The sequence below is a fragment of the Oncorhynchus nerka genome, linkage group LG4, assembly GCF_034236695.1.
Source record: "Oncorhynchus nerka isolate Pitt River linkage group LG4, Oner_Uvic_2.0, whole genome shotgun sequence".
Taxonomy (NCBI): Eukaryota; Metazoa; Chordata; class Actinopteri; order Salmoniformes; family Salmonidae; genus Oncorhynchus; species Oncorhynchus nerka.
Genome location: NC_088399.1, coordinates 16785709 through 16893833, shown reverse-complemented (window position 1 = coordinate 16893833; position 108125 = coordinate 16785709). Strand labels below are relative to the sequence as shown.

General features: G+C 44.6%; 5 protein-coding genes, 1 long non-coding RNA gene and 1 other non-coding gene across 17 annotated transcripts; 3 read left to right on the top strand and 4 right to left on the bottom strand.

The window, feature by feature from the left end:
* Positions 1 to 10426: 10426 nt before the first annotated feature.
* On the bottom strand, positions 10427 to 19785 carry uap1l1 (UDP-N-acetylglucosamine pyrophosphorylase 1, like 1). Its single transcript, XM_029648074.2, has 9 exons — positions 19112 to 19785; positions 16441 to 16645; positions 14661 to 14836; positions 13673 to 13845; positions 13304 to 13497; positions 12846 to 12986; positions 12397 to 12582; positions 12130 to 12196; positions 10427 to 11671 (listed from the first exon to the last, which is right to left on the bottom strand). The coding sequence occupies exons 1-9, from the start codon at positions 19395 to 19397 to the stop codon at positions 11585 to 11587; spliced, it is 1515 nt and encodes a 504-aa protein (XP_029503934.2). The 5' UTR covers positions 19398 to 19785; the 3' UTR covers positions 10427 to 11584.
* A 128-nt stretch (positions 19786 to 19913) lies between these two features.
* On the top strand, positions 19914 to 23594 carry LOC115119306 (protein SET-like). The gene is made up of 8 exons (XM_029648084.2): positions 19914 to 20117; positions 21036 to 21093; positions 21190 to 21332; positions 21505 to 21608; positions 21687 to 21800; positions 21950 to 22120; positions 22437 to 22562; positions 22699 to 23594. The coding sequence occupies exons 1-8, from the start codon at positions 20048 to 20050 to the stop codon at positions 22717 to 22719; spliced, it is 807 nt and encodes a 268-aa protein (XP_029503944.1). The 5' UTR covers positions 19914 to 20047; the 3' UTR covers positions 22720 to 23594.
* Positions 23595 to 23999: 405 nt separating this feature from the next.
* Positions 24000 to 28380, top strand: dync2i2 (dynein 2 intermediate chain 2). 2 transcript variants are annotated; one of them, XM_029648057.2, is made up of 9 exons: positions 24000 to 24393; positions 24894 to 25176; positions 25462 to 25571; positions 25667 to 25824; positions 25944 to 26053; positions 26425 to 26592; positions 26786 to 27018; positions 27485 to 27642; positions 27907 to 28380. In XM_029648057.2, the coding sequence occupies exons 1-9, from the start codon at positions 24326 to 24328 to the stop codon at positions 28143 to 28145; spliced, it is 1527 nt and encodes a 508-aa protein (XP_029503917.1). In that variant the 5' UTR covers positions 24000 to 24325; the 3' UTR covers positions 28146 to 28380. The 2 variants fall into 2 exon arrangements, with proteins under 2 accessions (XP_029503917.1, XP_029503925.1); XM_029648065.2 differs by having other exon boundaries at positions 24004 to 24393; positions 24916 to 25176.
* On the bottom strand, positions 28381 to 84180 carry LOC115119221 (spectrin alpha chain, non-erythrocytic 1). Of its 10 annotated transcripts, none has more exons than XM_029648017.2 (51): positions 84071 to 84180; positions 68785 to 69024; positions 68233 to 68358; positions 67398 to 67538; positions 66878 to 67158; positions 66448 to 66747; positions 66015 to 66150; positions 65773 to 65874; positions 65533 to 65670; positions 65323 to 65433; positions 65169 to 65246; positions 64750 to 64905; positions 64265 to 64469; positions 63782 to 63963; positions 62700 to 63066; positions 58722 to 58939; positions 58475 to 58567; positions 58073 to 58207; positions 57700 to 57848; positions 57189 to 57245; positions 56182 to 56380; positions 55856 to 55960; positions 51071 to 51103; positions 50923 to 50958; positions 49751 to 49798; positions 48731 to 48822; positions 48470 to 48614; positions 48080 to 48361; positions 47752 to 47949; positions 47173 to 47423; positions 46899 to 47061; positions 46322 to 46336; positions 43265 to 43396; positions 39745 to 39882; positions 39260 to 39364; positions 38777 to 38985; positions 38418 to 38660; positions 36660 to 36891; positions 36285 to 36444; positions 36085 to 36161; positions 35764 to 35973; positions 35272 to 35568; positions 34870 to 34982; positions 34024 to 34041; positions 33318 to 33380; positions 32367 to 32421; positions 30118 to 30314; positions 29984 to 30037; positions 29300 to 29446; positions 28969 to 29116; positions 28381 to 28777 (listed from the first exon to the last, which is right to left on the bottom strand). In XM_029648017.2, the coding sequence occupies exons 2-51, from the start codon at positions 69019 to 69021 to the stop codon at positions 28652 to 28654; spliced, it is 7503 nt and encodes a 2500-aa protein (XP_029503877.1). In that variant the 5' UTR covers positions 69022 to 69024; positions 84071 to 84180; the 3' UTR covers positions 28381 to 28651. The 10 variants fall into 10 exon arrangements, with proteins under 10 accessions (XP_029503877.1, XP_029503847.1, XP_064873343.1 ...); XM_029647987.1 differs by lacking the exon at positions 84071 to 84180 and adding an exon at positions 77414 to 77488; XM_065017271.1 differs by lacking the exons at positions 33318 to 33380; positions 84071 to 84180 and adding an exon at positions 77414 to 77488.
* On the bottom strand, positions 63188 to 63324 carry LOC115129111 (small nucleolar RNA SNORA84). The gene has a single exon (XR_003863632.1). It is a non-coding gene; the product is annotated as a small nucleolar RNA SNORA84 (small nucleolar RNA).
* A 3839-nt stretch (positions 84181 to 88019) lies between the features above and the next one.
* LOC115128850 (uncharacterized) lies at positions 88020 to 90311 on the top strand. The gene is made up of 4 exons (XR_010463601.1): positions 88020 to 88135; positions 88273 to 88348; positions 89097 to 89456; positions 89637 to 90311. It is a non-coding gene; the product is annotated as an uncharacterized LOC115128850 (long non-coding RNA).
* Positions 90312 to 91745: 1434 nt separating this feature from the next.
* LOC115119200 (outer dense fiber protein 2-like) lies at positions 91746 to 107346 on the bottom strand. The gene is given in 19 exon segments (XM_065017267.1): positions 91746 to 93210; positions 93381 to 93506; positions 93705 to 93867; positions 96003 to 96103; positions 96322 to 96585; positions 98620 to 98730; positions 99213 to 99348; positions 100923 to 101032; positions 101257 to 101442; positions 101659 to 101775; positions 101884 to 101955; positions 102158 to 102232; positions 102573 to 102698; positions 102943 to 103087; positions 105585 to 105775; positions 105903 to 106055; positions 106266 to 106379; positions 106628 to 106747; positions 106749 to 107346. Coding segments are annotated over 19 exon segments (2637 nt in total). The 5' UTR covers positions 106905 to 107346; the 3' UTR covers positions 91746 to 93039.
* Between the last annotated feature and the right edge of the window lie 779 nt (positions 107347 to 108125).

The following is a 108125-nucleotide window of genomic DNA, read 5'->3' as shown; positions in this document are numbered from 1 at the left end:
CACCTGCGCCTCTACCCACTGTAGCACTGGCTGTAGGTCTGTGTCCCGTCCCTGCTGCTGCCGCCATTCAGCCACGTCGACAGTCTGCAGCTCACAGCAGACAGGCCCGCTCGCCCGACACACTGTGGCACAGACACCCTCCTCTGCCCGCAGCTCTCGCTCCCGTCCCTCTCTCCGTTCACAGTGGCGGCAGCCGTCTGCAGTACAGGGCCGACGGGACATGGCGTCGGCGTTGGAGTGGCGTGCCCCTGCCCTGTGCACCACCGTGAAGTCATACGGCTGAAGCTCCTCCAACCAGCGTGCCACCTGCCCCTCTGGCTCTCTGAAAGACATGAGCCACTGGAGAGCAGAGTGGTCAGTCCTTACAGTAAAGGGCAGACCACCCAGGTAGTACTTGAAGTGTTTGACGGAAGCCACAACAGCCAAGAGCTCCCGAACCGGGTGACACATAGCGGCGCTCATGTTTGTCAAATGTTTTGCTGAAGTACGCCACCACTCTCTCCCCCTCTGGCCCCACCTGGGCCAGCACCCCACCCATGCCCACATTGCTCGCGTCTGTGTCCAGGATAAAGGGCAAGGTGAGGTCAGGGGGGGCGAGCACGGGGCCTCGATCAGTGCACGTTTGAGGGTGTTGAACGCCTCCTCACACTCCACTGTCCAAGTGAAAGCCTTGTCCTTCGGCAGCAGGCGGTTCAGTGGAGCAGCAACGCTTGAAGCCCCGTACAAACCTCCTGTAGTACATGAGGCCAGGCCCAGGAAGCTCTTCAGCTGACGCTGGTCGGTGGGGGTGGGCCAGTCTCTGACAGCCCCTACCTTGTCCTCCATGGTGCTGATCCCCTCCTTCCCCACTCGGTGGCCCAAGAAGGACACCTCTCTCCTCATGAAGTGGCACTTCTCGGGGTGGAGCTTCAGACCTGCGGCAGCCACCCTCTCCAGCACACGCCGTAGCGCCCCCAGGGCTGACTGGAAGGAGCTGCCATGGGCCAGGATGTCATCGAGGTATACCAGACACTGCTGTCGGGGGATGCCATCCAGCACCCTGTCCATCAAACGCTCAAAAGTAGCTGGGGCGTTGCACAGGCCAAAGCACAGGACCTTGAACTGCCAGTGTCCTCTGTTAGTGGAGAACGCAGTTTTGGCTCTGGCCTCTGGGGAGAGGGGCACCTGCCAGTAGCCACTGCGGAGGTCTAGTGAGGAGAACCAGGAGGACCCCTAACCAGGTCCAGCGACTCATCAATACGTGGTATGGGGTATGAGTCCTTCCTGGTTACCTCATTCAGCCGCCTGTAGTCCGCACAGAACCTCAGCTTGCCCCCCTTCTTCGGAACCATGACGACTGGCGCCGCCCAGGGGCTGTCTGAGGGCTCAATGAAGTCTGCCCGCTGCATCTCCAACACAGCCTTGTCTGCCGCCTCCTGGCGTGCCAGCGGGCAGGCGGGGACGCATCTTGATGGGTCGAGCATCACCTGTGTCGATCTCATGCTGCACCAGAAGAGTCTGACCCACCTCTTCCTCACTCAACGCAAAGCTGTCTCTGAATTCAAACAGCAACTGCCACAACCGTTCCTGCTGCTCAGGGTCAAGACCAACACAGTTCCTCCCCATATCTCCCTCACTGCAGACAGTGTCCTCTCCTCTCCCATCTGGGGTAGCTGGGCTGGGGGTGCGGCCCGGGCTCACAGAGGGCTGTGTCATGGAGGTAGCTGGGGGAATGTAAACACCGCCGTAGGTGACAGGGGGGACTGGGGAAAAGTCACACACAGCTGTGTGGGGGAGGGGGCGCAGCCATGAGTCTCTGCTGCTTTAACTGTTGGAGTAAAGGGTTTGTTGGGTTGAGTGAATGTGACATTAGGGGGGCCATGGTGACTTCCGTCCCTCCCTGGAAGCTCAGTGTGCCCCTATTTAGGTCTAACTGGCAGCCTGTGCTCCTAAGAAAGTCCAACCCCAGGATACAAGGGTCCTGCACAGCCGCCACCCACACAGGATGACGCACAGTCCTGCCCCTACTGTCAGAGTCATTATTCCCTTCCCTTTCATGGGTGCCAGCTCACCTGTGACTGTGCGGAGCTGCACAGTTGTAGGCTCACACTGAGTCCAACCTGGCACAATATCTGGCCTCACCAGGGTTACTGTGGACCCAGTGTCCACCAGGGCGGAGCAGGGCACCCCCTCCACAGTGACAGGGACATGACAAAGTCCCCAACACAGGTCCGGCCCACCACAACAACAGGCTCCCTCCGCTTGCCCTCGTCTGCTTCTGGGGAAGTGGAGCCTTGCTTCCCGTCTGTGCGGTGGGCTCCTCCTGAAGATGATGGTGGTTGGGATAGAAAGCCAGGGGGTCCGCACTACCCGGTCTATGCGGACCCCGAGCCGTTTCCCTGAGCTCTGGGGGACATGGGGCAATCTCGGCGCAGATGGCCTGGCTGGCCACAACCCCAGCAGACCCTGGGACCAGGGCTTGTGTTTCGTGCCGCCTGTAGCGACACAGCCCGAATGAGTTCTGTCATTTCGGCCACCCAAGCAGGCTTTTCCGGCTCGGGCTGCTCTGCCCCCAGCTCGCACAGAGGGTGTGTCTCCCTGCACCCCCACCAAAGCCCCAGCCCACACCAGCTCCCTCTCCAAAGCCATCTCAAGGCTGTCTGCAATGACTCAGGATGAGCCAGCTGGGTCTGTATGCGCAGCTCCGTAGGGAGAGCGCCTGTATGAACTGGTCCCGTGCTAGCTCGCTCTGCACGGAGGGGGCATGTGAGCATATGCCCGCCGAGAGAGGCTCTCAATGTCATTAGCTAGTACCCGTAGAGGCTCTCCAGGCTGCCTGCGTCTATTCCTCAGTTCGGAGCGCAGTAGCCCGGGCTGTACACACTGTCCATAGCGCCTCCTCAGTGCTCCCACTAGAGCACCATAATCATACCTGTCCTCGGGGCTAATCAATATCAAACAGGACAGAGCTTCATCCGTGAGGCATAAAGCCAACTGCAGTGCCCTTTCTTCATCCGACCACCCCTAAAATGAGCTAACAGTTCAAACTGAGCATGAAAAGCTTCCCAATCCGCCTTACCGGAATACTTCGGGGTCTTAACAGATACGGACGCAGCCGGGAACTGGGCGCCGCCATGTTTGTTTACATCCTGAGCCCCAGATTCCTCGTCACGCCGCGTCGACGTCGCCACTTCGGTCCGCCCACCAGAATCCGCGCGAAATACACTCGACGAAGCACTCATGCCCGCTTCAGCCACCATCACTCTAACGTCCTCCCTCAAGCGGCCTCTGCGCTCCGACGCCCTGGCGATCTCCTCAGACAGAACCCCGACGTCCATTCACGCACCTCCTTGGCCATAATCGTCCCCTACCTCCACCTTCACTTTCGGATTCCCTCGAAGCATTTTCAATCCCGTTCTCACCTACGGTAGCTAGCCACATAAGTCAGCTAGCTAGCTGGCTAACTTGTATCAACGTTTTTACTTCTGACACCAATGTAATGACCTGACTAGATCATAAATGAACAATTGTCCAGACAGAGGCCTGAGCTTGCGAATGGACGGTTTATTGAACCAACTTTACACAGGCTACTGTTTGGGCCGTAGCACACGCCAAATAGATAACCCACAATCCAACCGTGACCTTCTCTTGTGAAGCCCAGATGTAAGAGAGAGAGAACAAAGGCTGAACCTGGTCTTAACTTCCAATGCCCAACCCCCTCCACGCCACTCCGCCAACCACCAGGATGCCCGGCATCAGAACATTCCAGGCATTCCCGTGATTGGCAGATAGCAGGTTGATTGACATGTCGGACCCCGCGAACACCGGGTACTGGTCAGTACAACACAACCACCTCCTAGCCTAGCACATAACACACAGCTGTCTGTGCGGGTCGCTACAATATTTTTGTTCTATGGAGGGGTGATGCAAAACAGCTCCAGGCGTTCCATGCTTTTCTTAACTCCTGTTCTGATCATTTGATATTTACTATGCAATCTGATACACCTCAAATCAGTTTCCTTGATCTTCTGATCTTGTGTGAAGATAATGTTTTATACACTGATCTTTACAGGAAGCCTACTGATCGTAACAGTTTGTTGAGGGCTGATTAGTTGTCACCCACTTCCCTTGAAAAACAGTTTGCCCTACAGCCAATTCTGTCGAATCAAAAGAAGTTGCAAAAAACAATCCGATTTCGACAGAAATATGGCTGAGACGCAAAGAAAGTTCAAGGAGAGGGGCTACAAGAATGATCAGATTAATATTGCCATTGAGAAAATTCAATTCAAAACAAAACGAGACATTACCTTTTTCAAGGCCAGTCTCGCAAAAAGACGCATTCTTGCGTTCTAACTACCCGCTATTCAAAGTGCTCTGAACAAATTAAGGGAATTGTTCACAAACATTGGCACATCCTAAAATCCGATGATAGTCTCGGTAATTGTGTTTTCGGACCTTCCCTTGGTCCTATTCTCGCGGGGCAGAAATCTCAGAGACCAATTGGTAAACTCTGATTTACCACCCCAAGATATTCCTGAACAACGTCTTTGCGCCCCTACTGGATGGAAATTACAAATGTAATGGCTGTGCTCAATGCAATGGCACTTATAAATGTAGATCCTTCAAACACCCACAAACAGGTAAATCGACCCCAATAAAAGGTGTTATTACGTGCTCCACTAAGGCAGTTATTTATCTTATAACTTGTCCTTGTGGCAAAAATTATGTAGGTAAAACAAAGCGCGAATTAAAAGTACGTATCTCAGAGCATCGTAGCACCATTAGGTGTAAAAACTTTACTTATCCAGTTGCGGCCCACTTCTTGGAGGCAGGCCACTCGATTTCGTCTCTGCGTTATATTGGCATCGAACATGTCACCCTCCCTAGGAGAGGGGTGACCTTGATAATGTATCGTTAAAACGAGAGGCTGCCTGGATCTTTAATTTAAAGACCCTTCGGTCTCCACGTAAACTTTGATCTGAAGCCATTCTTGTGATTATTGTGACTTTGCCATTGTAATTGTTTGTAAACTTGTGTAGTCAAATTAATCTATGACCGTATGCTATCCATTTGTTGTCTGTATGCTGTTCTTTGTATGACATTTTAATATTTGATTATTAACCAATGATATTAGGCCACTCTTGGCCATGATTACAGACACCTGTGTCTTTTGACACTATATAAACGAGTCATCCCGCAGTGTTTGTGATTATACCCTGATGAAGACAGCTTGGCTGTCGAAACGTTGGTAATTACATGTTTTGCATCTGAGCTCCTAGAGTGTGCAGCTCTCTTTTATTTTCAAGTGAGACTTCTGAACACCTGCAACACACAACAGTTCTACAGACCAAAAGTCTATGCACACTAGTTCAAGAGGCTCAGTTGTTATTATGCTTTCCAGAACCTGTGTCTTGTCAGGTAGACTGTTCTATGTTGGCCCTGCTTAATCATCAATAGGTTGTGTGGTAGAACATCGACATCGGTCTGCTCTGATAGCATAACAGCCTGCGGAAGCTGTGGCAACAGCAGTGCATGTGAGCCCACATCACCCACACAGCACCTGTGTTAATGAAGAACAGCTGCAACTTCATGTCTTGATAAAGCACCAGATGGAAGGTCAACAGTAGCCTGGCAGCTAATGACCACCTTGTTGGAGTCAGAGGCTTTGTCAAAAGGGTGGTTGGACCAGAAAAACACGTCTTGCACTCTGTCTGTGCGCACAGCATTAGCCTCAGCTAGTAAGGTCAAGGTCTCGTACGGGACCCTTGTCAGGCGATGGAGTGCACTGGGTTGTATGAACCTCTGCAAAAAAAAAAATTGGCCCAGGGATGTACTTGATGTCAAACTCGTATGGTGCCAGCTTGGCGACACATCTCTGTTCACAAGCATCGAGCTTTGCTTTTGTCAGGATGTATGTCAAGGGATTATTATTCGTCCATACTGTGAACTGCTGCCCCCTTAACCAGTGGTGGAACTTGTCACAGATAGCCCATTTCATGGCAAAGAACTTGAACCTGTGCGCAGGATACCTTGAGTGTGCAAAACTGAGGAACTTGCTCGTAAAGGCTATAGGTCTGGCAGTAGCTCCCCGTTCCTGTACTTGGGACAGCATAGCACCTAAGCTGTTGCTGGACGCGTTCACCAAGAGTAGAAAGTACGATCCATCCATCTGTGAACTTAACCTGAAGCGCAGGTGGGTCATGAAGCAAGGCAATGATCCAAAACACACAATCAAGTCTACATGAAAATGTCTAAAAAGCAACAAATTGAAAGTTTTGGAATGGTCTAGTCAAAGTCCAGACCTAATCCCAATTGAGATGTTGTGGCAGGACTTGAAACGAGCAGTTCATGCTTGAAAACCTACAAATGTCGCTGAGATAAAGTAGTTCTGCATGGAAGAGTGGGCCAAAATTCCTCCACAGTGACGTGAGAGACTGATCAACAACTACAGGAAGAGTTTGGTTGAAGTCATTGCTGCTGAAGGTGGCACAACCAGTTATTGAGTGTAATGGGACAATTACTTTTTCACACAGGGGCATTGGGTGTTGCATAACTTTCTCTATTTAGATACGTTGCTTTGAAGTAGCCTACCTTATCCATTTGTTCCATTTGATCCCTGTTCCTAGGCCGTCATTGAAAATAAGAATTTGTTCTTAACTGACTTGCCTAGTTAAATAAAGGTAACTAAATAAACATTCATTGAATGAGGGAATCATTTTATAAAGAAAAGTATTTGGTTGTAATCTTGAAATATTTTATATCAAGGGCAGCAACCATCCTCCAGGATAGCTACTGGGTGTGCAGGGTTTTGTTCAAGCCCTGGTCTAACCAAATTGTAGCCTAAACATCAGCTGCTCAACAGGACCTTGATAGGCAGACTTGGGTGTTTCAGGGCAGGATCAAAAGCCATGCCTGCAGACTCAGGTGCTTTCTAGATGGAGGGTTGACAACATGTTGACATGTAACTAACAGTGCAGTTTTACTTTGTGGAGGGTTAAGTGCATTGATCAAGGGCACAATGGCAGGAGATGGTAGGCCTACATGGGATCAGACACAGCAGCCTTCCAGGTACAATAATGCTTACTTTTTCATGTGGACTATAATAATAGTAATGAACATTTGGTTAAAAGTAATGGAAAAGGGGGTATGAACCCTTAACAGCTCCCGAATGGTGCAGTGGTCTAAGGCACAGCATCTCAGTGCTAGAGGGTTCACTACAGGCCCTGGTTCGATTCCAGGCGGTTTCACAACCGGCCGTGATTGTGAGTACCATAGGGCACCGCACAATTTGCCCAGCGTTGTCCGGGTTTAGCCGGGGTAGGTTGTCATTGCGGGGCGGCAGCGTAACCTAATGGTTAGAGCGTTGGACTAGTAATCAAAAGGTTACAAGATCAAATCCCGAGCTGACAAGGCACAAATCTGTCGTTCTGCCCCTGAACAGGCAGTTAACCCACTGTTCCTAGGTCGTCATTGTAAATAAGATTTTGTTCTTAACCGACTTGCCTAGTTTAAATAAAAACAGTGAATAATCACAGGTCTCTATAGCATAATGTAATTTCTGAATTGTGGTGAACATAATCTACCATTTTGAAAAATTACATTTTTGAAAATCTTGAGAAATTTTTCAACATGTCGTTCTGTGTCTATTTGTCAATAACAGCTGGTGCGCAAAATCAAATATTAAGGAAGTTTCAATGTTTTGCTTACCTGAAGTAGAGTATCTCATGATAAGATGTAGACCACACTATTTACCGGGGCGGCAGGGTAGCCTAGTGGTTAGAGCGTTGGACTAGTAACTGAAAGGTTGCAAGTTCAAATCCCCGAGCTGACAAGGTACAAATCTGTCGTTCTACCCCGAACAGGCAGTTAACCCACTGTTCCTAGGCCGTCATTGAAAATAAGAATTTGTTCTTAACTGACCTGCCTAGTAAAATTTAAAAAGAGAGTTTATCTCTATTTACCACCACAAACCGATGCTGGCACTGAGACCGCACTCAACGAGCAATATAAAGCCATAAGCAAACAAGCGGCGCGCCTAGTGGCCGAGGACTTCAATGCAGGGAAACTTAAATCCGTTTTACCTCATTTCTAGCAGCATGTTATATGTGCAACAAGAGGGGAAAAAACTCTAGACCACCTTTACTCCACACACAGAGATGAGAGCTCTTCCTCTCCCTCCATTTGGCAAATCTGACCATAATTCTATCCTCCTGATTCCTGCTTACAAGTGAAAACTAAAGCAAGAAGTACCAGTGACTCGCTCAATACGGAAGTGGTCAGGTGATGCAGATGCTAAGCTACAGGACTGGTTTGCTAGCACAGACTGGAGTATGTTCCGGGACTCATCCGATGGCATTGAGGAATATACCACATCAGTCACCAGCTTCATCAATAAGTGCATCGGTGACGATGTCCCCACAGTGACCGTACGTATATACCCCAACCAGAAGTCAGGGATTACAGGCAACATCCGCACTGAGCTAAAGGGTAGAGCTTCCACTTTCAAGGAGCTGGATGCTTATAAAATATCCTGCTATGCCCTCAGACAAACCATCAAACAGGCAAAGGGTAAATACAGGACTAAGACTGAATCCTACTACACCGGCTCTGACGCTCGTCGGATAAGCCAGGGCTTGCAAACTATTACGGACTACAAAGGGAGGCCCAGCCACAAGATGCCCAGTGACACAAGCTTACCAAACTAGGTAAATGACTTATATGCAGGCTTCAAGGCAAGCAACACTGACGCATGCATGAGCACATGCGCTGAAAAACTGACATTTTCAACCTGTTTCTGGCCGAGTCTGTAATACCTATATGTTTCAAGCAGACCACCATAGTCCCTGTGCCCAATAACACCAAGGTAACCTTCCTAAATGACAACCAACCCGTAGCACTCACGTCTGTAGCCATGAAGTGCTTTGAAAGGCTGGTCACAGCTCACATCAACACCATCATCCCAGAAACCCTAGACCCACTCCGATTTGCATACCACCCCAACAGATCCACAGATGACGCAATCTCTATTGCACTCAAGACTGCCCTTTCCCACCTGGACAAAGGGAACACCTACGTGAGAATGCGGTTCATTGACTACAGCTCAGCATTCAACACCATAGTGCCTTCAAGTCTCATCACTAAACTAAGGACCCTGGGACTAAATACTTCCCTCTGCAACTGGACTTCCTGACGGGCCACCCCCAGGTGATAAAGGTAGGCAACAACACATCTGCCATGCTGATCCTCAAACACAGGGGCCCCTCAGGGGTACATGCTTAGTCCCCTCCTGTACTCCCTGTTCACCCATGACTTTGTGGCCAAGCACGACTCCAACACCATCATTAAGTTTGGTGATGACAACGGTGGAAGGCCTGATCATTGACAATGACAGACAGCCTATAGGAAAGAGTTCAGAGACCTGGAAGTGTGGTGCAAAGACAACAACCTCTCCATCAACGTGATCAAGACAAAGGAGACGATTGTGGACTACATGAAAAGGAGGGCCGAGCACGCCCCCATTCTCATCGACGGGGCTGTAGTGGAGCAGGTTGAGAGCTTCAAGTTCCTTGGCGTCCACATCACCAAACTATCATGGTCCAAATACACCAAGACTGTCGTGAAGAAGGCATGGAATGGCAACTGCTCAGCCTCTGACCACAAGGCGCTACAGAGGGTAGTGCGTACAGCCCAGTACATCACTGGGGCCAAGCTTCCTGCCATACAGGACCTTTATACCAGGTGGCGTCAGAGGAAGGCCCTAAAAGTTGCCAAAGACTCCAGCCACCCTAGTCAGACTGTTCTCTCTGCTACCGCACAGCAAGTGGTACCAGAGCACCAAGTCTAGGTCCAAGAGGCTTCTAAACAGCTTCTACCCCCAAGCCATAAGTCTCCTGAACAGCTAATCAAATGGCAACCCGGAATATCTCCATTGACCTACCCCTCTTTTTTACACTTCTGCTACTTGCTGTTTATTATCAATGCATAGTCACTTTATCCCATACCTACATGTACATATTACCTCAATTATCTCGACTAACCTGTACCCCCGCACATTGACTAGGTACCCCCTGTATATAGCCTCCTCTAACCTTAAATTAAGACAAACATTTTTTTGTTTTCATTCATTTTTACAACATAGCCAATTTGGACTTCTTGGCTGTGGTATCTACTGACAACCAAAGAGGCAAAGAAAAATGTAAAAGAAAAGATGCATTTCATACAGAAAGGCTGGGGTATAGAAAAGATGCATTTCATACAGAAAGGCTGGGGGTATAGAAAAGATGCATTTCATACAGAAAGGCTGGGGGTATAGAAAAGATGCATTTCATACAGAAAGGCTGGGGTATAGAAAAGATGCATTTCATACAGAAAGGCTGGGGGTATAGAAAAGATGCATTTCATACAGAAAGGCTGGGGTATAGAAAAGATGCATTTCATACAGAAAGGCTGGGGTATAGAAAAGCTTTATAATTTCCACAGTTGCTTTGATCATTAACATTTGACACATTATAAAAAAGGGTAATAACATTTAACATTTACATTTAAGTCATTTAGCAGACGCTCTAAAGGTCAATACATTTCCTCAAAGGGTATCATAAAGTAAAAATATAATCAGATGTTTTATATTAGTTCCTTGGTATTAAGGTATCATGATTACAGTACTTGAGTTTTGCTTTATCAATAACTTTTAGATTTCACTTTTCCAAATGCATACTGAAATGTGTATCCCGTTTAAATTATGTCCATAAAATTAACAGAAATTTGTATAATCAGAAGATAAACACAATGTGTCTTAAAGTGCTAGAATAATTTGTTTCCTTTTAAGCAATAGATCATGGAAGAGTATGGGACAACATTGTAATGAGCATGTTTGGATGAAAAAAAATTCCCTTGTAATTGCCAATGCATCTTTGTGCTCTGGTGCTGAATTCCAAACAGACCCTTAGTCCCCTTTCCTCAACACTTCATGAAAATCTGAAAGGACCAGATAGTTATGAGCATGGTTATGGAGTAACTGATTACTTCTACATGTAATCAGTTAATCCGATAACAAAAAAAAACAACTGTAATCAGTTACAAGACATTACAGTTACATCAGTTACATATTGTTATCAGATTACAGATACTTTTGAAAAACTAGAGGATTACTTCTTCGATTACTTTTAAATTCAGAAAGGATACATTGACACCTTCCGGTTTCTCAATTACATTCAATTAAGCATTGAAAAAGGCGCAAATTAAAGTTTGTTCCACCTGAGCGAGTCTGACCACTATAATGGCACACCAAATGCATTTGTTGTAGCCTTTGTGTCTTCTTTTAATGTCTCTTAAGGGGAAAGTAATCTAAAAGTAACAAAGTAATCAGATTACAGTAATGATTTTGGGTAATCCTAAAGTTGTTACTGATTACAATTTTGGACAGGTAACTAGTAACAGATTACACTTAGAAAGTAACCTACCCAACCCTGTTTATGAGAAACATGCCATTAGGGGCAACAAAAGGCTCCATTTTGAAATCAAGCCAAGGAATGAGCATCTCATATCAACAGGCCCAACTGCTCAAGAGGTAAGCCCATCTGATGGGAACAGTGTACTGTAGAGCTAGCTACTGAGCCTGGAGTTCTTTTGCCCTGTTCTCATCCAGAAGGAAGGGGGTCGTCAGCACCTTCTGTCCCAGCAGCTGCTCCAAACCCTGGGGGAGACAGACATGAAGAGAGCAGATATGGAGAGAGCAGCTTTAGTCAAATCAAATGTTATTGGTCTGGTCACATACACATGGTTAGCAGATGTTATTGTGAGTGTAGCGAAATGCTTGTGCTTCTAGTTCGACAGTGCAGCAGTATCTAACATGTTTGAAAGTGTGCATTTAGAGTAAAAAAATACACCTCCCCCCACTCTCATGGGAAAGTCCCAGTAGATATCATGTTCTTGAGGACGAGAATAAAACAGAAGACTTTCCTAATTTGCCATGAGTGCACATTAACAATATTAGAGTGGTGAAGTAACTGCTCAGTCTAGTGTAACCTTACAGAGAAACTCAACACTGGACCCTGCAGATTAAATATTAATGGTCATATTGTTAGGAGACTCCAATAGGAGGAAATAAGGGCAGGAAGTGACATCACGTAGGAACTGTTGTTGTGGCCTCACCTCTCCGAAGAAAGACACCAGCGGGGAGATCTCACAGACAGCTGGGGGGTCTTCATCCCGTGTCACCCTAACAAGAATTTGAAAAAGGAAATATATCATTATCCCAATGTTTCAGGTGCTGGACAGAACAACATATAGGAAAAAATAAAAGATGTCTGCAATTTATATAATCCCAACTGTGATTTATTGGTGAGATAAGTGCACACACACACCCTCTAATCCCCATTGAGATCCCCATATTTTATGTAGAGTAGCGCTCACTCCCACCTGGGTCTAGGAGGTAGGGATTTCCCTTGGGCATCCAGGAAGCTGGCTCCTGCAGCCATCGCCCAGCGGTAATGCTGTGCCAGTAAGGATTGTCTGGCTGTGGTAGGAGTGTCCAGAGGTGCCCCATCAGCATTTTTCAATGGCGAGAATTCTTCCTCTCTCAGAACCTCAAATGCCACAAATTTCCTGCCAATGTCAGGAGGAAAATGTCTCATATTTGGTGTGCTGGAGAATGTCATTCAGTAGCAAAATATTTTACTGTGTTCCGTTTACATTATATCTTACGTGCATTAATATAAATTATGTTTAAATAAGCAATCATTTTGGTAAAATAAGCAGGCAATTTATGGTTACTATGTAACATTAGTAAAATTGTCTAGAATATAATTGAAATATTGGAAACTAGGAAAATTGTGTCATGCAAATCAGTCACAAAATTAGAATTTCACCTTGAAAACTGAAAGACATCAAAAACAAACTTCTCCATTTTGATCCCATTGGGCTTGGTGGGTTTCACCAGGTTTCCTTCCCTGTCCACAAAAGGGACTTTCTTAAGCGCCACGTGCTGCTTCAGCTGGCCCTGAAACTTCCTGAGGAGATAGGTGGACGAATGGAAGACGTTACAAACTGTTATATCACAAGTTGGTTTTGCCCAGACAGTTGTATCAGCAATGCAATATGACAAGACAGTGACAGTGTGCAAAATTGTGCAGGAGTGGGGTCCATGTGATTTCAACTCATTCCATTCCAGAAATGAATGTTAATTTAATTTATTCAACCATTACTTTCAGTAAGAATTGTTTTCATTTTTTTTATTCTTCTTCTTACTGAAGTGTTGTGCACATGACTTGTACATAGTGGTTTTATTTTTGCCCCATTACAGTATACATCTCTTCATCTCACTCACTGTGCCACTTCGTTGAGGAAGGGCCGTGTGAAGAAGTGGTTGCAGATGTTTCCTGCGCTGTACACCAGCTCTCCTCCTGGGTCTCGCTGCTCGGCCGTCTCTGGGCGGAGCTCGCTGTACTCCACCACCTGGTACACCCCCTTCACCTTGCATACCACGCCCACCGGCTCCGCTGGGTACGCCTTCTCAACTACCTGGAAATAGTCATGTCAACTGTCATAACATTTGAAATCTTAATGTAGAACCAAATGTGCATATAAATAACATGCATGTGACCAAGTTATAACAAGTATACAACCTAATAAGTGTGGATCAGGAAAACATGCCCGCATGATTACATTGTAGGTGTGATGATTCGCTTTCGTTTACCTTGGCACCGCAGTCTGCTCCTTTACTCACGCAGAAACCAATGAAGATAGGGTCGGCCATTTTGACCAGGATGTTGTCTACACAGTAGACGTGGAGGTACTCCACACCCCTCTCCTCCATGTTCTCAAGTACCTTGTTATCCACCAGTGCTCGGTACAGGCCACCATTTCCATCTAAAAGTTTAGAGAGACGGAAAAGAGAATCATGGATTCATATGCACTGCCCCGATAAACTAAATTGCATTAAAGATGCAATACGCAGAAATCAAAATCAAACTGTATTGGTCACATACACATGGTTAGCAGATGTTATTGCGGGTGTAGCGAAATGCTTGTGCTTCTAGTTCCAACAGTGCAGTAATATCTAACAAGTAATCTAACAATTTCCCAACAACTAACTACCTAATACACACAAAGCTAAAGGGGTGAATGGGAATATGTCTTTCCTGATTGTTAAAATTCTAATAGGTAGCCTAATTTCAGTTTATTTGACAAAACAAGCAGTCATTGTGTAGGGCAGGAGTATTCTTACCCTACGAGGTCCGGAGCATGCTGGTTTTCTGCTCTACCTAATAATTAATTGCACACACCTGGTGTCCCAAGTCTAAAGCAGTCGCTGATTAAATGGGAACAATGAAAAAATGCAGTGGAACTGGCTTCGGGGTCCAGAGTTGAGTTTGAGGGGAGTAGAGACTCATTATACCATCTAAACTGCCATGAAATGTTTTCCATAACCAAAAATATTATATTTTCAGCTGTTTGAAACTGGTGTACAAAACCGAAAGTAAAAATATGAAAAACTTTTAAAAAATAAGAACGAGAAGCATAGAAATAGCCCACTGCTTCTTAGACTTGCTTTCAACGAGAATGACAGATCTGTAACTAACATTTCTATATGAATTTGGTCAGGTTGCCCTAAAAGTTACATATTCCTGCTTTAATAAAAACTTCACTTTAATCTGTCAACCAACTCCATGCCATTTTCTTACCTGGGGCCATAGCTATCTTCCCTTTGTTCTGTAGGATGACTTTTCCATCAAAGGTCACAGCAGGGATCATCCTTTGCTCAAACATGACCACGTCAGAGGGATCCAGACCAAAGTACTTATTCTCCTGGAAGAACTTCTTGGTAGGATCCAGGGTAAACTCACTGGTCATGATGTACCTGATGATGGCAGAACAGTAGCATAGAGCACACAGAGGAAAACCAATGTCAGAGAGCAGGAACGCTCAGTCAAATTGAGAACTTTTAAGTTTGCAAATATACACTGCTCAAAAAAATAAAGGGAACACTTAAACAACACAACGTAACTCCAAGTCAATCACACTTCTGTGAAATCAAACTGTCCACTTAGGAAGCAACACTGATTGACAATAAATTTCACATGCTGTTGTGCAAATGGAATAGACAACAGGTGGAAATTATAGGCAATTAGCAAGACACCCCCAATAAAGGAGTGGTTCTGCAGGTGGGGACCACAGACCACTTCTCAGTTCCTATGCTTCCTGGCTGATGTTTTGGTCACTTTTGAATGCTGGTGGTGCTTTCACTCTAGTGGTAGCGTGAGACGGAGTCTACAGCCCACACAAGTGGCTCAGGTAGTGCAGCTCATCCAGGATGGGCCATCAATGCGAGATGTGTCTGCTCAAACGGTCAGAAACAGACTCCATGAGGGTGGTATGAGGGCCCGACATCCATAGGTGGGGGTTGTGCTTACAGCCCAACACCGTGCAGGACGTTTGGCATTTGCCAGAGAACACCAAGATTGGCAAATTCGCCACTGGCGCCCTGTGCTCTTCACAGATGAAAGCAGGTTCAAACTGAGCACATGTGACAGACGTGATTAGTCTGGAGAAGCCGTGGAGAACGTTCTGCTGCCTGCAACATCCTCCAGCATGACCGGTTTGGCGGTGGGTTAGTCATGGTGTGGGGTCGCACAGCCCTCCATGTGCTCGCCAGAGGTAGCCTGACTGCCATTAGGTACCGAGATGAGATCCTCAGACGCCTTGTGAGACCATATGCTGGTGTGGTTGGCCCTGGGTTCCTCCTAATGCAAGACAATGCTAGACCTCATGTGGCTGGAGTGTGTCAGCAGTTCCTGCAACAGGAAGGCATTGATGCTATGGAGTGGCCCGCCCGTTCCCCAGACCTGAATCCAATTGAGCACATCTGGGACATCATGTCTCGCTCCATCCACCAACGCCACGTTGCACCACAGACTGTCCAGAAGTTGGCAGATGCTTTAGTCCAGGTCTGGGAGGAGATCCCTCAGGAGACCATCCGCCACCTCATCAGGAGCATGCCCAGGCGTTGTAGGGAGGTCATACAGGCACATGGAGGCCACACACACTACTGAGCCTCATTTTGACTTGTTTTAAGGACATTACATCAAAGTTGGATCAGCCTGTAGTGTGGTTTTCCACTTTAATTTTGAGTGTGACTCCAAATCCAGACCTCCATGGGTTGATAAATTTGATTTCCATTGATAATTTTTGTATGATTTTGTTGTCAGCACATTCAACTATGTAAAGAAAAAAGTATTTAATAAGAATATTTCATTCATTCAGATCTAGGATGTGTTATTTTAGTGTTCCCTTTATTTTTTTGAGCAGTGTAGTATTGTGTGATCTGCAGTTTAAGAGCACTGTTTTTTATTTTGTTTTGATCATGTGTTTGGAAATGAATCTGATTCTGCACATATTGCACTGAATTGAAATTGTGCCAGCTCATAAAATGAGAGCAGTCAATTGACCGCCATGAGATCTCACCATGGTACTGTGCACTTTGATCCATGCTTTGCATTCGCCAGCTCCTGTATTTTGCAGATGCGCTCTGCCTGGATTTGATACAGAGTTTTGCTGCTCGGGAGACCCACATTGTACATCCCTTTGGGGTATGAAACCCCAAGACGGGTCCCCTGGCCACCAGCCAACAGCAGCACAGCCACTCTGTTCTGAGAAATTTGCAAAAACCCTGTAAAAGGACAATACCAGAGGAAAGAAAACAATCATTATAGCACCATGGCAGAGCACAGACAAACCAAAGAAACAAGGTTGACACTGACATTCACCAAACAGGTGTTAGTATCAACATTTGCATTTGCTGTGGTTTTATAGAGTAAGCTACTATGTTGGTGCACTACAGTGGCCTGACAGTCCTCATTTACCATTACAACAAAAAAATACACATTTCGGGAATCCCTGACCTATGCTTGATCAAAATGTAAGTGTAATTGCCATACATTCAAATGACAGTGGGACCCAGGCACATGCACAGATAGAGGTCTAAGGGTGTCTGAGCACCTGCCCCCTTGCCCTCCTATAAGAGTGTTTTAATCATTACATTTTTTCATTGTTTTCTCTCTTGTTATTTAAATGAATTTCCCATCAAACTAGCTAATTTCTTGGAAAATTCCCCCTCCCCCACTTCACTGACCCCATGAGCGCTGGCACCTACACTTGTCCTGCAGGCAGAAGCTACTGGGCACACACTGGTTGAATACATTTTGTTTCCACGCCATTTCAATTCAACGACATTTAATCAACGTCGAATAGATGTTGAGTTGACATGTGTGCCCAGTGGGAAGGAACCAGCTCTGAACGGCAGTGTAGAAGTGGCTTCCTTTTGAGTTGCAAGGGAAGGCTTCAATTCGACTGTTTGTTAGTAAGCCTAAGAGGCAGATGTCAGCAGCAGAATGAACTCCAATCACAAGTAAAGACTAGTTGGAATTGTTTCAACAGTGTAGCTAACTAGCGATTGGATTTAGATAATCACATTCGCTATGATCAGATGATAGCCCACCCCTCTTTGTAGTCTTATAGGAACCATCATGGGATTTTGCAGAAAATAAAGGCATATTCTAAAAAATATGTTGAAATTTGGTTACAGGAGCATTAGATACTTCTCAAATTTTACACAAGTCGCGACAATTCCAAGTGCATCAAAGTTGAGTCACTCAATTATTTAATACATTTAAAAAAAAAAAAAGGGGCAATCTGCAACTGCTAAATAAATGTTGGGATTTATAATTAACATTGCCCATTGATTATTGAAGAATATAACTTAGAAATGCCTCAGGGGTGTATGCTTAGTCCCCTCCTGTAATCCCTGTTCACCCATGACTGCGTGGCCAAGCACGACTCCAACAACACCATTAAGTTTGCTGACAACACAACGATGAGACAGCCTATGGGGCTGGGGCGGCAGGGCAGCCTAGTGGTTGGAGCGTTGGACTAGTAACCGGAAGGTTGCAAGTTCAAATCCCTGAGCTGACAAGGTACAAATCTGTTGTTCTGCCCCTGAACAGGCAGTTAACCCACTGTTCCTAGGCCGTCATTGAAAATTAGAATTTGTTCTTAACTGACTTGCCTAGTTAAATAAAGCTAAAATAAAAAAATAAAAAATAGGGAGGAGGCCAGAGACCTGGCAGTGTGGTGCCAGGACAACAAACTCTCCCTCAACCTGAGCAAGACAAAGGAGCTGATCATGGACTACGGGAAAAGGAGGACCAAACACACCCCCATTCACATCAACGGGGCTTTAGTGGAGCGGGTCAAAAGTTTAAAGTTCCTTGGTGTCCACATCACCAACAAACTATCATGGTTCAAACACACCAAGACAGTTGTGAAGAGGGCACGACAACACCTTTTCCCCCTCAGGAGAGTGAAAAGATTTGGCATGGGTCCCCAAATCATTCCAAAAATTATCCAGCTGCACCATCGAGAGCATCCTGACCGGTTGTATCACTGCCTTGTATGGCAACTGCTCGGCATCAACCGTAAGGCGCTACAGAGGGTAGTGCATACGGCCCAGTACATCACTGGGGCCAAGCTTCCTGCCATCCAGGACCTATATACTAGGCGGTGTCAGAGGCAGGCCCAAAAAATTATTGTTATTTTATTGTGTTTATATTTGACTTAAGTTTATTTCGTAAATATTTTTTAAACTTGTCGTACCGCAATTGTCGTACCGCATCAGAGCCCCACAAATATACACTTGTTTCACAAATTTGACATGTTAGTCATTTAGCAGACGTTCTTATCCAGAGCAAATTACAGGAGCAATTAGGATTACGTGCCATGCTCAAGGGCACGTCAACAGATTTTGCACCTATTCCGCAGGAGGAATCGAACCGGCAACCTTTCGGTTACTGGCCCAACGCTCTTTAAACGCTTGGATGGAATAGTAATGGAGTAATGCGTCTAAACATTGTATACAAAATTTTAAAAAACACTGTATAGATTTAAAAACATGCTTTAAACTATCATTTGTATATCGTGGATGGTCAATCCTTGCATCCCATATCGCTGTCTATGAGGTTACATTTTCTCCAGCACCATCTCGAGGCGGGGATTACTTCGTTATTGGCAATTCCTGATTTCACTTCAAATTAGCTAGTTGAGTGTTTACTTTTCTCATATCGAGAATACAGTAGCCTACCTTCATTTTCCCAGCCAGTTAAGGCGGTGTGATCACTCTTCCGAATGCTCCCGATGAATTCTGAAGATACTGGCTCAATTTGCTGGTCCGCGGCTGTTGCGGAATGATCAGCTTTAGCAGACTCCGCCGCCCGTTCACAGTGCTCGCGCAATTCATTTAAATCCAACTGAGACAACTCAACCAGAAATGTGTTTTTGTCATCCCCAGAAAGTTCAGACCAAAATTGCAGAACGTGAGACTGTCCTGCATGTTCTAAAGAAGATTTTATTTCCTCAAATGAAAGCATTTTCACGACCTAATATTCAGAAGAAACACGTTCACCTATACCATGTTACACAGCCGTGGTAAAGGTTAGTTTGACTTGGTCAATCTTCGGTTTGTTACTCCCTTCGTCAGGAACTCGTGACTTGTGCAGGGCTCAGTAGGAAAGAGCAAAATACACAAAGGCTGTCTTGTGATTAAATTTGAGTTGCTGCCTGTGGCTGGGCAAAGCAAAACCACACAACTGCGCATTCATCAAAATATGAAGAAACATTTTAGTTTTAGATGCGGTTTTCTCTCAGTGGTTGGCTTGCTATATTACAAACACTGTACAATGACTACAGTATCCAACTGCAGCCCCGGAGAAATATAAACACTACTTTGAGTGGAAATCGTTGGATCGCGCCAAGGAATGAAGGAAGGATGCATTTTTAAAGTATTCGATTTCAACACGGCGAACCCGTTCTGTTGGGGGAGGAGTTGGGGGGTGTGCGCGTTCTGGCGAGCGCGAGAAGAGGAGAGTGTGTGCATGAGCAAAGCCTCTCTCGTTCACGACACGCTTTATTTGCACTCTCCGCCATTCAAGGTGGAACTTCACCTTTATCTTCCCCGAGGAGAAGTCTAAACAACAGGGAATATATATTCTGACGCAAACATCTACGGTGTTCGAAAATCATGGCAGCCTCGTCGGCGAAAGTCGTTAGAAAGGAAAACTCTAATCATGATGGAGCGGACGAGACCTCCGGTAAGAAATGGCGGCCTCCTATACAACGCAATTTATAGTTTTTATATTGCAAAACTGTTACCATGGCGTATACTTTTGGTTAAGCGAACACTCTTTAGTTAGTCCAAAATTATGTACTTATTTGATGGAGGCTTTAGCCAACGGTGAAATGTGATTGCTCTTGCAGGACTAGTAGTGAGAACAGAACTTGCTAACTGGCTAGCCAACTATGCTACAACGTCGTTGGAGGAGGCCATGTTGTGCCTTGCACAAGCTCATTGTGCCACGCAGGTTTGGGAGTAATTCGCGTGTACTTCCAAATTAAAGTAACTTCTTAAGGTTAAGTACCTTACACATGTTTTGTTAACTTCACGTTGTTTGGGAAATAGCCAGCTAGTTAGTAGACTAACAAATGCGGCAGCTGAGTTGGCTAGCAAGCTAACATTTGTTTGCGTGAGGCCCAACATTCATTGTTGCTCCGCCTTCGCGGTTTGCACCCACGCGTAGAATTACTTACTTGCCATTGTAAACTAACAAAATGCAGCACTAGGGTCGACATAGATTACTACAAAAATATTGCACTAGTAAGATCCTAATAGTCGGCTATTATGCCAACCGGCTGTCTGAGGGGTGAAACCAGTCCCCAGCGTGCGGCGGCCACTTCATTCAAACCACGCGGCCTTGAGAAACAGCAGGAAGCTGCATCAGAGTACTTTGGCTAGCTTGGCTAGAGAACTACTTACTTCATAGCTTGAGAGGTAATCGTTACTACAAAAGATGGTGGAATGCTTAGCTTGGGTACCCAATGCGCAAGTCTTCGTGTACTATACGTTGTTTACGTTGGTTGGTTCTTTATTTTTTCCATCAAGACGTTCTACATGTACATCCAATTTCATTAATTTATTTCAAGAAAATTAACACTAATTTAATATCTTTCAGAAAAAGAGCAACAAGAAGCTATTGAACACATTGACGAAGTACAAAATGAAATTGACAGGTGAGTTAATTATCCTGGAACTTTTGTGGTTTATAAGACAAACCTTTTACCATATACATCTCATCAAATTGTGTTGCACAATTCTCTTCCCTCTAGATTGAACGAACAGGCCAGTGAGGAGATTTTAAAAGTAGAGCAGAAGTACAATAAGTTACGCCAGCCATTCTTCCAGAAGCGGTCAGACCTCATAGCTAAAATCCCCAACTTCTGGGTCACTACATTTGTTAACCACCCACAAGGTAAGTTCAGATATCATGCTCTTATTTTACTAGTTTGTGTTCTTTTCTTGAGGAATTGTACATGGCGGGATTCTGCACGTGACAAATGTTTCCATCGGTCTGATTTAAGGGGTTGATATACAAACTGTTGTTCGGTGACAAACTTTCTATGTAAATGTGTTCTTGTTTTCAGTTTCAGCCCTTCTTGGTGAAGAGGATGAGGAGGCACTTCATTACCTTACCAGAGTGGAGGTGACTGAGTTTGAGGACATCAAGTCGGGTTACAGAATAGATTTTGTAAGTATTTACATCTTTTTTTGATCGTGCATTTCAAACTAAATGGCGCTTAAATTAACCAGATTGTTTTTTCCCCAGTACTTCGATGAGAACCCGTACTTTGAGAACAAAATCCTCTCCAAAGAGTTTCACTTGAATGAAAGTGGGGACCCATCTTCAAAGTCAACTGAAATCAAATGGAAGACTGGAAAGGTATGTTTACACCTACATTTTTACAGTGTGTCTTATATGTAGTCTTTTTTTATATATATATTTCTAGTCCTGTCTTGTGACATCATGCTGGATGCAAAATGCGTGGCGTTGCTGTTTTTGTGTTTTTATTCATTTGTCCCCTCTCACAGGACCTGACAAAGCGTGCCGGCCAAACGCCGAACAAGGCTGGCAAGAAGAGGCAACATGAAGAACCAGAGAGCTTCTTCACCTGGTTCACAGATCACTCTGACGCTGGGGCAGATGAACTAGGAGAGGTCGTTAAGGATGACATCTGGCCAAACCCATTGCAGTATTACCTGGTACGATTTCATGCTTTTTTCCATAGTTCTTTGTTGACTGCCCATGGTGTGCTAAACATTTTTGAATTGGTGCCAGCACCATCTTACTCTGGTAGAGTATTCTGCATGTTTCTTACAATTTTCCAAAATATCTTGGCATTACGGCCATAGGGTCAGACCAAAGTGTTGTATAACCATAGGGTTCTACGGAGCATGACAAAACCATATCCAGCCACCTAGACATCTCTTCTGGATTCCTAGATTCTGGACTGTAAATCGTCTCATGCTGGCATTATGTTTGGGAACTTTTATTCATATAACATCTCAACTCGTCAAGGTCCCTGACATGGATGATGAGGAAGGGGAAGGTGAGGAAGATGAGGAAGAGGGCTTGGAGGACATCGATGAGGAAGGGGATGAGGATGAAGGAGAGGAAGATGACGATGAGGAAGGAGAAGGAGAGGTATGGTAGAGGTCATTCACTCCGGTCTTGTTTGGACAATATTGTCAACGTTATAAAAACAATTGTTGGTTGACTGCCACTTGTCTGAAATGTTAGTCTTCAGGCATGGGGTTAAAGGTGTATCTCTTTTCTACAGGATGACGGTGAGGATGATTAAGGCAGAAAAGGACATATTCCAACCTATACCGTTGCCCATTCTTTCCTTCTAATCATCCTTCAACGCTTGGGAGCAAGAAGCTTTGTTTTCATTTTATTTTTGTATTATTTTGTGCTCTTGTCTCCTGTTCCACAAGCTTCCGCCTGTCCGTACCATGTCTGAAGACGAGTAAATTTCCAGATCAGAAAACTCTGCCGTCTCGCGTGTCATAAAACTACTACACATGTCCATGAAGACCAATAAAAGTACAGGCATTCTGCACGTCATCTTAGACTAAAATAAAGTCGAATAGCAATTTATATGTATGATAAATAAGGTTTCTGTTAACTTGTGAGTTGATTAAGATAAGCAATGGTGCAGTGATAACTTAGCATCCCTGGCCACGTTTTATTTTATACATTTTCTTTACTGCAGAGTTTGGGGGTGGGGGGGGTCTTCTGGAGTTGACACATTTTCTTCGTCATGCGTTGTACTAACGGAAAGCACCGGCTTGTTCCTGTCAGCGATTGTAAATGTTTTGGGGTTGATATCTTGGTATGACACGGTTATTATTGTAGACAGTTAAATGGGGTTTGGTGGGGTAAGTGGGCATTTGACACCTCAACATTTGGGTTTATGTTGATTGACTTTTCATTGTAATGTTTTACAGACACCCATGAGGTTTGAAAATGACATTTTTAATAAAAACAAAACCCAAAAAATGTCCTCTTGTAATTTTGAACTTGGCTAATTAACAGGTTATTTAAGAGAAAGTAGAGCTCCTATAGAATCTCATAGGGTATGCTAGTGATCTCCACCTTTTCCACTGGAAAACTGTTCACATTAACATTTTAAGTGTACCAGTTGCTTTGTTACAATAAATGTATACACAAGTGTTTGGGGTAGTTTCTGAACTGTTTTGACACAATGTGTGTTGTGGGGGTATCTAATTTAGGCTGAAACAATTGATACTGTCTGGAGAGCCTTATACTGATCATCCGATTTTCAAGGTCATCCATTGTTCTATAGTCACAACAGCTAGTCAGTTGATCATAACTTAAATCAAGTATTTTTTTTGTAAATCCCCTATGATTGAATGCTGGATGGGTCATTCATATTCAATGGGACCACTGACTTTGTCTACTCACAGAAATGCATTCTGTATATTTCAAATAAAACATGCCCTTCCCCTGCTTGGCAGGCTAGAATTCTACCACAAATGCTTGAGAAATAGTGTGCCCCTGTTGACATTCTTGCACCAGGTTAGACCTAGCCTGCGTGGCACTCTTTGTCACCCATTTGTAATACCAAACAAGTTATTGCTTTCACCAATCAGATCACCGATTACTTCAAGGCAAGGAAGAAGGGTGGGTGCATTGTAAAAGTATTCCAACGGCCAAAATGACGACCCCGGACCAATGAGAGGGGAATGCGCTTGGTGCTTAGAAAAAAACGGATTGGTGTTTCCAAGGAAGCAGCGGTAAACGGAAGTAAATCCATCTCTAAACATGTCTGTTTGTGTTGAATAGACACAATTAAGTTCACTATGTAAATCCGTATGGGGATATTATTAATGTGCTACTAGCTAGACAGGTACGTCTATGAGGCACAGTAGTCATGTTCACGGATGAAACGTTGGATGCCTTGGGCGTTGAGTCGCTGTGGAGGAAATCGCAACAGTTCGCACAGGAATCGGTATGTTCTGTTGACAACCTAGTTAGCTAGCATCAGAGGTTTGCTATGGCATGTTAGCTGATTTTTTTATTTAGCTAGCTAACGATTTCGTGTACGTTTACTTACCTGGCCATATATGACAAGGCTATAGGCCCTGAAAAGATCAGACACATGAATACTACCAGTGTCGAATATTGCTAAAGCTCCTGAATCTGCCAATCAAGCCTTCTTTTAGCTAGCCAAAATATTTAGCTAGTTAGCGATGATGGTCTGGATCAACAGTCGACACATCCTGATCAGTGTTGGTGGTGGGCTGACCACGTGCATTGTCCAACGTGTCATTTTCAGCGTTGTTGTGAAGCCCAACACATTTCTAAACATACTAGTAGCTAGTTGAATAATGACAAGGTACACAAAAGTGGGGTTCTCATCAACAGTGTGTGGAATTACTGGCACACAATCATCAAGCCAGTTATGGGCATGTTTTAACATGTTATATAGGCCTAATATAATCCAAGTAGGCTATGTCTGTTGGCTTTTCAGAGAGGTTGTCAAACCCGGCCCGTACATACAGCTGAGGCTGAAATACAGCCCCTGCTTAATGCAGATAATGGCACCCAGACGGATCCACAAGACCACCTCATATACCAACTCCCCCCTAAAAGTGAGCTCCGACCAGAGTTTCCCGGGCTGAGGGACTTCCTGCATCGAGTGGAGGACATGGTTGTCAAGGAGTTGGCCAGCAACGCCAAGAGTCATGCGTTTGATGGGTTCGATGTGAATTGGGAGGATCAGAACGAAACGGTGAGAATAGTATAAGTAACACACTAACAAAATGTGCAATATCTCAGTGTGCATTATTTCCATGTAAAAAAAAAACGATTTAAAAAAACGATTTTTATTTAATAAATATTTTCTTAACTCTTTATTAAAACTGCCATGTTGGTTAACGGCTTGTAAGTAAGCATTTTACGGTAAGGTGTTCTATTCAGCGCATATGACAAATCAAATTGTATTTGATATTGGACAATTTTTTTGTGTGCATTTCCCCCTGTTGAATTGTCAATTCTAAAATGTGTTTATGTGTAGGTTTCATGCATACATTGTCTCCAGCACCCCAGTGCCCAGGAGAAGGGTCTTCAAGTTACCAGCATATCCTGGAGTTGCACAGGTTCAGTAATCGCCTGCGCCTTCGGTCGGTATGTTCAAACTTCACATTCATTTTCCATCATGTTTGCCAACATCGTTGTTGTATAGCCAGAACTTGAGGTGAACAGTGATCTATCTGTCTCAGTGTTGATGACGGAGACTGGAGCACAGAGAAGTCCTGTGTGTGCACTTGGAACCTGGACCGCAGAGGCCTGAACCCCAAACGACCAGACATGGTCATAGATGTGGCCAGGCCAGTCATGTCTCTGTCCTTCCACCCCTCTCAACCCTCTCTCATAGCTGGTATGCACTTCCATATAGCTTCTGCCAGTGGTTTGATCACCAACTGATCTTAGTACATAAATACAACTGTCCTGTGTAGCTCAATCCTTACTTCTCTCACCATCTACCCAACGCCACAGGGGGTCTTTACAGTGGAGAGGTAGTGGTCTGGGACACAAACAGGACACAGGACCTAATTTTGGCGCAGACAGGAATGTCGACCGACACTCACCGAGAGCCAATCTACCAGGTATAGATACTTCATACTGCCTCCTATTGCACTAAAATACACCTTCATTCAGGAGGACACGTTAACTGATGGTAAATGCTTTATCTTGTATTGGTTATTCTCATGGTGTAATTTGTACACAGTCCCTATGTACTGTAGGTCCCTTGTATATTACTAATAAACCACATGAATATCACATAGTGGTGAGAATCTTTATGGGATGATGACAGTAAGATTTTTCATAGCAGGGTTGTGTTCATTAGGCACCAAACAGAAGACAGGGGATTGAAATTGAAATTGAGGGACAACCTGGACTTGTCCAATAAGAAACACACTTTTTCAGTTGCAAGTTGTAATAAACATGACAGAGGTCTGAACAAGTGTGTTTTCAGGTAGCCTGGGTCCCTGGACCAAGGCGAGGGGAGATGTTGGTGCTGAGTGCTGGTTCTGGGGGCAGGGTGCTGCTGTGGACAGTGGACTCAGACGACGGGAGGCTGGTGCTCAGTGCCGGCTTTGCCCTCATCAGACAGCAGGTGCCTCACAACAGTGCACTGAGCAAGGTGAGACTCGGGATACAGGGGCCAACGTGGTGATTTACAGACCTTGAAAATGTATTTTGATTTTACAAGAAAATATGATTGTGTTAACAAAATTGTCTGAAACAGATATTTATCTATAGAGATTTTCTTAAACCTTCAAAAAAACTCTCCTTCTGATGTTGTTCTTGTAATGGTACCTGCCTGCCTGCTACAGAACAGAGGGAGCAGCAATGTGGGGGTCACCTCCCTGGCCCTGTCCCCCTGGGACTTGGACACATTCCTGGTGGGCTCCGAAAGCGGTCTGGTCCTTAAGTGCTCTTTCTCAGCCCAGACGCTGGCGGCAGCCCCTCCTGATGGAGAGAGTGTGACTCTGCGTGCCCCAGCCCAGTTCTCCTTCAGCCCCCGAGGAGGCCCTGTCCACTCCTTGCACTGCTCCCCTTTCCACAGGTGAGAGAGACATGGGTGGGAAGATCAATTGCATACTTCTCACATCCCTTTGAATGAGAAAGCCAGAGGTCCCTCCCCTATGACCTCCAATGGGTTTTGAGAAAGAGATGACACGAGGAGTGGAAATGAAATCTTCCCCATGGTTCAGGTCAGGCCTGAAGGTGGTTTTAGTGAGAAATTAACCAGACAATGCTTGAGACTATGGTTTAAGAAAAATAAGAGAATTGAACATGTTTTATTCGGAACTGTCATTATACTGTGTTTTGATTCCAAAATGAACCAGTGATATTCATGTTTACCGATTTGTTAAACAGTTTGCCCTGTTCCTATAGTACATTTGGAAGCATGTAGCTAACTTGCATCTCGCAATAAGTTTTGAACTCTACAGCTGTAAAATGCTTTATAGTACCATATTCTGTCAATGAATCAAAGTTATGATCTAGTTGTCTCCCATTTCGTGTCTAAGGAACCTGTTTGTCAGTGTGGGGACCGACGGCCTGGCCCATCTTCACTCTCTGCTGCAGCCCGATCCGCTGCTCTCACTGCGGGTGTCCGACTCATATGTGTTTGGGGTACGCTGGTCACCAACAAGGCCCCTCCTCTTTGCTGCAGCCACAGGACAAGGTATGCTCTATTTCAGCTCATTCTCAATTGGTTCACAGAACTTCACTATAAATGGTGTGACTTGAGCCAGAGTTAATATATTGAAAATCATTAAGGCCCCCCCATTCAGACTTACGATAAGTCCATATCAAGTCTGAAACAGTCCCTAACCGCTAAAAACAATGGCACATCTTGATGTAAAGTTAACTCACCAGTTCATCAATTAACCTTTAGTTTTTCACTAAACAGCCAAGTTTAAAAGCCCATAACCTTCTCTCTTCCCAGGTCTGGTGCAGATATTTGATCTGGGCAGGAAGTCCCTGAGACCAGCAGCCACCCTAGACCAGCTGACGGGTGGCCAACCAGTCTACTGCCTGGAGTTCAACCCCAGACGGAAAGAACTCCTAGCGGTGGGCAACGCTGACGGCACCGTCAACATCTGGCACCTGAGCACGGAGCTGACGGAACAGGGGCCCCGAGAGACTGCCAAGCTGGAGCAACTAGCTAATGAGGTGGCAGAGTGAGTCGAGGCAGGAAGGAGAGGGCCAATGAAATTACAGAATAACAGGGTCGTCTCCGTGCAAGGTTGCTGGCATATCTGTGGATGTATATAGGTAGAAGAACGTGGGTTTTTGTGCCATATTATTTTAGATGGATTTGTTATCGTGAAACATCAAATATTACTCAGTAGGTACTGAACTGGTTATTAAGACTTTTTTTAGTGTGTTCTGAAAACATGTAATAAAGGCACAGAAAACATTTCCAGTTCTAACCAGTAGCGTTTATTAAAGCACACCGCAGTCCTTATTGTGATGTTACAGCATACCATATCTATAGGTTCTTAAATCCAGCGAAAGCACTAAAACAGCTAAAACATTCAAATGCAAACACTAGGCTATTGACAGTGAAGCACAAAGAGTGAGATATATATAGGTACTGATAACTATGGAGTATTCTAGTGTCAGAATCATGCAGTTTCAGCATGTGTGCGTGACAAACGCATCCCGATTGGTCACTGGCAGGCAAGGGATCAGTTGACAAAAAGTGAGCGGGTGAATTCGACAAAGTCGAAGGCCGAGGGCATTTCCCGGCCCTTGCTGTCTAGGTAGGGCTTCATGTGCGAGATGCAGTAGTCTGCCTGTTCCTTGGACAGATTCTGAATGAAGAGGAGAAGAGATGGTCAGGTATGAGGTTTTAACCTTAAGTTTTGCTAAGTTATTTAAGAGATATAAATGCGCAACTTATGGCTGAAGCTCATACTCAAATGCTGGTACTATTTAATACTCATTTCTATAAGCACTATGACAGAGCCAGAAAGTGAAGGAGGGAAGACCGAACTGTAAGTACCTGGTAGAGCTCCTCCTTGGTAACGTAGGGCTTGGCATCGACGCTGAGGGCTCGGAAGGCGCTCTCAATCTCCTCGCTGGACTTGACGTTCTCTGTCTCGCGGCTGATCATGAAGGCCATGTACTCCTGCAAGGACACGTTGCCATCCCTGGAAAACACTAAATTAAATCAGTTACCCATAATAAAGCAAAAAACTCAAGAATAGAAGAAAATTAGGCAACAAGACACACCCATTCTGAATAAAATCATATTCTTGTGAATGTTGGCTTTGCTCAAACTACTGATCGAAAACCCCAAGTAGAGATGAGTGAGAAGAGCTGGGGTTGCTGACCTGTTGGGGTCGACAGTGTCGAGGATGGACTCAAACTCTGGGTCTGGCTCTCCCTCCTCCACCATGGGCAGGTCGTAACCCAGTGAGCGCAGACACGACTTGAACTCCTGGTGGTTCAGACGGCCAGACTTCTCTTTGTCAAAGTGCCTGGGAGCAAAGAGAACATGGCTGAGATTATTGTTTCTTTACTTTAAGCAACTACTTGGCATGACTAAAAGCTATGGTGAAAATGGCCGCCACTCAGTTGAACACCATGTTAAAATGGCCGCCGCTCACTTCAACATCGTGTTAAAATGGCCGCCGCTCACTTCAACACCGTGTTAAAATGGCCGCCGCTCACTTCAACACAGTGTTAAAATGGCCGCCGCTCACTTGAACATCGTGTTAAAATGGCCGCCGCTCACTTGAACATCGTGTTAAAATGGCCACCGCTCACTTGACCATCGTGGTAAAATGGCCGCCGCTCACTTGACCATCGTGGTAAAATGGCCGCCGCTCACTTGAACAGTGTTAAAATGGCCACCGCTCACTTGAACATCGTTAAAATGGCCGCCACTCACTTGAACATCGTTAAAATGGCCGCCACTCACTTGAACGTCGTAATAAAATAGCCGCCACTCACTTGAACATCGTATTAAAATAGCCGCCACTCACTTGAACGTCGTTAAAATGGCCGCCACTCACTTGAACATCATGCTGAACTCCTTCAGGGCATCCTCTGTCACTCCAGTGGTGTTCCTATGGTGGAAGAGAGATTCGACAGGATTAGGAAATATGTTCACTGCTTGTGAGGTACTGTATGTGTGTGTCTCTCTGACCTGGCCTGGATCTGCTGCTCCAGGTTGTGCTGCATCCTCATGCCCAGTTGGTCTAGCTGGTCCCACTGCTGGGCCAGGCCCACCGTGCTGTGTTCTGTGTACTTGTTGTCCAGGATCAGAGCCTCCTCCATGGCCGCGCCCAGGTCCTCAATCTTCTTCAGCTGGCTACGCATTGCCCGGATCTCCTGGTGCTTGCGCTACAGACAGAGTGGCACACAGAAGGGTGAGGGTATGCAATTACAAAAGTAGTCAATACAGCTGAAATATAATTGGTACTTGCTGTGTATATCAAATCAAATGTTATTTGTCACATGTGCCGAATACAACAGGTGTAGACCTTAGAGTGAAATGCTTGCTTACAAGCCCTTAACCAACAATGCAGTTAAGAAAATATCTATTAAAAAAAAAGAAATAAGAAGAGTCAATGTCAATGTGCGGGGGCACCGGTGTCGATGTAATATGTACATGTAGGTAGAGTTATTAAAGTGACTATGCATAGATAAGAGTAGCAGCAGTGTTGTGGGGGGGAAATGCAAATAGTCTGTGTAGCCATTTGATTAGCTGTTCGGGAGTCTTATGGCTTGGGGGTAGGGACCTAGACTTGGCGCTCCGGTACTGCTTGCTGTGCGGTAGCAGAGAGAACAGTCTATGACTAGGGTGGCTGGAGTCTTTGACCATTTTTAGGGCCTTCCTCAGACACCGCCTGTTATTGCGGTCTTGGATGGCAGAAAGCTTGGCTCCAGTGATGTACTGGGCAATACGCACTACCCTCTGTAGTGCCTTGCGGTCGGAGGCCGAGCAGTTGCCATACCAAGCAGTGATGCAACCAGTCAGGATGCTCTCAATGGTGCAGCTGTAAAAACCTTTTGAGGATCTGAGGACTCATGCCAAATCTTTCCAGTCTCCTGAGGGGGAATAGATTTTATCGTGCCCTCTTCATGACTGTCTTGGTGTGCTTGGACCATGTTAGTTTGTTGATGTGGACGTCAAGGAACTTGAAGCTCTCAACCTGCTCCACTACAGTCCCATTGATGAGTATGGGGGCGTGCTCGGTCCTCCTTTTCCTGTAGTCCACAATCATCGGTTTTGTCTTGATCACGTTGAGGGAGGTTGTTGTCCTTGCACCACACGGTCAGGTCTCTGACCACCTCCCTATAGGCTGGCTCATCATTGTCTGTGATCAGGCCTACCACTGTTGTGTCATCAGCAAACTTAATGGTGTTGGAGTTGTGCCTGGCCGTGCAGTCAAGAGTGAACAGGGAGTACAGGAGGGGGCTGAGCACGCACCTGAGGGGCCCCTGTGTTGAGGATCAGTGTGGCAGATGTGTTGTTACCTACTCTTACCACCTGGGGGCAGCCCATCAGGAAGTCCAGGAACCAGTTGCAGAGGGAGGTATTTAGTCCCAGGGTCCTTAGCTTAATGATGAGCTTTGAAGGTACTATGGTGTTGAACGCTGAGCTGTAGTCAATGAACCGCATTCTCATGTAGGTGTTCCTTTTGTCCAGGTGTGAAAGAGCAGTGTGGAGTGCAATAGAGATTGCAACATCTGAGGATCTGTTGGTGCGGTATACAAATTGGAGTGGGTCTAGGGTTTCTGAGATAATGGTGTTGATGTGAGCCATGACCAGCCTTTCAAAGCATTTCATGGCTATAGACGTGCTACGGTTCGGTAGTCATTTAGAGAGGTTACCTTAGTGTTCTTGGGCACAGGGACTATGGTGGTCTGCTTGAAACATGCTGGTATTACAGACTTGGACAGGGAGAAGTTGAAAATGTTAGTGAAGACACTTGCCAGTTGGTCAGCGCATGCTCGTAGTACACGTCCTGGTAATCCGTCTGGCTCTGCGGCCTTGTGAATGTTGACCTGTGTATTTTATTCCTCCTGATATTATTTTAAATTAGTATAATTTTTTTAAATTCTGCATTATTTGGAAGGGCCCGTAAAGAAACCATTTCACGGTGAAGTCTACACCCGTTGTATTTGTTGCATGTGACAAATACATTTTTATTTGATTTGAAATAGCCAAGATTGTCTCCTCAGGTCCCCCTCCCCATACGTTTCAAATGTTTATTTTAACCCTAAACTGGCACACCTGATTCTATTAGTCAACTAATCACGAAGCCTTTGACTAACTCAATCAGGGGTGCTAGTTTAGGGTTAAAAAAAATGTAAAACAGCTGGTGGGGCCTGAGGAGAGGGTTGTGAAACCCTGGTCTATAGCATAAATGATGAGGGATTCTTTCTTACCTTGGTTGCCTCAAGTTGTGATTCCAAGGTTCCGGATTCTTCTACCATGCAGGACCTAGATGCATACACACAAGTGTCAGGGGAGAGGATCTTGAAAAGATGATCAAATATTGGGATAGACAACATGCCACAGTCAGTCACACCCGCACACAGTCTCAGAGTCTGCACCCACACCCATCTACTTGTAGGACCCCTTAGATCCAACCATTCCTACCGTGAAATTCATTTTCATTTTGATAAGATCCATTTCATATATTTGAATATACTAGAGGTGTGTCAAGAGATTCTAAACAAATCTTGAAATGCACGAATTGAAATCCAACCAATGATTTTTTTTGTAAAGAAGCAAAGTAAAGATTTTTCTGAAACCTCAATATTTTTGGGAATATTTCAGGGAACATTTGGTGAATAAAAAAAGGGGAAACAGAAGTACAAAACACACAAAAAGAACTTTCCATCACTCAAAATGTTCAGAGCAACACCACCCTCCCAATGCATGCCAAAGAAGTAAACGCATAGCCATGGTAACCTATACCATGCAAGGTTAGGACTACTGTGTAAAGGGCAGGAAACTGCATTTTAACCCTGAATCAGTTGTGAATTATTAACACTTTCAACAAAAAAATATAGAAATTTCTAGTAGTGTCCACCCCTAAATTTGGTGAAAGAAATATCCCCAAAAGATGAAAGTGAAGACTTTTCACTCCTTTAAAACAGTGCTCAATGTTGCCAGACTCAAAAAGAGTATCCAGACCAATCATGAGGTTGATCTTAGTTTCAGGAAGCTACATTGGGGTGATGTTAGTAGAGATGTAACTGAGCAAACCGATCTCAAATGGTGGATTTTAGAAGTGTATGAAGACACGCAACCCAGAGGGCGTGATGGAAGTAGTGAAGGAAAGGCGAGTGAGGGATATATGGAATGTAAAACCATGAGAAAAAGGAAAAGACCTTCCGGAAAGATCATCACCGACTTCATATTGAATGACACGGACAACCCGTCGATAAGCTATGCTATTTAGAAAGGGAGGGAGGGAAGGATGAAAATAAAGTAAATACCAACAGAAAGAGGGAAATTAGAGACAAACAAAAGGGAAATTATACAACAAAAACTGTCAAAAGGGGGGGAAAAAAGCTTACAGAAACACAGTAATAATACACAATACAACTTGGATTCCCTTGAACATAGTGATACCTGGTCCAGTTTTACCTTTATTTGACAGATACCTACCTACCGGGTGGTTCTATGTTATGCAACATCTTGCCATCGACCTGACAACAATGTCCCCCCCACCGACCTTGGTCCAAAACAATGTCACTCCAATCAACCCTCATTGATTTGACCCCATTCACACAGTCAGACACACAAACACAGTAGGGCAGTATCGTAACATTTCAATGACAATAAAGAAAAGACGAAGCAGACTAAACTCTTTGGTCCCATAACCTGCTGTATGTAAAATGTGTGCTATATCTTGGATAATAAATAAATGTGACTCTGAATAACAAACATAATGATGCTTGTTTCCAACATTAGGGATGTTATCCTAAAATTAAATCCGCTTTGTGTTTTCTTCCCTTGCCATGATACTAATGAGTATCGTGATACTAGTATCGTCCCAGCCCCAACTGAGACATAGTAAAATGTGATATTAACCCATCCAGAAGATATGTCCTGATTAGCAAAGTTATCCAAGCATCAGCGAGGTAGCAGCAAGAGAGACGGAGAGGAAAGGGTGGGGGGGTGGGATGAGAAAAGAGAGAGAAAGAGACAACGGTTAGAAATACTAGGCAGGGACAAAATGGTCACTCCATCATCCCCCTAAACAAACATATACAGACACAGGCACAGAAATAGTGGGAGCACAGGAGCATCTGCAGTATGATCCCATTTTCATTTCTAAATGTTCACAGACCACTTTTGCGGTTGTGTAAAAGTCATATCAGCGCTCCCCCACCCACCCCCCAAAATCTACAGAATATATGATACACTAAGAATGCGTTGCCTGGGGCCAATTCAGTGAGGAGCAACATTCAGAGCATTGCAGATATAAATGCAAGGTGTAGAATAGAGAAACTGTAAAGAATCATGTCAGTTTCATATAACAAACATTTATCTGCCCACACTTCACATTGCGCTCCGATGAATAGCAGCTTCCTGTTCTCTATGGCTGAGAACATGGTGGCAGAGAGACAGGAGGCAGATTTCTGAGCAGCAGGCACTTTTAAATTCCAGGTAGCTCCATTGATTTATCATTGTTGAAAGAGAATCTAAAGAATGATGCATGCAACATTTAAAGACATCTCAATGCTATTCATGCAGGTGACGTTATTCAATGAACTTAAACTACATTCTTTAAACAGCCACAAGGCCTTGGAAATGTCCCCATTCTATTCCTATAAATTGTATTCGATTCCTATCTATTAAATTGCCAAAAGGAATATTGATTAAGGGAGTTCTGTGAGTGCACTGTCTTCCTTGCACAACAGATCCAGGCCCTACCTGGTCTCCTGCAGCCACTGGTGGAATGCATTGGCGTGCTGCGCAAACTCCTGCCGCAGCTTGTCATTCTCCTCCTGCCTCCTCTGCTCCTTCTGCAGCTCCAGCTCTCGTTCCTATACAGACAGAGAGGGATGGAGATGTATGTATGAAGTGCTTTCCAGACATGATGCAGACCAAGACATCGGCCCCCAGAGGCCCTCATTGGTTCTGGACATAAGTAGAGCATTACAGTGGGGAATAGGACAACATTTGAGATGTGCATGTCCTCCTCACCAAGCCTGCTCCTCAGATACATTAGTGCTGTGTAGCCAATTCATATGGTCGTTGTCATGCCAATTGGTTAGTAATACAGCACAAACAAATCTGGGACCATGCTACCTCCCCCCTCTTCTCCCTTCTAACCTTGATGATCTTCTGCAGGTTCCTCCAGGTCTCTTCCAGGGCCTCCATGGTGAACCAGGTGTAGGGGTTGGACACCACCTGGTAGCTCTTGATCTGCCGGTCCAGCTCGGCCAGCTGGTTGAAGTCGGCCTGAGCCGAGCTCAGCGATGAGCGGAAGGCCTCGTGGGCGTCGCGCAGCGCCCGGATCTCCTCCAGCGAGTTGCAGCGCACCGGATCTGTCAAGTCCTCCTCAGCATTCTCAAACCAGCTGTTGAAGGCCGACGCCTTCTTGGCAAAGGTCAGGAACAGGTCTTCCACCTGGAGACAGAAGCAAGATGGAATCGATGGAGGTAAGAGGTCCACATCCACTAAGGTTTTTGACTTCGTAGGTGAAGGATAGTCTGATATTCCTGTTCAAAATATGATCAACAATGATGATATCTATGAACAGTAGTCATGATATCCTCATCGTAAGCTAAATGACAATTATCCGTCATCATAGTCTTTACATACCTTCCTGAAGTGCTCCTGGGCCTCCAGCAGTTTCTTCTTGCGGGCCTGCGAGTTGTCGAGAAGCTGGTTCCAGCGCTTCATGAGGGCAGCGTGGCGCGTCTCGATGGCCTTGGACTGGACGTGCTTGGCCGCCAGCAGCTGGTCCTTGAGGGCTGTGATGTTGGTGATACCCTCCTGCTGGAAGGCCTGCAGCCCTGCGTCAAACGTCTCCTGTGGACCCGAAGGGGGAACATGAGGCATAGGAGAACGTGTCTAGCTTTCTTGCACAAAATGGCTGCCGTAGCATCACTCATTTGGGAGCTACATATTGCTACACAGTACCTGCTTAGTGAGCAAGGTCTGCACAGAGGAGAGATCTCGTCCGTACTCATCCGTCTTCAGGCTGTTCTCCTTCTCACCTGAACAAACAACCAGACAGTATAAATTCAGTGCTACACTTAAAAATTAAACAATGCTCATCTCACCAGAGAATGTTGAAACCTCCTCCCCTAAACCTTCCATTCTCAGGTCTCAAACCGTACCGATCCAGGACTCCACCACGTCAGCCTTCCAGTTGAACTGCAAGAAGGCAGAGTTCTCATCCAGCTTGGCTTTTCTCATGGCAGCGGCCCTCTCCAGCTCAGACACCTTGCCCCGCAGGGACGCCATCTTGGCTGAGATGCTGTCCACGTGGTGGTTGTTCTAATGGAGGGATGGACAAAAGCAAAATATGCATTTAACTCTGTGGGTGAACTGACAACAGCCAAGGTAAGTGGAAAATCATTGTAAAAGTTGATTTTTTAAATTTTGTGTGTGAACTATTGCTTAAACACTATTTCAGCTGGTACCGTATGAAGAGACGGAAAGGCTATTAATTTTATAATTTTCTATACGACAACAGTATTGTCAGTGTTTACCTTCTTGATGAGCTCGTCTCCGTTGGAACACACGTCATTCACTCTGTCCCTGTGCACAGAGAAGTCAGTCTCAAACGCCTCATGCTTCTTCAACAGGCCCTGCACAGCAGCCAGGGTATCCCCGTAGTCTTCACTTCCCACCAGGTTCAGCTTCTCGTTAATCCAGGCTTCCTCCTCTTCAACATTCGCAACAAACTGCTGGTACTCCAGCGACTCCTCCAGCCTCTGTCCCCTGATCACACACACAGAGGCACACACAGATTAACTTCTTATGGCTGGGGGGCAGTATTGAGAAGCTTGGATGAATAAGGTGCCCAGAGTAAACTGCCTGCTACTCAGGCCCAGAAGCTAAGATATGCATATTATTAGTATATTTGGATAGAAAACACTCTGAAGTTTCTAAAACTGTTTGAATGATGTCTATGAGTATAACAGAACTCATATGGCAGGAAAAACCCTGAGAAAAAATCCAACCAGGAAGTGGGAAATCTGAGGTTTGTAAGTTAAAGTCGTTGCCTATCCTGTGTAAAATTTGGCTTCCACTAGATGTCAAGTCTTTAGAACCTTGTTTCAGGCTTCTACTGTGAAGGAGGAGAGAATAAGAGCTGATTGAGTAAGAGGTCTGGCAGAGTGCCATGAGCTCAGTCTCGCGTGCGCCCATGAGAGTTAGCTGCGTTCCATTACATTTCTAAAGACAAACGGAATTCTCCGGTTGGAACATTATTGAAGATTTATGTTAAAAACATCCTAAAGATTGATTCTATACATCGTTTGACATGTTTCTACGAACTGTAATGGATTTTTTAAAACTTTTAGTCTGGCCTGTGCTTCGTGAATTTGGATTTGTGAACTAAACGCGCAAACAAAAAGGAGGTATTTGGACATAAATAATGGACTTCATCGAACAAAACAAACATTTATTGTGGAACTGGGATTCCTGGGAGTGCATTCTGATGAAGATCATCAAAGGTAAGTGAATATTTCTGACTTCTGCTGACTCCACAACATGGTGGGTATCTGTATGGCTTGTTTTGGTCTCTGAGCGCTGTACTCAGATTATTGCATGGTGTGCTTTTTCGAAATCTGACACAGCGGTTGCATTAAGGAGAAGTTTATCTAATGTTCCATGCATAACACTTGTATCTTTTATCAATGTTTATTATGAGTATTTCAGTAAATTGATGTGGCTCTCTGCCAAATCACCGGATGTTTTGGAATCAAAACATTACTGAACATAAAGCGCCAAAGTAAACTGAGATTTTTGGATATAATACGAACTTTATCGAACAAAAACATACATGTATTGTGTAACATGAAGTCCTATGATGAAGATCATCAAAGGTTAGTGATTCATTTTATCTCTATTTCTGCTTTTTGTGACTCCTCTCTTTGGCTGGAAAAATGGCTGTTTTTCTGTGACTAGGTGCTGACCGAACATAATCGCATGGTATCCTTTCGTCGTAAAGCCTTTCTGAAATCGGACACTGTGGTGGGATTAACAACAGGTTTATCTTTAAAATAGTGTAAAATACTTGTGTTTGAGGCATTTTAATTATACGATTTCTGTTTGAATTTGGCGCCCTGCACTTTCACTGGCTGTTGTCATTTCAATCCCGTTAACGGCATCTCAGCCGTAAGAAGTTAACACTCAACATCAATAAATGTTTAAGATGTTAATGGCGTTTCATTGCAAAGCAGGCCTGGGAATATGTGTGTGTGTGTCAGAATGTATACGCGTGTCTGTGTTCCTAGTCTAACCTGGCTGCAGCCAGGTCCTTCAACTCCATCCAGTGCTCCTCAAACTGGGCCAGCCTCTGCTCAATCTCATCCTGGCCGATGGTGTTGTCATCGGACAGCTTCTTCCCTGTGTCCTGCACAGACTGGATGGCCGGCTCATGGGCCCCCAACTCAGCCTCCAGCCTCTTGTGTTTCTTCCTCAGATTCTGCACTCCTGTCAAATCACGTCCATAGTCCTCCGAACTCACTAGCAATTTCTTTTCTCTGGATAGAGAACAGAGAGTGAAAGAGAGTGTTAGTAATCACAATGTCTCAACATCGAAAAATCCTCAGATGTCGACTTGCATCCATTCCTCCACAACTCCAGGGGGCGCTCTTACTTGATCCAAGACTCCTCGTCGTCCAGGTCCCTGAAGAACTGGTGCAGGCGGTGCGACTCGTTGAGCTTTGCACGGCGGCCAGTGGCCATGCTCTTGATCTTGGTGAAGCGTCCATTGACGGCGTCGCGCTTGTCCTTAACCTGGGTGGGGTCGAAGGCCGTGCTGGCCGTCAGGCTGTCAGCCTGGCCGTTCAGGTCCTTCAGACGATCCTGTGGACGGACAGAAAGACGTTCAAACTAAAGCACTAGACTGAACTCAGTGGATGCCTTTGTACAAAATCATGCTTCATAGACTTGGAAGTTGTTCAACAGAGGACACTCGGTTTGGTTGCCATCGAAAGCTGAGTCCAAGGCAGCGTCACCTTTCAGCCAGTCAGCATATAAAGGTGTGTAATCTGACAGATCCTTTAGTACATCAAGGCCCCCAGCTGAGCCCAGCATCAATCCAGGTTTGACAGAGATACAGGGACGTTGAATACATTACCTCATGAGCAGAGATGTCGGCTTCCAGAAGCTGATGTTTCTTCAGCAGGTTATTGACAGAGGCCAGGTCTTTGCCATAATCCTCAGAGGCAAGAAGGGCCTCGACCTACAGAGAGAAAACAACAATTATTTTTTCCAAATCTAATCTCAGCCTCTTCTTTTGTTTTTGTTTTCCTACAGCACATGTAGGCTAATGGGTTAACAAGCCAAATCCATTTCAATAAGAAAACTAAATAGCCTGACACAATCTCAGATCCAGAGGTGATGTTGCCTTTTTGGGTGTCTGTCCAGTACTTAATATGTGCAGGTCTCAGATAAATCCTATTGAACATCAAGGTTTTCAGTACAGAATACACAATTTCTCATCACAGATCAAATATCAGCATCTTTAACTTTGAGAATTGTGTGGTGGATGGAGATTTGAATTTAGATGAAAGTAGTCATATTGACATCTAGAAAATATGTTTATTTCTTTCATTATTTTACCTCAGAGAGCCAGAAGTCAAAGTCCTTAATGCCAGTGTTGAAGTTCTGCTGCTTGTTGGCTTCTTTCAGCTTCTGGCTCTTCTCTGCCGACTTGTTCACCAGGAACTGCCACTGCTCGTCCAGAGCACCCAGACGCGACTGGTGAAACACACACCCAGGTTAGATACCCAGCTTTGGAACAATAGATGTTGAATGAGGCAAGAATCGGTTCACATAGCTTGAATGCCATAGGAACAGTTAACATTCTGTTTGCAATGTTAACACCATATTTTTCTCAAAAGCTTTCATCCTTGAAGTGGCATTGTAGAAGTACATTTAAACTCAGTTTTTCACAATTCCTGACATTTAATCCTAGTAAAAATTCCCTGTCTTAGGTCAGTTAGGATCACCACTATTTTAAGAATGTGAAATGTCAGAATAATAGTAGAGCGAATTATTTATTTCAGCTTTAATTTCTTTCATCACATTCCCAGTGGGTCAGAAGTTTACATACTCTCAATTAGTATTTGGTAGCATTGCCTTAATTGTTAACTTGGGACAAACATTTCAAGTAGCCTTCCACAAGCTTCCCACAATAAGTTGGGTGGAATTTGGTCCATTCCTCCTGACAGAGCTGGTGTAACTAAGTCAGGTTTGTAGGCTTCCTTGCTCGCACACGGTTTATCAGTTCTGCCCACAAATTTTCTATAGGATTGAGGTCATGGCTTTGCGATGGCCACTCCAATACCTTTACTTTGTTGTCCTTAAGCCATTTTGCCACAACTTTGGAAGTATGCTTGGGGTCATTGTCCATTTGGAAGACCCATTTGCGACCAAGCTTTAACTTCCTGACTGATGTCTTGATATGTTGCTTCAATACAGTGAGGGAAAAAAGTATTTGATCCCCTGCTGATTTTGTACATTTGCCCACTGACAAAGAAATGGTAGGTTCATTTGAACAATGAGAAAAATCCAGAAAAACGCATGTTATAAATTGATTTGCATTTTAATGAGGGAAATAAGTATGACCCCCTCTCAATCAGAAAGATTTCTGGCTCCCAGGTGGCTTTTATACAGGTAACGAGCTGAGATTAGGAGCACACTCTTAAAGGGAGTGCTCCTAATCTCAGTTTGTTACCTGTATAAAAGACACTTGTCCACAGAAGCAATCAATCAGATTCCAAATTCTCCACCATGGCCAAGACCAAAGAGCTCTCCAAGGATGTCAGGGACAAGATTGTAGACCTACACAAGGCTGGAATGGGCTACAAGACCATCACCAAGCAGCTTGGTCAAAAGGTGACAACAGTTGGTGCGAATATTCGCAAATGAAAGAAACACAAAAGAACTGTCAATCTCCCTCGGCCTGGGGCTCCATGCAAGATCTTACCTCGTGGAGTTGCAATGATCATGAGAACGGTGAGGAATCAGCCCAGAACTACATGGGAGGATCTTGTCAATGATCTCAAGGCAGCTGGGACCATAGTCACCAAGAAAACTATTGGTAACACACTACGCCGTGAAGGACTGAAATCCTGCAGCGCCCGCCAGGTCCCCCTGCTCAAGAAAGTACATATACATGCTCGTCTGAAGTTTACCAATGAACATCTGAATGATTCAGAGGACAACTGGGTGAAAGTGTTGTGGTCAGATGAGACAAATGGAGCTCTTTGGCATCAACTCAACACGCCGTGTTTGGAGGAGGAATGTTGCCTATGACCCCAAGAACACCATCCCCACCGTCAAACATGGAGGTGGGAAAATTATGCTTTGGGGATGTTTTTCTGCTAAGGGGACAGGACAACATCACCGCATCAAAGGGACGATGGATGGGGCCATGTACTGTCAAATCTTGGGTGAGAACCTCCTTCCCTCAGCCAGGGCATTGAAAATGGGTCGTGGATGGGTATTCCAGCATGACAATGACCCAAAACACACGACCAAGGCAACAAGGGAGTGGCTCAAGAAGAAGCACACTAAGGTCCTAGAGTGGCCTAGCCAGTCTCCAGACCTTAATCCCATAGAAAATCTGTGGAGGGAGCTGAAGGTTCGAGTTGCCAAACGTCAGCCTCGAAACCTTAATGACTTGGAGAAGATCTGCAAAGAGGACTGGGACAAAATCCCTCCTGAGATGTGTGCAAACCTGGTGGCCAACTACAAGAAACATCTGACCTCTGATTGCCAACAAGGGTTCTGCCACCAAGTACTAAGTCATGTTTTGCAGAGGGGTCAAATATTTATTTCCCTCATTAAAATGCAAATCAATTTATAACATTTTTGACATGCGTTTTTCTGGATTTTTTAAATGTTATTCTGTATCTCACTGTTCATATAAACCTACAATTAAAATGATAGACTGATCATTTCTTTGTCAGTGGGCAAACGTACAAAATCAGCAGGGGATCAAATACTTTTTCCCCCTCACTGTATATCCACAATTTCCCTTCCTCATGATGCCATCTATTTTGTGAAGCGCACCAGTCCCTCCTGCAGCAAAGCACCCCCACATGATGCTACCACCCCTGTGCTTCATGGGATGGTGTTCTTTGGCTTGCAAGCCTCACCCTTTTTCCTCCAAACATAATGATGGTCATTATGGCCAAACAGTTCTATTTTTGTTTCATCGGACCAGAGGACATTTCTCCAAAAAGTACGATCTTTTTCCCCATGTGCAGTTGCAAACCGTAGTCTGTCTTTTTTATGGCGGTTTTAGAGCAGTGGCTTCTTCCTTGCTGAGTGGCTTTTCAGGTTGTGTCGTAGTAGGACTCATTTTACTGTGGATATGGATACATTTGTATCTGTTTCCTCCAGCATCTTCACAAGATCCTTTGTTGTTGTTCTGGAATTGATTTGCACTTTTCGCACCAAAGTACGTTCATCTCTAGGAGACACAACACGTCTCCTTCCTGAGCGGTATGATGGCTGCCTGGTCCCATGCTGTTTATACTTGCGTATTATTGTTTGTACAGATGAACGTGGTACCTTCAGGCATTTGGAAATTGCTCCCAAGGATGAACCAGACTTGTGGAGGTTTACAATTTGTCTTCTGAGGTCTTGACTGATTTATTTTTTATTTTCCCATGATGTCAAGCAAAGAGGCACTGAGTTTGAAAGTAGGCCTTGAACTACATCCACAGGTACACCTCCAATTGACTCAAATGATGTCAATTAGCCTATCAGAAGCTTCTAAAGCCATGACATCATTTTCTGGAATTTTCCAAGCTGTTTAAAGGCACAGTCAACTTAGTGTATGTAAACTTCTGACCCACTGGAATTGTGATACAGTGAATTATAAGTGAAGTAATCTGTCTGTAAACAATTGTTGGAAAAAATTACTTGTTTCATGCACAAAGTAGATGTCCTAACCGACTTTCCAAAACTTGTTTGTTAACAAGAAATGGAGTGGTTGAAAAATGAATTTTCCAACCTAAGTGTATGTAAACTTCTGACTTCAACTGTATGTAAATATTTTTTGTTATATACTTACAAGTATGAAGTGTATGTATAATAACAAGTATGATTAAAGACAGAGTGTGTGTACCTGAACCGCATCCTCACTGCCGGAGCAGGCCCCTCTATGGATGAGGGCGTTGCCAGTGTCGATAACCCCACGGATGCGGTCTGCGTTGGCATGCAACTCCGCCTCGAAGGCCTGGTGCTTCTGGTGCTTACTCTGAGCTCAGGCAAGGGAAGGGGTGAGAGAGCGGGAGTGAGAACTATGGGAGGGAGTGGGTTGGTGGTGGATGGGTGACATCTCCCTTAGATTGTGTGAAAACACAATCCGGTAGGCTACTTAGAAATAATGTGTTGGTAAGGGTTGATGTACAATTTGAAAATAAGGAGGCTGAGTACATGTATATATATTAGAATGGAACTTTTATAAGTGGCAGTCATTTTTCATGCATGTTTGGAGAGTAAATGTCTCCTAACTTGGGGCTATTGTTGATGGATATATGCACACATATATACACTAAGTCTACATCCAGGAGATAACTGTTGGACAAATCCACACAAAAGGTGAGGTCATCATTTTTTTTTTTAAAGATGTGGTCACAAATGTGAAATTCAGACACCACCAAATGAGGACAGACAATGTGTCGGACTGACTTCTACAAGACAAGAAACACCAAGGTGACAAACACAAAATGGAGTTGGAACAGACCCACAACGGGGCCACGACAAATTTTACTTTTCAAGAGTACCTAGAAGAGGTCAGGGTCTTTTCAAAACTCGTTCCACAATGTTTTTACACACCGAGAGAGAGCAAACAATAAAAACCTTATGTGAGGTGTCTAAGCTAGGGCGATCACGAAATTGTCAGCCGGTGATTGTCAAGCAAATAACTGGTCGGTCTCACGGTAATTGACCGTTAATTAACAAACACATTTAGCATCTCCTGGCTTCCACACATAGCCTACAAGCCATTTTTTTTAAAGTAAAAAAAAATCCATTGTAATATAGCCTATACCTTCACAATAAATCCATTATTTATTTTAGACAGATCTAAAGAAGCATGATATGAAGAAAATGTGGTCTGTCAGAATAGAAGAATAGCATACTCTGAGTTGTCCTTATGTTAGAACCTGATGTGTCTATGCCAAATGGCTGCGGGCTATACTAGTTCATTTAGCAGACAAGACTCATAATTGCATGGCATTATTTTATATTATTTTATAGTATGAAGAATACAATTGAACAAAGCTGAATAAAATATAAATATTTTCTCCAAACGATTTGAGGGGGTGCGCATATGCGGCTATTGTGTGTTGAGGTTAACAAAGAAATAGGTATTCCTATATGCTTAATTTAGAGTTATTAATGTAACTTTAGTTGTTCTACAAACGTTGGGCTATATGTTTTGATTTTTAATACATTGTAAGGCTGCATGATGCGACTCTAATGATGATTTGAAAAAAGTTGCTTCAAAAGTCATGAGCCCTGCAATGCGCACCTCGTAGTATGAATGTTCCATTTGTGGAAAACACCATTATCAAAAGTGACCACAAATGCAATTATGCATGCAATGCTTTTATTATAATGGTGCATTTTAATGGTGAAAATGATCTTCCCCAAACTTGAAACCCCCCTGCTGCTTATGTATGCCAGTTAGGCTCTATACCGCTTGTAAAGCGGATTAATGTGCTTAATTTTAAGAAATTATTTGGCCACTTTAGTTGTGATACAAACCTTATTAAAACATATAGGCCTATGGGCTAGGCTACATGAGGTGTGCGACTATGATTAGAAAAAGTTGCAAAAAAAGGCATTGTTTCTTACGCTGGGCATCAATCACCAGTGATAATATATCATTAACAAGTGATTGTCTGATTGGTGACAATATTAGCCTTTTCTTGATTTAATCATGTCTTTTGATATGGTAAATAATATATGAGACATTGGACCATTATCAAGCACCTGTATGGGCAGTGGAAAAAAGACATGTCATCTATGTAGTTAAATAGCAAATGGAGGACACTTTTCCCTGTGGTTTATTTTCATGCCAGACAGGTAGGCTATACTCCGGTTGTAAATATAAGCATTGTGCTTAATATTAGGAAAGTTGAGAAATAAATATGGAAGCCCTAGCCTATAGAAAGCTGATGGGATCCTCCTTTTTTTAGTAGAGACCATCACCATTTTCTCATGCAATTGCATAGCCTATAGAAATGTTACACAACATGAGCTCAAAGTCTGATTATATTTTCGATAACATTTGCATTGATGTCAGAGTGATTAGAGGGACAATAGAGCGCTGAGTACCAGGCAGTTAGCAAGTTTGGTAGGCTACTAATGACCAGCAGCAGAATCAGAGCTTGGAGAAGCCTAATTACTGTGACTAAATGGTCATGTGGAATTTGACCGCCGGTGTGGCGGTAATACGGTCACCGCAACAGTCCTAGTCTGAGCTATCCTTGATGTTTGATAGATCTTTGACAATACTTATTTTACGGCTAATGTATGGTTTTTGTTCACAACCATGGCTGCTGCTAGCATACATGTCTCTACATTAGCTACAATAAGGCAAGGCACAACAATTCTAAGCTGGAGGTATCCTCTCTCTCCCTCTCAGGTCAATGTATTTGATACACTACAGATTTGTTGAATTCAATTTTACATTGCAGTTCTGATAGATGGAAGCCGTTTTTTTATTTTATACACTAAATGTTTTATAAAATTATATGTCAAGTTTCTGTTAAATTAAGATCAGAACATGTTTAGACATTTCTCAAGATTTATAGGAATATTTAAACAAAAGTAACAATATGTGGAGCGTGTTTGAAGATGACCATACCTCAAACAAGCAAAAAAAGAAAACCACAATATGGAAGCCACGACCAGCAACTACACAAAGTGACATTTGCTAAAATGATAACAGAACTACAGTCATGTACAAACATGTGCGTTGATGGCAGAAGATGGGGGGGGGATGAACACATGAATGAAACCCATACAAAAAAGAAGCAGGCACTCGAGTGCGGAGGAACACAGAAAATAGACAGACGGGATGGCGTTCTACATCAAACAAGGCAACAGACGTGGACATATAACAGGAAACCTACTTTGGATGTTAGCTTAGCTGACACACTATTCAACTTACCAGCAGCTTCGACAGCTATAAACAAGACAATAAAACAGAGGAGAGATTCAGTCCCATATAGACACAACACATGGGGTTGGTTCAGTAGTCACAGGAGTAGAAGTAGTAGTCATTGTTAACAAGGAGCGACAAGACATTAAATTGCAGCATTAAAACCACTGGCAAGTTAGATGTCATTCAACGTATATTAACAAACCCTCACAAAACTAACCATCTATTGAAACAAAAATACAATGAATTAAGTAATTATTTGATCGTGATCTATTGAACAGCTCAAAGTGTTTCATCCGACAAGAAAGTCTTGACATGCTAGGTAAAAATGAACCCTAACCACTGCCAGAGGGTCAGATATGTGTTATCCTACTAATGGGTATGGGGCAGTAGGGTAAACTGACCCTAAATATGTGGATAGGGGCAGCCCATTGAGATGGTTAGAGGGCGTACTTCCCATGGTAAAAGTCTTCCATGGAGCTGCCCATGCTTATCATTGCCTTTTGTGGCAAGTGTGCCCTCTATGGGGCAGCGTGCTCAAACCTCTAAGGGTGGAGCCCTGAGATGCTGCTAGCCAATCCTGTACCTGGATGTTGGTGGGGTCCTTATAGGACTCGTCTGTAGCTGTCTGCAGCTTCTCGCTGATCCAGGCCTCTATCTCGTCCACGTCGCGGCTGAACTGCTGCAGCGTCTGGGACTCGCCCAGCTTGGAGCGCTTCTCAATCATCTGAGCCTTCAGACGGCGCCACCTACAGGCCGGGAGGACAAACACTTAAGACTGGTGCAACAACTATCAGGCAGACTGGGCATCTTTGTGTGTAACTAAGTCATACACACGGTCATCAAAAAGAGAGACTGACCTGTCCAGGACTTCATTGCGACGGTTGAATATCTCTGGTTTGGCATAATGATCAGCGCCAACCAGCTGGTCTGCAAAGGACTGCAGAGCAGCGATTTTCTCCTCCTGCACGTTGATGGCCTTGTCAAAGTCCTCGTGTTTCTTGATGAGAGCCTCCACGCTGTCCAGGGAGTCACCCTTGTCGTCGCTGGCCAGGAAGGCCTCGCGAGCCGCCATCCAGTTCTCAGCCTGTTCACAGTCACGGTTGAACAGCTGAGGGAGGAGAGCAGAGAGAGAGGGGAAAAGAGAGAGGTTATTCACTGGCAGTGGATGTTGTATAGAGGCTAGTAATTGTCTGTGGGTTGGTAGACACACAATAGATTAGGCCTTGTTCAAAAGGTGTCAGATCTGGTGCAACGGAACATACACTTATGGGGACACAGAAACATGTCCTTGAGTCCAAATAGCCAAAAGTCACTGAGACAAGACGTTTGGTTTTGGAAGGATTCGTCTGGTACTCTTAAATGTGCCAGAAGCAAAGATCAGCAAGAGGAGGTTTCTAAGAGTGGGTTTCTAAGTGTGTGTGTGCCTGCGTTTATACCTGGAGCTCCAGGCACTGGTCGAGCATCATTCGTCTCTGCACCCAGGCCTTCTCCAGGTCTGCCCTCTCGTGGTCCAAGGCCTCCAGCTTCTGCTGGATCTCAGGACTGGCATAGTGGCCGCGTGCCAACAGCTGCTGGCCAAACTGCTCAAAGGCCTGGAAGGTGCCCGCACGGGCGTCAATCTCAGTACGGTGCTCCTAGAGAGAAGAAGGGGAGGGTAAGAAGGTGTATTTGATGGACGAGAACTTTGTGTATGTTGATATGTGTCCATAAGGAGACAGTGGATGGACGGTACCAGTGCAGTGTGTGTGTGTGTAGAGGCAGTACCTGGTGTCTCTCTAGCAGGGCCTCAGCCCCGGTCACGTCCTTGGCCAGCTCTTCTGAGGACACCAGGCCTCGGATGCCGTTGATCCAGGACATGAGGTCCCTGAAGTCGGAGAGGAAGCGCTGCAGGTCGTGGGAGTTGCCTAGCTTATCCTTTCGCTGGTCGGCGCGCCCTACCAGGCTGCTCCAGGCCGTATTGAGCTCTGTGCACTTCTCCTGGATGTCGTCCACCGCCTCCGGGTGGGACTGGATCAGACGCTCCGCTGTCTCCCCCAGGGAGTTCACCTGGAACCGGAAGGAAAAGGGTCAGTATCGTCTCTAAACAGCAGAGCAACGAAAGTGTGCGACTGTGTGTGTGTGTGTGTTTGAGAGACCGACTGTGTTCACTCTCACCTTATCTCCCAGGGCAGCGAGGTCTCTCTCAAAGCCCTCGTGTTTGCGCTGAAGGGCCTGAACGCTGGCCAGGTCGTGGCCATAGTTGTCTGTGTTCAGCGCTTGGTTCTTCTCCTCGATCCACTCCTTGGTCTCATCCGCATCCCTGAGGACAACAAAAAGCAGCCATTTCAATTTTGATTCAACACCAGCCATTTTGTTTCATGTGCGTTGTAATATTCAAATCCACCCACTGTTTCTTGCTCAACTGTGTGTGTGTACCTGTGGAACCTCTGCACTTCGTGGGCACTGCCCAGCATGTTGCTCCTCTCCTCAGCCAGCTGCTGCAGGGATCTCCAGCGGTTGTTCAGCTCCTACAAACACACCCCCAGAAATGTATCACCCAATCACAGAGCTAGATGGAACATTGCCAGGATTCAATCACTCCCTTGGGGCCTCTACCCAGGTTTCTGGAACCCAGTGCTCCAATTTAGCTGATTCAAATTGAGAGTTTTAACGTATTGATAAGTTACTTATTTTCAGGATTCTATGGTTGTATATCCTCCAGGTTAGGATAAATTCCATTTGAACTCAAATGAAAAATATATATATTTCATTTATTAATTGAATATGAACTCGTTTGCATTGACAGTTACAATGGAGCCCAATCCTGGTAATCTAGACTTAAACTGATATCAGTGGTGAATATCAATCGTGAATCACTGAAAGTGCTCAAAGATTCAGTTTGTGCTCTGTGTGTTTGACAGAGAGACTGACGTAAAAGGAGGGTGTTGAACACAGATGAGGAGTTGGTGATGAGGAAGAAGGTAAGTCAGACAGGGAGAGGGATGCATGGTGATGAGAACACACAAAATGGAGAAACAAATGACAACAAAATGCTAGGGTTACAAAGATGGTGTTGAGGCATATTTCAATGCCTTTTTGTAACAGCCATCCTTCCTTCTGAAAACAAATAACAATGGTTAAAGAAGAGGGGGGTGAGACAAATGAAAACGGTAACGAGGGACAAGGCCATTCAATGACATCGGTCACATGATTAGAACAAAAAACGATGTAAGGAGTGTGGACACGGAGACCAGACCAGGACGATGTACAAGACAATGGAACTACAGGACGACAACGAACGCACGGCAAGACCACAATGAAACTGTTGATGGAAGGGCTTAGTCTCCCGAATAATCACGATGCAGGTATGAGACGAGCCAGGAGGACATAATGCAAGGGAGGAGAAGGGGGTGCGATCAGGGGCGGGACAGATGGAGTGGTCTTTAAAAATCTTACCTTGATAGTATTAAAGTTAGCCGTCGTTTGAACAGCCAAGCGTACATTCTACAATCAAAGATGAAAAAACCAGATCAGGAGAGCGGAGAGGAAAAGGGGAGAGGAGGGAAGGAGGATTTGGAAAATAACAGAAAACACCACACCAGTCACCATGTTAGCGCAGCAGGGAGGTAAAAGCTGCCCATGTCTTTACACGGTTGCCCAAGAGACAACCAGCACCATCACCATGGCAATAGAAGACCAGCAGAACCTGAAGTGGACACTGAACCCCAACGTGGACTGCTACACATACAGTGCACTAGGTAATATGGACATTTATGTGCAGGGTGTGTCCATAGAGAGACATATAATACGGTGTTCTAATTCTATTTATATGGGTGAGTCAACATGTGTCTGCTTTGGTCTTTTCAGGCTGCTTTACATTTAAAAATGACCTGATTTTGAGGAATAATGTTTACCCTAATGAGTAAACAGCTAGTAAGTAAACAGAGTAGCTACAAAAGTGGAGTACAGCTACTCTACTGTCTTTTATAAACTGGGTGGTTCAAGCCCTGAATGCTGATTGGCTGACAGCTGTGGTATATCAAGACTGTAAACCACGTGTATGACAAAACATGTAATTAGAGCAGTAAAAATACATTGGTAACCAGTTTATAATATATGGCCAATATACAACAGCTAAGGGCTGTATCCAGGCAAGGGCCGTGTTGCGTCTTATGTAAGAACAGCCATACCTAAAAACAGCCATATACCACACCCCCTCCTCAGGCCTTATTGTTTAAGTAAACTTGTAGATAGAATGGCGAGTACCACTGCCAGGTCTTCCATTCGTTTGTCTCTTGTTTGTGTTAACAAATACATCTTACATTAACTGATGTAAGCTCCTATGAACAAGGCTGAGTTAGTGGACATGATTTAGGTTCATTCTAACTTCATTTAGGTTAGGTTCATTCTGACTCCCACTGTGTCAAAACCCACAATACAGTTCAATCATGCTCAGGTTCATATGACAAGTCCAGATTGACAGGCTGCTGCATGCTGTCCAATCTTAGCAGTTGATGTCTGTTATGGACTAAAACAACATTAAAATAAGGTCGGGACACAAAATGTTTTGTTTGGAAGCACATGAAATCATGTTGATTGGTCTTTTTGTCAGAAGACGAGCGTCTTACCTTCCATGGAGAGGCATTCTTGTTATCAGCCTCATCCTGTTGGAACAAAGAGCGGAATTTGTGTTGACGTTGATGGCACATCTATACATTTGGATTGCATTAACTTTCTTTACCAGTATAATGTATTGCAACTGTGAAATTGTCTTACCTGGCCAGGAGCAGATCCCAGCATCACTTGTTCCTAGAGAGGAGAGAAAGAGAGAGAAGATGAGAGAAATGTTGCCATAACTTCAGCTTACACATTTGAGTTTAACCTTTTTGGGATAGGAGGCAGCATTTTCACTTTTGGATGAATAGTGTGCCCAGAGTGAACTGCTCAGTCCCAGATGCTAATATATTCATATTATTATTAGTATTGGATAGAAAACACTCTGAAGTTTCTAAAACTGTTTGAATGATGTCTGTGAGTATAACATAATTCATATGGCAGGTGAAAACCTGAGAAAAATCCAACCAGGAAGTGGGACATTGAGGTTTGTAGTTTTTCAAAGCTTGGCCTACCGAATACACGTTGAGATATGGATGAGGTTGCACTTCCTAGGGCTTCCACTAGATGGAAGAACATTCGAGACGTGTAGTCCACTTGTCATTCCAATCTCCTCTGCATTAGCGTAGCCTCTTCTCTAGCCTGTCAACTATGTGTCTGTCTATCCCTGTTCTCTCCTCTCTGCACAGACCATACAAACGCTCCACACCGCATGGCCGCAGCCACCCTAATCTGGTGGTCCCAGCGCGCACGACCCACGTGGAGTTCCAGGTCTCCGGTAGCCTCTGGAACTGCCGATCTGCGGCCAACAAGGCAGAGTTCATCTCAGCCTATGTCTCCCTCCAGTCCCTCGACTTCTTGGCTCTGACGGAAACATGGATCACCACAGACAACACCGCTACTCCTACTGCTCTCTCTTCGTCCGCCCACGTGCTCTCGCACACCCCGAGAGCTTCTGGTCAGCGGGGTGGTGGCACCGGGATCCTCATCTCTCCCAAGTGGTCATTCTCTCTTTCTCCCCTTACCCATCTGTCTATCGCCTCCTTTGAATTCCATGCTGTCACAGTTACCAGCCCTTTCAAGCTTAACATCCTTATCATTTATCGCCCTCCAGGTTCCCTCGGAGAGTTCATCAATGAGCTTGATGCCTTGATAAGCTCCTTTCCTGAGGACGGCTCACCTCTCACAGTTCTGGGCGACTTTAACCTCCCCACGTCTACCTTTGACTCATTCCTCTCTGCCTCCTTCTTTCCACTCCTCTCCTCTTTTGACCTCACCCTCTCACCTTCCCCCTACTCACAAGGCAGGCAATACGCTCGACCTCATCTTTACTAGATGCTGTTCCTCCACTAACCTCATTGCAACTCCCCTCCAAGTCTCCGACCACTACCTTGTATCCTTTTCCCTCTCGCTCTCATCCAACACTGCCCACACTGCCCCTACTCGGATGGTATCGCGCCGTCCCAACCTTCGCTCTCTCTCCCCCGCTACTCTCTCCTCTTCCATCCTATCATCTCTTCCCTCTGCTCAAACCTTCTCCAACCTATCTCCTGATTCTGCCTCCTCAACCCTCCTCTCCTCCCTTTCTGCATCCTTTGACTCTCTATGTCCCCTATCCTCCAGGCCGGCTCGGTCCTCCCCTCCCGCTCCGTGGCTCGACGACTCATTGCGAGCTCACAGAACAGGGCTCCGGGCAGCCGAGCGGAAATGGAGGAAAACTCGCCTCCCTGCAGACCTGGCATCCTTTCACTCCCTCCTCTCTACATTTTCCTCCTCTGTCTCTGCTGCTAAAGCCACTTTCTACCACTCTAAATTCCAAGCATCTGCCTCTAACCCTAGGAAGCTCTTTGCCACCTTCTCCTCCCTCTTGAATCCTCCTCCCCTCCCCCCTCCTCCCTCTCTGCAGATGACTTCGTCAACCATTTTGAAAAGAAGGTCGACGACATCCGATCCTCGTTTGCTAAGTCAAACGACACCGCTGGTTCTGCTCACACTGCCCTACCCTGTGCTCTGACCTCTTTCTCCCCTCTCTCCCCAGATGACATCTCGCGTCTTGTGACGGCCGGCCGCCCAACAACCTGCCCGCTTGACCCTATCCCCTCCTCTCTTCTCCAGACCATCTCCGGTGACCTTCTCCCTTACCTCACCTCGCTCATCAACTCATCCCTGACCGCTGGCTACGTCCCTCCCGTCTTCAAGAGAGCGAGAGTTGCACCCCTTCTGAAAAAACCTACACTCGATCCCTCCGATGTCAACAACTACAGACCAGTATCCCTTCTTTCTTTTCTCTCCAAAACTCTTGAACGTGCCGTCCTTGGCCAGCTCTCCCGCTATCTCTCTCAGAATGACCTTCTTGATCCAAATCAGTCAGGTTTCAAGACTAGTCATTCAACTGAGACTGCTCTTCTCTGTATCACGGAGGCGCTCCGCACTGCTAAAGCTAACTCTCTCTCCTCTGCTCTCATCCTTCTAGACCTATCAGCTGCCTTCGATACTGTGAACCATCAGATCCTCCTCTCCACCCTCTCCGAGTTGGGCATCTCCGGCGCGGCCCACGCTTGGATTGCGTCCTACCTGACAGGTCGCTCCTACCAGGTGGCGTGGCGAGAATCCGTCTCCTCACCACGTGCTCTCACCACTGGTGTCCCCAGGGCTCTGTTCTAGGCCCTCTCCTATTCTCGCTATACACCAAGTCACTTGGCTCTGTCATAACCTCACATGGTCTCTCCTATCATTGCTATGCAGACGACACACAATTAATCTTCTCCTTTCCCCCTTCTGACGACCAGGTGGCGAATCGCATCTCTGCATGTCTGGCAGACATATCAGTGTGGATGACGGATCATCACCTCAAGCTGAACCTCGGCAAGACGGAGCTGCTCTTCCTCCCGGGGAAGGACTGCCCGTTCCATGATCTCGCCATCACGGTTGACAACTCCATTGTGTCCTCGTCCCAGAGCGCTAAGAACCTTGGCGTGATCCTGGACAACACCCTGTCGTTCTCAAATAACATCAAGGCGGTGGCCCGTTCCTGTAGGTTCATGCTCTACAACATCCGCAGAGTACGACCCTGCCTCACACAGGAAGCGGCGCAGGTCCTAATCCAGGCACTTGTCATCTCCCGTCTGGATTACTGCAACTCGCTGTTGGCTGGGCTCCCTGCCTGTGCCATTAAACCCCTACAACTCATCCAGAACGCCGCAGCCCGTCTGGTGTTCAACCTTCCCAAGTTCTCTCACGTCACCCCGCTCCTCCGCTCTCTCCACTGGCTTCCAGTTGAAGCTCGCATCCGCTACAAGACCATGGTGCTTGCCTACGGAGCTGTGAGGGGAACGGCACCTCACTACCTCCAGGCTCTGATCAGGCCCTACACCCAAACAAGGGCACTGCGTTCATCCACCTCTGGCCTGCTCGCCTCCCTACCACTGAGGAAGTACAGTTCCCGCTCAGCCCAGTCAAAACTGTTCGCTGCTCTGGCCCCCCAATGGTGGAACAAACTCCCTCACGACGCCAGGACAGCGGAGTCAATCACCACCTTCCGGAGACACCTGAAACCCCACCTCTTTAAGGAATACCTAGGATAGGATAAAGTAATCCTTCTCCCCTCCCCCCCCCCTTAAAAGACCTAGATGCACTATTGTAAAGTGGCTGTTCCACTGGATGTCATAAGGTGAAAGCACCAATTTGTAAGTCGCTCTGGATAAGAGCGTCTGCTAAATGACTTAAATGTAAATGTTAAATGTAGATGTCAACAGTCTTTAGAAACACTGGTTTGAGGATTCTACTATAAAGGAGGGGCTCATGAGACTTCAGTGGTCTGGCAGAGAGCCTCGGTCTCATGACGCGCGCTCCCGACAGAGTTACCTCTCGTTCTAGTGCTTTTCTGAAGACAAAGGAATTCTCCGGTTGGAACACTATTGATGTTTTATGTTAAAAACATCCTAGATTGATTCCATACATCGTTTGACAGGTTTCTAAAGGACTGTAATGGAACTTTTAGAGTTTTTGCCTGGATGAAGTGCCTGCGCCTCATGAAGATGGATTACTGGGCTGAACACGCTAATAACGAGTGGCTATTTGGACATAAATGACGGATTTTATGGAACAAATCAGTCATTTATTGTCAACCTGTGATTCCTGGGAGTGCCTTCTGATGAAGATCATCAAAGGTAAGTGAATATTTATGGTGTTGTTTCTAACTTTGTTGATTCCAAAATGTCGGATATTCCTCTGGTTCTTTTGGGTTCTGAGCGCTGTTCTTAGATTATGCTTTTTCCGTAAAGTTTTTTAAAAATCTGACACAGCGATTGCATTAAGGAGAAGTCTATCTTTAATTCTGTGAATAACACTTGTATCTTTTATCAATGTTTATTATGAGTATTTCTGCAAAATCACCATATGTTTTGGAATTAAAAACATTACTGCAAGTAATGCGCCAATGTAAACAGATTTTTGGATATAAATATGCACATTATCGAACAAAACATACATGTATTGTGTAACATGATGTCCTATGAGTGTCATCTGATGAAGAACATCAAAAGTTAGTGATTCATTTTATCTATATTTCTGCTTTTTGTGACTCCTGTGTTTGGCTGTGTTTTTTCGACTTGGCTATGACCGAACATAATCATATGTGGTGCTTTTTTAAATTGGACCCGATGGGTAGATTAATATGATGTTTATCTTTCATTTGCTGTATTGGACTTGTTAATGTGTGAAAGTTACATATTTCAAAAAAATTGTTTTGAATTTCGCGCGCTGCCTTGTCAGCGGAATGTTGTCGAGGGGTTCCGCGCTAGAAATGTTAATACATTTGATTTGTTTCAAATAATGTACCAAATTACTTTTTACAAATCCTCATAACATTCACTCCATATGCTTTTATCATTTACCTAATATGAAAAGTATTTAATATCTCTGCAGTGGTTGGCTACACCATCCTACCTGAGCTTGGACCATGGTTGCCTCCTCGGCCATCAGGCCCTCAGACTCCAGCTCAGACGCCACCTTGTTGATGTCCCTCAGACGAGACTCATTGGCCTTCAGGTCCTGGTAGTCAAACAGACAGAAGACAAGACAGTCAACACAAAACTCATACCAGTATTCACCAATGTACTGGGTGAGATGGGACAGCATAGATTAGAAGAACTGAGTAAGTATAATGCACACATTGCTCCTGTGCTTGAACATGATTTTTAAATACTTCTTAGTCCAGTAAGTAATCTAGTATCCTTCTCCTACTACTGGTGGCCATGTTGTGTGCGGCATACCTTCTGGAAGTCGTCAAACTTCTTCTGCAGCACCTCCACCTGCTCCAGGTCGGAGCCCACCTCCTCATTGGTGAGTGCTCCCTCCTTCTCGTTAATCCACTGCTGTAGTTCGTTGGCCTCGCGGAACAGCATGAACTTCTTACAGCTCTTCTCCAGCATGTCCTTGCGCTTCTCGCCTAGCTCCTGGAGAGTTCCGTACCTAAAAATACAGGATAAAGGCTTTCAGAATTCCCTGTGTGAAGGGGACACTGGGTAGTGGAAATAACGCTGAAGTGTCAATACATTATGATCTACAGGGAGAACTGAGCGCACTAGGGTTGTTGCCAAAATTATATTTCAATTTGGATTAATAATTTAGCAAATCTTTAAATACCGGTAGACCTCCAGGGTCAGCCCTAAAGTGCACACCTCTCCACTGTGATAGCTGATGTGTGGTGAGCTTTCTGGCGCAGCACAAAATGGCTGCCATGGCATCCCTCAGGTGGTTGCTACACATTAGTGGTGGATGAGGTGATTTCCCCCTTACTATGCTCACAATTTCATAAGATGCCATAATCTGCCAGGTTTGTAACATGGCTGTCTATGATGCGTGAAAAACACATTCTCATGGAAAAACAGAATGCAAGTGAGCTCATGACACCCACAGGCAAGCTGGGAGAAAAAAGGAGTGAGAAAGACAGATGAAGCTTCTATCCATCTGTTGAATAGAAGATGAGTGATGGATATAAGAGAGTGATGGATATAAGAGAGAGAGAGAGGGAGTGATGGATATAAGAGAGAGAGCGAGAGAGAGAGAGAGAGCGAGAGAGAGAGAGCGAGAGAGAGAGAGCGAGAGAGAGAGAGAGAGCACACTGGAATCACAGTCACAAGGACCACGACATCGACATGGGTATTGATTGACATGGGTATTGATTTAGGGAGTGGCAGGAATGGCAAATGGCTTTGCCCGTGGCGATGCGTGGTGGCTTCGCAAACACGACACCTACGGGGACACTGGTCCTACTCACAGTTCCTCCACCTGCTTCATGCGTACAGACACACTGCACGCCTCCTTGGCCAACGGCCTGCTCAGTCCAGAAATGACATGCGCAGGCAGGCAGGCGTTAGTGGTTAGAGGGAAACAGAGATAGATGGAGAAAAAGGCAAAAGGCCGTTAGTGATAGAGAGAGAGAGAAAAAAAAGCGTGACTCTGGGCTGTTTCACTAAGGAATAGAAAGGGAAACAAAAATCATTTGAAGAGAGAGCGAGACAGAAAAGGGAGAGCGAGACAGAAAAGGGAGAACAAGACTGGGGCATCAAAGAGGTAAATGTTATTGGGTTGAGCTCACATGGACATTTCTTCAAGTCAGGAAACGTTAGAACACAGAATACACAGTTAATTAACCCATTAGGGACAACACATCCTAAGTTAAAGGGGTAAATAACTATACAGAGATGCAGGAGTGTACTGAAGAGAAGTACTGGGGATAGGGTATTTTGGGACTGGCTTAGGTGGAGGGAATAGAAGTAGTCCCTTACTGGTTCTCAATCTGATCCTGGCGCAGGCCGATGCTGCCCTGCTCATCCAGCAAGTTCTCTCTGGAAGAGGACTGGGTGGGATCCAGCTTCTTGACGTAGGCTGCCGGAACAAAACCCTGGCGGTCATTCACCTCCACCTTCCACCAGTCCTACAGCAGGGGAGAGAGGGGAGGTCAGGAGAAAGGACCACAGGAGAAGACATGCTCTTTTTATCCCCCATAAAATATTAAGATATATGTCCCATACTCTCTTGCCTATATTCTTCCAATTCTTTCCGTTTCAAGTGCCTAGTCATGGGTATGACCTAGTAGTTGTTTCCGGTACAAGGCTTTTGTTCATCTCACTAAGATGCTGTGTGTGTGTGTGTGTGTACCTTGTTAGTGCTGTTGAGCAGGGTGAGGATGTCTCCCTTCTTCATGGTGACCTCGCGGGGGCTCTTCTCCTGGTAGTCATAGAGGGCCAGCACCAGCTCTTTACCCGTCTCATCATCGGTGGGAGCCACTTGTTGCTGCAGGTGAGATTAAAAATAAGGATTATAGGTGATATCTAGAAGATGTCAACATAAAAATATCAGGTTGTATATATGATAGACTGGGAGTAGAAAATAAATTATTGATTTGTTGGACCTCTGGTTCTCAGATGTTTGCATGGATGAGAAACACAGTTTTATTATCCAAATAATGTGAACTAGCTAGTTAAGGCATTCATAAGCTGACAAATGGTTCATATCCATTTTACAATAATGCTAAAGATACAATGTGGGTTCCAGACTTACCCTACAGGTTTGGGCCTGCTCCTTCAGAGCCTGGATGCTGCTTCCATAGGCACTCAGATCAGACATCAGGGCTTCATGCTTCTTCAGCAGGGCCTGGGGAAGAACAGAGAGGGGTGAGTGTCATCTCCACTTTACATCCTCCAACCTTCTACATCCAAACCTATCCTCAAACAAAGTATTCATTAATTAATTCACCTCCGTAATTTACCCACCTAGATAGTCAAATGTCCCTCTCTGCCTCTCTTACCTCAGCAGAGTCCTCGTCCTTGCCGTAGTCGGGGCTGCCCACAATGGGCTCCTTCTCCCTCATCCAGGACTCTGCCTCGTTGGCGTCAGCAAAGTACTGCTGGGCCTGCAGCGAATCCTCCAGGTCCTGCCTGCGCTGCCCGGCCTTGCCCTTCAGGGTGTCCCAGCGACCGTTCAGCTCCTCCAGCTTCACCTTCACCTCCTCTCCGGCAAAGTGACCTAGTGGGGACCACGGGGAGAGGTGGATAGTTTATTTATTAGAGGGAAAATCATTGAAAAAATATATTTTACAATAACGACCAGGAGAGCGGGGTTGGGACAATTCCATTTCAGTAGAGTAGAGGTCAACCGATTAATCGGAATGGCCAAGTAATTAGGGCCGATTTCAAGTTCAATCGGTATTTTTGGACACCGATTTGCCGATTTAAAAAAAAAAAAACTTTTTTTTACACCTTTATTTAACTAGGCAAGTCAGTTAAGAACACATTCTTATTTTCAATGACGGCCTAGGAACGATGGGTTAACTGACTTGTTCAGGGGCAGAATGACTGATTTTTACCTTGTCAGCTCGGAGATTCGTTTTTTTGCAACCTTCCGGTTACTAGTCCAACGCTCTAACCACCTGCCTTACATTGCACTCTACGAGGACCCTGCGTGGCAGGCTGACTACCTGTTACGCGAGGGCAGCAAGAAGCCATGGTAAGTTGCTAGCTAGCATTAAACTTATCTTATAAAAAACAATCAATCTTAACATAATCACTAGTTAACTACACATGGTTGATGATATTACTAGTTTATCTAGTGTGTCCTGCGTTGCATATAATCGATGCAGTGCCTGTTAATTTCTCATTGAATCACAGCCTACTTGATGATTTAACAAGCGCATTTGCAAAAAAAGCACTGTCTTTGAACCAAGGTTCCTAACCATAAACATCATTGCCTTTCTTTAAAACCAATACACAAGTATACATTTTTAAACCTGCATATTTAGTTAATATTGCCTGCTAACATGAATTTCTTATAACTAGGGAAATTGTGTAATTTCTCTTACATCCGTGCAAGCAGTCAGGGTATATGCAGCAGTCAGGGTATATGCAGCAGTCAGGGTATATGCAGCAGTTTAGGCCGCCTGGCTCATTGCGAACTGTGTGAAGTCCATTTATTCCTAACAAAGGCCTTAATTAATTAGCCAGAATTGTACATAATTATGACATAACACTGAAGGTTGTACAAAGCAACAGCAATATTTAGACTTAGAGATGCCATCCATTAGAAAAAATACGGAACGGTTCCGTATTTCACTGAAAGAATAAACGTTTTGTTTTCGAAATGATAGTTTCCGGATTCCAAAGAAATATCCACCATGTTGGGTTTGTGCCCATAGGCGACGTTGTTGCCGGTGATGTCTGGTGAGGACCTGCCTTACAACAGGCCTACAAGCCCTCAGTCCAGCCTCTCTCAGCCTATTGCTGACAGTCTGAGCACTGATGAAGGGATTGTGTGTTCCTGGTGTAACTCGGGCAGTTGTTGTTGCCATCCTGTACCTGTCCCGCAGGTGTGATGTTCGGATGTACCGATCCTGTGCAGGTGTTGTCACACGTAGTCTGCCACTGCAAGGACGATCAGCTGTCCGCCCTGTCTCCCTGTAGTGCTGTCTTAGGCGTCTCACAGTACGGACAATGCAATTTATTGCCCTGGCCACATCTGCAGTCCTCATGCCTCCTTGCAGCATGCCTAAGGCACGTTCACGCAGATGAGCAGGAACCCTGGGCAACTTTCTTTTGGTGTTTTTCAGAGTCATAAGAAAGGCCTCTTTAGTGTCCTAAGTTTTTATAATTGTGACCTTAATTGCCTACCGTCTGTAAGAATGACAGGATGCTCTCAACTGAGCATCTGTAAAGGTTTGAGGGTCTTAAGGGTCAAGCCGAATTTCCTCAGCCCCGAGGTTGAAGAGGCTCTGTTGCGCCTTCTTCACCATACTGTCTGTGTGGGTGGACCATTTCAGATTGTTATTGATGCGTATGCCGAGGAACTTGAAGCTTTCCATCTTCGCCAGTGCGGTCCCGTCAATGTGGATAGGGGCGTGCTCCCTCTGCTGTTTCCTGAAGTCCACAATCAGCTCCTTTGTTTTTTTTACATTGAGGGAGATGTTATTTTCCTGGCACCACTCTGCCAGGACACTCACCTCCTTCCTCTGGGCTGTCTTGTCATTGATGGTGTAGGAATATGTTGAAGATAAATACACAACGCAGAAGATGAGCGGATGAGAGGACTAAAAACTAGAGTATTAATGGTCATTAGGGAATTGTAAATTGGAGTTCAGTTCGACATCTGTTCAGAATCTGTGGAATGTCACTCCTGAACTCAGTGACGTGTGGTACCTGTGCCACGTTTTCATTGGTCTGTATATTGAGTCGGGGGCAGTCCTCTCTGAATAAACCTATTTTTCTCCCCATGATTTGCTTTGGAGTTTGTGTTATTGAAGAATAACATCAGTTGTTAACATTGGTAATCAGGTCTACTATTGTTGTGTTATCTGCAAACTTGATGAGGCGTGCGTGGCCACTCAGTCAAGGGTGAACAGGGAGTACAGGAGGGGGCTGATCACACACCCTTGTGAGGCCCCAGTGTTGAGGATCAACAAAGTGGAGGTATTGTTTTCTACCTTCACCACCTGGGGGGTTGCCCGTCAGGAAGTCCAGGACCCAGTTGCACCGGGCGGGGTTCAGACCCAAGGCCCCAAGCTTAATGATGAGCTTGGAGGGTACTATGGTGTTAAAGGCTGAGCTATAGTCAATGCATGGGTATTCCTCTTGTCCAGATGGGATAGGACAGTGTGCAATGCGAAGGCGATTGCATCGTCTATGTATCTATTGGGGCGGTATGCAAATTTAAGTGGGTCTAGTGTCAGGTAAGGTAGAGGTGATTTGATCCTTAACTAGCCTCTCAAAGCACTTCATGATGACAGAAGTGAGTGCTACAGGGCGATAGTCATTGAGTTCAGTTACCTTTGCTTTCTTGGGCACAGGAACAATAGTGGATTTCTTGAAGCAAGTGGGGACAGCCGACAGATAGGGAGAGATTGAATATGTCCGTAAACACTCCAGCCTGCTGGTCTGCGCATGCTGAGGACACGGCTTGGGATGCCTTGCGAGGGTTAACACGCTTAAATGTCTCACTCACGTCAGCCACGGAGAACGATAGCCCACAGTCCTTGATAGCATGCAGTGTTGGTGGCACTGTGTTATCCTCAAAGCGGGCGAAGGTGTTTAGCTTGTCTGGGAGCAAGACATCCTGCCCGGGACGTGGGCGGTTTTTCATTTGTAATCCGTGACCGTCTGTAGACCCTGCCACATACATCTGGTGTCGGAGCCGTAGAATTGCGACTCCACTTTGTCTCTGTACTGACGTTTTGCCTGTTTGATTGCCTTACGGAGGAAATAACTACACTGTTTGTATTAGACCAGATTCCCAGTGGTTCGCACTTTCAGTTTTGCGCGAATGCTGCCGTGTATTCACAGTTTCTGGTTTGAGTAGGTTTTAATAGTCACAGTCAGAACAACATCGCCTATACACTTCCTGAAGAACTCAGTCACCATGTCTGTGTATATATCAATGTTATTCTCGGAGGCTACCCGGAACATATCCCAGTACGCGTGATCAAAACAATCTTGAAGCATGGATTCCGATTGGACAGACCAGCATTGAATAGACCTTAGCACAGGTACTTCGTGTTTGAGTTTCTGCCTATAGGAAAGGAGGAGCAAAATGGAGTCGTGATCTGATTTGCTGAAGGGAGGACGGGGGAGGGCCTTGTAGACATCCTGGAAGGGCGAATAGCAGTTATCAAGTGTTTTAGCAGCTCGAGTACTAGAGTCAATGTGTTGAATTTAAATGGAATTGACCCAACCTGCTAAATAGTCAACAGGTGAACAGTTGAAAAAGGTGGCAGTATGCATGTTAGTAAGAGCAGACTTACCTTCCTCCACCATGGCCTCTCCCTTCTGGGTGACAGCCTTAATGCGGGGTTCGTGGCCGGCGATCTCCGCTTGCAGGGCCTGGTGCTTCTTCAGCAAGTTCTGAACGCCAATCAAGTCTTTGCCCCGGTTGGTGGAGGCGGCGATGGGCTCCTTCTCCCGGATCCAGGTCTCCTCGTCCTCCACATCCCTGAAGAGCTGCTGCAGCCGCAGCGAGTCCGATAGCTTCTGCTTGCGGGCAGCCATGGGGTCGCGAAGGGCGTCGTAGCGCGCCATCAGCGCCTCCTGCTTGCGCTTGATGTTGTCAGCGTCAAAGTGGCCCGCCTCCTGGAACTGACGTGCCTGGATGGTGATGCCGTCAATGCGGTCCTAGAGAGGGGAGAGAGAGTCAGTCAGTGTTGGCAGTAAGTCAGTCAGCAAGACTTACCTTGTGCACTGACAGACAGTAGTCAACACAAATATTTGAATGCCTGAATATTGTAGACCAAAATAATGTCTCTGCAACTGGGCTATGACGGCTACTTGGAGTGGCAACTCCCATGCATAAAATCACTATCACTAATATTTGCCAGTCAATCAAAAACCTATAGATCAGCACAGTCCAGCTTTTTCTAGGAACTACCAGGCATGGACAGGATTCTTATAATTAGAGTAGAAACGCACTAGCTGCTCCCAGAGGTAAATGCAACAGTGTCTGTTAGTAGTTTACTTTTTGGTTCTGAAAACATCTAGTGATGGCAGTCAGTCAGTCAGTTACCCGGTGATGGCAGTCAGTCAGTCAGTTACCTAGCGGTGATTTAAGCAATAAGGCACGAGGGTGTGTGGTATATGGCCAATATACCACAGCTAAGGGCTGTTCTTATGCAAGCCGCATTGCGGATTGCCTGGACAAAGTCCTTAGCCGTGGTATATTGGCCATATACCACAAACTCAGAGGTGCCTTATTGCTATTATAAAGTAATTACGAACGTTAAATAAAATGTTTTGTCCTACACGTGGTATACGGTCTGATATACCACGGCTGTCAGCTAATCAGCATTCAGGGCTCGAACCACCCAGTTTATAAATGACAGTAAATCATTACCTGGTGTGCGGCCACATCGGCCTCCAGCAGGGCATGTTTCTTCTGCAGGTTCTGAACGCTGGTCAGGTCCTTGCCGTAGTCGTCGGAGGCCAGGTGGCCCTCCACCTCGTAAAGCCACAGCTCAATGTCCTCCACATTCCTGTTGAACTGCTGCTGCTGGTTAGCCTCACGCAGCTTGATACCTGGGGGGAGGGGAGAGAGGAGAGGGTGGTGAGGAGAGGTTTAAGGGTGGATGAAATTAAGTTGGATGTAGGTATTGAAGGAAGGGCAGTTCTACATTTGTAGGTTTGGTTTCAGATCTTGGGGCTCTTAAATGAAACCTAGTGTAGTGACTAAAAACTAGCTTAAAACATAAATGAGCCTTTTTGCAGCGCTCCTCTACAGAGTAACTAGCATCACCGCCATTTTATATTTCCTCCACTCAAGGCAAACTCAAAATGGTGGGCGCCATAATAATAACAGCCTCACTCCCACTCATCTCACCTTTGAGCTCGGTGGCCTCCAGCAGCTTCTTCCACTGGGAGCTGACCTCGTCCATGCGGACCGACACTTCATCGGCGGCGTAGTGCTTGCCGTCCAGGAGCTCCTGTCCAGACTTCTGCAGCGCGTCGATGCGGCTCTGGTTGGCTGACAGCTCCGCCTCGAAGGCCTGGTGCTTCTGGACCTTGCCCTGCAAGTTGGACGGATCCTGGGGAGAACAGAAAGAGCAGAGATGGTGAAAGGAAGGGGTTGTTATAAGTATTAGGCCATAGTACTGGGAATAAGGAACTGTGTGGTTCACAGTGGTATTGCAGCCTAATGGGATCCCACTGCAGTCTAGGAGAAAGTCACGTTGAGTATTGAAACCCCATTATAAAGTACTAAGTAGCTTACTAGCTAAAGTATACCACTAAAGTAGATAACTAACTAGCTAAAGTACATCACTATAGAATACCTAGCTAAAGTAGCTAACTGAGAAACATTGATACCTTGTAGGCTTCGTCGGTGGCCGTCTTCATCTTCTCATTGATCCAGCTCTTGAGCTCGTCCGAGTCGCGGGAGAACTGCTGCAAGTGGAAGGAGTCCTCCAGGGCGGCGCGGCGGGACTGGGCACGCTCATGCAGGGCGTTACGGCGGCTCAGCAGCTGAAGGGTGGGTGAGATTTAATACAGAACACCCAGGATATGGTATAAGCAGATATAGGGCAGCAGGTAGCCTAGTGGTTCAGAGTGTTGAGAATCCCCAAGCCGACTAGGTGAAAAATCTGTTGATGTACACTTGAGCAAAGCACTTAACCCTAATTGCTCTGGATAAAAGAGTCTGTACTCTCTATTTTACATTTTAGTCATTTAGCAAAGTGCTACAAACATAGGACACATTCTGGTCCTGATCATCGTATTCTACTTACAGCATCTCTACGAGTGGCCACATCCTCCTTGGCGTAGTGGTTGTTCTGGATCAGTTTGGTGGCAAATTCATCCAGGGCCTGGAGAGAGGTTAGAGATTAGGCGTAACATTTGAGGAGGAAAAGCTGATCTTAGAGGTTACTGTTATGTACTCACAGTGATCTTCTCCTCCTGGGCGCTGAGGGACTTCTCAAAGTCCTCGTGTTTCTTCAGCAGGGCCTCCACGCTGTCCAGAGAGTCACCAAGATCCTCGTTCAGAAGGAACGCCTGCACGCACACAATAATTACTTCACACCCAAACATTTTTGGAGAATAATAATTTAAGTGTAATTAAGTGAGTATGTTATTGTGTGTGGATGGCGATACCTCTTGCTTGCTCATCCAGTTGTCGACCTGCTCCGTGTCCCTGTAGAAGAGCTGCAGGTCCATGCACTGCTCGTACTGCTGCCTGCGCACCTCCCACAGCTCCAACAGAGACTCCTTCTCCTCAGTCAGTACACCCAGCTACACACACACACACACACGGATGGGGTTAAATTAATCTGTGCACAGGTCCATGTAAAAGCTTGAATTCCAAACCAAGGATAAAGAGACAGATAGCCCTACCTTCTCCTTGACCTCCTCTGAGGCGTAGTGTCCAGTGTTGAGCAGAGCCTTGCCGGCCTCGTCCGTGGCTTTGAAGCTGTCCTCATGGGCGTCAATCTCACCCTAAGGACCACACACACACAGTAAACGTCAGCAACATTGCAGGAAAAACTAGCATCACTGATTTGAAGATCTGAGAAAATATATAGTACTTAACAACTGCAATTATATTTAAATTATTATTAGGATCAGTTTTCCTGTACCTTGTGTTCCTGGTGGCGGTCGAGGAGAGCCTCAGCTCCAGCCACGTCGTTGGCCAGCTCATCAGCGTTGATCAGGGCCTTCATCTCCGTCACCCAGCTGGTCAGGTCACGGAAGTCTGAAGTGTAGCGCTGCAGCCTGCAGGGGGCAAAACACATACAGACAGTCAGTCAGAAGATAGGGTTCTGCATACTTTCAACTAAACTGGGCTTAAATGGCTGATAAATGTTTTGTTTGACCATGCTATTGGGTAGTCGCTGTGTGTTGATCGCAGTGGTGTTACAGTACTAACCCAGTAAAGTTACAGTACTGACCAAGCACGGTTACAGTAGGGACACTGCAATGTTATGGTAGTGACATAGTAACAATACGGTACTGACCCAGTAAAGTTAGTGTGTTCGCTGTTAGGGCGGCCAGGGTTTTACCGGTACCCACCTGTAGGAGTCGTTGAGGCGGGCGTGGCGCTCGGCGGCCAGCGTGCGGATCTGCTCCCAGTTGGTGATGAGCTCATCCCTCTTCAGGTGGATCTGGGAGGCGTTCTGGGGGTGGGTCTGCTGCAGACGTTCAGCCTCTCCGCCCAGAGTGTTGACCTTGTCCTCGAGGGCAGCCAGGTCTCTCTCCAGGCCCTCATGCTTGCGCAGCAGAGCCTGAACGCTGGCCAGGTCCCGGCCGAAGTCATCGGATGCCATGAGCTGCTCCTTCTCCTTGATCCAGCTAATGGTCTCGTCCACATCCCTGCAGGCCACATAACACTCTCAGTCAGAACAGAAAATCCAAATGTCTTGATCCTCTCAGTTGTCTTGTGGCTTCCCCATCACACACACACTCCAAAAGAAAACACACACCCAGCCTGTCCTGGGCATACCTGTTAAATCTCTGCACCTCGGCGGCTCCGAACAGCCTGCCCTGCCTCTGCTGCGCCAGGCCCTTGAGCCTCTGCCAGGCGGCGTTCACCTCCTCCTGCTTGCGAACGATGAGCTCCGCCTCGGGGTGGGACTCCTGGCTCAACTTGCCCGCCAGCTGGTTCACCTCGTTCACACGCTCCTCGTGAGCTGCCAGGTCCGTCTGGAACTCCTCAAACTTCTTCTGTAGCACCTCTACGTGCTCCAGGTCCTGGCCCAGCTCCTCCGAGGTGGCCATGGCCTCCTGTTAAGACACAGGTTTTGGTAAGATTCAGGATCGGTTATATAGTAGGTCCCTGCAGACATGGTTTAGGGAGGCTAATGTTTGGAATTGGTTGTCAATAAGGTCCTATGGCAATGGTCTCCTGTTGGATATGATTTAGGGTAAGGTCATGTTGTCTATTAGAGTTCCGTAGACATGCTTTAGGTCATGGCCTCCAGTAGATATAGAGGATGTGTGTGACTTCAGGTTGAGACACTGACCTTGTCACTGATCCAGTCCAGGGCATCCTCACACTCGCGCAGGTACTGCACTAGCTTCTGGGCCTGCAGTAGACGGACACCCTTCTCCTTGGTCTTCAGCAGCAGCATGTCCCAAAGACGGTGAAGCTCCTCCAGACGAGTCTAAAAGCAAAAAGGGAAACAATTTACACAGGGTGATGGAAACTGATGCAAGACCAGGGCCCATATTCAGTCTCTCAGAGTTGGAGTGCTGATCTGGGATCAGGTCCCCTCTGTCCATACAACGTTATTCATTACGATCTAAAAATAGAAATTAGGGCCCATATTCACAAAGTATCTAAGAGTAGGTGTGGTGACCTAAGACCAGCTCCCCTCATCCATGTGATCTTGTCCATTAATGATCCAAAAGTTAAGACTGATCCCAAATCAGCACTCCTACTCTGAGACACAAGTTATGGTTCCAGTACTTTGAGTCCAGTACTTGCTGAAGCTGTAGTTTGAGACCAAGATAAGTGCATATCAATAGAAAATAGGCACACACACATCATGCACTTCTCATAGTCTTCATATATAGGTCATAACCACACAGCAAACAGAATGGATCTGAAAGAATTAAAAGGGAGTGGAACCTAAAAGAGAAAGAAACACAAGAGCCAGGAGGTCCACATCACCCAAGCACCTACTTTTATATAGTCAGCCATATTGAAACTTGAAACTATGGGTCTCTGGGAAGTCCGGTATGGCGTGAAGGACTGAACCAGACATGATCAGGGTTAAAAAGGGTGGATTGTGTAGATCTATCTTGGTCAGGCACATAGCTCAGCGGACTGTGTGGGTGTGTGTCTTTGTCTCTTACGCGGATGGTTTCGGAGGCAAAGTGGCCTTCGGAGATCATAAGGTTGCCAGTCTCGTCTAGCTTAATGATGGCTCCAGCGTTGGCCTGCACCTCCGCCTCAAAGGCCTGATGTTTCTGGAGCTTGCCCTGTGGGGGGAGAGGAGGCATGTTAGCATGGCAAAGATTACAATGGACAGGACAGACATACCTGGCGAAGGGTCACGGATTATGATGTACTGATCATGCTGTGTGAGTTTTATGGCCTTGCGGTTTCATTTTGAACGGCCACTAGAAAGGCTACAAGTCAGTCAATTCACAAAAAGTGGCTCGTGCATACTGTAATAAAGTAAGGTGACAAAATGGAATCAGGATGTTATCATTCATTTTGTCAAAGCCATGGTTACAGTACAACACAACCCAAATTCCAATAGACTAAAATGACAACTGGACAGGCTGATCCTAAATCTACCCGGAGCTGTTGAAATGCATCCTTGTGCACTAAAACCCATGATGTGCGATAGGTAGGTACTGTTATGCCGTATGCTGACAGACATACGGACAAGGCAGACTGACCTGGAGGTTGGTAGGGTCCTTGTAGTTCTCATCAGAGGCAATCTGCAGCTTCTCCTGGATCCACTTCTCCAGCTCGTCAGCATCGCGGCGGAAGAACTGGAAGCGGTACGAGTCCTCCAGCTTCTGCCGTCGCACGCCCGACAGCTCCTTGAAGCGCCGGTAGCGGTCCAACACCTGCTGCCGGCGCTCCTGGATGTCATCAGCAGACTCCAGCACTTTCACCCCACTGGTATCCATTCTCTGACAAGATAAATACAATGGGGGAGGTAATCATTAACACTTCTTACCACTTGCAACAAAACAATTCTGCTTTCTAGTTGTTAGCATTAATAGTTACTACAATTGAGATGAGTGGATGAGAATGCCGTCAGCCATCTTGACAAATGTATGTGTATGAACAAGATGGCTGCTACCATTTGTCCATCGCTTTGAATAGTATAGAAATAAAAGGTCCAACTGAGCCTGCTATGGCAACGCTAGCATCGCATCAAGCATTTCTACTTGGCCGTCATCCGATTTCTCTAATCTCTGCTTCTTTAGGCCTTTAAAACACAAGAGCTCTCAGAAACTGAATAGCTGTGGAGGACTTCCAGAAGGTCACGAAGTACCATTCTTTCTTTTCCACTTTCTCTTTCCCTGGGGGCATTTGAACACAGTGCAGCTCTTCATGGATCTCTACTCACCACGCAAAAAAAATGGATCTAGAGGAAAAGTCACGGAAGACACACAACTTTATAGATTACGAGACAAGGCTGACTATTGCTATGAAAGGACAAAAACTCCCCAGTGAAGTAAGTAGCCAGCTCCTCTCCAGTCCAGCTGACTCGCCGTGGGGCCAGCAGCTGAGAATGCGAGAATGAAAAAAGGGAGTGGGGGCAGAAATTCCACACAGCTCTGAACAAACAGTAACCAGACCTCACTTCACAATTGGACTGCTGCTGTCAGCCCTCCTAACACGCACTGGCCCTCAGCCCCCCTCTTCACCAAGCCTATATACCATCCCACCATACACCGGGGGAGTGGAGGCCAGTAGAAAGAGGGAAGAGTAGGGCGAGGTAACCAGACAGGATCACAGTCACCCACCCTGTATTCTAGTCCCCAGCCTGGATAGTGGGGCTGTCAGAGGACCACACCCAGTCTCTGCCAGGCAGGCATAACAAGGGTGCTTCCTTTCATATACTACTTGTCTCTCTGGACAACGAGGAATGTGAGCTGAACATTTGGTGTCATTTCTGGAGTGGCAGGGAGCCCGGGAGGGTGAGAGAATCTAGGCTCCTAGACCATAAATTGAATTACCAGCATTCAACATGGCAACTTTGAAGCTTATGTGACAGTGAACTGTAGCAGCATAAAGTGCATTTAAGATGGCAAGTTTGTATTTTTCAATCATTGATGAATACACAACAAAACGTGAGGCAGCCTCCAAATGGCTTCCGTGAGATTGTAGGATTTTAGCACATGGGTGTAATCCCAGCCTACCTGCCAACCATTGTGGGGGGATTGATAAATTTTCCGTGGTCAGTCTTTCCCAATGCTTAGGCCTACATCTGGAGTCTTTTCTCACGGTGGTGTGACCTACACTGTGGCCTATCAGGTCCCTGTGACCTCTGATACACCAGACCAGGCCCTGGTGGAGAGAGGCCAGTCCAACTGAACACCAGGGGGAGAAAACACACAGCATCCTTCATCTCAGGTCAGGACTGTTTGCGCATGGTTGTCATCCAGTTCCAATAGACCATCTCATACCCTTCATACAATCAGAACCTTCTTGACAGAAATAAACAGACTAAACCATTCTTCCAGAAAGAAAGGTACAGACAAGGTGTCTCACAATAGACATGGATAAGATCAAAATGTGATATGACGACTATGAACAGAATTCAGTGTGCTTAACTGAGTCATTTATTTCAGTAAGGAGGGACAGAACATTGATTTACCCAGCCAACCCAAGGACAGTGAACCCCATGAGCAAAGAGGACCATATAGAAAATAAAATAGCTGACAGTCCAACAGTCTGCCCCGGGGGTTGGGGGTAGTGCTAGACCTCATGAAATAGGCCCATTGTTAAAACACGGCCAGCGCAGCTCCCAATCATACAGCGAGAAAGAGGGGTGGAGAGAGATAGACGGAAGGAGAGAGACAGTGAAATGGTCCATCTCTGACAGTAGGATTAGTGGTGTCAGCAGTGTGGTGACATTCAGCAGATCCAGGAGACACTGCTTGGTCTGGTCCACAGAGGGGCCGCTGGGCTGGCTGGGTCTCCTCAACAATCAACAGACCAGTTTGTTGCCTGGTTCAATTCTTCCCCAAACATCTTCCTACACCAGTGGCTCCCAACCAGGGGGTACTTGAGAAGATGCACATGAAGGGGTAATTCGGGTGCACTCCGTTCAGAGCAAAATTCCGTTGGGAGGTACAGTAAATGAAAGAGTTTGGGAACCAATGAACTACACCATAACTCTAACCCACTGAAGAGATGGCATCAGCAAGAGAGAGAACTGAGGAGCCAGGAGTCCAGTCAAAGTGCAGATTGTTCTATATAGCTCATATACAGTGCATTCGGAAAGTATTCAGACCCCTTGACTTGTTCCATATTTTGTTATATTACAGCCTTATTATAACATGGATTAAATTGTTTTTCCACTTATCAATCTACACACAATACCCCATAATGAAAAGGCAAAAACTGCTTTTTAGACATTTTTGCAAAAACATTTTAAATTTCACATTTACATAAGTATTCAGGCCCTCTACTCAGTACTTTGTTGAAGCACCTTTGTGGCCATGTTTACAGCCTTGGGTATGACGCTACAAGCTTGGCACACCTTTATTTGAGGAGTTTCTCCCATTATTCTCTGTCCCGAAGCCACTCCTGCGTTGTCTTGGCTGTGTGCTTAGGGGCATTGTCCTGTTTGAAGTCTCCCCAGTCCACGGTCCTGAGCGCTCTAGAGCAGGTTTTCATCAAGGATCTTTCTGTACTTTGCTCCGTTCATGTTTCCTAGTCTCACAGTCCCTGCCAATGAAAAACATCCACAGAGCATGATGCCGCCACCACCATGCTTCACCGTAGGGATGGTGCCAGGTTTCCTCCAGACATGACGCTTGGCATTCAGGCCAGAGTTCAATCTTGGATTCATCAGACCAGAGAATCTTGTTTCTCAAGGCCTGAGAGTCCTTTATGTACGTGCCTTTTGGCAAAATCTAAGCAGGCTGCCATGTGCCTTTACTGAGGAGTGGCTTCCGTCTGAACACTATCATAAAGGCCTGATTGGTGGAGTGCTGCAGAGATGATTGTCCTTCTAGAAAAGGTATCCCATCTCCACAGCTCTAGGAAAAGTCTTGGTGGTTCCAAACTTCTTCCATTTAAGAATGACGGAGGTTGTTGTGTTCTTGGGGACATTCGTTGCTGCAGGTACCGGTGTGTCGACACAATCCTGTCTCGGAGCTCTACGGACAATTCCTTCGACCTCATGGCTTGGTTTTTGCTCTGACATGCACGGTCAACTGTGAGACCTTACATAGACAGGTGTGTGCCTTTCCAAATCATGTCCAATCAACTGAATTTACCACAGGTGGACTCCAATTAAGTTGTAGAAACATCTCAATGATCATTGAAAACAGGAAGCACCGGAGCTTAATTTCAATATACTATCCGAAATGTACTGTATAAGTTTATGGCCACTCTGCCATCAAACAAATCAATCTATAAAAAGAAAGAGATACGTCAGAAATAACTGACAAGATCATGAAAAAGCATTTAAACCCATTAGTAGCCTCTACACTGGCCCATTTTCTGTAAAAAGCATCATACTAGACAATTTCCCCTCCCCCGTCCCCTTACACCAGTCCTAATACACAAGGGTTTAAATCATCCCAGGATTTAGCTGACCACAACCCCGTTCTGCTCTGACATCTGCCTGTGGGGATGAAGGCACACGCTACTCTGACTAGCCTGTTTGAGGGACAGCTCTCTGGACCAATGAGTAAACAGCCTTTGGGTCATGTGTCTTCAGGACACCACCCTCTCCTGGGAGACACTGCTGCTCTGAGACACAATGTGCCAAAGTCGTTGTTAAAGGAGTGATGCAGCGAATTTTATAGCCGTGTGAGATATTGTCACTTCAGTGTGAACTTGAAGTCATCGGACCTTGTAAAGAGTTTGCCCTGTTGGAATGTGGTTTAGAGACAACTGAATGTGTGTGCAAGTCCAGGTGTCAAGCCCAATGCCTTCCCGAAAGCATGTATACCCCTTGACTTATTCCACATTTTTTGTTTAACAGCCTGAACTCAAAATGGATTAAATAGAGATCTTTCCTCACCCATCTACATATGATACTCCATAAAGATGGAGTGAAAACATGTTTTTTGAAATGTTTGCAAATGTGTTGAAAATGAAATATGAAAATATTCACACACCCGAGTCAATACATGTTAGAATCACCTTTGGCAGCGAAAATAGCTCTGAATCTTTCTGGGTAAGTCTCTAAATGCGTTACACACCTGGATTGTACAATACTTGCCCATTCTTTTTATTTTTTTATTCAAGCTCTGTCAAATTGCTAGAAAATTATTTAAGTCGTGCATCAAGCAGATTTAAGTCAAAAGTGTAACTCGGCCCATCAGGCCGGTAAGCAACTCCAGTGTAGAATTGGCATTCGGAAAGTATTCAGACCCCTTGACAGACTGGACCAGGTTTTCCTCTAGGATATGCCTGTGCATAGCTCCATTCCATTTATTTTTAATCCTGAAAAACTCCTTAACGATTACAAGCATACCCATAACATGATACAGCCACCCCTATGCTTGAAAATATGGAGTAGTAATCAGTAATGTGGTGTATTGGATTTGCCCCAAATATAACTTTGTATTCAGGACAAAAAGTGAATTACTTTGCCACATTTTTGCAGTATTACTTTAGTGCCTTGTTGCAAACAGGATACATGTTTTGGAATAGTTTTTATACTGTACAGGCTTCATTCTTTTCACTCTCATTTAGGTTAGTATTGTGGAGTAATAACTACAAAGTAATAATTCCACTTTGACATTATGGAGTATTGTGTGTAGGCCAGTGACAAAGAAAATCTCAATTTAATATTTCAAATTCAGGCTGTAACACAACAAAATGTGGAAAAAGTCAAAGGGTGGGAATACTTTCTGAAGGCACTGTAAATGGTTACATTACAGAAAAACAAATCTGTAGCATTTATCAGACCACAATACATTTGGGTAACGAAGAGGCCACGTCATAGCACGTTGTATCTTCGACCCGCGGAAGACCCTAGCACAGTGCAGCTGCAATATGAGATAGTGCTCGACTGACGCTGTGAGTGGTAGATAACACCAATTTCCTCCATCTCCTGCCCCCTCTCTCTAACACTCTTTCCCTCCCTTGTCCACTTACCCACTAACTACCTCACACACCCCCACATACTACTAGTAAACAGCAGAGCTGAATGCTTCCTCGAGGCTCACCATCTACATAACCCTTGATCTCTCGCCAACAGGCTCATTCATTTTTAGTGCTAAGAGGAGGAGACAGAAGCACCATGCACAAATTCCATCCGCATTACATAGGATAGTCAAAGTCCAACCACCTGGTTTCTCAAACGTGTAAGCAAGCAGCAATTAAATAACTCTACGGTGGTTAGGGCTGCTCAACTGTACAGAGACAAAGGTTGTGGATTGAGGTGGTGGACCCACATCCTGTTTTTGTGGCGAGACCACGTGAAGTACGGTCTTACTAACTGTTTTTTTTTCTGGTTCAAAATAGCACTTAGGTGGTGGGGGTGACGGGTGGGTGGCCATGGGTGTGGCCAATGGTACAGTCAACAACAAGAAATCTTAAAAAATAATAATTTTTACCTTTATTTAACTAGGCAAGTCAGTTAAGAACTAATTCTTATTTTCAATGACGGCCTGGGAAACAGTGGGTTAACTACCTTGTTCAGGGGCAGAACGACAGATTTTTACCTTGTCAGCTCGGAGATTCGAAGTCCAACGCTCAAACCACTTGGCTACCTGCCGCGCAAAAAATCTGAAATCTTTTAGGCTTAGCTAAAAGATTTATGATAGTTTCCTGCAAATCTACACATTTTATAATGGAGCTAAGAGAAAATCTGCCATTCTACACATTTTGCCATGGCTTGTGCCATCTGAGTGACTTAAACATAAAATCAAATGGGGGCCTTATGCAATGACAAAAATACTCCCGAATGCATCATTTGGGGAATGATTTATTCTCCCTGACTATCTAGCAGTTATTTTGGTGATTGCTAGTTCTCAAACTATTTTTTTAAAAGTGCCATTATCATTCCTACATACTTTATTTGGTTTTAGTCATTTTAGTTAAAAAGCTTTTTTTCCACCCCTAAAACTATTTTCCCAAATAGTTTTCTATGCAGAAAAAAAACACTAACTATAGGCCTAGATACCCGGAAAGTGGTTGGGTTAAATACTGATGCAGGAAACTAGGCTAAATTGCCACTTCAGTACCAACTACATAAGACATCTTTAGAGAAAGAAAGACGTTATGTCAGTACTCATGCACGAGACCGGCACACTTGAAGTGTTATGTAAATGTGGCTGTTTCAAGGTTCTCTAGAAGATTCTTCCCTCCCTCTGTTCTCCCCTTCAGTCACTCCCCTTCAGGTGCATTCAACTTGGGTGTTTACCTCAAACTGTCATGTCAAACTATTTCACATTTTCAATGCATTAACGGAATTTAGTGAATCAGCAATATTCAAAAGTAATATTAATTTGGTATTCCTGATGAGCCAACAACTTGAACGCAAATATCATCACGTCATTGTCTGCAATAGGTATTTGTCACTGAAATAACCACTTGTAATCGCCACACAGTAGTGACTGTACCTTTTCAGACGGTTAGCCATTGTCATGAAGGCATATTAACAGGGCTGTTTCAATTCCGGTCCTGGAGGGCCAAAACACTTCTGGTTTTTGTTTCTACCTGGTAGTTAATTGCACTCACCTTGTGTCCCAGTTCTGAATCAGTCCATGATTAGAAGTAAAGGATGAAAACCATAAGTGCATCTATTCCCACACTCCCCATTTTAAAAATCAGGTCATTCTCATAAAAACGTGCCACAGATTCCATTCGAGGAGGCCAGAGATATTTATAGATCCCTGTGTGGCTCCCATCACTGCACAAGTATCCAGAGATATTGCTCTGCGGAGAGAGAATGCGACACAAGGTGGGTTGGTGGAGAGGGGAGGGGTATCGATTTGCTTCATTAGAATTATTGCCTACGCATTAGGCCTAGGCTACTCTTAGTAGCTGGATATTTCATTTGAGTGCACCAAAGTCTTCGCTCGCTTCCTGGCATAAACAAATCCATTCGTTTTGACGGAGCACAAAAAATGATTATACTGAGGAGAAGGCCCATCATCACTCCCAAAGCGTGAGACAGTGGGAAACAGATAATTGGTCTTTTGACCAATTATATCAGATCTTTACACATCTGATCTTTTCAGAGCTGATCGGATTGGTCAAAAGACCAGTAGGTGAAAAAAAGATCAGAATTGGGCTGCCTGTGTAATCGCAGCCATAGTCAGCCCCCTCACGGTTCCTATGGTAACATCAGTTAGCGAGGGGTTATATGACGCCATACTGGGCGAATGCAGACCGGAGGAATTTACAGGAAACGGCAGGGTGATCCCAGAAGACTTAGTACATGCCAAATACATGTGCAAAGAGAAGAGGCGTAGCTTCAGTTCCCTTCGCTCAGAGTGAACCTTGACACCCCCCCCCCCCCCCCCTTACAGCCCACTCCACTCCTAGCTGATCGGTAGCATGCCCAGGGGAGATTTGAGTGCAGCTGAAGAAGTTAACAGCGGATGGTTGGTTTGTGAATTAAAACAATATGTACAAGAGTGTGATAAGGCTACATGACAAAAGATTGAATTCAGCTTCATTGTTAATCTTATTTTCATACATTTTCACATAAACTTTCAATCCGTCATACAAATCCCAAATCCTACTCTGAAACATCACCAAAACAATCACGTCTGGATTAAATCAAAATGGCTGCCGCCCAGTCAACAACACAGTGAAATGCCAATGTCAAGAGATTTGACATCTGGGGAGGTTTACCATGCCAAATGCAAACGTGATTCCCTCGCATGTATTTTTTTCATAAATAATGGTCAGTGACATTAATTTAATCCAGCACAATTAAAATCAACACAAACCTTCAGTTTCATGCACATGACTCCACTGACAACGCATGCAGTAGCCTACACGTAGGCCTGAATTCAGTGATTCAATTACCATGGAATTCAGTTAAAACCAATCAAATTACCACATTAACCAAGTCCTGTCAAAACAAAAAACATTTGCTTACACAAACATACAATGCATGCAGAAAACGCAGGCCTGAATTCCGTGACAAATTACCATAAAAATAAACTAAAACCAAATCAACTGACCAGAGTTAGATTAACACAGTTAACCATAAACATTTACTCAACTTAAATTCTCAAACATTAAGGGACATGGGCTAACCATTAACCTGTAAAACCAACTTTGGTTATGTATCAAGAGAAAATCAAGATATTCTGGGCTGTTTATCCAGAGCCCTGTTCTTTCCAACACTGTCTCTGCAATCAGTACCTGAGGAGAGGTGGTGGCCATGAAGCCAGCAGCAGTCACTTCGGTCTAGGCTCCAGATGAAAGGCTCAACTGATAAAGGAAGAATGAGAAACTGAACGCCCCTCTTATTCTCTCTCTCACTCGTTCTCTCGCTGCAGCGCAGACAGACGCATCGCCCCTGCAGTGGCTAGGCCGTGATGGGAGCAGGCCAAGATACCGCCCAGCCCTTTGCGTCTCTCTGCCTCTTTCCCTCCCTCCCTCCCTCTTCCTCTATTCAGCAAAACAACAGCATCATGGCCTGCTCTCAAACATTCTCCCTGGCTGCTCTCAGCATTCCAGAAATGTCCATGCATTCGATGAACACCCTTCCGATAGCAGCAACGCACACAACATGCAAACTAACACACAGTGGTGACACACGTTACCTTCAGTTTTGGTTTAATAAACTGGGGCATGACGACAGGTGCCTGCGCAGGCTAAAGGCAACAACATACACCACAGTTTCATGTCAGAGCAATGGGTTATTTCCAACCATTCAAAAAGAGGAGAATTCAAACTATTGCTTTTAACGAACATGACTTGTTGACATTGATAAATACAGTTGCAATAAGAATATTCATTCATTCACAGCATTACAAAGGTGTTTGTTATTTGCTTTGTGTCAAGTGTGCATGCCCAAAGTATGAGGTGAGTTAGGACAGCCAGCCAGCAACCTGATAGACCACTAAGGACATGGTAACAGCATTCGCATGACATCCATACAAGAGTCTCCTTAGCCTAGTTCCTATGGCATTAAGCTCCTACTCACTTTATGCAAACGCAGCATCGTTTTCTATGTAGGTGTACGTGGGAGATACTCATGAAACTAGTTAATTTGCTACTGCCATGGTTGAGTTATAAAACCATGATGCATCTATCTGCAAGAATCAACTGTCATTCTGAAAACGAAGATACCTAGTATATGGCAGTGTCTTATTTGAAATACATTTTACATTTGCCTGAATTAGATATTTTAACACCAAATTCTCATTACCGAAATGAGACCAGATTAAATTATTGCGTCATTTTATACTCTTTTACTTGAGATAAATGTATCTTATTTGAATAAAACAAAATATTTTGCTGTAGGTTGTGCATAAATCATTAAAATTGTAAACTAGTTGAAGTTTACATTCAAATAATATTGATTATGTAAAAACAGTGTCTGAGGACATGTTTTTCATTACCGTAACACTAAGTTTCTGTAAAAACTGCAATATTTTTTAAAAGTAAAATGTTATTCACCCATGATGCATCATCTAGAGGAGTAGTCCTTAGTACATCTTGTTCTCAAACACGCCTTTATGACACTTTCTCATTACCGAAATGACTAAAAAGCTAGAATTGGGAAAAACTCGAGAGCCATTACCTTACCAACATGGAGGCATGAATGGGCTTCAGTGATGTGATCAATGGTTTGCTGACTCATAATGGCTGTCTCCTATTACTTGCTGATTGAGCCAAGGGCCTCATTAACACACATTTCTCATTACTAAATCATTTTTAGGTCTGTTTCGATAATTATAACCTTAATTTCGGTGATGATAATGAGCTAATTCTAATGTATAGTCAACAGGTGTCCTATGCTGGTAACTTCAATGATTTACCAGTACCACTGCTTACACCTATTGTATAGATGTTTTGTAAAATATTAGTTACTTCAAGACACAATCTGGAGTTTTTGTTTCAGCAAAGAGCAACCCGACCACTTAAAGGAGGATGTCCCCATTTGACACGTTCACCTGTTTTAGCACTTACCTATACTGTTGTTTGATATCCCAAGCCAGTTGTTGGTCCAGATCCCACATATTTAGATCCTATTTACCCATAGGATCCCTAATACACCAATATTACCTGTAAAGACCTTGGAGAAATTACTTTTTCTATGCTTAAGTCCCCTTTGAATTCTGAAAATACATGCATGTAACTACAGTACTTATGCTAAAATAAGGGGCATTTATATCAACTGCATTAAGATCAGTCATTTTTTAATTATGCAAATCATTTGGGATTAACAAATGACACAGTTTGATGTATTGGGTTACTAAATCACAAATAGAGCTCAGTACAGTTTTCCAATGGCAAACTAGGTAACACTCATTACCGAAACATGCATTCTCCTCTCCGAAACCATTTTGGAAAAATAAAACGTTTACTTTGGCAATCTGGGCTTATTCTGATAGTGTGCCCCTTGTTCTTTATACATAAACTATATACATACAAAAGTATGTGGACTCCCCTTCAAATTAGTGGATTCGGCTATTTCAGCCACACATGTTGCTGACAGGTGTGTAAAATCAAGCACACAGAATGCCACCTTTCCAAGAAGTCAGTTCGTAAAAATATCTGCCCTGCTAGAGCTGCCCCAGTCAACTGTATGGGCTGTTATTGTGAAGTGGAAATGTTAAGGAGCAACAACGGCTCGGGCCGCGAAGTGGTAGGCCACACAAGCTCATAGAACTGGACTGCCGAGTGCTGAAGCTTGTAAAAAATAGTCTGTCCTTGATTGCAACACTCACTACCAAGTTCCAAACTGACACTGGAAGCAACGTCAACACAATAACTGTTCGTTAGGAGCTTCATGAAATGGGTTTCCATTCAAGCCAAAGATCCCCATGCGCAATGTCAAGCATTGGCTGGAGTGGAGTAAAGCTCGCCGCCTTTGGACTCTGGAGCAGTGGAAACGCATTCTCTGGAGTGATGAAAAACGCTTCAATATCTGGCAGTATGACAGACATATCTGGGTTTGGCGGATGCCTGGAGAACACTAGCTGTCCCAATGGATAGTGCCAACTGTAAAGTTTGGTGAAGGAGGAATTATGGCCTGGGGTTGTTTTTCATGGTTCGGGCTAGCCCCTTAGTTCATGTGAAGGGAAATCTTAACGCTACAGTTTACAATTACATTCTAGACAATTCTGTGCTTCCAATTTTGTGGCAACAGTTTGGAGAAGTCCCTTTCCTATTTCAGCATGACAATGCCCCCATGCACAAAGCGAGGTACATACAGAAATGGTTTGTTGAAATCGGTGTGGAAGAACTTGACTGTCCTGCACAGAGCCCTGACCTCATCCCCATCGAATACCTTTGGGATGAAATGGAACGCCTACTGCGAGCCAGGCCTAATCGCCCAACATCAGAGCCCGACCTCACTAATGCACGTGGCTGAATGGAAGCAAATCCCCGCAGCACTGTTCCAACATCTAGTGGAAAGCCTTCCCAGAAGAGCAGCAAAGGGGGGGGACCAACTCCATATTAATCCCATGATTTTGGAATGAGATGTTCGACGAGCATACCATTAGCCATGTAGTGGATGAGTACATACAAATAACATGTATACACAAGTTATGACAAAAAACAAGTTTCAAAAAAGATTGTGTTGCGAAATACATTATAATAAGTTAATTTTAAATATATTTATTTTCAGTGTTGTTTAACTCCAGCCTTTTCAATAGGTGAGCAAATGTAAAAAATAAAATAAAATAAAAAACACTTTTGAAGTTGCTTTGTTTATTACCTTTTTGGACTTTGAAAACTGTTGCGGTAATTAAGAATTATTGCATTAGTAGTTGTGAAAATTGTGGTAAAATGCATATCTGATCAATAAACACAACAATTATGAAATGGATAAATAAAGATCCTAATCTTAGTGATCCAAGAGTAATTATTTTCTGTCAGTTTCGTGAGAATCACCCATATACTTTTGTGCAGCTCAAATTTTGGAACGGACCATATCCGTCGCTCTGTTTGCGTAGGGCCCTTTACACAAAACTGACACACTGAACCGAACATATATGGACAGTATAACTGAATAAGAGTGGCATCTGTCCTCAACCATTTCAGACAGGGAGTGACTAGTATAAATGGATAGGGATGCTTTAAATTAGGCTACTTCACGGTCAACACATTCTCTGTTCAAATGTGATTATCAGTCAGCCAGCCGGAAACCATATAGCTGACCATGTTAAACAAGACAAACATAGAAAAAAAACTCTTGAATATGCCGGGAACTGGAAGCTAAATCAGTCCGCTGTTAATATGTTTAGGGTTAGGCCTAGACGAGGTTCAGACTTTAAAATGAAATCCATACGACACATTTTTTTTTTTAAGTGAGGAGCGCTGATTAAACGTTTTTCATGTGAATTTGTCCTTGGTTGTGTGTCTCCTTCACTCTGGTGACAGTTGATGACCTCAACCGTGTTCTTGATCCCATCAAGAATGCAAAACACACATCAAGAATGCAAAACACAGACCTGCCAAGGGTACATTTTAGTGTTTCAAGGTAGTGTGTGTCTAATGGTTTGAGCAGTTTGTTGTTGAGCCACACCCATTCTGTCACCCTTCAACAGAAACACAATGTGCATCACCTATGAAGGGAAGTGGGTGGTGGTGGGTAGAAGAGCTTATAAAATATACCAATTTCTGAGCTCAGTGGATGAACTCCCTTGACTACACAAGAAGCTAATGAAATAAATTAATTTTGTTTCCTGCCTGGGTTCTTCCATTCTATATATTTCCAGGGATTACCTCATCGAAGGGATAGGGACAGACAGCAGCAGCATTATGATTGCTCCACCTAACTCTCCGAAATGCTAAGTAGAGCTTCCTTCCCCCATCCAATCGATTCAGATCTGAGCATAGTAGGACGAGGGACTATTGGAAGGAGTTAGGGGCCACAATGCAACCAGGCCCGAGTTCGGAACATACCGTCTTTAGTCTCGAGTGATGACTGGAAAACTAAATTCTGACATTGGTGCAAAAACTACCAGAGACACTATGAGGACAGAGAGGAGACAACTGAACAGGCTCATCCATAACGCATAAATGATTTCTTCACTCAGGCTGCAGCTCGGAGAATAGACCTGAAATTCTATTAATAAATTAGCACGGAATAAGGCCATCAACTAGAAAAATGACAGGCCTTCTCGTCTCTGCAATGTCATGGAGACATTGGTCTTACTAGGTCACAGGAGAAGTAAAAACTAAAACAGCTAAAAGCAGCAAGCACAGATCACAAGTCTTGCATGCTAATCTTTGAGGACGTAGTTGTTACTTTCCCCATGGATTTCTCACTGAGGATGGAAAAGGCTTATGTCATGTCCACAATTGGCCACCACCCTTGAAATGGGTGGTGGTTAGGACAGTCAAACGCAATGACGCAAGCGAGGCACAGCGTAGTCCAAATTCTCAGAGGTCATCCCACACCCAGCTGTGCAAATCCTCTCCCTGTGACTTCAACACATATCTATCTTTTATTTGATTTTTATTGGCATGGTATGTTTGTTCACATCTACATTGCCTTAGGGCCCTTGCCAAACTTTTAAAGAAGGTGAACTGCTGCTATTAATTTTGTTATTATTATAATTGGTTTTAATGTTTCAACTTTTATTTAACTAGGCAAGTTAGTTAAAGAACAAATTCTTATTCACAATGACGACCTACCCCAGCCAAACCCTTACGACGCTGGGCCAATTGTGTGCCGCCTTATGGGACTCCCAATCACGGCCAGTTGTGATACTGCCTGGAATCGAACAAGGGTCTGTAGTGACACCTCTAGCACTGAGATGCAGTGCCTTAGACCGACCGCTACACCACTCAGGAGCCAGAGTGGGTGAGATAAAACTCTATTTAGTGCAAGAAGTTGACCACACCATCAAGACGATTATAATCAGGAAGGATTAGGTATACAAAGGCTAGTAATACCACCACCCAATGTGAAAACCATCTAAATGCATTGAAAGCGAGGTGAAAGACAAATTGACAAAGGCCATCGACACCATCCAATGGCCGAATTACTAAAACAATGAATAGCCAGCCAGCTGCTTTCTGCTTACCATGAGAAAGATTAGTTTAGGATATTCTTAAAGCCGTATTTTAGAAGTATGTAAATATTTCTCCACTACGCAGTATTGCTGCTATTTACAAACGCCTTGGTTGGCTTGACCAGCAGATGATGCCATTATATTCAATGGCATTCTAACTGTGTGGCATTGATGCTGGGCGGGTCCTTCGCCTATAGTCGACACAAATATGTATTCCGTCGACAACAGACAATAAATAACAATTGATTAAATAATGTATGTGTATACACTAAGGTTATGGTCAATTACATACCATATGTATAAATGGGTATTTGATTTATAAACATTTATAAGCTGCAAATATTGCTGTAGAATGGGTCGCGACGTTGTGGGCTCGCTCTGTCAACGCAAGGAAGCTTAGCTAACTTGCTAGCAAGCTGACAAGCCAGTGATGGCTTCTGGTTCAGCTAGCTAATAAAGCTAGTCTCCATAAGGTTATATAAGTCTGTTTCAACAAGTTATAAATTAAGCTTGTTTTTTTACCAGGGAGGAGATGGCGGTGCCCTGACAGTTATGTCAAATATTGTATAGTACGTTTAGAATCTGGTTTTGCTGTCGGGATTGCATCTCCCAGATGCAAGTAGCTAGCTAACTTAGTTAGCAGGGGGATGGTGAGGCCACTGAGGTATATAGGGTGAGGCTAGTTGTGTTAGTGACAAAAATGCTATCCCACACAACCTAACGTTACTAGAAAAAGCAGGATGGTAAAATTGCTATATGAATAGGCTAGTTAGTAAACGCCAAAGCCGTTTTTATTGAAACCCAACACGTGCACGCTTACCTCTACTTTGCAGTTAGCTTGGGTAGCTTTCTAAAACCGGATCAAAAATGTGTGGAAACCTCCCGGAATAAAATAGCTGTCGACGGGCGTCGAGCTGTTCTGGGCTGTAGAGCGAGCTGTTTGGGATGTCGCTAGTGACATCATACACCGCAGCACCGAATGTGTAACGATGACTACCGGAAAATACCGAACCTCATCATACTATAGTTTTGCATGCTTATGTAATACATTTGTAATAAATGTGACTTAAATTATCATTATTTCCAGTGATAATGAAACTATATCATATCACATTCATTTAGTGACTGTTTCACATGTGTAGAAGTAGACTGGGTGTGTACTCGTGCAGGATGCAGGCCATTTGGCCGGGTGCCACAGAATACATGTTGGTTCTGTACAAATAAATAAAAATGTGTATGGTTTGTAGTATTGTATCCTGTCACCTTATGATTGTTGTCTTATTCATAGAAATAAAACATGTTTTGTTATACCCCTGTATCAAATTACCAACATTGTTTCCTATTATTTTAAATTAACATGGAATGTAATATTGACACATAGTTTGCTTTGTGTTAGCATACAAACCAATCTGACTGACACAATGTAGTTGATTTTAAACTAGGTTGTAATATTTCAAGAATGTATTCTTAACACTTGAGGGCAATGCATGGCTGCCATGTTTTCCTCCGGGCCGGCTCGGCCCTCCCCTCCTGAGTGAATCATTGTGAGCTTACAGAACAGGGCTGTGGGCAGTTGAGCGAAAATTGAGGAAACCTAAACTTTCCCGGAGGACCTATCATCCTATCACCTCCTCTCTACCTTCTCTTCCTCTGTATCTGCTGCCAAAGCCACGTTCTATCACTCTAAATTTCAAGCTTCTGCCTCTAACCATAGGAAACTGTTGACGACAACTTTATTTCACTATCACATCCCTCCTTAAGCCTCCACACCCTCCCTCTCTGCAGATGACTTTGTCAACCACTTTGAAAAAATATTTGATGACATCGGCTACTCAGTCACTCAACCCATTGAATCCATTGGTCTCACTCACACAGAACTACCATACACCTTGACCTCTTTCTTCCCTCTCTCTCCAGATGACATCCTGCGACTAGTGAGGTCTGGCTGCCTGACAACCCGACAACCTGCCCACTTGACCCCATCCCCTCCTCCCTTCTCCAGACCATCTCTGGAGACCTTCTCTCATTCCTCAAATCCCTCATCAACTCATCCCTGACCACTGGTTGCGTCCCCTATGACTTCAAAATGGCCTGAGTTGCTCCCCTTCTCAAGAAACCAACACTCGACTCATCTGATGTCAAAAACTATAGACCTGTATCCCATCTTTCTTTTCTTTCAAAAACACTTAAGAGTACTGTCTCTGATCAACTATCTCATTATCTCTCTCAGAGCAATCTTCTTGACCCTAAACCAGTCAGGCTTCAAGACGGGTCACTCAACCGAGACTGCTCTTCTCTGTGTCACGGAGGCTCTCCCCCATTGCCAAAGCTGACTCTCTCTCCTCTGTTCTCATCCTCCTAGATCTATGTGCTGACTTCGACACTGTGAACCATCAGATCCTCCTCTTCACCCTCCCAGAGCTGGGCATCTCAGGCTCTGCACACTCTTGGATTGCATCCTACTTGGCATGCCGCTCCTAGAGGATCTCTGTCTGCGCCATGTACTCTCACTACTGGTGTCCCCCAGGGCTCGGTTCTAGGCCCTCTCCTCTTCTTTCTATACACCAAGTCTTGGCTCTGTCATATCCATACACATGGTCTTTCCTATCATTTCTATGCGGATAACACTCAGCTTCTTTTCTCCTTGCCCCTTCTGACACCCAGGTGGCGACACGCATCTCTGCGTGCCTGGCAGATATCTCAACTTGTGTGTCAGCCCACCATCTCAAGCGCAACCTAAACAAGACAGAAGTGCTCTTCCTCCTGGGGAAGGCCTGCCTGCTCAAAGACCATCACAGTTGACAACTCCACAGTGTCGCCATCCCAGAGTGCAAATAACCTTGGAGTGACCCTGGACAAAACCCTGTTGTTCTCTGCAAACATCAAAGCACTGGCCTGCTCCTGCAGGTTCATGGTCACAACATCCGTAGAGTACCTAACACAGGAAATGGCGCAGGTCCTAATCCAGGCACTTGTCTTCTCCCGTCTGGACTACTGCAACTCGCTGTTGGCTGGGCTCCTCGCTTGTGCCATTAAACCCCTGCAACTTATCCAGAATGCAGCAGCCCGCCTGGTTTTCAATCTTCCTATGTTCTCTCATGTCACCCCACTCCTCCACACACTCCACTGGCTTCCAGTTGAAGCTCGCATCCACCACAGTACCATGGTGCTTACCTACGGAACAGCAAGAGGAACTGCCCCTCCCTACCTTCAAGCTATGCTCAAACCCTACACCCCAACCCGAGCACTCCATTCTGCCACCTCAGGTCTCTTGGCCCTCTCACCCCTATAGGTGTTCAAGCTCTTCTCTGTAAGTCACTCTGGATAAGAGCGTCTGCTAAATAACTAAAATGTCATGTAAAATGTTTTCCCAAGGTACCTGACACAACTAACCTATTATTGGTGGCGTTGGGTTAAGGATTCAATTCAATATGACTTTATAATTGCAGTAGTATAACTAGTGCTAGGCCTACAGCAGTACTATGACTCACTCGGGTGGGTTGGGAAGTCGGCACACTCTGTCACGCCCTGACCTTAGTATTCTTTGTTTTCTTTATTATTTTGGTTAGGTCAGGGTGTGACATGGGTTATATGTGTGTTTTTGTCTCATCTAGGGTGTTTGTACTGTCTAGGGGTTTTGTAGATTTATGGGGTTGTGTCCATCTAGGTGTTTATGTAGGTCTATGGTTGCCTAGATTGGTTCTCAATTAGAGGCAGGTGTTTATCGTTGTCTCTGATTGGGAACCATATTTAGGCAGCCATCTTCTTTAGGTATTTCGTGGGTTATTGTCTATGTTATACTGCATGTTAGCACAGTGTTTATGTCACGGTCGTCTTTTTTTGTATAAGTGTTCTTCATTAATAAAGAAGAATGTATTCTAATATTCTAACCACGCGCCTTGGTCTACTCCATACAATTTTTTTATTTTATTTTATTTCACCTTTATTTAACCAGGTAAGCAAGTTGAGAACAAGTTCTCATTTACAATTGCGACCTGGCCAAGATAAAGCAAAGCAGTTCGACACATACAACGACACAGAGTTACACATGGAGTAAAACAAACATACAGTCAATAATACAGTAAAAAAAAACAAGTCTATATACAATGTGAGCAAATTAGGTGAGAAGGGAGGTAAAGGCAAAAAAGGCCATGGTGGCAAAGTAAATACAATATAGCAAGTAAAACACTGGAATGGTAGTTTTGCAATGGAAGAATGTGCAAAGTAGAAATAAAAATAATGGGGTGCAAAGGAGCAAAATAAATAAGTAAATTAAATACAGTTGGGAAAGAGGTAGTTGTTTGGGCTAAATTATAGGTGGGCTATGTACAGGTGCAGTAATCTGTAAGATGCTCTGACAGTTGGTGCTTAAAGATAGTGAGGGAGATAAGTGTTTCCAATTTAAGAGATTTTTGTAGTAGACACACTCACAAAACTTTGTTTATCCATTTTTTATTTCACCTTTATTTAACTAGGCACACAAACAACTTACTTGTAGCAAATAACATAGAATACCTACCAATAGTGTGCTTCCATTTCTATTATAATATAACATGTTCCCAGATGGCTCTGTCTTGAAGTATCACCCTCCTTAGCAGACATGCAATGAACCATGTTGTCACAACTTTCAATTGTTGGCTCTGTTTTACATTAGACAGCCCCATCAAGATAGAAGGACAAAGAGGACAGAAACAACCAATAGAAAGACACCCGCTACTCTAGATCCAGAACCCCATATAAACCAGCAATCAACCCTTGCAATCTTCACATTCATTTCAGTGACCGACACAGACCAAACCAGGAGGATGTCAACTTCTGAGGACTTTGCATTGTCCAGTGAGCATTTGGCAGCAAGGGACAATGGCAGAGGCATAGCATTCCACTTGTAAGTACCACATTTCTTTACTATTATCCTGCTGACAGTTACATGAATTAGTCCTTTGCTGAGGGGAGGTTGCCATACCAAATTGTTCCGCTGACTGAAAGGTTATGCAGTAATAAAACTCATCATTTGCTCAACAGCTTTGATGCAGTTGACTCAGGATACAGTTTGCAACCTGGTGTCATCCCAACCAATTTTGATGTCCAACAATTACAGGTAAGCCTATTTTGGCTTTATTTTTACTGATTTGTGTGCTAATACCCTCTGGTGTGACCATGCCTTGTGAAACATACTATTGCCTGATTTGAAAGCAGGCCCAACACCCGACCTCATTTTTATCAACACTCTATGCAAACGCTATCCACAACCCCCATTCTGTCACACCTCTGTGAAGCAGTAGTGATAAAAGCCTATAGGTCTGATGGTGTGATTGGAAGTTAACTTTGACATTATTCTATTGATCAACTCAGATTTCGATTTCCAAACAAATCAAATGTTTATAAAAGGATCTTAGACCCATTGTGTCGTTCTCTTTTGTTCCTGGCCTGCTGTGGTGATACCTACACTGTCTAAACTCCCCGTGGACTCTTGGGGCATGGCCTTTCAGCCCATGAACTCTCTCCCTCTCTTTGTTCATAATAATTACGTAATAACAGGCCCCATGAGGGGATAACAATATAAATGTATTTCAAATATTACTTCACTACAGATTCATGTTATAGGGCCAAGCTAACCCAAGTAGTACGGGGCTGGCCTAGATATCCTACCATAGTTGCTCAAACCATGCTGGAAAGGACAATCAAAAGACTACTAGGCCTAAGTGTTGGCACCAGATACACAGTTATCACCTATTATCTTTTCAATCCGAATTAAAGTGTGTCAGTGTGTTAAACACTCCACAATTATTTGTGTTCGAATTTGGTTTAGATTTATCTGAATTTGTCTTTGTTTGGATGTTTTCTAGGAAATGCCTAACCTGCCTAGTCCAATAAGAAATCTTCATGAATCTGAGAACAATGCTATGAGAAGTCCCACGATTGCTCTCTGTTCTTGTGAAGGATCTCCCATCGCCACCATCATTCACCTAATGGCCGAAATGAGTTCACGAGATGAACTTAAAAACAGACTCCGAAGACAGTTAGTGATAACAATCCAGCAACGTGACGAGTACCAGAGGAGAGACAGAGAAGCCAAAGCCAAAGTGAGGATGTTTGAGAGAAAGGCCATTGTGTTGAGGGCACAGGTCAGTGCTTTACAACCAGGTCAATTCCATTTACCATCTGGTCAGATCTCAAACTTAGTGCGAGCCAGCAGACAAATACAGGTAGGTTTACTTTTCTGGCTTGATTAGGATGTGTAGGTAGGGATGTATTTTTGTGCAGATGCTGAAAGCTAAAGACAAATGGGGTGACAATTCCTTAAACACAACGAGGGCCAAATTTGTGTCAATTACTTGTGTTAAAATTAGATGTAGAACTTTTAGCTTTATTTTGATCTCTTCCAGGAACTGCGTGAACAGGCTAGACAGTATCAAATGCCTATTCCGATAAGAACTGTTCGTGGATCTCAGAACAGTGCTATGAGATGCCATGGTGACACTCTCTGTCCCTCTTGTGGCCAACCTCTCACCTCAATCAGCATACGCCTACGGGCGGTGATGAGATCCCGGCAAGCACTGAAAAACACCTTTCGAAGACAATTCGCGCTGATAATCCAGCAACGTGATGAGCTCAGGACCAGAGCCAGAGAAGCTGAAGCTAAAGGGAGGATTTTGGAGAGAAGGCACATCTGATGAAGGCACAAGTCAGAGCTGTGCATGAGGCCTATCTAAGAGATATCGAGTTAGGTAAACTCAGTAACCCATAAACAAATGTTGTGTGAACCTTGGGTTCTGGAACCAGGGGATGTGATGTTTGTGAGAAATTGGATGTTATTTGATAAAGTTATTTGTCACTTACCCAAGTGGCGAGAAATGGCTAGTTATTTGATGCAAGATGATTTGCAGTTGACAGCAAGTCAATAGCCTTATGACAGGCTTCTCTCATGAGAGAGTTAGGTGAAAGAATGAAAATATACAATCAATGCCATGCATTCGTGCATAAATTCCATGCATAATTCCTTTGAATACCATATTGATCTTAGCTTTTCTGTACAATATTTTAATAAAAATGTATACATTGTATATAGTTTCCCTTTTACCTATATTAAAGTGGATGAGAAAAATAATTTATAATTGTGTGTACGTAACAGCCTACACTCCTTTAGAGTCAATGGTTTATGTCATGACGTTGCCCTCTTTGGGTACAGCGAGCACTATTTCCCCCTCCCTCTGCACTATTCCCCCTCCCTCTGCTCCAGCCCTTTTCTATGCATCATTCCCCTACCTCTTTCACACCCAGGCTGCTGTGGTCAGAAGAGGTAGTAAATTCCTAGAGAAGATCCTGCCTCATGGCCAGACAGTATAGAGAGAGTGAGTTTTCATAGAGAGAACAAAGGAATTTCTTCCACCTCACAGAACTGGAGAACCAAACGTCATTTATGTTCTGGAGAAGGTATAAAAGATTGGTGAAGAATCCGGCTACGAACTGGTCCGTTTGGTACAATTTTGTTTAACTCATGGGAGACAATACAGCCACATTACCATAATGCTGTTTATACAATAGCCTCAGTTAGGAGGCTTACATATTTGTTGTATAAGATGAATGAGTGAGGGTGATACTGTTTGTGAAATTGTGTAATTTGATTTTGGACTGTTTAATGAAGGAAACTCCAATTCCCTAAAAAGTTTCACTAAGTCAGGACCTGGCGTCATGAGACAGCCTTTTTGTCCCGAATAAAAACCCCAGAATAAAAACCCCACCTGGGTTTTCTATCAGCAGACCGAGCTTACCTCAATTACGAGATGGCTAAAGGTTGCAGACCAGTTTACCACGAGAGGGCCAAGGTTTGAGTAGAGACCATAAACCTGAGTATAAGCTAAGGTTTGAGTAGATGGCTGAATATTTTAACCATACCACGTGGTTAAACTCTTAGACTATCGATACAGACAAAATAAGAACAAGTCTGATATTAATTACTAGTCTGCAGCTAGGAATTCGGCATCATTGAACGCGAAGACCGACAACCGCCGAAACATCTATTCTATAACGACATGAATGAATGTCACTCTGAACTAGCCAATCTAACCACGACAGAGAGAGAGAGAGGGCGGACAACTCCAACAAAAACAAACTTTTCAACAGAGATCCCGATGACACACTGAGCGTAAATATATATATTGATTGCAATTGTTCCCGAATGAGTGAGCGTTCATGTGCAAAGGATTAGCAGATAACCAACCATTTACGACGTTTGGAATGAGACTAACGTGAGGTAAAGAATAATTCATTAATCAGAAGACTAGGTGATCAGATATTAAAATATCTGAAAGTTATATTAGGAAAATTATAACTTTTGTAATCTGAATATTTTCCTTGGTGCCCCGACTTCCTGGTTAATTACAGTTACGTGATTAAGTAGTTTAATCACGTAATAATAATGACAGTGAAATTTTGATAAATTCATCTTCAGTTTAATGATGCCAAAGACACAACAGCTATTATCAGAAAAAAAGAACATTTTAAATTGCTTTATTGTAACTCAGCACTTTCAAGGAATATAAAATAATTGTATTAAAGTATAAAAAATATATCCTATTTCATAATTAAAGTAGAAGTACAACTATTACAATTATCGCCAAGAGCACATCAACTCCTACTGACCCAAATAAACAGTAAAAACAACCCAAACTAAATCCTTAGTTTCATTGATATGGCCTTGGTTAGCAGATAGCACCAATCATTAGCCTGGGTACTATTCTTTGTGTGTGAACATGCCGCTCCTCGTCACGCCAAACATGACAAGGAGTTGACATGATAGCACAAAAAGATCTGGGACCAGGCTAATCAATCATAGCACCAATGGAACAATTCCGTAACATGATAAGATGATAAATAGACGGATGCTGTATATGACAACTATGCGACAGGGTAGCTAGACAGCTATGGTTTGGTACAGTACATTTGTTAGGTGGGTGGCTAGCTATATAGTGTTGTACAGTAAGGTACAGGACAGAATGATACAGTTTGCTGAGATATCATGAACCGTAGAGGTGAAAACATAATGGACTTAGTAGGACATCAACAACTATAGGACAACTGTAACAATTACTGTAGACAAGCAGGAAGTACATCCCCAAAACATTCCTTATCCCAGCACACTTCAGTTGGTAGAGCATGGCCTCAGCAATGCCAGGGTTGTGGATTTGATTCCCGGAGCTACCCATACATAAAATGTATGCACGCATAAGTTGCTTTGGATAAAAGCGACTGCTAAATTGCATATATTATTCAACTAGTGACTTTCCGGGAGTCAGGCTCTGATGAAGGTGATTAATGCCTAAAAGTAAAGCCTATTGTTTATTTTGTCCTGTCAATAAATGTATCAGATTTACCCAGAAACAGAAGGCTCCTTTTTCTGTATTCTCCCTGATAGTCACTAGTTAAAGCGTCCTGGGGAAGGGAGTGTTTTTTAAAATTTCCAAGTCCCTCAGCCGAACAGATGATTCCTTTTTTGTTTTAGCTGGACTGAAGAGTTTTTGGGTGTACTTTTCCAAGCTGGAAGTGAAGACTGTGTAAACTATTAATGTCTGCAAACAGCACTTTCCTTTCTTGAAAAAAGTGATATATTATAGCCGTATAATTGTAACATATACACACTCAAAATCCACATATTTCATATAGATGAAAAGAGCCCTCTGAAAATGGACCTGGATAAATAAGTGTGTTTGGGGAGAGTATCCTCAGATGGGATAGGTGTGTGTGTGTCTGTGTGTGTGTGTTCTGAGAGAATCTTTGGGGATGGTCCCCTCAGATAGGAGAGGGGGCCCGCAGAAAGCTGGTGAGGACTAAGTTGCCGAACACGTTGGCATAGGATGCTTTGAGGAACTGGACGTAGTTCTGCAGACTCCTGTTGATGCTGTCTGACTGCTCCAGACGATCCTTCACATCCTGCAGACGCGACTGATAACGCCGCTCCACCTGGGGGTGGGGGTGGGGGGAGCACACACAGTTATGAAATGATCTCTGATTGTGTAAGGTCAGTATTGTCGTGATTCAATGTCTTTGACCACAATAGGTTTAGAGACTATCATAGATTATAATCAGAGTTTTACACGAGAGATGTGCATTTTTAAAACACTCGCCCACACCTCCTCTTTGCTACGGCGTAGGGTGGTGAGTTCTGTGGCGGTTCTGCTCAACTGTGTCTCTAGGTCCACCACCTTGGACTGGGTGGAGCGCTCTTTGGTGGACGCACGCTCCCGGGTGTTGGACACCTATACACCAGGACAGAGATACTCCATCAGACAGAGCAACGGACTTCTCACCTTGTTACAACAAAGATAAAACATCCTCAGGGAAGAAAACTATTGTCATAGTATTTTAGCTGATGTCGTGGTGAGATTTTTGTTGTCTGAAAATGACTGCTCCCCAGCCTCCCCCTGTCCCCAGGCAGCCAGGAGCCCCAGACAGACCTGCAGTCGGGCGTCTTCTAAAGCCTCCTCCAGCTGGCGGGTCAGGTGGGTGCACTCACGGGACTTCTCCTCCAGACAGAGATGGTTGCTGTGGATGGTCTCCTCCCGCTTGGCGATCACCCCCGCCAGGTCCCTGTTTTGACTGGTGGCCTCCTCCAACTTCCTGTAAGGGAGAGACAGGGTGGGAAGGAAGGAGGGAGGGAGGGATAGGGTGGTTAAAGGGAGAGATAGAGGGGAGGGCTGTAAGACCCAGGTATGCTCACACATACATCACACGGGATACATAAACACACACAGAGGGGGGGTCACATGTATCTGCCGGGGTCACACACTAACACTGTACTGTATGTCACTTTGGATATACAGTTGAAGTCGGAGGTTTACATACACTATAGCCAAATACATATAAACTCTGTTTTTCACAATTCCTGACATTTAATCAGAGTAAAAATGTCCTGTCTTAAGTCAGTTAGGATCACCACTATTTTAAGAATGTGAACTGTCAGAATAATAGTAGAGAGAATGATTTATTTCAGCTTTTATTTCTTTCATCACATTCCCAGTGGGTCAGCAGTTTACATACACTCAATTAGTATTTGGTAGCATTGCCTTTAAATTGTTTAACTTGGGTCAAACGTTTTGGGTAGCCTTCCACAAGCTACCACAATAAGTTGGGTGAATTTTTTGCTCATTCCTCCTGACAGAGCTGGTGTAACTGAGAGGTTTGTAGGCCTCCTTGCTCGCACACGCTTTTCAGTTCTGCCCACAAATTTTCTATAGGATTGAGGTCAGGGCTTTGTGATGGCCACTCCAAAACCTTGACTTTGTTGTCCTTAAGCCATTTTGCCACAACTTTGGAAGTATGCTTGGGGTCATTGTCAAATTGGAAGACCCATTTGCAACCAAGCTTGAGATTTTGCTTCAATATATCCACATAATTTTCAATCCTCATGATGCCATCTATTATGTGAAGTGCACCAGTCCCTCCTGCAGCAAAGCACCCCCAACAACATGATGCTGCCACACCCGTGCTTCGCAGTTGGGATGGTGTTCTTCGGCTTGCAAGCCTCCTCTTTCCCCCCAAACAAAACAAATGGTCATTATGGCCAAACAGTTCTATTTTGGTTTCATCAGACCAGAGGACATTTCTCCAAAAAGTACAATCTTCGCCCCCATGTGCAGTTGCAAACCGTAGTCTGGCTTTTTTATGGCGGTTTTGGAATCAGTGGTTTCTTCCTTGCTGAGCGGCCTTTCACGTTATGTCGATATAGGACTCGTTTTACTGTGGATATAGATACATTTGTACCTGTTTCCTCCAGCATCTTCACAAGGTCTTTTGCTGTTGTTCTGGGATTGATTTGCACTTTTCGCACTAAAGTACATTCATCTCTAAGATACATCTCAAAGAGACACAACGCGTCTCCTTCCTGAGCGGTATGACGGCTGCGTGGTCCCATGGTGTTTCTAATTGCGTACTATTGTTTGTACAGATGAACGTGGTAGCCTTCAGGTGTTTGGAAATTGCTCCCAATGATGAACCAGACTTGTGGAGGTCTACAATTTTTCTTCTGAGGTCTTGGCTGATTTCTTTAGATTTTTCCATGAGGTCAAACAAAGAGGCACTGAGTTTGAAGGTAGGCCTTGAAATACATCCACAGGTACACCTCCAATTGACTAAAATTATGTCAATTAGCCTATCAGAAGCTTCTAAAGCCATTATATAATTTTCTGGAATTTTCCAAGCTGTTTAAAGGCACAGTTAATTTAGTGCATTTAAACTTCTGACACAATGGAATTGTGATACAGTGAATTATAAGTGAAATTGTAAACAATTGTTGGAGAAATGTCCTAACCGACTTGCCAAAACTATAGTTTGTTAACAAGAAAATTGTGGAGTGGTTGAAAAACGAGTTTTATTGACTCCAACCTAACTTCAGACTTCAACTGTAGTAGTCAGGGCGCAACTTTGGTGGGGGGGGGACATACTTTTAAAATTATTTTATTTTTATAGTCGGATAAACACTCCAAACAGCCTACACGACCGCTCGGAGGCGTCCGCAAAGCACACCGTTGCCTCGTTTTGTATCACATTCCAATGACAAAACTGGGAGGGGCACAAAAATGCATGTCCCCCCGTCCCCAGCGAAAGTTGCACCCCTGATATTAGTTATCATATTACAAACACACACAGGAATATGCACACTGTACACACATACAAACTCATACTGTTCAGTGTGTAATGATATTCATGCGGGTCACTGCAAGTGTCAGGCTCTGGAATGGCCGTAACTGTCTGACCTCTCTAGACTCTCCACACGGTGTTGCAGCTGTTTGTTCTCCTCCAACAGGACCGAGTTCTTCACTCTCACCAGCTCCACCTGGGTGCCTTGTTGCTCCACCTAGAGAGAGACACACACACACACCACCCATTAATAAACCATTAATAACACCAATAAAGCCACAGTCTGGAAGCATACCATTAAGTTTTGTGTGCAGCACATACACCATGCTCAGGTCAGCCAAGGTGGCACACACACACACACACACACTTCCCAGCTCCCATACACACACACACACTTTCCACTGCCCCCCACCCACCCCCCCTCCACATACACACATTCATGCGCAGGTCGGACAGGGCAGTGGTCAGCTCGGTGCTGTGTCTCTCCTGGGCGTGTTCCCTGTCCTGAGCTTCCTCCAGTAGGACCTCGGTGCGCCGCAGTGCCTCAGGAAGAGGCTCCAGCTCTGTCAGCCGGCCCAGCAGCTCCCTACGCACCACCTCCAACTCCCTCTCCATCTGGTCCCGGACCTCCCGCGCCTTGCATTCCGTTTGTCCCAGCCTGGCACAATACTCGTCCGCCTTCGCCCGCGTCTTCACCACCTGAGTAATGGGTAGCATTACACAGACGCACTAACACATATAGGGCATCCAGGAACAGTGCACGCACACACACACACACAGTTATTTATTTAAGCAATAAGGCACAAGGGGGGTGTGGTACAGTTGAAGTCGGAAGTTTACATACACTTAGGTTGGAGTCATTAAAACTAGTTTTTCAACCACTCCACAAATTTCTTGTTAACAAACTATAGTCTTGGCAAGTCTGTTAGGACATCTACTTTGTGCATGACAAGTAATTTTTCCAAAAATTATTTCACTTATAATTCACTGTATCACAATTCCATTGGGTCAGAAGTTGACTGTGCCTTTAAACAGCTTGGAAAATTCCAGAAAATTGTCATGGCTTTAGAAGCTTCAGATAGGCTAATTGACATAATTTTAGTCAATACCTACCTTCAAACTCAGTGCCTCTTTGCTTGACATCATGGGAAAATCTTTTTTTTTTTTTTTTACCTCCACAAGTCTGGTTCATCCTTGGGAGCAATTTCCAAATGCCTGAAGGTACCACGTTCATCTGTACAAACAATAGTACGCAAGTATTAACAGCATGAGACCACGCAGCCGTCATACCGCTCAGGAAGGAGACGCGTTCTGTCTCCTAGAGATGAACGTGCTTTGGTGCGAAAAGTGCAAATTAATCCCAGAGCAACAGCAAAGGACCTTGTGAAAATGCTGGAGGAAACAGGTACAAAAGTAACTATCCACAGTAAAACGAGTCCTATATCGACATAAACTGAAAGGCCACTCAGCAAGCCACTGCTCCAAAACCGTCATAAAAAAGCCAGACTACGTTTTGCAAATGCACATGGGGACAAAAATCTTACTTTTTGGAAAAATGTCCTCTGGTCTGATGAAACAAAAATATAACTGTTTGGCCATAATGACCACGGTTATGTTTGGAGGAAAAAGGGTGAGGCTTGCAAGCCGAAGAACACCATCCCAACCATGAAGCACGGGGGTGGCAGCATCATGTTGTTGGGGGTGCTTTGCTGCAGGAGGGACTGGTGCACTTCACATAATAGATGGCATCATGAGGATTGAAAATTATGTGGATATATTGAAGCAAAATCTCAAGACATCAGTCAGGAAGTTAAAGCTTGGTCGCAAATGGGTCTTCCAAATGGACAATGACCCCAAGCATACTTCCAAAGTTGTGGCAAAATGGCTTAAGGACAACAAAGTCAAGGTTTTGGAGTGGCCATCACAAAGCCCTGACCTCAATCCTATAGAAAATTTGTGGGCAGAACTGAAAAAGCGTGTGCGAGCAAGGAGGCCTACAAACCTGACGCAGTTACACCAGCTCTGTCAGGAAGGATGGGCCAAAATTCACCCAACTTATTGTGGGAAGCTTGTGGAAGGCTACCCAAAATGTTTGACCCAAGTTAAACAATTTAAAGGCAATGCTACCAAATACTAATTGAGTGTATGTAAACTTCTGACACACTGGGAATGTGATGAAAGAAATAAAAGCTGAAATAAATCATTCTCTCTACAATTATTCTGACATTTGACATTCTTAAAATAAAGTGGTGATCCTAACTGACCTAAGACAGGGAATTTTTACTCTGATTAAATGTCAGGACTTGTGAAAAACTGAGTTTAAATGTATTTGGCTAAGGTGTATGTAAACTTCAGACTTCAACTGTATATGGCCAATATACCATGGCTAAGGGCTGTTCTTATGCACGACGCAAAGCGGAGTGCCTGGATACAGCCCTTAGCCGTCGTATATTGGTAATATACTACAAATCCCCCGAGGTGCCTTACTGCTATTATGAACTGGTTACCCCTGTAATTAGAGCAGTAAAAATAAATGTTTTGTCATACCCGTGGTACACGGTCTGACCCCGCCTTGCTTTGTGCATAAGAACAGCCCTTAGCCGTGGTATATTGGCCATATACCACACCTCCTCGGGCCTTATTGCTTAATTCTCTTTCATTTAGTATATTATTGCATGTTTGTGGGCACTGTATATGGGTACGACGTGGGTGCATACTTGTGTGTGTACATACCTGGGTCTTATAGCTGTCTACCAGGCTCTCGTATTGCTTCACAGAGGCTTTGACTTGTTGTACCTCTGACTGGGACAGAGCCAGCTTCTCCTCCACAGCAGATAACCTGGCCTGAATGAGGGAAACACACACATATGGCTGTCAGCCTGCAGTACAGAACGGTGTACATGTGTGTACCAGAATAATCTAACCGCAAATCGGTGTTATGATGCAATGAAGCAATCTATTATCTGGTCAGCTAAATCTATGAATAATGAATTTCATTTGTATCTCTGTAATGTACTGAAACCAGAATCAACAACTATTTGTTAGGTACCGGGTAGAAATGGGATTAAAGAAGAAAAAGAAGAAAGTGTCACATAATGGATTGGTACAGAAACACATTAAAGGGGAAGGGAAACACTAGGCTTTAGAATGTCAGCTAACTGTAACGTTGCTTAGCTTTACTTCCTAAAGTGTTTACATTCCCCTTTAAAGCCCAATGAAAAATATCAATTCAAAGCGATTTCTAGTCCAACTTCCAGACTAAAATTAATCTGTCTCCGGGAAACTGGCCCAGAAATTTCAAGTGTTAATCCATTGTCATCATTGACCTTGAGGCTCTGGTTCTGTAGTCTGGCGTGGGTGCCCTCTGTGGTGAGACTGTGCAGGCGGTCCAGGAGCCCCTCTCTCTCGGCCCGGCCCTTGTCCTCTCTCCCATGGAGCTGCTGTGTCAGGTCTGACATTTGGCTGCACACACAGGGTGGAGCAGGATGATAAAAATTGGATTATGAAGGATTTACGTCAGATGGGCTTTATGTTAGACCATGGGGGTTTATACTGTGTAGACACTATTCTTGACATAGCTCATTCTAATATTTCTACTACTACTGTACGGCAAGCGGTATCGGAGAACCAAGTCTAGGTCCAAAAGACTCCTTAACAGCTTTTACCCCCAAGCCATAAGACTCCAGAACAGCTAATCAAATGGCTATCCAGACTATTTTCATTGCCCCCCCTCTTTTAAACTGCTGCTACTCTCTGTTTATTATCTATGCATAGTCACTTTAACTCTACCTAAAACTGAATTGTTGGTTAAGAGCTTGTAAGTAAGCATTTCACTGTAAGGTCTACACCTGTTTGTATTCATCACGTGACAAATAACATTTGATTTGCTGTAGCATTAAGATTTCCCTTCACTGGAACTAAGGGGCCTAACCCGAACCATGAAAAACAGCCCTGACCCTTATTCCTCCTCCACCAAACTTTACAGCTGGCACTATGCATTACGGCAGGTAGCGTTCTCTTGGCATCCACCTAGATTCGTCCTTCGGACTGCCAGATGGTGAAATGTGATTCATCACTCTAGAGAATGCGTTTCCACTACCCCAGAGTCCAATGAGCTTTACACCACTCCAGCCGATGCTTGGCATTGCGCATGGTGATCTTAGGCTTGTGCGGCTTCTTGGCCATGAAAACTCATTTCATGAAGCTCCCGATGAACAGTTATTTTGCCAACGTTGCTTCCAGAGGCAATTTGGCACTCGGTAGTGAGTGTTGCAACCAAGAACAGACCATTTTTAAGCGCTATGAGTTTCAGCACTCGGTGGTCCCTTTCTGTGAGCTTGTGTGGCCTACCACTTCGCGGCTGAGCCGTTGTTGCTCCTGGAGGTTTCCAATTCACAATAACAGCACTTACAGTTGACCGGGGCAGCTCTAGCAGGGCATACATTTTACAATCTGACTTGTTGGAAAGGTGGCATCCTATGACGGTGTCACATTGAATGTCACTGAGCTCTTCAGTACGGGCCATTCTACTGCCAATGTTTGTGTATGGAGATTGCATGGCTGTGTGCTCGATTTTATATACCTGTCAGCAACATGTGTGGCTGAAATAGTCAAATCCACAAATTTGAAGGGATGTCCACATACTCTTGTATATATTATGTATCTTGTGTAAATTAATCTGGTGTATACTGTATATGTATAGATTGCATTTGGATTACTGTTACAGTTTTATTTGGGTTTTTAATGAATTAGTACAGAAATTCTTGATTTGTTTTTTGGTTGTGGATTATCTGTGTACTTCTTTGACATTTCACTGCATTGTTAGGAGCTAGTAACATGGGCATTTCACTGCATTCCCTATAAGATCTGCTAAACGTTACATTTACATTTAAGTCATTTAGCAGACGCTCTTATCCAGAGCGACTTACAAATTGGTGCATTCACATTTGACATATTCATGATTGTGCTTGATTGTGTCACCTCTTATTTTGAGAGAAAGTGGTCAATCAACTGAAGCATCTCTCCCTTTCTCTCACCTGTTGAGGACTGAGACCTCCATCTCTAGCTGAGTCTTGTCCTTCATTTCCTGGGCGTGGCGACCACACCAGTTCTCTGCTGCTGTTAGGGCCTGTGCCATCTGATTCTCCTGTGAAGTCAACAATATCATCCAATAGATTTGAACATTATTTAAGCCAGGCCCCGCAGAGCTACACGGTACATCTGGCTGTTGTTCTAGCCCATTACTAACAAAGGTTGACTAATCATCAAGCTATTCTTTTGTGAGATATCTTGTTCCTAAGCACTGATTCAAGGTCAGTTTTTAAAATAAAAATTAGACAGTTAGGCCACCTTCTCCTCCCCTTCACCTACCACATCCAGTAGCTGGGTGCTGAGCTGCCCGGCGGTATCTTCGCTGCGTTCAGCCCGGTGTTTCTGGGCCCGTGTGGCCCTCTTCAGGTCCTCTTTGTCGGCCTCCGCCTGAAGTTTCAGACCCCGCAACTGCTCCAGCAGGTGACCCATCTCTCCCTGCTGCTGACTGGCCGCCCGCTCCAGGTTCTTGACAAATCCGAAAGCAGAGGGTGAAAAAAAACATACAGGAAGAAATTTTGTCTGCAGAAGAAAAAATATTTGTAGTGGGAATGATCTTTTCACTTTTCTTTTACAATAAGGCATAGGCAAAGTATGTAAATATAGCAAAATTAAGCTGCTCCAGAGCAAGATGAATTGCATACTAAACAGAATCCACACAACAAACATGTCACTCTACTCTACCTTCATTTGCACAGCAAGGCGGTTGTTGTCAGCCTCTTTGCTGCGTAACTGGCTCTGCAAGTGTGCCCGAGTAGACTCCAGCACTTTAGACAGTTCGCCTGTGGTCTTAGCATTCTCCTGGAACATCAACAGACAGAAAATACAGTATCGTAATCATTCAAATAATTAAATATTTGATGAACACGCTGCGAGTGTGTGAGACACATTACTGCCTCTGTACTTCACCTTCTCTGTGTCCAGAAGCGTAGTCAGTTGCTTCACCTCCCTCTCTTTCTCTTGCAGTTTCACTACAATATTCTGTGTGATGACATGCCATGTTTATAATATGCTTATAGTGTAATGTATGCGTTACGAATGACACAGACATTAACTTCAGTAGGACCTTCTTCTATTCATCAACTGCCCCAAGAGCACAAACCATTTTGAAGAGGACATTTTGGTGATTCGTAATTCAAGGAATATTTTGCTGACAGACAGTGGCTTATTCAAAGAAACACACCGAGTTTTCTGCCTCTGTGTCTGTCAGCCTCTTCAGAAGTACATCTTTCTGTTCTGACATCCTCGTGGATTCCAGCTGTTCAAAAAACAAACAAGAAAAACAGCCACCACAACAGGTAAAAGTACAGTTATAAGAGAGGGCCTCATTTCGGGCCACAACATGGGATTGTGAATTGTAATTGGCTTGCTGCCTCATCCTGCTCCTGAAAGTCATTGGTTACTCATCTTGTCAGCATTTTCACCATCCTGGAAGTTGTTGAAACTTAGGGGTTCAAGTAGGGTTAGGGTTCAGGGTAAGTAAAGTATCTTTGCTAATCATGTTGTGGCCCTAAATCAAGGCATGTTATAGCTAAAAGTAAGTTCTACTCTACTGCAGGCCAATCTGACCTCTACTGGCCTGAAGCATGTACCGGTACCTCATGTCCGTGCGGTTCCCTCAGTAGGTGGCGCAGCGTGCGGTTGGTGGCCTCAAACGTCTCCAATTTCTGGAGCAGTAGCTCCTTCTGACAAGCCAGGAGGGAAGACTCAGTCCCAGACATCCTCTTTTCCAAACAAATTAAAGAATTTCATATTTCAACACCTACATTATATCCTGAGGTTGCACCTACCATATGCATTTTGAAAACATATATTGGTTTCTTAGCATGGTTGGGGTCAATTCAGTCAACTGAGGAAGTTAACTAATATCCCCTCTGAAAATAACAAATAGTCTGAATTGGCATGTCAATCCATCCCCTGAATTGAAATTGTGCTGAACCCCATAACCCTGTCTCTGTTGTCACTCACACTGGTGCTGACACTCATCTTAGTGACGGTCTCTCTGAGGGCTGACACCTGTATTGCAGCCTCTGTCCCATCTATCTCAGCCTCCATCAACTTCCTGAGCAGAGTGTCCTTCTCCAGCTGCATCAACTCCATAGACCTCTCTAGTCTGGACAGATGTGTAGGCAGACGTCGTATGAGAGGCAGAGGAATTGCAGATTGTGAATATGGGACACAGAAAGGAAAGATTGTTGTATTATAAACTGGGTGGTTTGAGCCCTGAATGCTGATTGGCTGACAGACGTGGTATATCAGACTGTATACCACATTTATTTTTACTGCTCTAATTATGTTGGTTACCAGTTTATAATAGCAATAATGCATCTTGGGGGTTTGTGGTATATGGCTAATGGTTGTACCACACCCCCACAGGCTATATTGCTTAATTATACACTAAGTATACAAAACATTAAGAACACCTTCCTAATATTGAGTTGCACCCCCTTATTCCCTCAGAACAGCCTCAATTAGTTGGCGCCTGGACTCTACAAGGTGTCGATGCTGGCCTATGTTGACTCCAATGCTTCTCACAATTGTGTCAAGTTGGCTGGATGTCCTTTGGGTGTTGTACCATTCTTGATACACACGGGAAACTGTTGAGCTTAAAAAACCCAGCAGCGCTGCAGTTGTTGACAGAAACCGCCGCGCCTGGCACCTACTACCATACCCCGTTCAAAGTCACTTAAATCTTTTGTCTTGCCCCAAGGCTTAAAAATCTTTCTTTAACCTGTCTCCTCCCCTTCACCTACACTGATTGAAGTGGATTTAACAAGTGACATCAATAAGGGATCATAGCTTTCACCTAGATTCACCTGGTCAGTCTGTCATGGAAAGAGTAAGTGTTATTAATGTTTTGTACACTGAGATTTTATTTTACCAGGTAAATTGACTGAGAACACATTATCATTTAAAATCAAATCTAATTTTATTGGTCACATATACATGGTTAGCAGATGTAACTGTGAGTGTAGTGAAATGCTTATGCTTCTAGATCCGACAGTGCAGAGGTATCTAACAGGTAATATCTAACAACTCCACAACAAAACCTAATACACACAATCTAGTAAAGGAATGGGATGAGAATATATAAGTATAAAATATATGGATGATCAGTGACAGAGCGGCTAAGATGCAATAGATAGTAAAGAATAGATAGTGAAGGATACAGTATAAAACATATGAGATGAATAATGCAAGATATGTAAACATTCTTAAAGTGGCATTATTAAAGTGACTGGTGATCCATTTATTAAAGTGGCCAATGATATCAAGTCTGTATGTAGGCAGCCGCCTCTCTGTGCTAGTGGTGGCTGTTTAACAATCTGATGACCTTGAGATGGAAGCTGTTTTTCAATCTCTCTGTCCCAGCTTTGATGCACCAGTACTGACCTCGCCTTCTGGATCGAAGCGGGGTGAACAGGTAGTGGCTCGGGTGGTTATTGTCCTTGATTATATTTTTTTCTTCCTATGACATTGGGTGTTGTAGGTCCTGGAGGGCAGGGAGCTTGCCCCCGGTGATGCGTTGTGCAGACCGCACCACCCTCTGGAGAGCCCTGCAGTTGTGGGCGGTGCAGTTGCCGTACCAGGTGGTGATACAGCCCGACAGGATGCTCTCAATTGTGCACCTGTAAAATTTAGTGAGGGTTTCCGATGACAAGCCACATTTTTTCAGCCTCCTGAGGTTGAAGAGAAGCTGACATTGAGTGAGAGATTATTTTCCTGACACCACCCCCCGAAGGCCCTCACCTCCTCCCTGTAGGCTGTCTCGTCGTTGTTGGTAATCAAGCCTACCACTGTTGTGTCGTCTGCAAACTTGATGATTGAGTTGGAGGCGTGCAGGGCCACGCAGTTGTGGGTGAACAGGGAGTACAGGAGGGGGCTGAGAACGCACCCTGCTGGGGGCCCAGTGTTGAGGATCCTACTTTCACCACCTGGGGGCAGCCCGTCAGGAAGTCCAGGACCCAGTTTCACAGGGCGGGGTCGAGAACCCAGGGTCTCAAGCTTAATGATGAGTTTGGAGAGAACTATGGTGTAGTCAATGAACAGCATTCTTACATAGATATTCCTCTTATCCAGATGGGATAGGGCAGTGTGCAGTGTGATGGCGATTGCATCGTCTGTGGACCTATTGGGGCGGTAAGCAAATTGGAGTGTGTCTAGGGTGACAGGCAGTCATATCATTGTATGACATAACAGGCCAGTGATATTTTGCATGGCTCGCGAGTCACTGGTGGCTCTCGATAACTTAACTTTTGGCTCCCGACAATAAATCAGATGTTATATATAAAGAACTACTAAATAGATCTTGTTTTATTACAAGGACTATTAATGAGTTAAAGGCGTCTGAGAATCATGGCTCATCATCACAGTCATAACAACTCTGGACAACTCATACCTGCAGGCAACAGGGTATTGAATCCCATCTTCCTCTCTGTCTGCCACTCACTATCTGTTTCCCTCTCTACTTTCTGACTAACACTGTCCATAAAATACAGTACATTTTTAATACAGGGCAAAAATAAGAAAATAAGTTAAAGCTGTAACGTTACGAAAACAAAGTCAATTAAAATAAACTATGGTTTCAAGTGCGTCTGTCTGGTCCATACCTGCTGGTGCAGTCGCTCTCGTCCAGCATCTTCTCCATGGAGTGGCGCAGGCGGGAGTTCTCCCTCTCCGTGACCTCCAGCTCATTGCACACCTCGGCCAGCTCCTCCTCCTGCTCCTCGATGACCTGCTGGGAGGCGCTAAGTTTCTCAGACTGCCGCTCCAGCAGCTGCTCCTTCCTTCGCAGCTCCACCTATACACACACACTTATAATATTAAATAAATGTTGTATCAAGAGGTAGGGAACTAGGGGAACTTGTGCATCCGGTCCTAAGGAGAATTTTACAGGAGGGACAGACCACACTTTTGAACGTGCTGACCTCAGTCATCAGGCTGTCAATCTTCCTCTCGTACTGGTTGATTCGTCCATGCAGCACATCCTCCTCCTCTGACGAGAAGTCGGCAAATCGCAGCAGAGAGTGGGAGATCTCAGACTGAGGTAATGGTGTGATCTCCAGACGATGAGTATGCCCCTGAGATGAATAGATTCAGTGACCACAGACTCTGGAAACATTGCTTCTTTTGATCCATTTTATAACATATTATTGAAAGCGTTGATAGGATAGTCTTGAAATTAGTTATTTTATAAAGATACTGCTTTAATAGGCGTATGGATACATTGTATTATTGGAAATTAAGATAAATAGACAGAGAAGATAAAAGGAGTGAATAGCATGTCAGACCTCCCATTTGTAGGAGGCATCCCGTATGGAGGCCTTCCCAGGCGGTATCCACGGCACTCGTGTCTTGACCTTTGCAGTAGGTCGCAGGTTCCCTCCATCGCCCTTAGTCTTACCCTAAAAAACAGACAGCATAAAACTCAAGGAAGACACTATGCTTTTACATGTAGTGCATGGTATACAGTATCAAATAGCATAAAAGAAAGGAGTATACATTCAGAGACCCTTGGAAACAGTGTAAAACATATTCTCCATGCTTTTCGTATCAATTCAGCACCTCAGGCCCTGAATCAGAACTGTATTGACAGGAAACTAAGATATCTAATGAACTTTTCAAAGTGTTCCCCTGAAAAGGTTTGTCCAACCTGTGGTGTCCTGGCAGGGCTCCTACTCTTCTTCACATGCACAGGCGTGGTCTCATTCACGTGCACATGTAGGGGTGGTGAGATTGATCGGGTTCTCAGTGCTTTTTTCTGTAAAAAAAAAAAGCTGTGTGTCAACTATGCAAAGGCCACAAAATAACTCCCTCATCAGCTCAACCTTTCTATTGTGTCCCAGCATTACCACACTATGCACTGTCAGAAACAGAGGCAATGGTGCAAAGCAGGCCTTGACAAGGGACAGTTTCACTGGGTACATCATCAAACACAAAAATCAAGGAAATTGGGGCAAGTGTAAAAAAACAAGGTTGGGTTGATTCACTGTCAGATGTGATTCTGTTTAGTAGGAGATTGTCTGTCAATCAAAAGATAAGTAGTTAGTTAGATAGACATTATACTAACAAGCTAGATAGATACGTAGCTTATGAAATATAGTAGATACCACATGTAATGGCCTGGTAGCGTTAGCTAGCTATTTGGCTAAACCGAGTTTCTGCTAAAACAGACTGCGATGTGGAGAAATTGATTAGCTAAAAATAAATTGAAGTGTCTACAGCATTATCATCAGAAGTCACTCACCATGTGAAAACCCAAATATTCCTCGAAATGGTAGATTATGTATATTGTTAAATATATTTTACTTAGCTTGCTAGCATTTCATTCAACAGGCAAAGCTTCCTCCAAAACAACATTCTTCTGGTAGACTAGCATTCTGATAGGTGATTGGCTGATTCAAAACTTTGCTGATCTGTGATTGGAGCAAAGAACTGACCTTGGTGTTTTATGGTCCACGTTGTTGATAGCAACGGCTTCCCTGGAAACCGTCCAAGCCTACACAAGTTTGCTTTGGCTGGGGTTGCTCTCCTTTCCTGGGGTCATGGTTAGAAGTGCTTATGCAGCAGGTTAGAATAATTAACTTAGCAGGTTAGGATAATTAGGTTACGGTGAGAAAAGGTGTTATGGTTAGGTAAAATGCTAAACGCATGACCTTTTGACCTTAATTTACCAAAGCTGGATTTGTTCTAGCCATGACTATCCTGGCTGCACTCATGATGGTGATGGCAATAGTTAGGTGGTCCAATTAAGGATGACAATTTGCCTAGATCAGTGGTTCCCAACCGGGGATCCTTGGCCTATCCACAGGGGATACTTAAGAAGACTCATGAGACCATAGGCTTACTGGTAAAATTCCCACGAGGGTGTACTTCAGGTGTACTCCGGGCAGAGCAAAATTCAGTTGGTGGTACAGTAAGCAAAAAAGGTTGGGAACCACAAGCCTAGATAAGACAGCTGTTGTGAACTAAGTCACTTTTAGGTACAGCCACAATAATATAATATAATTCTAGAATGCATTGTAACTAATAGAAAATAAAATAATACAATATAATAACTTTATTTTTCCTAGAGGGATGTCAGCTGTGGCAAGTGGCTTTCGCAGTAGATTATAAACAAACAGCTACGTTCACACATGTTAATGACAGAC

What these genes read in the sequence shown, in the direction of transcription:
- uap1l1 (XM_029648074.2), bottom strand. Translation starts at nt 19,397, where the DNA reads ATGCTTTCATTTGAGGAAATAAAATCTTCTTTAGAACATGCAGGACAG. An exon ending in AACTGGCTGGGAAAATGAAG is followed by an intron (nt 16,646 to 19,111) that starts GTAGGCTACTGT and finishes GTCCTTTTACAG; the next exon opens with GGTTTTTGCAAATTTCTCAG. An exon ending in TCCCTACCTCCTAGACCCAG is followed by an intron (nt 12,197 to 12,396) that starts GTGGGAGTGAGC and finishes AATTCTTGTTAG; the next exon opens with GGTGACACGGGATGAAGACC.
- dync2i2 (XM_029648057.2), top strand. Translation starts at nt 24,326, where the DNA reads ATGAAACGTTGGATGCCTTGGGCGTTGAGTCGCTGTGGAGGAAATCGC. An exon ending in AACAGTTCGCACAGGAATCG is followed by an intron (nt 24,394 to 24,893) that starts GTATGTTCTGTT and finishes TAATCCAAGTAG; the next exon opens with GCTATGTCTGTTGGCTTTTC. An exon ending in TGCTGCAGCCACAGGACAAG is followed by an intron (nt 27,643 to 27,906) that starts GTATGCTCTATT and finishes CTCTCTTCCCAG; the next exon opens with GTCTGGTGCAGATATTTGAT.
- LOC115119306 (XM_029648084.2), top strand. Translation starts at nt 20,048, where the DNA reads ATGGCAGCCTCGTCGGCGAAAGTCGTTAGAAAGGAAAACTCTAATCAT. An exon ending in ACCCATTGCAGTATTACCTG is followed by an intron (nt 22,121 to 22,436) that starts GTACGATTTCAT and finishes CAACTCGTCAAG; the next exon opens with GTCCCTGACATGGATGATGA. An exon ending in ATGAGGAAGGAGAAGGAGAG is followed by an intron (nt 22,563 to 22,698) that starts GTATGGTAGAGG and finishes TCTTTTCTACAG; the next exon opens with GATGACGGTGAGGATGATTA.
- LOC115119221 (XM_029647987.1), bottom strand. Translation starts at nt 77,434, where the DNA reads ATGGCCACCACCTCTCCTCAG. An exon ending in CCCAGGAGGAGAAGATCACT is followed by an intron (nt 65,247 to 65,322) that starts GTGAGTACATAA and finishes ACCTCTCTCCAG; the next exon opens with GCCCTGGATGAATTTGCCAC. An exon ending in CCAAGGAGGAGCTCTACCAG is followed by an intron (nt 28,778 to 28,968) that starts GTACTTACAGTT and finishes CTCTTCATTCAG; the next exon opens with AATCTGTCCAAGGAACAGGC.